This window comes from Ranitomeya imitator, chromosome 2 (assembly GCF_032444005.1).
Source record: "Ranitomeya imitator isolate aRanImi1 chromosome 2, aRanImi1.pri, whole genome shotgun sequence".
NCBI classification, from domain to species: Eukaryota; Metazoa; Chordata; class Amphibia; order Anura; family Dendrobatidae; genus Ranitomeya; species Ranitomeya imitator.
In genome coordinates, this window is record NC_091283.1 from 450,417,534 (window position 1) to 450,561,712 (window position 144,179).

The following is a 144,179-nucleotide window of genomic DNA, read 5'->3' on the forward strand; positions in this document are numbered from 1 at the left end:
ACTTATGGTACCAGATAAAAAGTTACAATTTTATTGAATCGTATAAAAGACATATAAAAAACACATAACTACAAATCAAGAAAAGTGCAGTAAATCCACAAAAAGAGGGACATAAATGCCTAAGGCAAATACAAAAACCCACATAGATACTGTCACCTATATTGGTGATGACCAACTACAAAGGCCACTCAGTATATGCATGCCAGGATATAAGGGGCTACAACTAACCTTACTATTGTAAGAAAAATATTGGCAATCCTAAAGGGAAAGTAGCTCAGAGGTAGTAGCGTATCCACACAAAAGTGGCTATACCAGAAAATAATAGCTTGTAGAGGTGAGTAAAGGTAACTTACCTGATGGTACATGTGGGGTGAAAGCCTCGGCGTTCCTCTGCCCCCATTTTTCAGGAAAAAGAGGTCCAGGGGATGGAGCGAGTCCATAATTGGATTCGCTTTATTGATGACATCATGTTCATCTGGGAGGGTAAGGTGGAGGAACTTGAGGACCTTATGACCAGGTTGAATCAAAATGACAAAAACATCAAGCTTACATTTAAATATGGGCGTAAAATTGATTTCTTGGACCTGTCTGTTATAGCATCACCTGATGGACACCTATCCACCACAGTATTTCGAAAGTCCACAGCCACAAATTCGCTGCTGCACGCATCATCACAGCATCACAAATCAACTACTAATAGTATCCCTATTGGCCAATATCTGCGCATTAAAAGGATTTGCTCCGAAGAAGAACAATTTGAAACACAAGCAAAGATACTAAGAGATAAATTTAAGGATCGTGGGTACAGTAGGAGAGTAATACAGAAGGGGTATTGGAGAACCAAAAATACTCCTAGACAACAGCTTCTCCACAAGAATTCAGTGATTCCAGCCCAAACGCAACAGGATACTCAGGTAAGATTTATCACAAATTACAGTAGTGAGTGGTATAACCTCTGTGAGGTAATCCAAAAGCATTGGAAAATTCTATTCACCGATCCTGTTCTTAAGGAAATCTTACCAGAGCGACCCTCTATGGTAGCAAAAAGAGCCCCCAGCCTTCGGGACAAGTTAGTACACAGTACATATGACCCCAAGAGAAAATCTAAAAACATTGTAGGCACGGGAAGGAGGGTTTTTTTTCCGTGCGGTGTGTGCAAGCGGTGTGCTAACATGAGGAAGAGCACTGTCTTCAGTAACTATGACAACTCTAGGACCTTTGATATAAGGGCACATATTACATGTACATCGAAGGGTATCATCTATCATGCGATGTGTCCATGCGGTAAGATATACATAGGCATGACTAGCCGTGAACTTAGGATTAGAGTATGCGAGCACTGCCTTGACATTGAAAAGGCCAGGATGGCCACCGATGATACCGTGCTCAAAACTCTCCCTAGACATTTTTAAGCGGTACCATCAATGTAATTCCCGCCTTCTAGTGGTTACAGGCATACAGTGGCGTAACTACAAAGTTAGGGGCCCCGGTGCGAACTTCCAAATGGGGCCCCCCCCTGCAGCCCTGCCATACAACTCAATGTAACCCCCATAGAATAATGGCCACACATGATGCTCAATACTGTATAACGGCCACCACACATGATGCTCCATACTGTATAATGGCCACACATGATGCTGCATACTGTATAATGGCCACACATGATGCTGCATACTGTATAATGGCCACACATGATGCTGCATACTGTATAATGGCCACACATGATGCTGCATACTGTATAATGGCCACACATGATGCTCCATAGTGTATAATGGCCACACATGATGCTCCATAGTGTATAATGGCCACACATTGCTCCATACTGTATAATGGCCAGACAGTGCTCCATACTGTATAATGACCACCCACACATAGTGCTCCATAGTGTATAACGGCCACACAGTTCTCCATACTGTATAATGATCCCACATAATGCTCAATACTGTATAATGACCACAAATGATGCTCCATACTGTATAACGGCCACACATGATGCTCAATACTGTATAATGACCCCCCTCCTGTATGCATGGCTCATCTCCCTCCTATCCCATATACATAGCTCATATTACCCCTCCTGCATGCATGACTCATATCTCCCCATGTATGCATGGCTCATATTCCCCCCCTGTATGCATGGCTCATATTCCGCCCCTGTATGCATGGCTTATATTCCCCCCTGTATGCATGGCTCATATTCCCCCCCCCTGTATGCATGGCTTATATTCCCCCCTGCATGGCTCATATTCCCCCCCCCTGTATGCATGGCTTATATTCCCCCCTGCATGGCTTATATTCCCCCCTGCATGGCTTATATTCCCCCCTGCATGGCTCATATTCCCCCCTGCATGGCTTATATTCCCCCCTGCATGGCTTATATTCCCCCCTGCATGGCTCATATCCCCCCCTGCATGGCTCATATTCCCCCCTGCATGGCTCATATTCCCCCCTGCATGGCTCATATTCCCCCCTGCATGGCTTATATTCCCCCCTGCATGGCTCATATTCCCCCCTGCATGGCTCATATCCCCCCCTGCATGGCTCATATTCCCCCCTGCATGGCTTATATTCCCCCCTGTATGCAGGCTTATCTCTCCGCTCCTGCTCGGCGCGCCGGCTTATGTCCTCCTTCATCCCCCGTCCCCCCGGCCCTCATACTCACCTGTCCCACTGCACGGCCGTGCCGACATCCCTCGCGCTCTGTCCCGACTCCAGGCGGCGGCGCCGGCGCAGCACCTTCTTCCTGCTTGAGCGGTCATGTGACACCGTTCATTAAGATCATGAATATGCGCATATTCATGATCTTAATGAGCGGTGTAACGTGACCGCTCAAGCAGGAACGAGCTGCAGTGCAGACGCCGAGACCATCGCTGGAGCAGGGTGAGTATTCAAGGCAGCGGCGGCGGCGGCGGCGGCGGGGGGGGGGGGCCCTGGAGCGGAGGGGGGGGCCCTGGAGCGGGGGGGTGGGGCCCTGGAGCGGGGGGAGGCACTGCCAGTCTGAGCCTGCCTGCAGGGCCCCTGACCTGCCGGGCCCGGTCGCACTGGCGACCGCTGCGACCGCGGTAGTTACGCCACTGCAGGCATAGACATGCTCTATCTTGGCCCCAGGGGAGGTGATATTGGCAAAAGACTGGCTAAAAAGGAGTGCCAATGGATCTATAGGCTGGGCACTTTGGTACCACAGGGCCTTAACGAGAGCTTTGGATTCAGTGCGTTTTTGTAATTAGAGGAAGTAGGATGGCAGGGGGGGTCTTTCTTTTATGATATAGGTTGTCTATTGGGTTAGTTTTTCTAGCCATTTAGGTTTTAGATATTGTTGTTTGTTGGTTTCTTTGTATTTATTTATTTTATCTTTATCTGTTTAACTGCAGTTCATCTTTACATATTGGCTATTGTCAATTGCTGCCCTTAGCCTGGAGAACAGGAAGGAGAACCTCAAATGAAGACACTACAATCAAGAAATTGTTTCCAGCCGAGGAAGATTCCTAGTAGTTTAAAGGATATAATGTATTTGATTACATCTTGATAGCATGGGACTTATATTGGAGCCAGTATGGACATGAGTCACCACTTATAGTATTGGAAATTTGCATTGTTACAATATATTACTTAACCAATATTGGCTCCCTTACATATTTATCTGTGATTTCTCTATGTGCCCTATGTTACTATCTTTGGGGATTGTGTTTCTTGAGCCACTTCAGGCCCCCCCTGAGCACATTAGTCATTTCTATTGAGGGACCCCTATAGCTCATTGAGCACATTGGTTTACTTTCACGTAATAGTTAGGGTTGTTCATATATATTTATATAGTTGTCAAAGTGGACAGTTTTGGGTCATTTTTATATTTTGTTGATTACACCATCATCACATATGCTGATAAGCACCGAGAGTCACATCAATATTGTCATTTATATGTCAATTTTAGCAAGTTGTAGATTTATTTTTATGCTTATTATTTATATTATTGTCAAAAGCTTTTATGAAGTATCACGTTTTATGTCCACATACATATACTTGTCTTTTCACGTTTTTTTCATTATGTATTTTTTCGGTGTCCCTTTTTGTGCTTTCATGTCAGTGGGGGGAACGCATGATCTTTTTGCAGGCCCATGGGATGGTGGACTTTAGGGGTTTGGTGGTGCTGAGTCGTACATTGGACGACTCGGCACTGCCGGCCCCGTGACCATGATCCGGCTTCCCCCTTTTTTCGGGTGCTGTCAATTGTGCATGCGCCAATATCCCCATGGACATTAGGTACTATTATGTTTGTATATCCATATTCTGTAACGCAGGCCCCTTAGTGCATCTGGTTCTCGTACAGATGTGCGGAGACCTTGGAATCGGAGCCATACACTTAAGATCGGGGCATCTTTCCATCGCTCAATATGGGTTATTTTACGCATGCGCGATACATACCTACAGAGAGAGGAAGTCCGTACACCACTGTAGTACTTCCGGTATCCGTACATTCGTGCGGTAGCCTTGGCACCTGCGCTACATACTAACTATTAAGGCGGTACTCATGTGGTGGTTTCGCATGCGCGGTAACTATCTATGGAGCAGGAAGTCCGTACACCGACTCTCCACATTCAGCTTCCCATGTCCGTACACAACAGGGCGCATGCGCGACATATAGACATCCGGTTCTCCCCAGCTGTTCGTAGGCAATTCGTTAGCATAGACCAATGAACGGAGTATTATTTGCTATATATACCGGCTAGCCCCCTGCCCTGACACGCCTCCAGAAGAAGCTACCGCGAAACGCGCGTGGGGCAGAGGGACGCCGAGGCTTTCACCCCACATGTACCATCAGGTAATTTACCTTTACTCACCTCTACAAGCTATTATTTTCTGGTATAGCCACTTTTGTGTGGATACGCTACTACCTCTGAGCTACTTTCCCTTTAGGATTGCCATTATTTTTCTTACAATAGTAAGGTTAGTTGTAGCCCCTTATATCCTGACATGCATATACTGAGTGGCCTTTGTAGTTGGTCATCACCAATATAGGTGACAGTATCTATGTGGGTTTTTGTATTTGCCTTAGGCATTTATGTCCCTCTTTTTGTGGATTTACTGCACTTTTCTTGATTTGTAGTTATGTGTTTTTTATATGTCTTTATACGATTCAATAAAATTGTAACTTTTTATCTGGTACCATAAGTGTGGATTTATATATGTTCTATTCACACCATATGTGAGACATCTCTAGGGCTAGTTAGCTCTTAGGCTGTGAAGAGGCGTCTAGGCAGCGTTAGGTACGCTCCACGGCTATTTCTAGTGTGTGTGATAGGATTAGGGGTTGCGGTCAGCAGAGCTCCCACTTCCCAGAGCTTGTCCTGTGTTAGTTTAACCATCAGGTCGTTCCGGGTGCTCCTAACCACCAGGTCCATAACAGTACAGCTGGCCCAAAAGTGTTAATGCATCTCAATAGAGGGATAAGAGAAGTTCTGAGACCATTTTTTTTCTCTGCAGTGTGTTTTGTCTTTCTTTTCCCCTTAACCTCTGGGTGGTTCAGGACACAGGTGTAGATATGGACATTCAGGGTCTGTCCTCTTGTGTGGATCATCTCACTGCAAGGGTACAAAACATTCAAGATTTTGTGGTTCAGAATCCGATGTTAGAGCCTAGAATTCCAATTCCTGATTTGTTTTCTGGGGATAGATCTAAGTTCCTGAATTTCAAAAATAATTGTAAACTGTTTCTTGCTTTGAAACCCCGCTCCTCTGGTGACCCCGTTCAACAAGTAAAAATCATTATTTCTTTGTTGCGTGGCGACCCTCAAGACTGGGCATTTTCCCTTGTGCCAGGAGATCCTGCATTGCGTGATGTAGATGCGTTTTTTCTGGCGCTTGGATTGCTTTATGATGAACCAAATTCAGTTGATCAGGCAGAGAAAATCTTGCTGGCTTTGTGTCAGGGTCAGGATGAAGCGGAGGTATATTGTCAGAAGTTTAGAAAGTGGTCTGTGCTTACTCAGTGGAATGAGTGTGCCCTGGCGGCAATTTTCAGAAAGGGTCTTTCGGAAGCCCTTAAGGATGTAATGGTGGGATTTCCCACGCCTGCTGGTCTGAATGAGTCTATGTCCTTGGCCATTCAGATCGATCGGCGCTTGCGTGAGCGCAAAGCTGTGCACCATTTGGCGGTATTCTCTGAGCATAGGCCTGAGCCTATGCAATGTGATAGGACTTTGACCAGAGCTGAACGGCAAGAACACAGACGTCGGAATGGGCTGTGTTTTTACTGTGGTGAATCCACTCATGCTATCTCCGATTGTCCTAAGCGCACTAAGCGGTTCGCTAGGCCTGCCACCATTGGTACGGTACAGTCTAAATTTCTTTTGTCCGTTACTCTGATTTGCTCTTTGTCGTCCTATTCTGTTATGGCATTTGTGGATTCAGGCGCTGCCCTGAATTTGATGGACTTGGAGTTTGCCAGGTGCTGTGGTTTTTTCTTGGAGCCCTTGCAGTATCCTATTCCATTGAGAGGAATTGATGCTACGCCTTTGGCCAAGAATAAGCCTCAGTACTGGACTCAATTGACCATGTGCATGGCTCCTGCACATCAGGAGGATATTCGCTTTTTGGTGTTGCATAATCTGCATGATGTGGTCGTTTTGGGGTTGCCATGGCTACAGGTCCATAATCCAGTATTGGATTGGAAATCAATGTCTGTGTCCAGCTGGGGTTGTCAAGGGGTACATGGTGATGTTCCATTACTGTCAATTTCATCTTCCACTCCTTCTGAAGTCCCTGAGTTCTTGTCGGATTACCGGGATGTATTTGATGAGCCCAAATCCAGTGCCCTACCTCCTCATAGGGATTGTGATTGTGCTATTAATTTGATTCCTGGTAGTAAGTTTCCTAAAGGCCGACTGTTCAATTTATCTGTGCCAGAGCACGCCGCTATGCGGAGTTATATAAAGGAATCCTTGGAGAAAGGGCATATTCGCCCGTAGTCATCACCGTTGGGAGCAGGGTTCTTTTTTGTGGCCAAGAAGGATGGTTCTTTGAGACCTTGTATTGATTACCGCCTTCTTAATAAGATCACAGTCAAATTTCAGTACCCTTTGCCGCTGCTGTCTGATTTGTTTGCTCGGATTAAGGGGGCTAGTTGGTTCACCAAGATAGATCTTCGAGGGGCGTATAATCTTGTGCGTATTAAACCGGGCGATGAATGGAAAACAGCATTTAATACGCCCGAGGGCCATTTCGAGTACCTGGTGATGCCATTCGGGATTTCTAATGCTCCATCTGTATTTCAGTCCTTTATGCATGACATCTTCCGAAAATACCTGGATAGATTCATGATTGTATATTTGGATGATATTTTGGTCTTTTCGGATGATTGAGAGTCTCATGTGAGGCAGGTCAGAATGGTGTTCCAGGTCCTTCGTGCGAATTCCTTGTTTGTGAAGGGGTCAAAATGTCTCTTTGGAGTTCAGAAGGTTTCATTTTTGGGTTTCATTTTTTCCCCTTCTACTATCGAGATGGACCCTGTTAAAGTTCAGGCCATTTATGATTGGACTCAGCCGACATCTGTGAAGAGCCTGCAGAAGTTCCTGGGCTTTGCTAATTTTTACTGTCGCTTCATCGCTAATTTTTCTAGTGTTGCTAAACCGTTGACTGATTTGACCAAGAAAGGTGCTGATGTGGTCAATTGGTCCTCTGCGGCCGTAGAGGCTTTTCAGGAGTTGAAGCGTCGTTTTTCTTCTGCCCCTGTGTTGTGCCAGCCAGATGTTTTGCTCCCGTTTCAGGTCGAGGTTGATGATTCTGAGATTGAAGCAGGGGCTGTTTTGTCTCAAAGAAGTTCTGATGGTTCGGTGATGAAACCATGTGCCTTCTTTTCTAGAAAGTTCTCGCCTGCTGAGTGCAATTATGATGTTGGCAATTGAGAGTTGTTGGCCATGAAGTGGGCATTCGAGGAGTGGCGACATTGGCTTGAAGGAGCCAAGCATCGCGTGGTGGTCTTGACGGATCACAAGAATTTGACTTATCTCGAGTCTGCCAAACGGTTGAATCCTAGACAGGCTCGATGGTCGCTGTTTTTTTCCCGTTTTGATTTTGTGGTTTCGTACCTTCCGGGCTCTAAGAATGTGAAGGCTGATGCCCTTTCAAGGAGTTTTGTGCCTGACTCTCCGGGTGTTCCTGAGCCGGCGGGTATTCTCAAAGAGGGGGTAATTTTGTCTGCTATCTCCCCTGATTTGCGGCGGGTGCTGCAGAAGTTTCAGGCTGATAGACCTGACCGTTGTCCAGCGGAGAAACTGTTTGTCCCTGATAGATGGACTAGTAGGGTTATCTCTGAGGTTCATTGTTCGGTGTTGGCTGGTCATCCTGGAATCTTTGGTACCAGAGATTTGGTGGCTAGATCCTTTTGGTGGCCTTCTTTGTCACGGGATGTTCGTTCTTTTGTGCAGTCCTGTGGGACTTGTGCTCGGGCTAAGCCCTGCTGTTCTCGTGCCAGTGGGTTGCTTTTGCCCTTGCCGGTCCCGAAGAGGCCCTGGACGCATATTTCCATGGATTTTATTTCAGATCTCCCTGTCTCTCAAAGGATGTCGGTCATTTGGGTGGTTTGCGATCGCTTCTCTAAGATGGTCCATTTGGTACCCTTGTCTAAATTGCCTTCCTCCTCTGATTTGGTGCCTTTGTTTTTCCAGCATGTGGTTCGTTTGCATGGCATTCCGGAGAACATCGTCTCGGACAGAGGTTCCCAGTTTGTTTCGAGGTTTTGGCGGTCCTTTTGTGCTAAGATGGGCATTGATTTGTCTTTTTCTTCGGCTTTCCATCCTCAGACAAATGGCCAAACCGAACGAACTAATCAGACTTTGGAAACATATCTGAGATGCTTTGTTTCTGCTGATCAGGATGATTGGGTGTCCTTCTTGCCTTTGGCTGAGTTCGCCCTTAATAATCGGGCCAGCTCGGCTACTTTGGTTTCGCCTTTTTTCTGTAATTCTGGTTTCCATCCTCGTTTCTCTTCAGGGCAGGTTGAGCCTTCGGACTGTCCTGGTGTGGATACGGTGGTGGACAGGTTGCAGCAGATTTGGACTCATGTGGTGGACAATTTGACATTGTCCCAGGAGAAGGCTGAACGTTTCGCTAACCGCCGGTGCTGTGTTGGCCCCCGACTTCGTGTTGGGGATTTGGTTTGGTTGTCGTCTCGTTATGTTCCTATGAAGGTTTCCTCTCCTAAGTTTAAGCCTCGTTTCATTGGTCCATATAAGATTTCTGAAGTTCTTAATCCTGTGTCATTTCGTTTGGCCCTTCCAGCTTCTTTTGCCATCCATAATGTGTTCCATAGGTCGTTATTGCGGAGATACGTGGCGCCTATGGTTCCCTCTGTTGATCCTCCTGCGCCGGTGTTGGTCGACGGGGAGTTGGAGTATGTGGTGGAGAAGATTTTAGATTCTCGTATTTCGAGACGGAAACTCCAGTACCTGGTCAAGTGGAAGGGTTATGGTCAGGAAGATAATTCCTGGGTTTTTGCCTCTGATGTTCATGCTGCCGATCTAGTTCGTGCCTTTCATTTGGCTCGTCCTGATCGGCCTGGGGGCCCTGGTGAGGGTTCGGTGACCCCTCCTCAAGGGGGGGGTACTGTTGTGAATTCTGTTATCGAACTCCCTCCTGTGGTCATGAATGGTACTTCGGCGAGTTCTGTCCATGGACTCCCTCTGGTGGCTGTGAGTGGAGCGGCTGGTTCTGAGGTTCCTTCCACAGGTGACTTAGTTCATTCTTTGGCTGGCTGCTCTATTTAACTCCACTCAGATCTTTACTCCATGCCAGCTGTCAATGTTCTTGTACTGGTTCAGTTCGCTCTTGGATCTTTCTGGTGACCTGTCTACTCCAGCAGAAGCTAAGTCCCTGCTAGTTAATTATTTTGTTCATTGTTTTCTTATCCAGCTTGCTATCATGATTTTGCCTTGCTAGCTGGAAGCTCTGGGATGCAGAGTGGCACCTCCGCACCGTGAGTCGGTGCGGGGTCTTTTTGCACACTCTGCGTGGTCTTTTTGTAGTTTTTGTGCTGACCGCAAAGATACCTTTTCTATCCTCAGTCTATTTAGTAAGTCTGGCCTCCTTTGCTGAAACCTGTTTCATTTCTGTGTTTGTGACTTTCATCTTAACTCACAGTCAATATTTGTGGGGGGCTACCTTTTCCTTTGGGGAATTTCTCTGAGGCAAGGTAGGCTTTATTTTCTTTCTCTAGGGCTAGCTAGCTCTTAGGCTGTGAAGAGGCGTCTAGGCAGCGTTAGGTACGCTCCACGGCTATTTCTAGTGTGTGTGATAGGATTAGGGGTTGCGGTCAGCAGAGCTCCCACTTCCCAGAGCTTGTCCTGTGTTAGTTTAACCATCAGGTCGTTCCGGGTGCTCCTAACCACCAGGTCCATAACACATTACATTCTATGGGGGCTGGCTGCATTACATTCTATGGGTGGCTAGCTGCATTACATTCTATGGGGGCTGGCTGCATTACATTCTATGGGTGGCTGGCTGCATTACATTCTATGGGTGGCTGGCTGCATTACATTGTATGGGGGCTGGCTGCATTACATTCTATGGGGGCTGGCTGCATTACATTCTATGGGGTGCTGTATTATATTCTGTGGAGGGACTACATTATATTCTATGGGGGGCTGCATTATGCTCTATGAGGGGGCTACCATATATTTTATATGCAGGGGCTGCATTATACTATATGAGGGGGCTGCATTATATTCTCTGGGGGGTTACATTATACTCAGGGGGCTACAATATATTTTGTGGCCTGGCTGCATTATACTCTGGGGTGGCATCATTATACTATATGTGGGCTGCATAATAGTGTATCGAGGACTATGGGGAATACATTATACTATATGAAGAACTATGGGGTGTGTTATGGCTGGCAATCAGGCAACACAGCGTGCAGTAATCAGCGCATATACAGAGATCTGGCAATAACCAAAAACAATAGGACAAGCTCTGAGACGTGGAATCTCTGTAGACTGCAGTACCTGATCTATCCTCACACAACTATAAGCAGCAGTGGATTGCGCCTATAACTACCTATGCAACTCGGCACTGCCTGAGGAGCTGACTAGCCTGAAGATAGAAATACAAGCCTGACTTACCTCAGAGAAATACCCCAAAGGAATAGGCAGCCCCCCACATATAATGACTGTTAGCAAGATGAAAAGACAAACGTAGGAATGAAATAGATTCAGCAAAGTGAAGCCCGATATTCTAGACAGAGCGAGGATAGCAAAGAGAACTATGCAGTCTACAAAAAACCCTAAAACGAAAACCACGCAAAGGGGCAAAAAGACCCACCGTGCCGAACTAACAGCACGGCGGTGCACCCCTTTGCTTCTCAGAGCTTCCAGCAAAAGTTAATAGCAAGCTGGACAGAAAAAAACAGAAAACAAACTAGAAGCACTTATCTAGCAGAGCAGCAGGCCCAAGGAGAGATGCAGTAGCTCAGATCCAACACTGGAACATTGACAAGGAGCAAGGAAGACAGACTCAGGTGGAGCTAAATAGCAAGGCAGCCAACGAGCTCACCAAAACACCTGAGGGAGGAAGCCCAGAGACTGCAATACCACTTGTGACCACAGAAGTGAACTCAGCCACAGAATTCACAACAGTACCCCCCCCTTGAGGAGGGGTCACCGAACCCTCACCAGAACCCCCAGGCCGACCAGGATGAGCCACATGAAAGGCACGAACAAGATCTGGGGCATGGACATCAGAGGCAAAAACCCAGGAATTATCTTCCTGATCATAACCCTTCCATTTGACCAGATACTGGAGTTTCCGTCTAGAGACACGAGAATCCAAAATCTTCTCCACAATATACTCCAATTCCCCCTCCACCAAAACAGGGGCAGGAGGCTCCACAGATGGAACCATAGGTGCCACGTATCTCCTCAACAACGACCTATGGAATACATTATGTATGGAAAAGGAGTCTGGGAGGGTCAGACGAAAAGACACCGGATTGAGAATCTCAGAAATCCTATACGGACCAATAAAACGAGGTTTAAATTTAGGAGAGGAAACCTTCATAGGAATATGACGAGAAGATAACCAAACCAGATCCCCAACACGAAGTCGGGGTCCCACACGGCGTCTGCGATTAGCGAAAAGCTGAGCCTTCTCCTGGGACAAGGTCAAATTGTCCACCACCTGAGTCCAGATCTGCTGCAACCTGTCCACCACAGAATCCACACCAGGACAGTCCGAAGACTCAACCTGTCCTGAAGAGAAACGAGGATGGAACCCAGAATTGCAGAAAAATGGAGAGACCAAGGTAGCCGAGCTGGCCCGATTATTAAGGGCGAACTCAGCCAACGGCAAAAATGACACCCAATCATCCTGGTCAGCGGAAACAAAACATCTCAGATATGTTTCCAAGGTCTGATTGGTTCGTTCGGTCTGGCCATTAGTCTGAGGATGGAAGGCCGAGGAGAAAGATAGGTCAATGCCCATCCTACCACAAAAGGCTCGCCAGAACCTCGAGACAAACTGGGAACCTCTGTCAGAAACAATATTCTCAGGAATGCCATGCAAACGAACCACATGCTGGAAGAACAAAGGCACCAAATCAGAGGAGGAAGGCAATTTAACCAAGGGCACCAGATGGACCATTTTAGAAAAGCGATCATAGACCACCCAAATGACCGACATTTTTTGAGAAACGGGAAGGTCAGAAATGAAATCCATCGAAATATGTGTCCAAGGCCTCTTCGGGACCGGCAAGGGCAAAAGCAACCCACTGGCACGTGAACAGCAGGGCTTAGCCCTAGCACAAATTCCACAGGACTGCACAAAAGCACGCACATCCCGTGACAGAGATGGCCACCAGAAGGATCTAGCAACCAACTCCCTGGTACCAAAGATTCCTGGATGACCGGCCAGCACCGAACAATGAAGTTCAGAGATAACTTTACTAGTCCACCTATCAGGGACGAACAGTTTCTCGGCCGGACAACGATCAGGTTTATTAGCCTGAAATTTCTGCAACACTCTCCGCAAATCAGGGGAGATGGCAGACACAATGACTCCTTCCTTGAGGATACTCGCCGGCTCAGATAACCCCGGAGAGTCGGGCACAAAACTCCTAGACAGAGCATCCGCCTTCACATTTTTAGAGCCCGGAAGGTATGAAACCACAAAATCAAAACGAGCAAAAAATAACGACCAACGGGCCTGTCTAGGATTCAAGCGCTTGGCAGACTCAAGATAAGTAAGGTTCTTATGATCAGTCAAAACCACCACGCGATGCTTAGCACCCTCAAGCCAATGACGCCACTCCTCGAATGCCCACTTCATGGCCAGCAACTCTCGGTTGCCCACATCATAATTACGCTCAGCAGCAGAAAATTTCCTGGAAAAGAAAGCACATGGTTTGAACACTGAGCAACCAGAACCTCTCTGTGACAAAACCGCCCCTGCACCAATCTCAGAAGCATCAACCTCGACCTGGAACGGAAGAGAAACATCAGGTTGACACAACACAGGGGCACAGCAAAAACGACGCTTCAACTCCTGAAAAGCTTCCACGGCAGCAGAAGACCAATTAACCAAATCAGCACCCTTCTTGGTCAAATCGGTCAATGGTCTGGCAATGCTAGAAAAATTACAGATGAAGCGACGATAAAAATTAGCAAAGCCCAGGAATTTCTGCAGACTTTTTAGAGATGTCGGCTGAGTCCAATCCTGGATGGCCTGAACCTTAACCGGATCCATCTCGATAGTAGAAGGGGAAAAGATGAACCCCAAAAATGAAACTTTCTGCACACCGAAGAGACACTTTGATCCCTTCACGAACAAGGAATTAGCACGCAGTACCTGGAAAACCATTCTGACTTGCTTCACATGAGACTCCCAATCATCTGAGAAGATCAAAATGTCATCCAAGTAAACAATCAAGAATTTATCCAGATACTCACGGAAAATGTCATGCATAAAAGACTGAAAAACAGATGGAGCATTGGCAAGTCCGAACGGCATCACCAGATACTCAAAATGACCCTCGGGCGTATTAAATGCCGTTTTCCATTCATCTCCTTGCCTGATTCTCACCAGATTATACGCACCACGAAGATCTATCTTGGTGAACCAACTAGCCCCCTTAATCCGAGCAAACAAGTCAGAAATCAATGGCAAGGGATACTGAAACTTAACAGTGATCTTATTAAGAAGGCGGTAATCAATACACGGTCTTAGCGAACCATCCTTCTTGGCTACAAAAAAGAACCCTGCTCCCAATGGTGACGACGATGGGCGAATATGTCCCTTCTCCAGGGACTCCTTCACATAACTGCGCATAGCGGTGTGTTCAGGTACGGACAAATTAAATAAACGACCCTTAGGGAATTTACTACCAGGAATCAAATCGATAGCACAATCACAATTCCTATGCGGAGGTAGGGCATCAGACTTGGACTCTTCAAATACATCCTGAAAGTCCGACAAGAACTCTGGGATGTCAGAAGGAATGGATGACGAAATAGACAAAAATGGAACATCACCATGTACTCCCTGACAACCCCAGCTGGTTACCGACATAGAGTTCCAATCCAATACTGGACTATGGGTTTGTAGCCATGGCAACCCCAACACGACCACATCATGCAAATTATGCAGTACCAGAAAGCGAATAACTTCCTGATGTGCAGGAGCCATGCACATGGTCAGCTGGGCCCAGTACTGAGGCTTATTCTTGGCCAAAGGTGTAGCATCAATTCCTCTCAACGGAATAGGACACCGCAAAGGCTCCAAGAAAAATCCACAACGTTTAGCATAATCCAAATCCATCAGATTCAGGGCAGCGCCTGAATCCACAAACGCCATGACAGAATACGATGACAAAGAGCACATTAAGGTAATGGACAAAAGGAATTTGGACTGTACAGTACCAATAACGACAGAGCTATCGAACCGCCTAGTGCGTTTAGGACAATTAGAAATAGCATGAGTAGAATCACCACAATAGAAACACAGTCTGTTCAGACGTCTGTGTTCTTGCCGTTCTACTTTAGTCATAGTCCTGTCGCACTGCATAGGCTCAGGTTTACTCTCAGACAATACCGCCAGATGGTGCACAGATTTACGCTCGCGCAAGCGACGACCGATCTGAATGGCCAAGGACATGGACTCATTCAAACCAGCAGGCATAGGAAATCCCACCATTACATCCTTAAGAGCTTCAGAGAGACCCTTTCTGAACAAAGCCGCTAGTGCAGATTCATTCCACAGAGTGAGTACTGACCACTTTCTAAATTTCTGACAATATACTTCTATATCATCCTGACCCTGGCATAAAGCCAGCAGATTTTTCTCAGCCTGATCCACTGAATTAGGCTCATCGTAAAGCAATCCGAGCGCCAGGAAAAACGCATCGACACTACTCAATGCAGGGTCTCCTGGCGCAAGAGAAAACGCCCAGTCCTGTGGGTCACCGCGCAAAAAAGAAATAATAATCAAAACCTGTTGAATAGGATTACCAGAAGAATGAGGTTTCAAGGCCAAAAATAGCTTACAATTATTTCTGAAGCTCAGGAACTTAGTTCTGTCACCAAAAAACAAATCAGGAATCGGAATTCTTGGTTCTAGCATCGATTTCTGATCAATAGTATCTTGAATCTTTTGTACATTTACAACGAGATTATCCATTGAGGAGCACAGAGCCTGAATATCCATGTCCACAGCTGTGTCCTGAAGCACTCTAATGTCTAGGGGAAAAAAAAAGACTGAAGACAGAGCTAAGAAAAAAAAATGATGTCAGGATTTCTTTTTTCCCTCTATTGGGAATCATTGGTGTGGCTCCTTGTACTGTTATGGCTGGCAATTAGGCAACACAGCGTGCAGTAATCAGCGCATATACAGAGATCTGGCAATAACCAAAAACAATAGGACAAGCTCTGAGACGTGGAATCTCTGTAGACTGCAGTACCTGATCTATCCTCACACAACTATAAGCAGCAGTGGATTGCGCCTATAACTACCTATGCAACTCGGCACTGCCTGAGGAGCTGACTAGCCTGAAGATAGAAATACAAGCCTGACTTACCTCAGAGAAATACCCCAAAGGAATAGGCAGCCCCCCACATATAATGACTGTTAGCAAGATGAAAAGACAAACGTAGGAATGAAATAGATTCAGCAAAGTGAAGCCCGATATTCTAGACAGAGCGAGGATAGCAAAGAGAACTATGCAGTCTACAAAAAACCCTAAAACGAAAACCACGCAAAGGGGCAAAAAGACCCACCGTGCCGAACTAACAGCACGGCGGTGCACCCCTTTGCTTCTCAGAGCTTCCAGCAAAAGTTAATAGCAAGCTGGACAGAAAAAACAGAAAACAAACTAGAAGCACTTATCTAGCAGAGCAGCAGGCCCAAGGAGAGATGCAGTAGCTCAGATCCAACACTGGAACATTGACAAGGAGCAAGGAAGACAGACTCAGGTGGAGCTAAATAGCAAGGCAGCCAACGAGCTCACCAAAACACCTGAGGGAGGAAGCCCAGAGACTGCAATACCACTTGTGACCACAGAAGTGAACTCAGCCACAGAATTCACAACAGGGGTGCATTATACTATGGGAAGTGAATTGTACTACATGTATAACAATGGCAGGGCATTATCCTATATGGAGCACTATGAGGAATGTATTATTCTATTTGGAGGACTGAGGAGTGTATTATACTATATGGAGGACTGTGGCAGTACATTATACTATATGGAGGACTGAGGAGTGTATTATACTATATGGAGGAATTGCAGTGTATTTTAATATATGGAGGACTATGAGGAGTGTATTATACTATATGGAGGACTGTGGCAGTACATTATACTATATGGAGGACTGAGGAGTGTATTATATTATATGGAGGAATTGCAGTGTATTTTAATATATGGAGGGCTATGAGGAGTGTATTATACTATATGGAGGACTATGGGGAGTGTATTATACTATATGGAGGACTGAGGAGTGTATTATACTATATGGAGGACTGAGGTGCACATTATAATATATGGAGGACTATGGGGTGTATTATACTAAACAAGCAAAATGCTGCCTATTCATCGAGTGATTGGATTGTTTATGTGGGAACAGAAATCCTTGTTCTCAGCAGCACATCGCTGCTGTAAACTGTGAGATGTATTGCTGTAACATGATACTGTATGGGGTCAGATTGATCTAATTGTGATTGTTCTGTCCCCATCATTCTTTCTCAGTTGGTGTAAAGAGGCCGGGAAACAAGCTAACGACTTCAGTATTGTCGATCACACTCGTTTAGTGGCCTGAGATCAGCGCATGTAAATACAACAGAAATGCTTCGCAGGGAGACCAGGCAAGAATGATGACAGTTGTAGTTCTTCAGAGTCGCTGGGTCTCACCAGGTCTGGGCTAGGAGTGGGGGTGTCTGATAGACACCTCTCCATTAATTACACCAGGGATTGATAGCAGCTGACATTATGCAGCTGACATCAACCCTAAAAATCATTACACATACCAGAATTAAATGCTTTGGTGGTGGCTGGACAAGCAGTAGAGTTAGCGCTATTCCCAGGCGTCGGGTGCTATCAGACACCCCCACTACTAGCCCAGACCTGGTGAGACCCAGCGACTCTGAAGAGCGGTGACGGTAGTAACAATACCGCTCTTCACAGTCGCCGAGCTCAGCGCAAGACCCGGATTATCTGAAGAGCGGTGACTTTACTGAGTTACTGATGTCACCGCTCTTCAAAGTCACCATGTCTCGTGCTGCGCAGCGGAACCAAAAGTGGCTGTAGGCACTGTGGAGCATCAGACTGAGGTTCCATAGCCTTTGGTTGTCTCAATCCCATCATTATCTACGAGATCCAGTTATGTAGGTAAAGTAGCGGCTTTTCTTGGTACTGCAACTAAAAGCCATAAATAGGACCAAGCTGTAATGCTGGATACAGCTGTAATTATATGTTATATAGTCCCCATTCACATGTAAAGCGCCATGGAATAAATGGCGCCATAAAAATGAATAATAATAATAATAATAGTCGTGTTACACTCCCCTCACTTCTTGTAACCTACAAGTGTACAAATATATTATACAGTCACCGTATGACAAGTGGGCCTGTGTAACTTCAAATGCCAGGCCTGAATTTTAGTCCCAGTCCAGCCCTGGCGGGTGTAATCGCGATCCACCCACGGTTGTGAACATGTTAAATTCCACTATCAATCTAGGTTCACACGGTTTTACAAGAAGGATTTTTTTTTAAATTCTTCAAGTGTACTTTGAAAACTATTTTTCTTTATTTCTATGTAAAATCCACGTTACGGTTCATTGGAAGGTTTTTTTTAGTATTTTTTTTGACAATGTTTTCAAGAACGTCCCGTAGCCATGATATGCAGCTCCTTTGAGACAAAATCATGTTGAATTTCCTTTGAAGTCAAAAGTCTGGAAAAAAATGCTTAAAAAACCCCTAAAAATTGCTTCAGGTAGATAAAAAGGCTTGAAAAGCAAAATAAATTTAAAAAAGCGCTTCCTGAAGTGGATTCAGAAAATGAGTTATATTTTTCCGCCTCCAAAACCATTGTGCGGACTGAGTCTAGCATGCCTTCCACTTGCCATATGCCATTTATAAGGCCTGCGTCACACTAGGCGTATGAAAATACGGTTCGTTTTTTACGGCCGTAATACGCATTAATTGTCCCAAAACACTGTTCCGTATTCAATGCGAGGATGCGATTTTTACGTACAAATTTATCCGTGTGTCATCCGTATGGCATCCGTATGGCTTCCGTACTGCGATTTTTTCTCACAGGCTTGCAAAACAGACATATCATGGATCCATCGGCTCAAATATTCTTAAAAATATATATATATCAGTGACACGCATATATATATATATATATACATATATATATATATATATATATATATATATATTTATAGTTAATTCAGCGCTAGAAAAAATGTGTGTTTCCCTCAACAAACCTGGGAAACACACATTCGCCAGAAGACTCGCTACACTCATCAGGAGGGCGTTAAACTAGAAGAAGAGGGGACGGGAAGAAAAACATTAGACTTGAACAAAGAAGATCCAGGAAAACATACTCAGAAGGGAGGTAAGAACATTTCTAAAACAATCCACAGCGAGGAGATTGGAACAAAACAAAATCCTCTAAACTGCATGCTCGCAAACGCCAGAAGCCTGACAAACAAGATGGAAGAACTAGAAGCAGAAATATCTACAGGTAACTTTGACATAGTGGGAATAACCGAGACATGGTTAGATGAAAGCTATGACTGGGCAGTTAACTTACAGGGTTACAGTCTGTTTAGAAAGGATCGTAAAAATCGGAGAGGAGGAGGGGTTTGTCTCTATGTAAAGTCTTGTCTAAAGTCCACTTTAAGGGAGGATATTAGCGAAGGAAATGAGGATGTCGAGTCCATATGGGTCGAAATTCATGGAGGGAAAAATGGTAACAAAATTCTCATTGGGGTCTGTTACAAACCCCCAAATATAACAGAAACCATGGAAAGTCTACTTCTAAAGCAGATAGATGAAGCTGCAACCCATAATGAGGTCCTGGTTATGGGGGACTTTAACTACCCGGATATTAACTGGGAAACAGAAACCTGTGAAACCCATAAAGGCAATAGGTTTCTGCTAATAACCAAGAAAAATTATCTTTCACAATTGGTGCAGAATCCAACCAGAGGAGCAGCACTTTTAGACCTAATACTATCTAATAGACCTGACAGAATAATAAATCTGCAGGTGGTCGGGCATCTAGGAAATAGCGACCACAATATTGTACAGTTTCACCTGTCTTTCACTAGGGGGACTTGTCAGGGAGTCACAAAAACACTGAACTTTAGGAAGGCAAAGTTTGACCAGCTTAGAGATGCCCTTAATCTGGTAGACTGGGACAATATCCTCAGAAATAAGAATACAGATAATAAATGGGAAATGTTTAAGAACATCCTAAATAGGCAGTGTAAGCGGTTTATACCTTGTGGGAATAAAAGGACTAGAAATAGGAAAAACCCAATGTGGCTAAACAAAGAAGTAAGACAGGCAATTAACAGTAAAAAGAAAGCATTTGCACTACTAAAGCAGGATGGCACCATTGAAGCTCTAAAAAACTATAGGGAGAAAAATACTTTATCTAAAAAACTAATTAAAGCTGCCAAAAAGGAAACAGAGAAGCACATTGCTAAGGAGAGTAAAACTAATCCCAAACTGTTCTTCAACTATATCAATAGTAAAAGAATAAAAACTGAAAATGTAGGCCCCTTAAAAAATAGTGAGGAAAGAATGGTTGTAGATGACGAGGAAAAAGCTAACATATTAAACACCTTCTTCTCCACGGTATTCACGGTGGAAAATGAAATGCTAGGTGAAATCCCAAGAAACAATGAAAACCCTATATTAAGGGTCACCAATCTAACCCAAGAAGAGGTGCGAAACCGGCTAAATAAGATTAAAATAGATAAATCTCCGGGTCCAGATGGCATACACCCACGAGTACTAAGAGAACTAAGTAATGTAATAGATAAACCATTATTTCTTATTTTTAGGGACTCTATAGCGACAGGGTCTGTTCCGCAGGATTGGCGCATAAAAAATGTGGTGCCAATATTCAAAAAGGGCTCTAAAAGTGAACTTGGAAATTATAGGCCAGTAAGTCTAACCTCTACTGTTGGTAAAATATTTGAAGGGTTTCTGAGAGATGTTATTCTGGATTATCTCAATGAGAATAACTGTTTAACTCCATATCAGCATGGGTTTATGAGAAATCGCTCCTGTCAAACCAATCTAATCAGTATTTATGAAGAGGTAAGCTATAGGCTGGACCACGGTGAGTCATTGGACGTGGTATATCTCGATTTTTCCAAAGCGTTTGATACCGTGCCGCACAAGAGGTTGGTACACAAAATGAGAATGCTTGGTCTGGGGGAAATTGTGTGTAAATGGGTTAGTAACTGGCTTAGTGATAGAAAGCAGAGGGTGGTTATAAATGGTATAGTCTCTAACTGGGTCGCTGTGACCAGTGGGGTACCGCAGGGGTCAGTATTGGGACCTGTTCTCTTCAACATATTCATTAATGATCTGGTAGAAGGTTTACACAGTAAAATATTGATATTTGCAGATGATACAAAACTATGTAAAGCAGTTAATACAAGAGAAGATAGTATTCTGCTACAGATGGATCTGGATAAGTTGGAAACTTGGGCTGAAAGGTGGCAGATGAGGTTTAACAATGATAAATGTAAGGTTATACACATGGGAAGAAGGAATCAATATCACCATTACACACTGAATGGGAAACCACTGGGTAAATCTGACAGGGAGAAGGACTTGGGGATCCTAGTTAATGATAAACTTACCTGGAGCAGCCAGTGCCAGGCAGCATCTGCCAAGGCAAACAGGATCATGGGGTGCATTAAAAGAGGTCTGGATACACATGATGAGAGCATTATACTGCCTCTGTACAAATCCCTAGTTAGACCGCACATGGAGTACTGTGTCCAGAACTAGAGAGAGTACAAAGGAGGGCAACAAAATTAATAAAGGGGATGGGAGAACTACAATACCCAGATAGATTAGCGAAATTAGGATTATTTAGTCTAGAAAAAAGACGACTGAGGGGCGATCTAATAACCATGTATAAGTATATAAGGGGACAATACAAATATCTCGCTGAGAATCTGTTTATACCAAGGAAGGTGACGGGCACAAGGGGGCATTCTTTGCGTCTGGAGGAGAGAAGGTTTTTCCACCAACATAGAAGAGGATTCTTTACTGTTAGGGCAGTGAGAATCTGGAATTGCTTGCCTGAGGAGGTGGTGATGGCGAACTCAGTGGAGGGGTTCAAGAGAGGCCTGGATGTCTTCCTGGAGCAGAACAATATTGTATCATACAATTAGGTTCTGTAGAAGGACGTAGATCTGGGGATTTATTATGATGGAATATAGGCTGAACTGGATGGACAAATGTCTTTTTTCGGCCTTACTAACTATGTTACTATGTTATGTTACTATGATAGCAGAAAAGCCGGTGATTCAATTGCCGGCTTTTCCTATCTCCTTCACAAACCCGACAGGATATGAGACATGGTTTACATACAGTAAACCATCTCATATCCCTTCTTTTATTACATATTCCTCTTTAGTAATGTAAGAAGTGTCTTTGTGTCAAATTTGGGGTCTCTAGCTATTAAATTAAAGGGTTAAATCCCGGAAAAAAATGGCGTGGGCTCCCACGCAATTTTCTCCGCCAGAGTGGGAAAGCCAGTGACTGAGGGCAGATATTAATAGCCTAGAGAGGGACCATGGTTATAGGACCCCCCCTGGCTAAAAACATCTGCCCCCAGCCACCCCAGAAAAGGCACATCTGTAAGATGCGCCTATTCTGGCACTTAGCCTCTCTCTTCCCACTCCCCTGTAGCGGTGGGATATGGGGTAATGAAGGGTTAATGTCACCTTGCTATTGAAAGGTGACATTAAGCCAGATTAATAATGGAGAGGCGTCAATTATGACACCTATCCATTATTAATCCAATAGTACGAAATGGTTAATAAAACACACACACATTATTAAAAAGTATTTTAATGAAATAAAGACACATGGTGTTTTAATATTTTATTATACTCTTAATCCACCTGAAGACCCTTGTCACCTGAAACAAAGTTAAAAAAAACAAACAACAATATTCCATACCTTCCGTCGTTACAGTCTTGTCCCACGCTGTAAATCCATCTGAAGGGGTTAAATCATTTTACACCCAGGAGCTCTGCTAATGAATGGAATGCAGGGGAATATACTGTCAGGGCCGGCTCAAGGTTTTTGAGATCCCCGGGCGAAAGAGTCTCAGTGGGCCCCCCTCTTTAACACATACCACGATTCATGATGCACAGATACAGCAGAGAAATATAGCACAGCCCACGTAGCGTATAGCACAGCCCACATAGTATATAACACAGCCACATAGTATATAACACAGCCCTCATAGTATATAACAGCCACGTAGTAAATAGCACAGCCACGTAGTGTATAGAACAGGCTACGTAGTATATAGCACAGACACATAGTATATTGCCCAGCCATGTAGTATATTGCCCAGCCATGTAGTATATAGCACAGACACATAGTATATAGCACAGACAAGTAGTATATTGCCCAGCCACGTAGTATATAGCACAGCCACATAGTATATAGCACAGCCACATAGTATATAGCACAAACACATAGTATATTGCACAGACACGTAATATATTGTACAGCCACGTAGTATATTGCACAGCCACATAATATATTGCCCAGCCACGTATTATATAGCACAGCCACGTAGTATATAACACAGGCAGCCCACGTACCAAGTATATAACAGGATCAGAAACCAGGAAAGGCCTGGTTCACAAACTCTGAATGAAGCAAGCAAAACAGCTTGACATTAGGATGCACGCAGCAGGCCCAGGCTCAGCACTAAATCCCACATTTCTACACCCGGACTACCTCTATCAGCTGTGCTCCTCTCACTCGCTCCTTCAGCTGTACTGAGGTTTTTCTCGCTAACACTAGCATCGTTTGTGTCCTCACAATGTCCACCATATTGCCGTGGTCGCTGATATTGGAATACGTGCAGTCTGGTCTTCGGGAAAATGGCCGCCAATATTTAGCTCTGCACACTAAACTGAAGACAAATTCCTGTTAACAAAAGCGGTAACTAAGGACTCGGTTACCAAGCTGCATGGGAGTAATAAGGTGACCACGTGACTTATCAGCTATTGGAGGACTACAAGTTCGGTATACACATCTCATTGTACGAGACAGAGACTGCTCATATATTACCGGGCCGGAAGCGCTCTGCTGTAATGTGACATGGTGATGATCTGCACATGAAGCTGCTCTGGGGGGCAGGCTGCATCCCATTCCCCCCCCCCCCCGCAATGCGCAGCGTTGGGACCGTCACCGAAGACGAGTCACTCACTCACTGCTTCACTCGGCGCCGTCACCCTCGTTGTGGACACGGAGAGGGAGCACCGACTGTGCACCTCCTGAGTCCTGACTGCAGCTGCTGCTCGTCTTCTCCTGCTTTGCGCTGCCGCTGCTGGAGCCTGGACCTGTCCTGGAAGTGGAATGGAACCAACGCGAACGAACGGAATGGATGTGATCCGATGATCTTCTCTGTGCTCTTCTTGCCGGCTCTTAGGATGACAAGCCGACCGGAAGTGACAGGACAGATGACCCGGCGTCGCCCGGAAGTGACTCTCTTTGTATTGTATCCATGGCGATGGGCCGGCGGAGGTGAGTATTGCAGCTGCGCAGTGCCAGGCGCCAGCGAAACCCTTAGATCTCTGTGCCGCCTGCTTCCGAGACGCCGCCGCGCGCCGGGGATGAGGGATTTGAATGACTGAGTAGTCTGAGTCACTGTAGTCACACACAGCAAGGATGTAGTGCACTACCATAAATGGGCCCCCCCATCTCGCCAGGGCCCCGGCACTTGCCTGGGTGCGCCGGGTGCTGACGCCGGCCCTGTGTACTGTAGTTACCTCGAGTCGCGTTGATGCGCCCTCTGCTGGATGAACTCATATGAACTCGAGCGTGGGAAAATATTCTGAAAAGTTCCCAGGCTCGAGTTCATATGAGTTCATCCAGAGGGCGCATCACCGCAACTCGAGGTAACTACAGTACATTCCCCTGCATTCCATTCATTCACCAAGTTTTACAGTCAGGAGCACAGCTGCATTAGCAGAGCTCCTGGGTGTAAAATGATTTAACCCCTTCAGATGGATTTACAGCGTGGGACAAGACTGTAACGACGGAAGATATGGAATATTGTTGTTTGCTTTTTTTAACTTTGTTTCAGGTGACAAGGGTCTTCAGGTGGATTAAGAGTATAATAAAATATTAAAACACCATGTGTCTTTATTTCATTAAAATACTTTTTAATAATGTGTGTATGTTTTATTATCCATTTCGTACTATTGGATTAATAATGGATAGGTGTCATAATTGACGCCTCTCCATTATTAACCTGGCTTAATATCACCTTACAATAGCAAGGTGACATTAACCCTTCATTACCCCATAGCCCACCACTACACGGGAGTGGGAAGAGAGAGGCTAAGTGCCAGAATAGGCGCATCTTCCAGGTGTGCCTTTTCTGGGGTGGCTGGGGGCAGATGTTTTTAACAAGGGGGGGGACCAATAACCATGGACCCTCTCTAGGCTATTAATATCTGCCCTCAGTCACTGGCTTTACTACTGTGGCGGAGAAAATTGCGCGGGAGCCCACGCCAATTTTTTTCCGGGATTTAACCCTTTAATTTAATAGCTAGAGACCCCAAATTTGACACAAAGACACTTCTTACATTACTAAAGAGGAATATGTAATAAAAGGAGGGATATGAGATGGTTTACTGTATGTAAACCATGTCTCATATCCTGTCGGGTTTGTGAAGGAGATAGCAAAAGCCAGCAATTGAATTACCAGCTTTTCTGCTATCTAGCGCTGAATTAAATATAAATATATATATATATATATATATATATATATATATATGTGTCTCACTGACATATATTTATATATTTATACTATGTGTACACATTTATTCTACCTATTCTATTCTATCAGTGTGATTTTACTTTACACCGCACTGAATTGCCGGCTTTTCTATAGAACACCGCTGCTAATTTCTCGCAAGTCACACGCATGGTGCGTGTGTAATCCGTAATTTTCTCGCCCCCATAGACTTTCATTGGTGTATTTTTGCACAATACACTGATAAACGCAGCATGCTGCGATTTTCTACGCCTGTAACATACCGTATATTACGGATGCGTAATATGCGCAAGATAGGAGCTGCCCCATAGAGAATCATTGGGCCGTGTGCAATGCGTTTTTTCTGGACGTATTTTCTGCACTCATACGTCCATAAAACTCGCTAGTGTGACGCCGGCCTAATACTTGCCCACTTGGCCCCCAGGGCTCAGGTGAGGCTGGTATGTTTACACCCATTATAGCTTTGCCCAGGGCCACTGACTTTTTGGGTGGGTCACTGCCACTTTTGCGCTACGAATCTTCCATAGCATCTCTCCTGCTGTGACCTCTGCTGACTACATGTACTCCCTGTATTTGGGTTTATGTCAATGATCAGCAGTACCGAATCCTGTATCATGTAATTAATCACATTCATTGAGGACACACATTTCTCCCAGGACGTTCTTTTCACGCTTTTTTTTTTTAATTCTATAAATATTCAATGAACTTGTTGTCATGAAGAACAGATTTCCATAAATTATCATAGGCTGCGATCCAACAGAACAACAACGCCCACTAATGGCCAAGGAATGAAACAACGGCCTGTCATTCCTTCAGTGCAGGCTCCTGTACATCAAAGGGTCTGCAACCTCTGTCTCTTCAGCTGGGGGAGACAGCAACTCCCAGCATGCTCTGACTAATCTTATATTGGGGCCATGTAGCAAACATAAACCCATGCCTAGGACTGAAAAGTGGCTTAACAAAATGCAAATGATGAATTGGGGCGAATCGATTTTCAAAATTTTTAGCACAAAAATATTGCAAAAACTCCAGGCATCCATAAAATCACTTGGCATGCAAGGGGGGTCATTGTGTGCTGGGATACATCGCCATCTAGAGGCAGCTATTGGGTACTGTAATATGTCAAGCAATTTTAGTTTTTTTGTCATGCATAAAACAAATTACGCACGGTAAAGTTTTGCTAATAGGACACCCACTTAAATGATGCACAGTTTAAGTAACTCAGTTTTTCAGGTTATTTGATCCAAATTATTCGAAATGGCAGCGCATGTGGGTCATGAATTTTGTGCAAAAGTCAAAAAAACATGGCCGGATTCATCACTGAATTTGCGCATTTGCTTAGTTTTTCGTTGCCGCATTTTTTATGCACCTTATTCTTTTAATTTACGCCTTTAACATCAATTTGATACGTGTGCGCTCGTTTTTTTTACTTTTTTACAGATGTTTTTGGCTGATTCGTTATTTGTGACTGTTTCGAAAACTCACTAAATTTGTTCTCAATATACCCCAACCCCATTGCGACATTTTGCGAAATGTGTGACTTTTTAAAAAGTCAAGATTCAGGACAAAAAAAAAGTCGATCTTGGAACTTCAGCAAAATGCCTGAACAAAAAAAAACCCCAGCAAAATTTTAAAAAACGATGAATCGGGGAGGAGGGTCTTTTTTTTTTTTGCTTTCAACATTTTCTGCTACTTTTTTTATAGCAAAAAGTGACAGAAAAATGTAAAATCCCAGGCGTCCACGAAATCACTCTGTGGATGGGAAGATATTTGCACAAATATTTCAGGATTTTTCCGAAAAGCCACAAACGATTTATCCGAAAATATCTGAAAACCCCAAACCCCAACTCACAATGGTGAACTAAAAGAAAAGCCCAAAATAGATGAAAACATAAAGAAGGCGCAAATGAACATGGCGCAAACAAAACCGGGCGCAAAACACCAAAAGGCGCAAAAGCAATAGGTCGTCTCCAAAGTGCACAGCGCCATCTACAGGCAGCAATAGGGCACTGCAACATCATCTCGCAATGTTGTTTTATTATGTGTAAAACAAATTCATATTTGACATTATTTTCTGAAACAGGTGAGAGAACATTTCACTACCAACCACACGGCAGCCCACACACCCTGGGGCAAAGAACCCAAACATTTTTTATTTCTTTCGGTTTGGATGACGCACTGATAGTATGCGGTAACTCCTGGTAACGGCAGCCATTGTTGTGGAGACTTTCCTCAGGCTGCCTCCCGTAAGATGGCGCCGGCTCCTAGGTGACGGCTCTATGGTCACGCACGGCCGGAAGTTGCAGACACGTAGAGCGCGGTGCATTGTGGGAGACGTTCTGCTGTCGCTTCTCAGTGCTGGAAAAAATGGCGGCCTCCTCGTCGTCAGGAAGCGGCCCCGGGCCCTCAGGAGCCGGTAACCCCGGTGGAGCCTCCGGGCTAACTGCGTCCATCACCGGCACCATGAACAAGAAGAAGAAGCCGTTCCTGGGCATGCCGGCCCCGCTGGGCTATGTGCCCGGTCTGGGCAGAGGGTAAGAGCTCCGCAGGGCTGGTTCTGGGGCAGGAGAAGATGTTCTGCTGGTATCGGTAGCTTTAGGCGTGTAACGTGTCCGGTACGTGGCTGTACAGAGCGAGGGGCTGCGGTGCTCAGCCATGAAAATGGAGAGGGGTGAATTTACTAAGAGTTGCTGGCATGGATGGGGCCTGCGTCGCATGGTGAGGGGCTGTGTGACTTGTCAACAATCACGCAGAGCGCGTGGTAGCATAGAGGGACTGTCACTTGTCGACGGTCGCGGAGAGGGGGGGCCGTGTTACTTGTCGACGGTCGCGGAGAGGGGGGGCCGTGTTACTTGTCGAGGGTCGCGGAGAGGGGGGCCGTGTTACTTGTCGACGGTCGCGGAGAGGGGGGGCCGTGTTACTTGTCGAGGGTCGCGGAGAGGGGGGCCGTGTTACTTGTCGACGGTCGCGGAGAGGGGGGCCGTGTTACTTGTCGAGGGTCGCGGAGAGGGGGGCCGTGTTACTTGTCGAGGGTCGCGGAGAGGGGGGCCGTGTTACTTGTCGAGGGTCGCGGAGAGGGGGGCCGTGTTACTTGTCGCGGAGAGGGGGGCCGTGTTACTTGTCGACGGTCGCGGAGAGGGGGGCCGTGTTACTTGTCGAGGGTCGCGGAGAGGGGGGCCGTGTTACTTGTCGAGGGTCGCGGAGAGGGGGGCCGTGTTACTTGTCGAGGGTCGCGGAGAGGGGGGCCGTGTTACTTGTCGAGGGTCGCGGAGAGGGGGGCCGTGTTACTTGTCGAGGGTCGCGGAGAGGGGGGCCGTGTTACTTGTCGACGGTCGCGGAGAGGGGGGCCGTGTTACTTGTCGAGGGTCGCGGAGAGGGGGGCCGTGTTACTTGTCGACGGTCGCGGAGAGGGGGGCCGTGTTACTTGTCGACGGTCGCGGAGAGGGGGGCCGTGTTACTTGTCGAGGGTCGCGGAGAGGGGGGCCGTGTTACTTGTCGAGGGTCGCGGAGAGGGGGGCCGTGTTACATGTCGACGGTCGCGGAGAGGGGCCGCGTCACTTGTCGAAGGTCGTGGAGAGGGGGGCTGCAGAGGTTAGCTCTTCTCATAGTGCACGGCAGTTAGCATAGATCTTGTAAGTTGCTGCCCGTTTAAGTATTCCGTGGACTTAGTTCTTTCCTTGTCATCTTTTAGTGCTACCGGTTTCACCACCCGTTCTGATATTGGTCCAGCTCGTGATGCCAATGACCCAGTAGATGACCGCCATGCACCGCCAGGGAAGAGGACAGTGGGCGACCAAATGAAGAAAAACCAAGCGGATGACGATGATGAAGATCTGAACGACACAAATTATGATGAGGTGAGTGTAAAATGTCAGTCAATCCAGACTGCCCTTCTATAGGGTAACATTTTATAAAAATTTTGACGAGTGAGGTTTTTTAAAACGGTCTCTCTTCTATTTTGTCCCAATCTCCAGTTTAATGGTTATGCTGGAAGCTTGTTCTCCAGTGGCCCCTATGAGAAGGATGACGAGGAAGCTGATGCTATTTATGCTGCCCTGGACAAGAGGATGGATGAGAGGAGGAAGGAAAGAAGGTGAAATATCAGTATTACAAGAGGATGGTGGTGACAGTGCTGCAGTGATTAGCTGAGCACTCTGGGCCCCACAACTCTGCAAATTCTGAATAATTAAATATATCTCAAGGCACGGTGCACATAGCAATTGTGCATGGGAGAAGAGAATATATATATATATATATATATATATATATATATATATATATATATATATATATATATATATATATATATATATATATAAAATCACCAATGGAAGGTGTATTGGACAAATCGGGAAAACATAGAAAAAACGAAACAAAGTCCAAAATACAGTATAAATTACAATATTTATTAAAATATATATAATATAGTGTAACGGTGGGAAAAAAATACCATAAAAAGCACAACACCAGGGACATGTAAATGGCAGCACTAAAAATAAGTTAAATATATAACCACAGTGTAAGAACAACATATATGTGCATACCTGTGTCAATAAGCCATAAAATATATAGCAAGCAGATTTACCAAATTAATATTATAAAGTGCATATGCAAATTTAATTAATTGGTGGAAAAAGGAGACCGAATAGAGATGCTGATAATAAATATTGGTGTAATCTATTGGCGCTAAATCTGGCCGGTATATAGTATAATAGTCATAGTGACCAGTGAGCTATAAAGCACCCAGCGGGCAAGAAAAAAAAAAGCCCCAAAAAACAAAATAAAAATCGGAGTAGAGGTCAAAAAGAAGCCACCTGGTATTACCTGCTGAATGGGATGAACGTCCCTGGGATGTGCCGAACCCCGACGCGCGTTTCGGCGTCTGCCTTCGTCAGGGGGTGGCTACATCCAAGGGAAGCTAGGTATTTATGTAATGGGCAGCCAATGAGAGGGGGAGCGGGTGTGGAGCGACGCGCGCCGACATAGGAGGTCATCAGAAGGCGCCGACCCACAAACCCATGCAGCCCCAGCGCCGCGATCAGCTGACGCGACACAGGGGAACATGGGAGAATCCGGGGCCAACCGGGACGCAATGACAGCGTGCGTTCCACCCGGCCCACTGTCATTGGATAAAAGAGACCATGTGATGCCGCAGGTCCTGGAAGGGTAAAAGTAAATCTAGACGGAGTGTTGAAACTAATAGGAAAAATGAGACCATGTGATGTGGCAGGTCCTGAAAGGGAAAAGGTGAACATAACGGAGTACTGGGATAACAAATAAATGTAAATCTAGTGATAATAATCGTCAGTGAATCTAAGACTAGTGCTAATAATCAATACAGGGGAAAATAAATATAGAGAACAAAAGTTGGCAAAAACTGAGATGAAGTGTGGAATAAATAATATAGAAAAAATAGAAATAAGATTAATATGTCTAAATGCAATAAATAAAAATAATAATAAATATAATAATAATAAATATGAAAAATAAAATAAATTTACTTTTACCCTTCCAGGACCTGCGGCATCACATGGTCTCTTTTATCCAATGACAGTGGGCCGGGTGGAACGCACGCTGTCATTGCGTCCCAGTTGGCTCCGCCCCCTCTCCCATGTTCCCCTGTGTCGCGCCAGCTGATCGCGGCGCCGGGGCTGCATGGGTTTGTGGGTCGGCGCCTTCTGATGACCTCCTATGTCGGCGCGCGTCGCTCCACACCCGCTCCCCCTCTCATTGGCTGCCCATTACATAAATACCTAGCTTCCCTTGGATGTAGCCACCCCCTGACGAAGGCAGACGCCGAAACGCGCGTCGGGGTTCGGCACATCCCAGGGACGTTCATCCCATTCAGCAGGTAATACCAGGCGGCTTCTTTTTGACCTCTACTCCGATTTTTATTTTGTTTTTTGTGGCTTTTTTTTTTTTTTTTTTTTTCTTGCCCGCTGGGTGCTTTATAGCTCACTGGTCACTATGACTATTATACTATATACCGGCCGGATTTAGCGCCAATAGATTGCACCAATATTTATTATCAGCATCTCTATTCGGTCTCCTTTTTGCCACCAATTAATTAAATTTGCACATGCACTTTATAATATTCATTTGGTAAATCTGCTTGCTATATATTTTATGGCTTATTGACACAGGTATGCACATATATGTTGTTCTTACACTGTGGTTATATATTTAACTTATTTTTAGTGCTGCCATTTACATGTCCCTGGTGTTGTGCTTTTATGGTATTTTTTCCCACCGTTACACTATATTATATATATTTTAATAAATATTGTAATTTATACTGTATTTTGGACTTTGTTTCGTTTTTTTCTTCGTTTTTTCTAAATTCTAAATAATTGTATAGTATTAAATTGTGACTTTTCGGTAAAAAATGATGGAGTCCAGCAGAACAGCGGTCACTTGTTCAGAACGTCTCTCCTTTCAGGATCCTAAAAGGAAGTGTTAAGCCAGGGACCCCCCATATTGTGCCTAGAGTTCCTACTCTTAATGACTGCTCTTGTTTTTTTCTTTTTATGAAGAGAGCAGAGAGAGAAAGAGGAAATCGAGAAGTACCGTATGGAGAGACCTAAAATCCAGCAGCAGTTCTCAGATTTAAAGGTACGCATGCCTGGCGACAACCTTGTAGTTTTGTTTGGCTCTGTCCCTTAGGAGCTCAGCTGTGTATTAAGATTTCTCCTGCATTTTGTTATGACAGGTAGAAGCTATTTGGTAACAATTGTCAGTCATATTATAGGCCGTGTTTTTTTGGTCACCTAGATGTCCTTCTCCCTAGAGTACGGGCTTTTTGTTGCTCCTCTGTTTTTGGGACTGATGAAGATTGCATTCAGAGATGTCAGTCGGTCCCATAGACAGTGAATGGAGCAGTAATCACACATTTGCACTACCACTCCTTTCACACTGGCTTTTTGGGGCCTTGCCGTTGTCTGCTCTGTGCTCAGAATTTTCCAGGTTTACATTATTTTATTTATATCCAGAGAAAACTGGCTGAAGTGACAGAAGAAGAGTGGCTGAGCATCCCAGAGGTTGGCGATGCCCGCAACAAGCGCCAAAGAAATCCTCGCCATGAGAAACTGACCCCTGTCCCTGATAGCTTCTTCGCCAAACATTTACAAACTGGAGAGAATCATACATCTGTCGATCCACGGCAGACAGTAAGTGCGTCGTGTTTGTGCTTTAACTGTAGAAACCTTGAACCTATGTTCAACAAATGTTGTATGTATATTTTTCTTATTTAGCAGTTTGGAGGATTGAATACCCCTTTTCCTGGAGGGCTAAACAGCCCGTACCCAGGAGGAATGACCCCTGGGCTAATGACACCTGGATCTGGAGACCTAGACATGAGAAAGATTGGTCAGGCCAGAAACACTCTGATGGACATGAGGCTGAGCCAGGTTAGCGGAAGAGGAATTACACATCATTATGGCCTCTGTGTAAATAATACGGATTTGTAATTATGAACTCACAAATTATTTTGTACATCTTTATTATGCCTATAGGTTTCAGACTCTGTTAGTGGTCAGACGGTGGTGGATCCTAAAGGTTACCTGACTGACCTGAACTCTATGATTCCAACACACGGGGGAGATATCAAGTAAGTGTGGTAATTCTGGTATAAGATACTTTATTTAATTGGTTGTGGTACATTTTAGATTAATCAAGTTTTTTTTTCCCCTACTCACCAGTGATATTAAGAAAGCACGCCTTCTACTGAAGTCTGTGCGGGAGACTAATCCACATCATCCACCAGCTTGGATTGCTTCTGCTCGTCTGGAAGAAGTTACAGGCAAATTGCAAGTAGCCAGGAACCTTATCATGAAAGGCACAGAGATGTGTCCCAAGGTGAGCAATATTCTCATGTGTGGTAAAGGGTTTATCCAGGACGGTTTATTTAAAAAAAATAAATAAATAAAAAATATATATATATATATATATATATATATATTTCTCCTTCGCCACATTGGGGGACACAGGACCATGGGTGTTATGCTGCTGTCACTAGGAGGCTGACACTAAGTTGAGACAAAGAGTTAGCTCCTCCCCTGCAGTATACACCCTCATGCTGGCTTCCAGAGACCCAGTTCAAGCTTAGTGTCCGTAGGAGGCACACTGGATTAAACTTTTTACTGGACGAAGGGGCGACAGAACCTTTCAAGGCTCCGATCTCCCCGAACCAACAACAGGCAAGCACGGGAGTTTTACCCCTCCGTATACTCTCCTGCGACGTGGGATGCCACTGCCTGAGCTGACTTTTGGGGCGACGGGCCCCTTCAAGGGCACCGATCTTTCCCCCCTGCTTTACAGACGAGCTCCAGTATCTTCTTCTGCAGCCAGGCCTATTGCCGGACATCTTGCCCTGCCCACCAGGTCTCACCCTCGGCTGTTCAGAGGCACTTTCCACTGTGGCGTCCGTGCAGCCCCCCACTGTATCACCGCTGAAAAAGCGGATGATAGAAGGAGGCGGACGGTTCCTCTCCACCCCCCTTTCCGGGGATGGTGGATGGAGGCTCCCCTAACCCTGCACCGTCCTATCTACCCCGAGTCCTACATCGGCCCCCCCCTCACTCCAATATGGGGTAAGTGCAGCTAAGGGGTTGCGTTTTCTGTTTTTTGGGGAGGGCTCCATACCGGTAAGTGCTCCGCGGCGTCTTTCCCGGCTGTCCGTGGGTGCGCGCAGGCCGAGGCCGAAAATTTAGTCTCCGGCTTCGGCCTAGTGTAGGCCGCATCCCAATAGGCCCCGCCCATGCTCGCGTCATTGTTGCGGCTCTGCCCCGGTCCTGGCGCTTCTCGCTCCTTGCGAGACTACCCCCAAACTCTCGGCAGCCATCTTCCCAATGCACAGCAGCGCCGGCCGGCTTCTTCCACATGTCAGCAGTTCTGGAGGTTTTTCCCACTCATTGCCACCTATCTGATTGCGGGGCACAGGACCTGGGTAAGGAGACGGCACTACGTGCTTCCCTGCAGCGTTACCCCTCAGCTTCCACTAGCAGCCTTTTTTCCTCTCATTGGGGTACAACATGTCGCAGTCAAGGGTTAAAAAGACCACTAAGGTTCATACCACCTTTTTCTCTGCATGTACCACCTGCCAGGCTCCCCTCCCTCGGCCTCAAACCTCCCCTCTGCCCTGCCTGTGATGCCCAATGTGCCCAGGAGCCCTCCGCTGCTACCGACCCCAGTGTATCTAGCCCCCCCCTGAGTGGGCCGCGTCACTGTCACAATCCATGGCTTTGCTAGCCAAAGCGATTGAATCCCTTCATGACCCCTCTGGGGAGCGGGGCGCTCGTTTTCCTGGGTTAAGAGACCCCTCTATAACGGGGGAAGCATCGGCTAGCAGGGGCCGCTCTCACCTGAAAGAGGTACGGACATCCAAAAAACGGATCCGCACTACCTCTCCTGAGCATTCACCACGCCATTCAGCCTCTGGTAGCTCCACTTCTCGCTCACCCTCTCCAGGGGCCCGAAGCGATCACGACTGAGTATGAGTCTGAGGCATCCTTGGACCCTGATTCTCCGGAGTTTCAATCAACTGTTGATTCCCTCATTGAGGCTGTCAATCATGGGCTAAAGGTTGATGATGACCCTAATTCAACTCCGGATCACGCGGTTTCCTTTACGAGAACCAAACTATCCCATAAGGTGTTTGCCTCTCATCCAGATTTCCTAGATATAGTCCAGCGACACAGGGAGCGCCCGGATAAATGCTTTACGGGAAAAAGCGCCCTGGAATCGAAGTATCCCTTTTCCGCAGATCTTGTCAAAGATTGGACGGAACCACCTCTGGTAGATCCTCCGGTATCGCGTTTGGCTACCAATAAGCTTTTATCCGTACCTGATGGGGCTTCAATTAAAAATCCCACAGAATGCCAGTTAGATTCCTTGGCTCGCTCAGGGAGGAACCTGAGGCTTCATACACTATCTCCCTCCTTTGTTGCGGCATGGGTCGCCAAAGCAATGGTTTTCTGGGCAGATGCTCTTGCAAAATCCATTCAGGACCAGGCTCTTCCGTCTGAGGCGGCGGATCACGCCAAACAAATTGCTATGGCTGGAGATTACGTGATGTACGCGTCATTAGCACAGTGGACTGTGCGGCAACTGCAGCTTCAAATGCCATCACCATCAGGAGAGCTATTTGGCTTAGAGAGAGGCGTGCGGATTCCTCCTCAAAAAAGTCTCTGATTTCCCTTCCCTTTCAGAGCGGACGTCTGTTTGGAGAAAAACTAGACCAACTTACGGTATTTCCGATGCTACAGGAGGGAAAAGCAAGTTCCTCCCTCATCACAGGCCTAAAGCTGCCTATCAGCGCCAGCAACATTTTTGTTTTTGTCCCTTTCGCAGGAGCCCTTTCTGGTCCTCCTCCACAGCCTCGTCCAGATCAGAACGATATCCACGCACAGACGGAGACTCTCGGCCTTCTTACAGGCCGAATCAGTCCTGGCGAGGAAAGCCTAGACAACCCAGAACCAGAGGGTCCAGGCCTTCCAGATTTCCCTCACAATGACTCGGGGAGTATTCCAGTCGACACCTCCAAAGTAGGCAGACGCCTGCTTCCTTTTCAACACCTCTGGCTTTCCGTCATTCACGACGAATGGGTCAGAGAGACCTGGTGTCTTCTGGTTACAAAATAGAATTTTCCACCTCCCCTCCAGCACGGTTTTTGCCCCTCTTGTCTCCCAAGTTCGGGAGCTCAATCTCGCGCACTTAACCGCGCCATCGAATCCCTCCGCCAAAACGGGGTCATTGTTCCGGTTTCAAAACACGAGAGATTCAGAGGTTTTTACTCAAACCTCTTTGTCGTGCCAAAAAAGGACAGGACGGTGCGCCCTATTTTGGACCTGAAGCTCCTAAACAAGTGTGTAAAGGTACGACACTTCAGGGTGGAATCCCTTCGGTCAGTCATCTCCTCAATGAAGAGAGGGGAGTTCCTAGCATCAATAGACATCAAAGATGCTTATTTTCATATCCCAATCTTCCCACCACATCAAAGGTTCCTCCGTTTTGCCATCCAAGAGGACCACTTTCAATTCACGGCCTTACCCTTCGGCCTTGCCACTGCGCCCAGGGTATTCACAAAGGTCATGGCGGCTGTCATGGCCATTCTTCACTCCCGAGGAGTGGTCGTGTTGCCATACTTAGATGACCTCCTGATCAAAGGTACGTCTTTTCATGCCTGCGAAGCAAGCGTCCGCATTACCTTGGATTCCCTTTCGCGCCTGGGCTGGTTAATCAACTTGGACAAGTCCTCCCCCGTTCCAGCCCGACGGATCTCTTTCCTAGGCATGATCATGGACACGTCCAAGGGGCTGGTTTTCCTTCCTTGGTCCTAGGCCCAAGCGCTTCAGCAGGGAGCAAGGACGCTCTGTCGCCCTTGCCCGCGGTCCATTCGGTTTGCCATGAAGATCTTGGGGAAAATGGTGGCCGCAATGGAAGCGGTTCCCTTCGCTCAACTGATCTCCGCCCCTTACAATAGGCCCTGCTGGACAATTGGGACAGGAGTCCCTTAACTCTTGACCGCCCATGTCCTCTGCCCCCACGGATCAGGCAAGCGCTCAAATGGTGGACCTTGGAATCATCTCTCAACCAGGGGAGGTCTTTTCTCCCAATCCACTGGCTGGTGGTAACTACCGACGGCAGTCTCCTCGGTTGGGGAGCGGTGTTTCGCCACCACACTTCCCAGGGGCGTTGGACGATTCAGGAGTCGAGACTTCCCATAAACATCTTGGAGATTCGAGCTATCAGATTTGCCCTGAGACGTTTTCACTTCCTGCTCGCGGGTCACCCAATTCGAATTCAATCGGACAACGGTGGCATACATAAACCATCAGGGGGGTACCCGCAGCAGGGCGGCGATGCAGGAAGTCTCCCACATTCTCCGGTGGGCTGAGACCAACCGCTCCACCATTTCTGCAGTGCACATTCCAGGCGTCGAGAACTGGGCGGCGGACTTTCTCAGCCGTCAGGGTCTCGCCTCGGGGAAGCGGGAACTCCATCCAAAGGTTTTCCAGCAAATCTCCCTTCGCTGGGAAACTCCGAACGTGGACCTGATGGCGTCTAGACTGAACGCCAAAGTTCCCAACTTCATAGCACGTTCTCGGGATCCCCGGGCCATCGGGGTGGACGCACTGATATCAATATGGCATCGGTTCCAATTCCCGTACGTGTTTCCTCCACTTCCTTTGCTGCCGAAAGTAATCCGAAAAATCAAGACGGAGGGGGTTCCAGTGATTCTTGTCGTCCCAGATTGGCCACGTCGCGCAGGGTACGCGGAGCTCGTTCAACTCGTATCTGACGTCCCCTGGCGGTTACCAGACCGCCCAGATCTGCTTCCCCAAGGGCCGATCTACCACCAGAGCTCAGGGGTTCTACGTTTAACGGCTTGGCTGTTGAAACCTGAATCCTAACTCAAGCTGGTTTTTCCCAGCAGGTCATTGCCACCATGATAAGCGCTCGCAAGGCGTCGTCCGCTCACATCTATCACCGCACCTGGAAAGCCTTTTTCTCATGGTGCAGGCTCCGCGGTTGTCGTCCTCTCGTTTTCTCAATTCCCTCCATTCTGGAATTTCTCCAGTCCGGCTTGGATTCCGGCCTGGCGCTCAGTCCCCTCAAGGGTCAGATCTCGGTGTTATCTGTGTTGTTCCAACGTAAGATTGCTGCTAACTTGCAAGTCAGGACCTTTGTTCAAGGGGTCTCCCACGTGGTACCCCCCTACAGAATGCCGTTGACCCCTAATTTTGCCACAAAAAACTGGGAAAACATAATGACTCGAGTATAAGCCTAGGGTGGGAAATGCAGCAGCTACTGGTAAATTTCAAAAGTAAAAATAGATACGAATAAAAGTAAAATTAATTGAGACATCAGTAGGTTAAGTGTTTTTGAATATCCATATTGAATCAGGAGCCCCATATAATGCTCCATACAGTTCATGATGGGCCCCATAAGATGCTCCATATTAAAATATGCCCCATATAATCCTGCATAAAGGTTATTAATGGCCCCATAAGATGCTCCATAGACACATTTGCCCCATATTATGCTGCACAAATGTTGATTATGGCCCCATAAGATGCTCCATAAAGATAGTTGCCCCCTACAGTGCTGCACAAACGTTGATTATGACCCATAAGGTGCTCCATACAGACACTTGCCCCATATAGTTCGGCACAAACGTTGAATATGGCCCCATAAGATGCTCCATAGAGATATTTGCCCCATATGCTATTGATGCGATAAAAAAAAAAAATCACATACTCACCTCTCATCGCTCAGGCCCCGGCACTTTCAACATTCACCTCTCCTTATTCCGGGCGCCACTCCGTCTTCAGCGTCTTCTGCACTGACGTTCAGGCAGAGAGCGCGCACTAAACACGTCACCGCGCCCTCTAACCTGATCGTCACTGCAGAAGATGCTGAAAACGGAGCGGCGAGGAGAGATGAATATCGCGCAGTGCTCCCCCTCGCCATTATACTCACCTGCTCCTGACGCGATGTCCCTGGTTCTCCAGCCCCGCAGCTTCTTCTTGTAGTGAGCGGTCACCGTTACCGCTCATTACAGTATTGAATATGCGGCTCCACCCCTATGGGAGTGGAGTCGGGTTCATATTCATCACTGTAATGAGCAGTACCATGTGGCCGCTCACTACAGGAAGAAGCTGCGGCGCCGGAGAACCAGGGACCTGCAGGGACCGCGCCGGGAGCAGGTGAGTATTATTAGACTCCCCTCCCCTGCCGACCCCTAGGTATGACTCGAGTATAAGCCGGGAGGGGGACTTTCAGCCCCAAAATCTCGGCTTATACTCGAGTATATACGGTGTGTGTGTGTGTATATATATATATATATATATATATATATATATATATATATATATATATATATATATATATATATATTAGAATCGGGCCACTATCTAACGCATCGGATATTGCCCAGCCCACTGTTGTGCATTCCGCTCTTGGGCTCCCTCCGGTGGTTGTAAGTAGCATTTTTGTGAGTTCTGCTCTTTATCTCCCTCCTGTGGTTTTGAGTGGTATGGCTGCTTCTTGGATTTAGCTTCAGCAGCTGTTTTCACTGATCGTCTTTCTGGCTCGGCTATATTAGTCTGGCCTTATCCCTCATTCAATGCCAGTTGTTAATTGTTCCTGCCTGGAGTCATTGCTCTTAGGACTTTCCTGACACTCTGACCAGTTCATCAAAGCTAAGTCCTTGCTTGTCCTTTTGCAGTTCTCTTGTTGTGGACTTTGTTGTTCAGCACTTTCTTTGTTTTTGTTCATTTGTCCAGCTTTTCAGTATGGATCTATTCAGCTAAGCTGGAAGCTCTGGGCAGCAGAGTTTGCCCTCCACACCTTTAGTCAGGTGTGGAGATTTTTGCGGTGGACTTTTTCTAGTTTTTATTACTGATCGCACAGCGTTCTGTCCTGTACTATTTTCTATCTAGCTAGAAGTGGCCTCCTGTGCTAAATCTTGTTTCATACTACGTATGTCATTTCCTTCTCCTCTCACAGTTATTATTTGTTGGGGGCTAAACTATCCTTTGGGGATTTTCTCTGAGGCAAGATAGTTTTCCTGCTTCTATCTTTAGGGGTAGTTAGCTCTTAGGCTGTGACGAGAGGCCTAGGTAGAGTTAGGAGCATTCCACGGCTACTTCTAGTGTTGTGTTGAGCTTAGGGACTGCGGTCAGTATAGTTGCCACCTGCTCAGAGCTAGACGCATGTCGCTCCTTAATCACCAGATCATAACAGCCCACGTAGTATATTGCCCAGCCACGTAGTATATTGCCCAGCCACGTAGTATATTGCCCAGTCACGTAGTATATTGCCCAGCCACGTAGTATATTGCCCAGCCACGTAGTATATTGCCCAACCACTTAGTATATTGCCCAGCCACTTAGTATATTGCCCTGCCACGTAGTATATTGCCCAGCCACGTAGTATATTGCCCAGCCACGTAGTATATTGCCCAGCCACGTAGTATATTGCCCAGCCACGTAGTATATTGCCCAGCCACGTAGTATATTGCCCAGCCCACGTAGTATATTGCCCAGTCACGTAATATATTGCACAGCCCACGTAGTATATTGGCCAGTCACATAGTATATTGCACAGCGACGTATGTAATAAAGTTCTGGCCTTTCTGCTCCGACCAACGATGTCACAGCAGGATCCTGATCGCTGCTGCGTGTCAAACACAACGATATCGCTATCCAGGACGCTGCAACGTCACGGATCGCTAGCGATATCGTTGTTCAGTGTGAAGGTACCTTAAGGTCATGCTAAAAATTCAGAGCCAATGGGAAGTCGGGGCACTACCGTGCAAAAGAAAAAACTTAAGGCGTGGCAACTTTAACCCCTTTCTGCCATTAGACGTACTATTGCGTCCATGTGGGGTGGGCTTTACTTCCCAAGGACGCAATAGTACGTCATATGCGATCGGCAGCGCTCACGGGGGGAGCGCCGCCGATCGCGGCCGGGTGTCAGCTGTTTATCGCAGCTGACATCCGGCACTATGTGCCAGGAGCGGTCACGGACCGCCCCCGGCACATTAACCCCCGGCACACCGCGATCAAAGATGATCGCGATGTGCCGGCGGTACAGGGAAGCACCGCGCAGGGAGGGGGCTCCCTGCGGGCTTCCCTGAGCCCCCCGCAGCAACGCGATGTGATCGCGTTGCTGCGAGGGTCTTACCTCCCTCCCTGCTCCCTCCAGCCCCGGATCCAAGATGGCCGCGGATCCGGGTCCTGCAGGGAGGGAGGTGGCTTCACAGAGCCTGCTCAGAGCAGGCACTGTGAAGGCTGCAGCGCTGCATGTCAGATCAGTGATCTGACAGAGTGCTGTGCAAACTGTCAGATCACTGATCTGTGATGTCCCCCCCTGGGACAAAGTAAAAAAGTAAAAAAAAAAAATTTCAAATGTGTAAAAAAAAATAAAAAAAAATATTCCAAAATAATGAAAAAAAAAAAAAAATATTATTCCCATAAATACATTTCTTTATCTAAATAAAAAAAAAAAACAATAAAAGTACACATATTTAGTATCGCCGCGTCCGTAACGGCCCGACCTATAAAACTGGCCCACTAGTTAACCCCTTCAGTAAACACCGTAAGGAAAAAAAAAAAAAACGAGGCAAAAAACAACGCTTTATTATCATACTGCCGAACAAAAAGTGGAATAACACGCGATCAAAAAGACAGATATAACTAACCATGGTACCGCTGAAAACGTCATCTTGTCCCACAAAAAACGAGCCGCCATACAGCATCATCAGCAAAAAAATAAAAAAGTTATAGTCCTGAGAATAAAGCGATGCCAAAATAATTATTTTTTCTATAAAATAGTTTTTATCGTATAAAAGCGCCAAAACATAAAAAAATGATATAAATGAGGTGTCGCTGTAATCGTACTGACCCGAAGAATAAAACTGCTTCATCAATTTTACCAAACGCGGAACGGTATAAACGCCTCCCCCAAAAGAAATTCATGAATAGCTGGTTTTTGGTCATTCTGCCTCACAAAAATCGGAATAAAAAGCGATCAAAAAATGTCACGTGCCCGAAAATGTTACCAATAAAAACATCAACTCGTCCCACAAAAAACAAGACCTCACATGACTCTGTGGACCAAAATATAGAAAAATTATAGCTCTCAAAATGTGGTAACGCAAAAAATATTTTTTGCAATAAAAAGCGTCTTTCAGTGTGTGACGGCTGCCAATCATAAAAATCCGCTAAAAAACCCGCTATAAAAGTAAATCAAACCCCCCTTCATCACCCCCTTAGTTAGGGAAAAATTAAAAAAATGTATTTATTTCCATTTTCCCATTAGGGCTAGGGTTAGAGTTAGGGTTAGGGCTAGGGTTAGGGCTAGGGTTAGGGCTAGGGTTAGGGTTAGAGCTAGGGTTAGGGCTAGGGTTAGGGCTAGGGTTAGGGCTAGGGTTAGGGCTAGGGTTAGGGTTAGGGCTAGGGTTAGGACTAGGGTTAGGATTAGGGTTAGGGTTAGGGCTAGGGCTACAGTTTGGGTTGGGGCTAAAGTTACAGTTAGGGTTTAGATTACATTTACGGTTGGGAATAGGGTTGGGATTAGGGTTAGGGGTGTGTCAGGGTTAGAGGTGTGGTTAGGGTTACTGTTGGGATTAGGGTTAGGGATGTGTTTGGATTAGGGTTTCAGTTATAATTGGGGGGTTTCCACTGTTTAGGCACATCAGGGGCTCTCCAAACGCGACATGGCGTCCGATCTCAATTCCAGCCAATTCTGCGTTGAAAAAGTAAAACAGTGCTTCTTCCCTTCTGAGCTCTCCCGTGTGCCCAAACAGGGGTTTACCCCAACATATGGGGTATCAGCGTACTCAGGACAAATAGGACAACAACTTTTGGGTTCCAATTTCTCCTGCTACCCTTGGGAAAATACAAAACTCGGGGCTAAAACATATTTTTTGTGGGAAAAAAAAAAGATTTTTTATTTTCACGGCTCTGCGTTATAAACTGTAGTGAAACACTTGGGGGTTCAAAGCTATCACAACACATCTAGATGAGTTCCTTAGGGGGTCTAGTTTCCAATATGGGGTCACTTGTGGGGGGTTTCTATTGTTTAGGTACATTAGGGGTTCTGCAAACGCAATGTGACGTCTGCAGACCATTCCATCTAAGTCTGCATTCCAAATGGCGCTCCTTCCCTTCCGAGCTCTGCCATGCGCTCAAACGGTGGTTTCCCCCAACATACGGGGTATCAGCGTACTCAGGACAAATTGGACAACAACTTTTGTGGTCGAATTTCTCCTCTTACCCTCGGGAAAATACAAAACTGGGGGCTAAAAAATAATTTTGGGGGGAAAGATTTTTTTTTTAAATTTTCACGGCTCTGCGTTACAAACTGTAGTGAAACACTTGGGGGTTCAAAGCTATCACAACACATCTAGATGAGTTCCTTAGGGGGTCTAGTTTCCAAAATGGTGTCACTTGTGGGAGGTTTCTACTGTTTAGGTACATTAGGGGCTCTGCAAATGCAATGTGACACCTGCAGACCATTCCATCTAAGTCCTCATTCCAAATGGAGCTCCTTCCCTTCCGAGCCCTCCCATGCGCCCAAACAGTGGTTCCCCCCCACATATGGGGTATCAGCGCACTCAGGACAAATTGGACAACAAATTGTGGGGTCGAATTTCTCCTGTTACCCTCGGGAAAATACAAAACTGGGGGCTAAAAAATAATTTTTGTGGGAAAAAATTTTTGTTTTATTTTTACGGCTCTCCATTATAAACTTCTGTGAAGCCCTTGGTGGGTCAAAGCGCTCAGCACACATCTAGATAAGTTCCTAAGGGGGTCTACTTTCCAAAATGGTGTCACTTGTGGGGGGTTTCTACTGTTTAGGTACATTAGGGGCTCTGCAAACGCAATGTGACACCTGCAGACCATTCCATCTAAGTCTGCATTCAAATGGCACTCCTTCCCTTCTGAGCCCTCCCATGTGCCCAAACAGTGGTTCCCCCCACATATGGTGTATCATCGCACTCAGGACAAATTGGGCAACAAATTTTGGGGTCCAATTTCTCCTGTTACCCTCAGGAAAATACAAAACTGGGGGCTAAAAAAATAATTTTTGTGGGAAAAAAATTTTGTTTTATTTTTACGGCTCTGCATTATAAACTTCTGTGAAGCACTTGGTGGGTCAAAGTGCTCACCACACCTCTAGATAAGTTCCTTAGGGGGTCTACTTTCCAAAATGGTGTCACTTGTGGGGGGTTTCAATGTTTAGGCACATCAGTGGCTCTTCAAACGCAACATGGCGTCCCATCTCAATTCCTGTCAATTTTGCTTTGAAAAGTCAAACGGCGCTCCTTCCCTTCCGAGCTCTCCCATCCACCCAAACAGTGGTTTACCCCCACATATGGGGTATCAGCGTACTCAGGACAAATTGTACAACAACTTTTGGGGTCCAATTTCTTCTCTTACCCTTGGGAAAATAACAAATTGGGGGCAAAAAGATAATTTTTGTGAAAAAATATGATTTTTTATTTTTACGGTTCTACATTATAAACTTCTGTGAAGCACTTGGTGGGTCAAAGTGCTCACCACACCTCTAGATAAGTTCCTTAGGGGGTCTACTTTCCAAAATGGTGTCACTTGTGGGGGGTTTCAATGTTTAGGCACATCAGTGGCTCTTCAAACGCAACATGACGTCCCATCTCAATTCCTGTCAATTTTGCATTGAAAAGTCAAACGGCGCTCCTTCCCTTCCGAGCTCTCCCATCCGCCCAAACAGTGGTTTACCCCCACATATGGGCTATCAGCGTACTCAGGACAAATTGTACAACAACTTTTGGGGTCCAATTTCTTCTCTTACCCTTGGGAAAATAAAAAATTGGGGGCGAAAAGATAATTTTTGTGAAAAAATATGATTTTTTATTTTTACGGTTCTACATTATAAACTTCTGTGAAGCACTTGTTGGGTCAAAGTGCTCACCACGCCTCTAGATAAGTTCCTTAGGGGGTCTACTTTCCAAAATGGTGTCACTTGTGGGGGGTTTCAATGTTTAGCCACATCAGGGGCTCTCCAAACGAAACATGGCGTCCCATCTCAATTCCAGTCAATTTTGCATTGAAAAGTCAAATGGCACTCCTTCGCTTCCGAGCTCTGCCATGCGCCCAAACAGTGGTTTACCCCCACATGTGGGGTATTGGCATACTCAGGACAAATTGTACAACAATGTTTGGGGTCCATTTTCTCCTGTTACCCTTGGTAAAATAAAACAAATTGGAGCTGAATTAAATTTTTTTGTGAAAAAAAGTTAAATGTTCATTTTTATTTAAAACATTCAAAAAATTCCTGTGAAGCACCAGAAGGGTTAATAAACTTCTTGAATATGGTTTTGAGCACCTTGAGGGGTGTAGTTTTTAGAATGGTGTCACACTTGGGTATTTTCTATCATATAGACCCCTCAAAATGACTTCAAATGAGATGTGGTCCCTAAAATAAAATGGTGTTGTAGAAATGAGAAATTGCTGGTCAACTTTTAACCCTTATAACTCCCTAACAAAAAAAAATTTTGGTTCCAAAATTGTGCTGATGTAAAGTAGACATGTGGGAAATGTTACTTATTAAGTATTTTGTGTGACATATCTCTGTGATTTAATTGCATAAAAATTCAAAGTTGGAAAATTGCGAAATTTTCATAATTTTCGCCAAATTTCCGTTTTTTTCACAAATAAACGCAGGTACTATCAAATAATTTTTACCATTGTCATGAAGTACAATATGTCACGAGAAAACAATGTCAGAATCACCAGGATCCATTGAAGCGTTCCAGAGTTATAACCTCATAAAGGGACAGTGGTCAGAATTGTAAAAATTGGCCCGGTCATTAACGTGCAAACCACCCTTGGGGGTAAAGGGGTTAATTTAGTTCTGTGACCCCATTATTTTTATGATCGGTGGTAGTGCAAGAGGTCAAATGCCTATCTGTTATAAAGTGATGGCATATCCTAGATTTACAATATAGGAGTAATACATAAATGTAATCTTTGTTTTTTTTTAGAGTGAAGACGTCTGGCTGGAGGCTGCTCGACTGCAGCCGGGAGACACCGCAAAAGCTGTGGTGGCTCAGGCCATCTGTCACCTTCCACAGTCTGTTCGGATCTACATCAGAGCTGCAGAATTGGAAACTGATCTCAGAGCAAAAAAACGTGTTTTGCGGAAGGGTGAGTACTGGAATGTTTTCATTCTCTGAAGTGGTCTTCTGGATTGTCACACATAATAATGTCCTGGTTGTTGATCTGCACAGCTCTAGAACATGTCCCAAATTCTGTGCGTCTGTGGAAAGCTGCTGTGGAGCTGGAGGAACCAGAGGATGCTCGTATTATGTTGAGTCGTGCTGTGGAGTGCTGCCCGACCAGCGTGGAGGTGAGATTACTGCAGGCTGGAAACTAAGACAAATGTAAGAGTCTGATGCTCTGGCGTTGGCTTTTTATCTCTTGGCATTCTACCTTCTCCTAATGGATATGTCTTGATGGTACCTTGTCTGTCTCTAAACCCTCTATTATACCAAAAAAGCTAAAATGCCAAAGGTAAGAATCTTGGTAAATTCTACTGTCTTACATATGTTGCCTGTTTATCCTCCAGCTGTGGTTGGCCCTCGCCAGGCTGGAGACCTATGAGAATGCCCGCAAGGTCTTGAACAAAGCTCGTGAGAATATTCCCACTGACAGACATATTTGGATAACAGCTGCCAAACTGGAAGAAGCCAATGGGAACACTCAGATGGTGGAGAAGATTGTAGACAGAGCCATCACCTCTCTGAGAGCTAATGGAGTAGAAATCAATCGGGAACAGTGGATACAGGTCAGCTGTGAATGTGGGCAGGAGAGGGCTCTTAGTTTAGGTAGTATGAGATTTTCAATTACGTTTTAGTGTAAGGCGACTAAATGACCAGTGTCTCCATCTTCCGTATCACTAATGTAGTTTACTGTTCTACTATAGGACGCTGAGGAGTGTGACAAAGCTGGCAGTGTGGTGACGTGCCAGGCGGTAGTAAGAGCAGTCATCGGTATTGGCATAGAAGAGGAGGACCGGAAGCACACGTGGATGGAAGATGCAGATAGTGTAAGTTTTTTTGTATTAATAAAAGTGGCTATTATCTCAATGATCATTACACCTAATGACATGTATATAATCTTATATTGCAGTGTGTCTCTCATGGCGCCCTGGAGTGTGCACGAGCCATCTATGCACATGCCCTTCAGGTTTTCCCCAGCAAGAAAAGTGTGTGGCTCAGAGCTGCTTATTTTGAAAAGAACCATGGTACAAGGTGCAGTGCAATGTCCCAAATTGTTCTTTGAACATGTTTATCTGTATATGCCCAGATGTTTTTGCTACTATGACAGGCTTTCCTGTGCACAAACTTGCTATTTCCATAAGTAGCCTGCAAAATTGTAAAAAATTCTGAGTGTTAAAGTAGGCTGCAGTTCACAATCCGTAAAAAAAATATATATATATTATGCTCCGTATAATAATGTGTAGGGCTGCAAGCTTAGCTTAGTTTTGCTGTCCTATTAAGAACTTATAAAATGATGCCTGTCCTCCCTTAGGGAGTCCCTGGAGACCCTTCTGCAGAGAGCAGTTGCCCACTGTCCTAAGGCTGAAGTTTTATGGTTGATGGGCGCAAAGTCCAAGTGGCTAGCAGGAGATGTGCCAGCTGCTAGGAGTATTCTTGCGCTTGCTTTCCAGGTTGGTATTATGATTGCATATTCATCCACTAGATTCTTGTTGTATGACTGGAGGTGCTCTTAGAGGAGGAAAATCCATCAATTATATTTTATTCTTCTCAGGCGAACCCCAATAGTGAAGAGATCTGGTTGGCAGCCGTCAAGTTGGAGTCAGAAAACAACGAGTACGAGAGGGCTAGAAGACTTCTGGCTAAGGCTAGGAGCAGTGCAGCCACTGCTAGGGTAAGCACCGCTCTCCAGCTGAGGATTGTATGGAAATTTATTACTTTTTTTTTTTTTTTGCTACAAAAGGGGTGAAAAAATTGCAGTAGTTTGCTTTCTTAATTTTTATATGTTTAACTTTGATTTATGCTTATCCTGCTTTTTCACTTTACCTAGTTTTGTGTGTAGGTTTGCCCTTTTCTGATGCAGCAGATTTGCATTAAAGAGGTTGTCCACTACTTTTACATTGATGACCTGGGCGATAGGTAATCAATGACCTTGGGATAGGTTATCAATGTCTGATGGGCCAGAGTCTGACATCTGGCACCCCCGCCGATCAGCTGTTATTGGTGTTGGTGACTGCCGTCCAGAAGTACTTGCTTGCGGAGCTGGCCGTCTACTTTTACTGGCTATCGCAGGGTACTTCACATCTTTAATTCTCTGCATAAAATCTAGCACAAATCATCTGGCTTAATGTTTTTTGTCATGTTATATTACTATATGCCTACAGGTGTTCATGAAATCTGTGAAGCTGGAGTGGGTGTTGGGGAACATTGAAGCTGCTCTGGAACTGTGTGAGGAGGCACTGAGCCACTATGAAGATTTCCCCAAACTCTGGATGATGAAGGGCCAAATTGAAGAGCAACGGCAGCAGATAGAGAATTCCAGAGAGGCGTACAATTCAGGGGTAAGGGCGTATGGATAACAAATGGTATTCAGGTGCATACTGGCCAGATGGTCATTAAACTGTCATGGACCGCCATCTTATGAATTGGGGTCTATGACAACATTGAAGTATATGTGTGGTAAAGCTGCTAATGTACACTTTAGACTTAGATTCAGTGTTTCAGGCTAAGTTCCCATTTTGATTTAGGAGGTTTTTTGTCTTTCTCCTCATACTCAAAGCTCATCTGTTTTCTAGTTGATGCAAACAGAAGCTATGAATAGTCATATTAATTATCTGGTTTGTCTTGTGTCTTTTTTTTTTGTACAATGTATGAAAAAGTTCTGCATGCTTTCTTCTCAATCTAAAAACGGATACATAACTGAAACCAGATGGACCCCATAAAAAGGAGATTTTTGTGTACTCACCGTAAAATCTTTCTCTTAGCCTCTAATTGGGGGACACAGGACCATGGATGTTATGCTGCTGTCCACTAGAAGGCGACACTATGCATAATCTGAAAAAGATTAACTGAGGCTCCTCCTCTGCAGTATACACCCCTGGACGGCGTCAGCCTTCTCCAGTTTTGTGCAAAAGCAGTAGGAGGAACGGAACATGAATAACATAGACATGCCTATAAGAAGGCCACTATGTACGAGCTCAGGAACAATATGAGATCTCAACAGTAACAACAGGCCAAAAAGAGCAAATAGGGTGGGAGCTGTATCCCCCAATTAAAAGCTAAGAGAAAGAGATTTTACGGTGAGTACACAAAAATCTCCTTTACTCTGTCGCCTCATTGGGGGACACAGGACCATGGGACGTCCTAAAGCAGTCCCTGGGTGGGAAGCAATGGACGAATATTGTGCAGACAGGCCCCTATACTTAGGGCACCGCCGCCTGCAGGACACATCTACCCAGGCTCGCGTCCGCTGAGGACTGGGTATGAACCCTGTAGTGTTTAGTAAACGTGTGTAGGCTAATCCAAGTGGCCGCCTTACACACCTGTTGTGCCGAAGCCTGGTGCCGAATGGCCCAGGAGGCCCCTACCGCCCGTGTAGAGTGTGCCGTAATACCGGCTGGAAGAGGAGAATTTTTAAGGCGGTAGGCCTCTTGTATGGTGGATTTGATCCACCTGGCAAGGGTAGCTTTGGAAGCTGGTAGACCCTTGTGGCCGCCTTCCGGAAGGAGGAAAAGAGAATCAGACCTCCGGAAGGACGCAATCCTAGACACGTATATACGCAATGCCCTGACAAGGTCAAGCGTATGCAGAGCCTTCTCCACTCTATGAACCGGGACCGGGCAAAGGGATGGCAGTGAAATTTCCTCATTGAGGTGGAAGTTGGACACAACCTTCGGAAGGAAGGATGGTACCGTACGAAGAACTACCTTGTCCTGGTGAAAAGCCAGGAAGGGCCGTCTGCAGGAGAGTGCTGTCAGTTCAGACACCCTGCGTAGCGAGGTGATTGCCACTAGGAATTCTGGGAGAGAAGGCGGAGCGGGACCTCCTTAAGGGGTTCGAAGGGTGGTTCCTGCAATGCTGTCAGGACCAGGTTAAGGTCCCATGTTTCTAGTGGTCGTCTGTAGGGGGGGACCAATCGGGAAACTCCCTGAAGGAAAGTCCTTACTTGCGGCTTGGTAGCAATGCGCCTTTGAAAAAGCACTGAGAGGGCTGACACCTGGCTCTTAAGCGAGCCCAACGACAGCCTGGCCTCCAAACCGGATTGGAGAAAACCAAGTACTTTGGGTAGAGAATAAGGGAGTGGGATCTGGCCACGAGATTCGCACCAGGTAAAGAAATCTTTCCAGGTACGGTAATAGATCTTGGCAGAGGCTGGCTTCCGTGCGCTGATCATGGTTCCAATGACGTCCGGCGAGAGCCCTGCCTGGGTTAGAACCTAGGTCTCAAGGGCCACGCCGTCAAATTGAGAGCCCCTGAGTTCTGGTGGTAGAACGGGTCTTGTGATAGAAGATCGTGGCTGTCGGGGAGACGCCAGGGGGCGTCTGCTGTAAGTTGTACGATGTCGGCGTACCATGTACGTCTGGGCCAGTCCGGTGCAATTAGGATGGTTGTAACTCCCTGTTGTTTGATCTTCCTCACCACTCTGGATATCAGGGGGAGAGGTGGAAAAATATACAGGAGCTGGAACTGAGTCCAGTCCTGAACCAGAGCGTCTGCTCCGAGCGACCGCGTATCGTGTGTTCTGGCCATGAAGTTGGAGACCTTGGCATTGAAGTGGGATGCCATTAGGTCCACATCTGGTGTTCCCCAGCGGTGACAGATCTGGCGAAAAATCTCGGGATGGAGAAACCACTCTCCCGAGTCTATTCCCTGTCGGCTGAGGAAGTCTGCTTCCCAGTTGTCCACACCCGGAATGTGGCCCGCCGAAAGAACCGACCCTGTGTCCTCCGCCCAGCGGAGGATATGTGACACTTCTCGCATCGCCTGGGTACTGTGGGTCCCCCCTTGGTGATTCACATATGCCACGGCCGTGGCATTGTCCGACTGTATTCTGATGTGAGGCTGCCAGTAAGTGATGGAAGGCCCTCAATGCCAGGAGTATGGCACAAATTTCCAGGATGTTGATGGGCATGGTCGCTTCCACTGGGGACCACTTGCCCTGTGGTGTAGGTGCACCGCACCCCAACCCGTCAGGCTCGTGTCGGTGGTCAGAACCTTCCATTGACCTGTGAGAAAGGATTTCCCCTTTGCTAGCGAAGTTGGCTTGAGCCACCAGTGCAGGGACCTCCTGGTTGATGACGTTAGCTGGAACTCCCTGTCGAGAGAAAAGGGATTCCTGTCCCAGGACTTGAGAATGGCTAGTTGGAGAGGCCTGAGGTGAAACTGGGCAAATGGGGACCGCTTCTATTGCTGCCCCCATCTTGCCGAGGACTCTCATGGCAAACCGGAGAGATCGAGGAGGTTTGCGGACGAGGGTGCAAACTCCTAGGCGGAGAGCCAGTGCCTTGTCCTTGGGAAGGAGCACTATACCCCTGGAGGTGTTGAATAGCATTCCCAGGAAGGTCAGAGACTGACTCGGGGTTGGTGATGACTTTTGTAGGTTGATTAACCAGCCCATGCGACTAAGATGCCAAAAGGAGAGCAATTCAGAGCAATGATTTATAAAACAAACTTTAATTGCCATAAATAATACAAAAACATATATCAAAATATTACATTAATGACTAGAGCACAGGATGAATGTCCCAGGAATGCTGGAAAAGCGCCCATCCCCCCACTCCCCCAGATGTAAATACCCTTAATAATAATAATTTTTATTTATATAGCGCCAACATATTCCGCAGCGCTTTACAAATTATAGAGGGGACTTGTACAGACAATAGACATTACAGCATAACAGAAATCACAGTTCAAAATAGATACCAAGAGGAGTGAGGGCCCTGCTCGCAAGCTTACCCTTGCAATGGTATGCATAAGAAAAAGCACCTACACTATCCAACCAAGGTCACCCCAAAGCAGTGGGATTCTATAGTAATGCCATTAAGTATGGTGGTGGAAAAAGGGTGCTAGCACTTACCACTACACAGAGGTGGGGGGGGGGGGGGGCGGGGCGGTCGGGCGATGGTCCCCAACGCACGTTTCGTGGCCACCAGTGCCACTTCCTCAGGGGGATAACCATGTACTGCCTAACAGGACCTTAAAATAGCCCTTGGCCCCGGTCACATGGTACACAGCAGCCAATCACAGTGGCGCCATCGGCACATGTGCACTGTGTCCGGCAAGTCCCAGCAGTGGAACTCAGCGTCAGACCAGGTGCGCACGCCCAGGGCAAAGAAAAAATGTCCGGAGCGCACACACCGAGCCCTAAGACGCCGGTCCACACAGGGACAGGACGAATCACAGCGCAATGCGCACGGCCACTGGTGAGGGAAGATACTAAAAGTATAAAAGCTACTCCCTCCACGTCCACTACTCATAGCTACTACCAATACAGGACAATTGGGGACCCATCAAAAATACAGCTCACAATAAAAACAGGTACATGAACAAATATACAAAGTGGAACTAAACCCTTTTCTATACATCGGCATCACATTATAGTGGAAAAAGTGCATCGCTTCAGTTTAACAGTCTTCATAGTAAGAATATTTGTCTAAGAGTATCGGTTGTGATTGAGACGCTGAGCTCGCAGTCCTTGAAGGTGGGAGCCTTGATGAGTAGATCGTCCAGGTACGGAACGACTACTATGCCTCTGGAGTGCAGGACGTCCATGGTGGCTGCCATGACTTTGGTGAACACTCTGGGAGCCGTTGCAAGTCCGAAAGGGAGAGCCACGAATTGGTAGTGGTCCTGGCCTATTGCGAACCTGAGAAATCTCTGATGGGCAGGTGCAATGGGTATATGCAGGTATGCGTCTTGTATGTCTATGGAGGCGAGATATTCTCCGTTCTCCATGGACGCAATGATGGACCGAAGGGACTTCATGCGGAAGTGACGGACACGTACATATTTGTTGAGCTGTTTTAGGTCTAGTATGGGCCATACGCTGCCTCCTTTCTTGGGAACTACGAACAGATTGGAGTAGAACCCTCGGAAGCGGTCGGTCGTGGGGACCGGTACAATGACTCCTGCTTGAAAAAGCGAGTAGACCGCTTGGTGGTAGGCACGAGCCTTGGCTGGCGGTTTTGGGGGGACAGAGGAAGAATCGGTCCGGTGGGTTGGAGGTGAAGTCTATTTTGTATCCGGAAGACACTAGTTCCCTGACCCACCTGTCTTCTGTAATAGGCAGCCAGACTTGATGAAAGGGCAAAAGTCGGCCGCCTACTGGTGTGGTGTCTTCCGGAGTCCGTGAGTCATGATGAGGAGAAAGTCTGAGATTTTCCTCCTCTGGCTTAGGCTGGCCTGCTTTTGACTGCCAGGTCTTGTCCGACCTTTGCGTCGATCGTGAGTTGTCCCTGCGTGGGGAACGGTTACGATTTTGTGCTGGACGTGAGATGGACCAGCCCGAGGAATTCCGAAAGGATCGGAATCGAGTTTGGTTACGCTTCTTGTAAGCGCGTTTAGGTCTGAGTTGGGGAAGAGAAGTACTCTTACCCCCGGTAGCGTTGGATATTATAGTGTCCAACTGTTCACCGAAAAGTCTCCCACTGAGGTAGGGGAGGTGCGTGAGGGACTTCTTTGAGGCTGCGTCCGCTTTCCATTCCCGTAGCCAGATGATACGCCGAATTGTGATGGCGTTTGATGCTATCCCCGCTACTCCCCTTGCTGAATCCAGAGCTGCATGAAGCATGTAGTCTGCTACAACTGCTATTTGAACCGCTTGGTCCGACAGCTCAGGAGCGGATGCTTGGAGAGCTTGTAAATTTTTTGCCCAGGCCAGAATGGCCTTGGCAGCCCAAACTGAGGCGAACGCGGGAGCCAGGGATGCTCCTGCTGCCTCGAAAATTGAACGAGCCATGCGTTCTACCTGCCGGTCTGCTGCATCCCTGAGGGTTGAGCTATCTGGCAGTGAAAGGAGGGTCTGTGCTGCTAGCCTAGAAACTGGGGGGTCCACTTCGGGTGGATCTGTCCATTCCTTGGTGTCCTTCTGTGGGAAGGGGTACCTCGCCTCCAGATATTTGCGATTAGCGAATTTTTTCTCAGGCTGTGAGAGCTGCTTCTTAAGGATCGTCTTAAACTCTGGGTGGTTAGAGAAAACCTTAGGCGGCTTCAGAGGTCCTTCAAAGGAAATCTTATGTTCTGGGGCCTCTGGTGGCGGATCAGAAATGTCCAGCACCCGATAAATGGAAGAGATTATGTCCTCAACTAGCGCTGTATTGCTAGGAGGGTTTGGGATCAGGGACCCTTCCGTTTCCCTGTCTGAGTCAGAGTCGCAGATGCCTTCCGAATCCTGTGTATCACTGAGGCGTCCCCTGCTGGGTGAGCTGGGGAGGAGGCCTTCTCTGGTCGGGGATTGCGGAGATCTGCATTGTCTGTCCCTGGAATGGGACGGTCTAGATGACCTGGAGCTACGGTGTCTCTCCCTAGAGGGGGATGACCGTGTGCTATGGGATGACGCAGATGGACTTGATCTATGGGTCCGCTTGCGTCCTGACCTAGACGTGGATTTGCCAGGGTCATCTTGTTCCTGAGTCAAGCTTTCCCTTTGCTGGGTAACGGTCATAGCCGAGGCATGACCCTGCAGAGCCTGAAGCAATGTGGAGGTTAGGTTATCTATAGACTGCGTCATAGATTGCGATATCTGAGTAGCCCATTCCGGCGTGGCATTAGACACCGAGGCATTGGCAGGGGCTTCTTGGGCCTCTGACACATTAGTTTGTATGCAGTTCTGGCAATGCGGGTACGTGCTGCCACTGGGGAGAGCGGTCCCGCAGGCTGTGCAGAATGCATAATAGCAGTTCTGCCTGGTTCTCTTGGACCTTGAGCCTGGCATAGTGCACAGAAGGGCTGCCGGCAGAGGACCTTACAGGGGTAGAGAAACCTATAGGGGAGCCTTATAGGTAAGAACCCAGCTGTGATCTTACCCCACCAGTGTGCCCCTAGGTCCAGCGCCGAAGATCCACAGTCCTGTGCCCCCCGGAGACTGGCTGCCTGGTCCTGGTCCTACAGGCCGGGAGATGCAGGGTTAATCTACAGCAGAAAATGGCTGTTGAGAAGGAGAGGAAGGAGGAGAAGGGGGCAGAGAGCTGGAAAAAGGCGGCAAGGATGTGTAAAAACGCGCTCTTTCTGTCTCGATCCACCCCCTTTATGACACTATAGAGCAAGGGTGTCAAACTGCATTCCTCGAGGGCTGCAAACAGGTCATGTTTTCAGGATTTCCTTGTACTGCACAGGTGATAATTTAATCACCTACACAAATAATGAGTTGGTGATTAAATTATCACCTGTGCAGTACAAGGAAATCCTGAAAACATGACCTGTTTGCAGCCCTCGAGGAATGCAGTTTGACACCCCTGCTATAGTGTCATATTTGTCATCCGGGGGGCGGAGAGGAGGAGGCGGCGGCTTCAGCTAGGCCGAAGCCGGGGCCTAAATTAGATGCCTGAGGCCCAGAAGGGCTCCAGGCCGGCGCGAAAAGTCCGGGAGGGGGTCGAATCTGAAGAGGACCCCCCAGATGTAAAGGCAGGATGGCGGTGGGGCTATAAGCGGAAGGGGGAGCCTGGTTGGGGTCTTCCTGAGGCAGTATAGAGCTGATGCTGCCGCAGAGACGGGTGCAGGGAGCCCTGTGTCTGTCTGTGCCATGCCTGCCTGCACTCCCCCCGGCCCCAACAGGAGCCCGCAGCTGGGCTGGGGTCCCTGGATGCAGGCGCAGTGTGCTGGCCAATTGCTGGGAGCTGTAGAGTGCTGCCTGTACAGGCCCTACCTGAGGTGTCTCAACCTAATTCCCCCAGAGGGGGATTAGGGAGGGTGCTGTTGTCACACCTTCAGGGGCCTTTATCCTCACCTCGACCTCAACCTAGAAACCAAAAGGAATTGCGGAAGGAGGGGGGTCTCGACTTCGAACCAGCCCCCGAGGGACTGGGGAAGGAGCAACATGGGGAATAGCCATCTCTACTTCAACTCGGCACCCCGTAATAGGGGGCCGAGGAAGGAGCCATGCCGGGAGTCTCACAGGAGACCCTCTTTTCTTCATCTGTAATCCCGTCAGAAAAAAACGGAGTAAACAAAAAAAAAAAAAAAATCTTTAGGTGTGCCTCCTATGCGACACTAAGCAAAAACTGGAGAAGGCTGACGCCGTCCAGGGGTGTAAACTGCAGAGGAGGAGCCACAGTTAATCTTTTTCAGATTATGCATATTGTCGCCTCCTAGTGGACAGCAGCATAACACCCATGGTCCTGTGTCCCCCAATGAGGCGACAGAGTAAATAAATGGGCGACTTCTATTTGCATCAGTTAGCAAATGGGTCAGTATTGGGCTGGAATTCCATTATGTATTTCCGAAATGTAACTGACAAAAGGGACTACCTAAAGTACATGTGAACAGTGCCCAATCTCGTCTGTCTTTTCTTGATTTATTTTTTTGTAATGTTTTATGTTAATTATAATAGGTGCTCTCATGTTAAATATCTAGCATCTTTTGTTGTTTTTTTATATTATTGCAGCTGAAGAAATGCCCCCATTCAGTCCCACTTTGGCTGCTGCTCTCTAGACTGGAGGAAAATGTGGGGCAGCTGACCAGGGCAAGAGCCATCCTGGAGAAGTCTCGTTTGAAAAATCCGAGGATTCCGGAGTTATGGTCAGTTTTCTTTCTTTGTCATTCCTGAGGTTTTTAACTTAGTTTTTTCGTATTTTATCTACAGGAGCGCACTCCTCCCCATACTCCTAGCTTTGTTTGCCTAAGGGGAATTTGCACTCTGGAAAATTAACTATTCGATGCAGTGGCATTATACCACCCCTGGCTTGAACTGTAAGGCTTTGTGCACACGTTGCGGTTTTTGCTGCGGATCCGCAGCGGATTTGACGCTGCGGATCCGCAGCAGTTTTCCATGCGGTGTACAGTACAATGTTAACCTATGGAAAACAAAAACCGCAGTGCACATGATGCAGAAAATTCCGCGCGGAAACGCTGCGGAAAAAAAGAAGTAGCATGTCACTTTCTGCGGATTCCGCAGCGGTTTTCAACCTGCACCAATACGAAAGTGCAGTTGAAAACCCGCAGAAGAAACCGTGTGAAAATCCACAGTGAAAACCGCAGTGGTTTTGCACTGTGGATTTTCCAAATCCGCTGCGGAAAAATCCGCAACGTGTGCACATTCCCTTAGATTTCCAATCCTGCAGTAACATTGGAGAAGTGCCAGGACACTAAAGCAGGCCGGATCATGTATCCAATGTGATGTATACAGCAGTCTGTGACTGCTATGTGAAGTTTAAATCACTCTGTCTCCTATGGAATGTATATAGCAAAGTTTCACTCTCCTATGAGATATATACAGCAGTCTGTGTATCCTATGTGAATTACATACTGCAGAGTGTCAGTGTATCCTATGTGATGTATATACAACAGTTTCAGTGTTCCCTATGTCATGTGGATACAGAAGAGTCTCGGTGTATCCTATGTGATGTATATACTGCAGTCTCAGTGTATCGTATGTGATGCAGCTTCATCCGCCTCACATATTATCTCTGCTTACTTGTTGGTTGTTTTGGTAGGTAACATATATAGGATATATATAGGCTTGCGTGAGTGGGGTGGCTATATCTACAGTTAGTGTGGATTTGGGCTATGTGTGTAATTTTACTTATGGTCCTTTTATGTTTTTTTTTTTTTATATTTTGCTTCCCACAATGCCATAAAAGAGCAGGGAAAATGATTTAAGTGGTGACCAGAATTGCTACTGTTTCTATTTCGTTCTTGTGTTGGATATGACAATTGCATGTTTGACCCGCATGTAAGGGTGGGATTATCTGTGAATAATTCTGTTACTGGGATACTGTGGCGTTACACAGTTACGTCTATAGGCTACTGTCCAGGCTTCTGTCTGACCTTCCTCCTATTTTCTGCAGGTTGGAGTCGGTGCGGCTGGAGTTCAGAGCTGGCTTGAAGAATATTGCAAATACTTTAATGGCAAAGGCTTTGCAGGAATGTCCCAATTCAGGTGAGAGTTGTGATATTGGCAAATGTAAACTTTTTGGAAGGCAGAATAAAACCTTTCCCTCTGTTCATCTTGCTCCTGTATGCAAAGGATACAGCTCATCTATTTACTTAAAAGGAAACTCTCAGCATGATTTCATACCCAGAATAATTTATGTCCATGAAGCTCTAACAAGAAGCCTCCCCCTTCTTGAGTGACAGCCCCCTTGCAGTGTGACTTCAGCCAAAGGAGCCATTGATCGAGCAGCAGGGAGGAGGGGGCTCAGGGTGTGGAATGGAGCTGGAGTGTCGGAGGCCTCAGATCTACGCTAGTTCTTCAGCCCCATTTGCTGAAATGCTCATTTCTCAGTAATGGAGGAATGGAGCCCATGTAAAAGTGTTGCTAGATTGTCTTTGAAAGAGCTACGCGCACATATAAAAAGTTTGGGGGTTGAAATCCAGATCTGTACTCACAAATGCACAGGGTTTAGAATTCGGACCTCTCTGCAAGTCTATTGGTTGTTATTAGAAACAGTCAGGCTTGTAAATACACCCATACACACTAAAGCTATGTGCCCATGTTGCAGAAATGCTGCGGAAATGTCCGCAGCATTTCCGCAACTCCCTGCCGTCGGAAAAACGCATGGGGAATTCGCATGCGTTTTCCCACAAAACATAAGCGTTTTGCAAGCGTTTTTAGCTTGCAGAATGCTTGCTCTTTCACATCGCTTGGAAAAGTGATTGACAGGTTGGTCACACTTGTCAAGCATGGTGCTTGACAAGTGTGACCAACTTATTACTAGAATGTTAAATGTTAAAATAGAATGTTAAAAATAATAATAATAAAAAATATATATATATATATATATATATATATATATATATATATATATATATATATATATATATATATATATATATGGTTATACTCCCCTTCCGACGGCCCCACTCTCCTCAGCAGGATTTGGTTTTCCATATGTTTACATTGTACTGTAAACCTGATGGAACACTGCTGCGAATCCGCAGCCAAATCCGCACCGTGTGCACATAGCCTAATTCTAAAGGTATGTGCAAACGCTCCGTTCCAAGGGATGCTTTGCGCGAAGGACCTTTGTGACATCACGGTCGCGTGACCGCGACATCATCTCAGGTGATTTGCGCAATGCATCCCTGGGAACAGAAACCGCCGTGTGCACCGCAGGGAGGCGGGAGGACTCCAGGGCCCATCAGAAGGTAAGTATATCCTATTTTTTATTTTAATTCTTTTTTTTTTTTTTTTTTTACAGGAATATTGTACCCAGGGCCCGAAGGAGAGTCTCCTCTCCTCCAAGCCCTGGGTACCATCCGCACATGAAGCGCTCACTTTACGCATAGTGGGCACATGCATAAAGTGAGCGTTTCAATGCAATCCTATGGCTGCGTAATCACCACGATTCCGCAGAAATAATGAACATGCTGCGGATTTTACCGCTATGTGATTCCGCAGCGCGAAAATCCGCAGCATGGGCGCAGCAACTGCCGAATCCCATAGGATTGCATGGGAATGTGGTTTTCAAGCGTTTCCACTGCGGCGGAAACGCATAAAAAAAGCAACGTGGGCACACAGCCTAAAAATGTAGCTGAGCTCCAGTGATGTGTGTGAACAGTTAGCATATGTACAGAGTGACTCCACCAGCAGAATAGCGAGTGCAGCTCTGGGGTATAAGGCTATGTGCACACGTTCAGGATTTCTCGCAGAAAATTCCTGAGAAAAAACGGAAATTTTCTGCAAGAAATCTGCATGCGTTTTTGCCGCGTTTTTTTCCGGACATTTCCCAATGCATTTTGTAGTGGGAAATCCGCAAAAAAAAACAAACGCAAAATTAATGAACGTGCTGCATTTTGTAAGTAATGTAATGTATGTACACAGTGACTCCACCAGCCGAATAGTGAGTGCAGCTCTGGAGTATAATACAGGATGTAACTCAGGATCAGTACAGGATAAGTAATGTATGTACACAGTGACTCCACCAGCAGAATAGTGAGTGCAGCTCTGGGGTATAATACAGGATGTAACTCAGGATCAGTACAGGATAAGTAATGTAATATATGTACACAGTGACTCCACCAGCAGAATAGTGAGTGCAGCTCTGGAGTATAATACAGGATGTAACTCCGGATCAGTATAGGATAAGTAATGTATGTACACAGTGACTCCACCAGCAGAATAGTGAGTGCAGCTCTGGAGTATAATACAGGATGTAACTCAGGATCAGTACAGGATAAGTAATGTAATGTATGTACACAGTGACTCCACCAGTAGAATAGTGAGTGCAGCTCTGGAGTATAATGCAGGATGTAACTCAGGATCAGTACAGGATAAGTAATGTAATATATGTACACAGGGACTGCACCAACAGAATAGTGAGTGCAGCTCTGGAGTATAATACAGGATGTAACACCGGATCAGTACAGGATAAGTAATGTAATGTATGTACACAGTGACTGCACCAGCAGAATAGTGAGTGCAGCTCTGGGGTATAATACAGGATGTAACTCAGGATCAGTACAGGATAAGTTATGTAATGTGTGTACACAGTGACTCCACTAGCAGAATAGTGAGTGCAGCTCTGGAGCATAATACAGGATGTAACTCCGGATCAGTATAGGATAAGTAATGTATGTACACAGTGACTGCACCAGCAGAATAGTGAGTGCAGCTCTGGGGTATAATACAGGATGTAACTCGGGATCAGTACAGGATAAGTAATGTAATGTATGTACACAGTGACTCCACTAGCAGAATAGTGAGTGCAGCTCTGGAGTATAATACAGGATGTAACTCCGGATCACTATAGGATAAGTAATGTATGTACACAGTGACTCCACCAGCAGAATAGTGAGTGCAGCTCTGGGGTATAATAAACCCTATACCCTATAGTAAGTAAATAGTAACACATGTAATAAACATAGGCTACTTGTTAACATTTATTTGATTTAAAAAAAGACATAAAAGCCATCCCACTGCGACAAGGTATATCCAGTCAGGATGGTCCCTAACTCTTACTTACAATGTCCTACGCTCATTCTGTACAAAACCTTTGTGGTGCACGGGACTCATCCACAGAACCTGTCCTGTAAATGTTTAGCATATACCGATAGTTTAGCGCTCGGTTCTCTTTTGCCTCAGGATCCAAGTAATGTTTTTTCTCCCTGAAATGTAAAGTTCTCTGTCCTTTCTCAGGTATTCTGTGGGCAGAAGCAATATTCTTAGAGGCCAGACCTCAACGGAAAACCAAGAGTGTAGATGCCCTTAAGAAATGTGAGCATGACCCGCATGTACTGCTGGCCGTTGCCAAGTAAGTGCCACCTAACTGTTAAATGCACGATCTTTTAGGGGTCACACACAGCAGCAGTGGTTTTTCAGGACCCTTCCTCTTCATACATCCACGGCTCTTGCCAGCACTTATGAAAACCGCTTGTGTTTCTTTGTTACCATTCATCTCTTTATCATCTTCTTACTTTTAGACTGTTCTGGAGTGAACGGAAAATTTCTAAGGCTCGGGACTGGTTCCACCGCACTGTGAAGATTGATTCTGATCTGGGTGATGCCTGGGCGACTTTCTACAAATTTGAGCTCCAGCATGGTACTGAGGTGGGTGTTTTGTTAAGTTTTCTGGTTTCCTAAAGGAGTCTTCATGTGGGCATCCTTTTCTTATATGGTTGCTCTCAGATATGATCCCTCTGATGGGTAGCAATGATTATGATCATTTTCACTGATAAGCAAAAGTTAAACATATTGGCAATAGTCTCCTTCATGTTTGTACGTTCCTCTCCAATTTGCCTTAAAATACTGAGCTTATGTAAAGCTCATGTGGGCTATGTTCACTTGCGATACATTTACAGCAGGACATTCTGTATATAATCTATTCTGATTAGGGCTGTGTAGGTAACAAGTGCAAGGATTTCTGCAAGCCTTATTCAGATTAATTCATAAGACTAACCACCTAAGTTCACTTAGGTGAATGGCTCTGTCGGAGTTCAGTTTTTTGGCGATTCCACTGGAATCTTTATTTTATCCTTTTATTAGGTTCTGTAGAAGGACGTAGATCTGGGGATTTATTATGATGGAATATAGGCTGAACTGGATGGACAAATGTCTTTTTTCGGCCTTACTAACTATGTTACTATGAAACTAATGTTGAGCTCTGTATAAATGTGAACCTAGCATTAGTCAAACACCACTTCCTTGGGTCAAACAGGTCAAGTGACCTTAGGGTACCGTCACACACTGCCATTTCGATCGCTACGACGGTACGATTCGTGACGTTCCAGCGATATCGTCACGATATCGCTGTGTCTGACACACAGCAGCGATCAGGGATCCTGCTGAGAATCGTACGTCGTAGCAGATCGTTTAGAACTTTCTTTCGTCGCTGGATCTCCCGCTGTCATCGCTAGATCGGTGTGTGTGACACCGATCTAGTGATGCGATCTAGCGATGCGTTCGCTTGTAACCAGGGTAAACATCGGGTTACTAAGCGCAGGGCCGCGCTTAGTAACCCGATGTTCACCCTGGTTACAAGCGTAAAACTAAAAAAAAAAAAACAGCACATACTTACATTCTGGTGTCCGTCAGGTCCCTTGCCGTCTGCTTCCCGCACTCAGTGACTGCCGGCCGTAAAGTGAAAGCAGAGCACAGCGGTGACGTCACCGCTGTGCTGTGCTTTCACTTTCACTTTACGGCCGGCAGTCAGTGAGTGCGGGAAGCAGACGGCAAGGGACCTGACGGACACCGGAATGTAAGTATGTGCTGTTTGTTTTTTTTTTACGCTGGTAACCAGGGTAAACATCGGGTTACTAAGCGCGGTCCTGCGCTTAGTAACCCGATGTTTACCCTGGTTACCCGGGGACCTCGGCATAGTTGGTCGATGGAGAGCTGTCTGTGTGACAGCTCCCCAGCGACCACACTACGATTTACCTACGATCACGGCCAGGTCATATCGCTGGTCGTGATCGTAGGTAAATCGTATAGTGTGACGGTACCCTTAGTCTCCTGATATATAAGCAACCTGTAAATGGCTTCAGAGGATAGCATTGCCCCTCCTGCTTCTGAGCTGTATACCTTTCCTCTTTGTTTGCCCTGGGGGCCACAATGACATTCCAGATTGCAGGCCGTGTGTAGCTTCAGGGCTGCATGTTGTGCACCTCTGCATTTTGGAGTGAACCTATTGGTACAATGTAAACCTATGGGAAACAAAAAACGCTGTGCACATGCTGCGGAAAAAAATGCGCGGAAACCCATCGGTTTACATTCCGCAGCATGTCACTTGCTGCGGATTCCGCAGCGGTTTTACAGCTGCTCCTATAGAAAACCGCAGTGAAATCTGCAATAAATCTGCAGCAAAAACGCAACGTTTTTGCCCTGTAGTTTTATCAAATCCGCTGCGGAAAAATCCGTAGTGGACCAGAATACGTGTGCACATAGTCTAAGACTTAGTTGCCCTGTCCCTCCGCACCGTCCTATATAAGAGTGAAGACTTACCTCCTAATAAACCTGAAATCTCACAGGGAACACGTGTTGAGGCGGTAAGATGGATGTGTAAATGTGCTCCTTTTTATACTATATGCTGTATGCTTTATGCATATAATTAATGTTATTCCCACAGCATTATCAATAGGCTGAGAGTTTATGAATTGCTGCTGTCTTTTATAGCCTTTAGGTGCCTTATTAGGGAATATTGGGGCTTAACCTTTGTTGACCAGGAGTACCATTATGAAATTTTAGGCTTCCAATCTCTGTGGCTGAGGTAGGGGCAACGAAGTATTGGTCATGTTGCAGATTTGTCCCTTCTTTTCCTGTTCAGATTTGTCACAAAACCTGAGTGGTTTCCTGATGCCAGAAAAGTGAATGAGATTCCTGTGTCATGCACACGTTGCTTATTTGTGACTTTGTGACAGATTTAATGAGTGGGGGAAAATCTACACCAAAATGCTATTTTAAGGAGTGTTTCTACTACCAAGAGATGCAGAAGTGCATACGAATGCTTAACGTATGCACAGACCCTTACAGGTATACTCTAGGTGCCCTCTCGACTTCCTGCCAGACTTTTTTTTTTTTCTTTCTAGGGGATCCTCTTGTTCCCACTCTTCATTTGTATAGTTTTGCACATTTTTTTTTTTTGAAATGGGTAGTTTTTCTGTTATATTTTTGGATGCACTCATGTCAATTGTCCTATTTTCTCCATGAATTTTTGTTTTAGACGTATACAAATCACATGCTTGTGGTCCTGTGACAGTCCGCTCTCACCGGCAGTACTACAGAATCCTGACAGTGTGCGGTGCTCACGCTGTAATGATTCAGAGCTCTGTACGATATAGAGTGTCTGCAGCGTTTTATCAGAAGACCGGACATCTCTTTCAATGCATAAAGCAGAGCGTGTCTCTAGGGGGCTGTATAGAGACTCAATAGCTTTCTTTACTGCCGTCCTCTCGTTCTGTGTACACAGCGCCTTTGCAGACCAATGCGGTTGCATACTAGGTGCAATCTAAGCTACTCTGCTCTACATGCTCATGCACATCATTGTGGCCAGCTTTACTGTAGGACGGAGCTGCAGGGTTCACTATATTTGTGAATGAGGCTGACCAGCCTCTTACCCCCATTGTTTGTGTTGAAGCTGACAGGTGCCCTTTAAGCATTGCTATATAGAGAATGGATTCGATCGGTGTCCTTGCACGCTGTGCTGGCAGACGTGTGCTGGACCCTGTGCTCTGTTTTTCAACAAAGATGTGAGCCCAGTTTGGCAATAGAAAAACAAGCACAGAGAGAACTTTCTAACCCGGCACGGGAACATCAAGTTGTCAAACAGGCTGAAAGAAATTGTGGTTATATTCCAGAAATGTGTATATATATATATATATGTTTTTTTTTGTCATGTTAGGAGCAACAGGAGGATATCAGAAAACGATGCGAAAATGCCGAGCCGCGGCACGGAGAGCAGTGGTGCGGCGAATCCAAGGACATCAAGAACTGGCAGTTGAAATTAGGAGAAATTCTCACCTTAGTGGCTTCGAAAATAAGGAACACGTTCTGAGCTGCTGTCGTATGCTGTACATAACTCTGCCCACTAGAGGGTGCTGCACATAACTCTGCCCACTAGAGGGTGCTGCACTGAGCTTCTCAGACAGCCCCTTCTTGCCCTCAGTATATTATTTTATATTGTGTTTTTTTGTTTTTTTCTCCTTTTTTTTCTCCATCAGTTGTTTCAAGGCAATGTGAGTAATTCTTACTTCTATGACTAAGTCAGATTTTACTAAGACCAGTCAATGGGTTCTGGATTTTCTATGAAAATTCAGGTTATGGGGGTCTCTTATGTGCACAGAAGTGGACACTGAACGTGGTTAACCCCGAAGTGTGGCAGCAATTTGTTTTAGCTCTTGTGTCCTAACTGTAATACTACTTATGGCCACTTGGGGGCGGCAGTGATCACTTTTCTGTAGATAGGCTTATTATAGGCTACGTTACATGGGTCATGTGATGCAAAGTCGCTGCGATATTTCAGCCACGCTTTGTGCTGACCATGTTGATGTGGAAAATGTTACAAGTATTGTATATTTTATCGCATCAGGATCCTCCTCTCTCACCGGGTATCTGTGTCTTGGCATCTAAGTGTGATTATATTGTGTAAAGTGGTGACTGTCAATACAGATGTTTTTATGTAACTTGCAGTGAGTCTGTGTGTTATATTGTGACGGCGTTTCCAGAGGCTTTTCATAAATCTTCCTTCCAGGTAAGAACACGGATTAAAGCATGACTCCACCTAAAATGGTTCTGCCTAGACAGACGGTAAGGGCCGTTTGGTGAATCGGTTACGGATCATACATCTGCCAGTGGCTTTAATTTATTTGGGCTTTTTAACAAATATATGCCAAAAATATATTGATACGGAGGGTGCTCCGTGCCCCCCCCCCCCCCCCCCCCCCCCGATTGGTCCCAGTTTAGAAATATGACCCCTCCTGTATCCAAAGTGGCTCTTTTGTAAATGTGGCACACAAACATTAATACACCCTCCACGCCACGCCAACGCTGGACTTTCCTAATGTATGTTCACACATGGCATTTTTGCTGCATATCCGGTACATAATATGCGCATCGCTTTAAAGTACCAGCATAATGAGATTTTGGAAATCTCATGCTCCATGGTGCGACTTTTTTCAGTTTTTTTTTTTTTTTTAGACCTACCTAGACAACATGTCAATGCTAGAGTCTTTGCAGCGCAGGTGAACGCTAATAAAAAAACAAAAACAAACAAAAAACACGCAAGTAAAAAAAAGTAGCATGTGACTATATTCTTGACTGTGATAACTCTGCTGTACCACCAGGTGGAGCAGTTTCCCCTCTGCCGGTGTCTGCCATGTTAGCTATGTGCCAGGCATGCAGCGCTGCTTGAGCGTCTCGCATGCTGGTATTGTGGCTTTACTTGTGAGCCCGGGGACAGCTGTATGTTACTGATCAGGGGAACACAGGGGGGAAGGGGACACACAGGCGCTGGAATGTCTATAAATTTATATTCTGTCTCCATGTCACCCCCTTTCATTTCATTCCTGTCACAACAGCTCTTCTATATATGGAGTATTGGAACTGGATTGTCAGCCTTGCGTAACTGGGTGTCTGGGTCATGCAAAGTGTTAACCCCTTCACTCCAGACAGTGACACGAACACCCATTGCTAGATACGTCTGCGTCCAGACACCATTTTTGTATTTTTTAGATGCGCAGATGAAAGAAAAGCGTAAATGTAGTATTCACCTGCAGTCCTAGGTAAAAGGTGGTAAAGCTAGCCAGTGCCACAAATGTAGCAGAGATTGTAGTTTAATATAAGACGGTCCATTATCGTGTATCTCCACAATGCCCGCTTTGTCGTACGGAGGGCCCCACAATTATAGGGGCACTGTTCTGGTTCCATTGCTCTTTTTGCCACCCAAGGTCTGTGCACTGCACCGTAATAATGAAATATGTCACAGTATAGCAAAACTGATGGAGCACAGTTTTAAAGGGAATGAGTTAATCTTCAGGGTCATGGAACTGGTTTCACTGGTGAGAGGTGCAGACGCCTGTCTTCAATCGCTGCAGAAGTGTAGTGACGCATGGTGCTTTTAAGCCACGTTTTGCATTTGCGCTGGCTCAAGACAAGAATGCCTCTGATGTCTTTGTAATAATTCTTTGGGTTTATTTAAGGGGCTGATCAGACGTGTTAACCCTTTTACAATAGTTTAACCAGCAGTCCCATGTAAAAATGCAAATGGAGAGGGCAATGCCACTTTACAAACTGGGCTCTGATACAGCTGTTTGGGTTCACTTCTGTGTGATTATTTCCACCAATAACAAGGCAGTGGCGGATCTGTCACATGATGGACAATGGAACCCTATTGTTTTCATGGTGTCTGTCATTTTACCATTAGTGGAGTAGTGGTATTTCTCAGTCTTTCTGGTGGAGTCTGATGCAGAGGTGAGTTATCGTACTTTGTGTTTTCCACTCCCAATGTTTCTGATGGCAACAGAAGGGAAACCTTCAACCAAATAGCAAACGATACACCCGCCTGCGACACTAAAGCTGATCTGCCCCATCGCCATCCACTGTCCTCTTGGTTGGCACCTTCTCCTTGTGTAAGGATCTGGTCTCCGGGACGCACGTGTTTTCTCTCCCCGCTCTTATGGGGTTTTTTTAATGGGAGATAAACCTATTGGTTGTCAGTGAGCAAATGTGGAAGATATGATGCAGGAGGGGAGGGAAGGAAGGAGGAAATGTAGAGAGAGGGAGAGGAGGTGATGAGGTTATAAACCTGCCTGAAATTTGAGAAAAACAAGCGGAAAATAAAGGTCTATATATAGTCGGTGGGGGTCAGAGTGGGAGATGAAATGGGTCGGCAGTCTGGGACAACGTGTAGAAAGCTGGGTGATATGGATGAGTGGTTGGTGCGACCAGTGTAGGATCACGATCAGGTCTTATGAATGTTTGATACGAATTGTTGTCATCCAGCTTTCCAACAATCCTGATTATTACACACTTCGCACACTGTTACTGTATACAGAATTTGCCACTTAGCGCTGTGCCAAAGCTGGGGGAGTGAGCAGGGTCTAGTAACCTCGATTCATACACCCTTAGAATCTTGTCCCATTGATTTAAAAGGTCAAGCACCTGCAAATATACAGGCCCCTGTACACTTTAGCTTAACATTGGCCGAACCTGACAATCGTCTATCTGACTTCGTATGATTTCGGGCATGTTGATTTTTGAGTCTTTGCTCCAGTGGGACATAAGACACCACAAGTGCTGCCTTTTGTGTTTAAAACACATACATGCTCCGCCATACTGAATGTGTATGGTTTGCGGAGAAGGGCACGGGAGAGACCTGAATTGTATTTAAGGTGTGTGGGCACCTTAAATGCACTGAAAAGTTATCTAACCACAGGATAGTTGGCAACTTACTCATCGATGGGGGTCCGACCTTTGGGACCTGCAACGATTGGTAGAAAGGGGAATTTTTTTTTATCCCCAGTACAGAATGAAGCGGAAGGTCTGATGCTTGGTTATCCATTAATTCTCTATGGGACTGCTGGAAGAAGCTGAGTGCAGCCACACGCGGAATGAATGGAGCGGAAGGTCTGATGCTTGGTTTTCACTCCATTCATTCTCTATGGGACTGCTGGAAGAAGCTGAGTGCAGCCACACGCGGAATGAATGGAGCGGAAGGTCTGATGCTTGGTTGTCACTCCATTCTCTATGGGACTGCTGGAAGAAGCTGAGTGCAGCCACACGCTGAATGAATGGAGCGGAAGGTCTGATGCTTGGTTGTCACTCCATTCTCTATGGGACTGCTGGAAGAAGCTGAGTGCAGCCACACGTGGAATGAATGGAGCGGAATGTCTGATGCTTGGTTGTCACTCCATTCATTCTCTATGGGACTGCTGGAAGAAGCTGAGTGCAGCCACATGCGGAATGAATGGAGCGGAAGGTCTGATGCTTGGTTGTCACTCCATTCTCTATGGGACTGCTGGAAGAAGCTGAGTGCAGCCACACACGGAATGAATGGAGCGGAAGGTCTGATGCTTGGTTGTCACCCCATTCTCTATGGGACTGCTGGAAGAAGCTGAGTGCAGCCACACGCTGAATGAATGGAGCGGAAGGTCTGATGCTTGGTTGTCACTCCATTCTCTATGGGACTGCTGGAAGAAGCTGAGTGCAGCACTGGGAAGCCCCTTGCGGAATGAATGGAACAGTGGACGAATGAGGATAAAAAACCATTATAAGAAAGTCCCTTCACTTTTGGTCCCATGAAACAAGATGCAATGCCGCACTATACCTGCCCTGTGTGCCCCATATATATGTACTATCCCCATGTGAGCGCAGCTGACGTGACCCGCTAATTTGACACTTGGCCACTTTCTCTGTCATCTGTTTGTGTTAAAGCAATAACCGCATTATCTCTGGCATCATAAAGCTGCAGGATTGAAGTAGATATGTTTAGATAACCAGCTTGCTACAGGTTAATCTGTAACCAAAGAGGAGCGTGGAAAATAACCAGAGTGGTCTACATTGTGAAAGTGGCCATGAAGCCATTACTCTGCCCACCCAGCTGTCCACAGACCCCGAATGGCATATAGTCTGACAGTACCATGACCCTGACTCTCTGTAACGAGGTGATGAACCGTTCAGGGACAGTGGAAAGCTGGGGGGCTCCCCCTATTGTTCACGTAAGTGCGGATTGGGACTGACTTTTCCAGGCGGGTCATCCAGATATACACAAGGCATTGTGTTAGATCAAATACATGGAAATTTATAATATCTCTTCCAAAAGTGAATGTGCGGAAAGTGGGAATGTTTCTGTGGTGACTATAATGGACTTATGTCTGGAGGAGATGAAAGACGAGAAGAGTTATCATAGGGTCAGAGATAAAATGTAAGCATCACATATATTATTACAACAGATTACAATAGTGTCACATATATCACATAATAACAGATATAACATTACACTAGTCACTTCATATAACAGATTACACTACTGTCACTTTGTATAATAGATGCTTACAAGAAGTACCATATATATCAGAATATATGTGCATATTTGCCTGGTATTATAGAAAATATTGGAGACCCCTAACATAAGGAGAAGACTCTTAAATTTCCAATCCGCAGGGACGTGTCCCACAAAGCCAGTCACTGGGGCTAGGTCTTATTATGGAGGTACCATCACTGGTATGGGAATACTGACTATTATGGGGCCACTACAGAATCGGATGCCTTTGCTCTATAGGGGCACTGTACAAAGCCATGGTTTGGCGGTGTGCTTTGGCTGGCACTTTGCAGAGACCTTGACCATTCTTTTATCGGGGACACTTCGGATGGGATGACTGTCCGTTCTGAGTCTTATGGGGGCATTGTAGCAATCTCTTACACTTGTTGCAAGTCTAATTGGGGAAACTGGCTGTCACTATTGAGGGGGCTCTCTCCTGGATGGTATGAGTATTGGGGGCACTGTTGCTTATCCCGTTACTGAGGAATGGTTAGCACCTGCTTTGTGTGGGGAGAATATGATTTGACAACTATGCGTGCATCCTAAAATATAAAAGATAGATTATGTAATGTAGTATAGATCATGTAATATATGGTTTCCTAAGATATTAGAGGGCCTCTGTCGGCGTAGAATGACTCGTCAAACAAAGCACAGGCACTCAGTGCATCACAGCGGGGCCAATCATTTTTATACACCTGCTTGTTTCCCCTCTGTCTCTACCTCCCTCTTCTTTGACAGCTCGGCTTAATAGAGCAAGAGAAGGGTGGAGATATACGTGGAAAACGTGTAGATGTGAAGTTTTATGTATGCAAATGCTTGGCCAACGGAATGATGCACCTGTGCTTGGTTTGCACAGTCCTTCTGTGCTGACAGTCCCTTTAACCCTTTACTATGCATGAAAAAGTAAACAAAATGACAATTCTATAGGTGACATGTATATGATTAGTGTGTCTATGGAACACTGTGGAATACACCCCGGTTTACAAATGTCTCCTAGTTACAAAAGTAAGATGTTGAAAAGCCCCAAAACAATACTGACCTAATTGCTCACCTCTCCGGCTGCACGCTGTCTGGACGTCTTCCTTCTATCATTGCAGTCTTCACTATAGGCCTGGACTTCCAGCCATGTCCTGACCTTGGAAGTCTCTGCGTGATTTGTAAGGTCGTGACGTGAAGACGTGCGCTGTGACTTTGACATTCAGTGATCTCTGAGGCTTGGACATGGCCAGACGTCCTGGCCTATACTGGAGAGGTTGGAAAGATGAGGACTGGACGGCGGGCAGCGCCCCGGCTGGAGAAGGCAGCAATGATTTTTTTTTTCTGGCAGCCCTGTTTCAACTTGCATACAAACTCAGGTTGGAACAAACCTACAGAACCTACCTAGTTCATAACCCAGGGACTGCCTGTATGTTGTCCTTATATTGTGAGCGGTGAATAACATGACACATTTCGTACACTCAAATCTGCACTACTTATGAATCCTCAAAGCTTGCACAGTGCACGCTGTGAGGTTTCTTTGGTGCTAGCGGCAAGGCCTGGTGTTCATTTGACTGCAAATATGCTATATGCATAGTCCCAGCCACGTTCCCACTAGGCATGAAGGTCTTGCTCAATTCACTAGTATTAATGAAGCAGCGTATGTCTAGTCGGAATATGGCTGGGAGCATGCATGTTGCAGACTTGCAGTCAGATGACTGTCTGGCAATCCTGACAGCGAGCACTATGCGCTGTGAGGATTCACAACTCTGCAGTCACACAGAGTGACTGCAAACTTTTGTGCCAAGCCTGAACAATCCCTTTAATCTTAAATTCTTGCTACATGCTACTTTAAAGTTACAACATTTCTCCCGCACAAAAAAGTGATATCAGAAGCTGAGATCTATGATGCTATATGCTGGGACCTTACAGCATTAATACAGTGGGAATATCATCAACCAAGGTCAATTTGTGAGGGTCCACGAAATCAACAGCATCGATCTGAGCTGGACCAGGAAGCTGATTTCAAGATGCTCTAAGGATTCTATAAAAGCTACAATAATGAGTAATGAAGAGTAAAAGTGCTCTCTACTGGAGTTTGCTTTAGGTGCTCGAATATGCACCGAGTATCGTGGGGTTTCAAGTTACATGCTCGAGTCACAGCCCTGCATGATTCGCTACTGATAGCCAAAAAAAACATGCGGAGGTTGCCTGCCATACACGGGCTATCCCCGAATGTTTTGTGGCTGTTTAGCAGCTGAGCAATATGCAGGGCGCGGGACTCCAAGTACCCGAGCAACCAAAGCAAACTCGAATAGCGAGAACTTTCGCTCATTACCAATAATGAGATATTTAGGTTCATATTTATTATCTATAAAGGGGTTAATTATTTCAGGGTCCAGCAGGATCAACATCGGTATTATACATGCTTAAGTGGTATCAGCATGTGTTTCTGGAGTTCATCCATTGAAATCCACTTGTTTCCTGTGTCTTCAGGGATTTGGAAATACAATTGATCATCAAAAAAGTCATCCTTGGAGGGATGAACAAAACAAGGCAGTTTCATCAATAATCCGGTTATATAACCGCCAAATAGTGATACCCCAAATGTTACTCCAAGGGCTGCAGCCTGCTGCAGAGCCTGACTTTGTGCGGTCCAGGTCTCCCCGCCTCTGAAAACCCCCAAAATAGGATGTTGTCCCTCCTGACTACTGCTGAACAGGTTCTCATGTAGACTTAACCCATATTTATCAACAGGTCCCAGCAATATGACCACGATACTTCCGACAGTGCCTATAATACCAGGCAGGCCATGTAGATTATGGATTCCACATTGGTCTTGAACCTTCATCTTCTTGGCCAAGAACGGAGTTAAGTATTGAAAGCCAAGGGAGCAGGCTAAGGAGGCCAAGCACCCAATGCTAAATGCCCCTCCAGGGCTTATTAGGTCTGCTGAAATCCCGACAGCTACTCCTCCAGCCAGGGAGGCATTTTGAAGATGTGCCAGGTTTATCCTACCGCGTTTGTCCATCAGGCTGGACATGGCAAAGGTAGTAATTGTGCCAGAACTTAATGCCAGGAAAGTATTCACAATGGCCCTATGTTGAGCTTCTTTAGTCTTAGCCAAAACAGAATTGAAGCTCGGCCAGAAGATCCACAGAAAGATGGTCCCTAGGAGGGACAATAGATCAGAGTTTGAGGTTGTGGTCTCTTTGACGTGTCCTCTTCGTAAAGATGATTGGTACAGAATTTGGGATACTCCCAAGCCAAAATAACATGAGAAGATATGGATGGCCACTGTGCCTCCTACATCGATAATATGGAAATATTTATTGACCAGCCAGTCATTGACCACGAAGAGCGGGATTTCCATGGCTGTAAGTAGAAGCATCTGGACAGGACTGGTCCTTCCCAAAACAGCCCCAACTGAGATAAGAGCCGTGACAGCCGCAAACTCTGCCTCAAGAACATTATTCAGCCTTAGGAGGATCACCCCATGTCTGAAATGGTAGAAGACGCCTTGAACAACCATGGACCACTGAATGGCAAAATTGGCAATCAAAAAGTTGAAGGCAATCCCACCAAAGCCATAAAGTTTTAAAAAGGACAGCATGAGACCTAGCCCAGCAAACAACATGACATGGACATCCTTAAAGAGAGGGAAGATTGCGTCCAGGTCGTCATCTCCTGCTGTTGTAGTCGCATTGGAAGTATTAAAATGGCTGGAAGGGTCTTCGAAGCTGAAAAACAGGATGAAGACGACTATGAAGACTCCTTGGACAAGAATCAGGAGGACTGGGAGCTGGCATCGTAGACTTGGCAAGAAGGCAATGGACATTCTGCATACGACAGATCTTGACGTGCTCCTCTCACATCAGCAACTTGTTGTAGGTTTAATTCTTGTGCATAACAACAGCCCAAAGGTTTTTCTCGCTCACTGGCTGCTTGTTCCATCCAATAGCAGAGCTGTAATTTTGAGTGCGGTGACCTTTGTGCAGTAGTAATATACATTGCTTAAATATTACCTTTTATTAGCATGTTACAGGCTGTGTTTACATCCAAACCTTGGCATTGAATGCACTGCTGAGCAGCGGAGCTCCAGGCTGTAGCCAGGCATTGCTTCACCGTGAACACACTCGAGAGCCAAGTAATCAGATTAGGATTGGATCCATCTCTGGCTCACGGCACTGTGTATTAGATACTTTATCAGAGCTCTTAAAGGGGTTGTACCGAATTAGAAAACCAAAGCTACTTTCTTCTTTAAAAAAACATCACACCTGTACATAGGTTGCATTTGGTATCACAACTCAAGTGGAGCTGAGCTGCAATTCCAGTCACTACCTGAGAAAAGGTATGGCGCTGTTTTTGGAAGAAAGCATCCATGATTTGCTAATCTTGTTTAGGTCATTTAAATTGCGATTAAACTTTGAAAAAGTTTTTCTCATAGCAACATGTGAAAAGTTTCAATCGTTTTCGATCCGGGTTCTGAGACCCCCAAAGATTACTAAAACGAGCTGAACGTTGGGGCTTTATTCAGCTGATCTTCAGAAAACTAATGGAAAATGAGTGGTATACATGCTCCTAGACTTTCCACGGATCCACACACCACTCTTCCCATTGATGTAGGATCTGTGATCATGATGTTCTCAGGACATGGATCTAAACCGATCAAAACCTACGTCATGAAAGTTTAATTACCCTTTTTAAAGGAACACTTCAGGTCACAAAATGAACCAGAAAGTCATCACTTGAGGTTTGAATGTCTACTGGTTACAGAGTGGTGGTCTGCATTGAATAGGATGCTGAGAATATTGAGGTATGAATTGATGCTCTGATGTGTAGACATAGAATGCATTGGGTTTCTACATTTCCATACCACATTTTTCAGGTCAGATCATTTTCTATATGATAGAAAGGCGTTAGAGGAGCATTCTGTGAGCGCTGGAGTTCTTTAGTAAATTCAATGTTGATATGGGCGAAAAAAACCAAAACAGGTTTGTTATTTCTAACTATTTGCATTGTCTGTTCTTTGCGGAATGCAGAATTTCCTGTTTGGCTGCTTCTCGTATTGGGTGCTGCCGCCTCTTCTCTTCCAATGTTTGGGCCACATAACTAAATCTTGTGGGCTTCCATACATAGACTAAATGAGTGATGCCATATTGTTTCCATAGAGCCACCTACCTGGTTTATTATTATACCTGCCAAAAGAGGGAGCAGTAGGTCAAACATGGAGCAGATAACCTGTTTCATGGTATGGCTCCTGCCCTAAATGGCCCGGTTTTTCTAAACGTTTAGTAAAGAATGCTGAGTCCAGAATGTTTTTAGTTAAATGTATATACCGTATAACATTGCCATGAAAATACAGAATTTAACAGGTCTTTTTTTTTTTGCAATTTAAGGTTTTCTCAATGTTTTACAAAATGTGACATTTTTTAACCCCTTAATGAGAATTCCATCCAGTCATGGGCATACAGCATGGGGGTCTTGAAGCATAGGTGCAGCCGGTGGTATAACTTGAAGCTCGTGGGCCCAATGCAAAAGCTACCAGAGGGCCCCTAAATATCACCGTCTTCCATAGCATTGGTCTTTTAACCCCTTCATGACGTCCGCTGGATATGTACGGCGCATGTCAGAAGCAGCTGCATGGAGTGGGCTCACGCAGTGAGTCCCCGCCCCATATCAGGCAGGTGATGGCTGTTTATTGCAGCCAGGATCTGCCCCTAACAATCGCGGGTGGAGCTGTGCTCCGCACGTGCTTGTTAACTTGTTAAGTGCCGTTGTCAATCTCCGACCGTGGCATTTAACACGCACTGACGTGCCCTCGTGTCATTAACTCCACCCATCGGCGCGCCCGTGACGTGATGGGTTGTCGACAGCTGGGGGTCAGCTAAAGAAATCAGAGCTCCTTTGAAATCCTGCCTGTGACCCATCTTCAAAGGAGACTGATTTCTGCTATATGCTGTAAATAGCACAAGCGAACAGACGATTGCATCTTCAAGTCCCCTAAAGAGGCTAACTAGTACAGTAAAAAGTAAAAAAAAAAAGTTTTAAAAAAATATGAAAAAAATTAAAAGTTCAAATCCCCACCCCCATTTAAAATAAAGATAAAGATATAAAATTAAAAGAATTATAAAATACATATATGTGGTATCGCCACTTTCAGAAAAGTCTGATCTATCAAAATATAAAAACAATGAACCCAATTGGTAAAAAAAATTAAAGAACGCCAAAATTATGGTTTTTTTTGGTCACTGCAATTCCATAAAAAAAAAGATGTGATAAGCGATCAAAAAGTTACTTCTATCCCAAAATGGTACTAATAACACAGCTCCATTGGCCGAAAATGGCGACGCAACCCCCAATTATTTTTTGCAAAGTTCTTTTGATTTTTTTTCACCTCTAAAATAATGAAAAAACTGGACATGTTTAATATCACCGTAATCGTATTGATGAGGAAAATCATAACCTCCGAGGCCCAGGTGTGATTGCAACCCCTGCACCCATTGTAGTTACACTCCTGGGTATAGATTCCAATTATAGACAGGTTGAGGAACAAGTATAGCAGCATGTACACAGAAATTGTACCCCTACTGAAGTCCCTAAGTATGCTCACGCACTATGATACAACTTCCAGGTCCCAGACACCGTATGGTGCTTCCCAAAATCTCCCTCCCACACACAAAATGGCACCCCTTCAGTGAATATGATTGGACAACTTCTTCTCATACCCCACGCTTGGCCCCAATAACATAATAAAGCTTATACTCGCCTCCCGTGCCTGCGTTGTTCCCACCATGTCGGCAGTCGCTCTCCCCGGGGCTCTCGTGCAGTTGTGACACGTGATGCCGGGGCCCAATCACTGCTGGCTTTATTATCCCTGCCTTTTGACAAATCGAACATGAAGAGGAAACCAGGGATCAGCTGCAGCCTGGACTTCCTCTTCATGTTCGATTTTAAGACAATGACGCCAGCGCTGATTGGGAACCTTGGGAATGGCGCTGGAAAGGGAGGTGAGTGTAGGCTTAAATATGTTATTGGGGCAAAATATTTTGATCAAAAAGGGCTTGTCCTAGTAGTGGACCCCCCTATAATACACCTTTTTCTTTGCTACGTCTACTAACATTGATTTACAAATCTTTTCAGAATTTATCCTTTCCATACGTTTCCGCACTAATCTCCCGATATTTTCCTACACGTACTCTCCATTCTTCCCAAGACCGCCTTCTCTTCTCAGCAATTGTACATTCCTTACCCAGTTGCCTTCAAGAATTCTCCTGAGCTTCCCTCATCCTCTGGAATTCTGTGCCCCAACACAGTAGGGGGTACTCACAGTGCCCCAAACACAGTATTATGCCTCGACAGTCCCAACATACACACACTTTATGGGGCCTCATCTGCCAACATAAGTGCTCACTAACAAAAAAAAACTCCAAACCCTTTTTCCCACCGATGCCGTCACATCTGAGTATGAAATGAAGCTCTGTGGCGCAGGCCCGATGTAGTGTTGGCGTTGCACCTGATGCGCTGATGGCTTCCTGCTTCTAATGTATCTACGACCACAAAAGGGCCCCTGTGCAAAAGCAATACAGTGGGGCAAAAAAGTATTTAGTCAGTCAGCAATAGTGCAAGTTCCACCACTTAAAAAGATGAGAGGCGTCTGTAATTTACATCATAGGTAGACCTCAACTATGGGAGACAAACTGAGAAAAAAAAATCCAGAAAATCACATTGTCTGTTTTTTTTAACATTTTATTTGCATATTATGGTGGAAAATAAGTATTTGGTCAGAAACAAAATTTCATCTCAATACTTTGTAATATATCCTTTGTTGGCAATGACAGAGGTCAAACGTTTTCTGTAAGTCTTCACAAGGTTGCCACACACTGTTGTTGGTATGTTGGCCCATTCCTCCATGCAGATCTCCTCTAGAGCAGTGATGTTTTTGGCTTTTCGCTTGGCAACACGGACTTTCAACTCCCTCCAAAGGTTTTCTATAGGGTTGAGATCTGGAGACTGGCTAGGCCACTCCAGGACCTTGAAATGCTTCTTACGAAGCCACTCCTTCGTTGCCCTGGCGGTGTGCTTTGGATCATTGTCATGTTGAAAGACCCAGCTACGTTTCATCTTCAATGCCCTTGCTGATGGAAGGAGGTTTGCACTCAAAATCTCACGATACATGGCCCCATTCATTCTTTCATGTACCCGGATCAGTCGTCCTGGCTCCTTTGCAGAGAAACAGCCCCAAAGCATGATGTTTCCACCACCATGCTTTACAGTAGGTATGGTGTTTGATGGATGCAACTCAGTATTCTTTTTCCTCCAAACACGACAAGTTGTGTTTCTACCAAACAGTTCCAGTTTGGTTTCATCAGACCATAGGACATTCTCCCAAAACTCCTCTGGATCATCCAAATGCTCTGTAGCAAACTTCAGACGGGCCCGGACATGTACTGGCTTAAGCAGTGGGACACGTCTGGCACTGCAGGATCTGAGTCCATGGTGGCGTAGTGTGTTACTTATGGTAGGCCTTGTCACATTGGTCCCAACCCCTCTGCAGTTCATTCACTAGGTCCCCGCGCGTGGTTCTGGGATTTTTGCTCACCGTTCTTGTGATCATTCTGACCCCACGGGGTGGGATTTTGCGTGGAGCCCCAGATTGAGGGAGATTATCAGTGGTCTTGTATGTCTTCCATTTTCTAATTATTGCTCCCACTGTTGATTTCTTCACTCCAAGCTGGTTGGCTATTGCAGATTCAGTCTTCCCAGCCTGGTGCAGGGCTACAATTTTGTTTCTGGTGTCCTTTGACAGCTCTTTGGTCTTCACCATAGTGGAGTTTGGAGTCAGACCGTTTGAGGGTGTGCACAGGTGTCTTTTTATACTGATAACAAGTTTAAACAGGTGCCACTACTACAGGTAATGAGTGGAGGAAAGAGGAGACTGTTAAAGAAGAAGTTACAGGTCTGTGAGAGCCAGAAATCTTGATTGTTTGTTTCTGACCAAATACTTATTTTCCACCATAATATGCAAAAAAAATGTTAAAAAAACAGACAATGTGATTTTCTGGATTTTTTTTTCTCAGTTTGTCTCCCATAGTTGAGGTCTACCTATGATGTAAATTACAGACGCCTCTCATCTTTTTAAGTGGTGGAACTTGCACTATTGCTGACTGACTAAATACTTTTTTGCCCCACTGTATATGGGTCCTCTGCAGTCCAAGTTTATTATAATTCACATTTCTACCTAGAGCCCCCCTAACTCTCAGACCCCTGTGTGGCTGCACAGGTTACACCAATGGTATGTCCACCCCTGACTGCATCCTGAGCATATCGCTGAAACCAAAATACCATGGCGGGGAGCAGTGGCGTTCAGCCTTGTGCCACCAGCTCAAGTGTGCCATAGTATCAGCGTGGTCTGCCTCTATTAGCGTACCACCACTGCATCCAGTCAAATTTATTATATCCATAATCTTAAAACATCTTGGCTGAAAGCTAAATAGTTGCTTAAATCTGGCCTGAAAAGTAAAGTTCCAAAATTTTTGTTTACACACATTTTCATCCTTTATAAGCTTGTATTTTCTTCTGATGTTATAACCAAGGTCATAACAAGTCAGATATAGGTAGTTGGGTCAGCAGCAAGAATGACCTCATTGTAAGATCAGGTGCCCCCGGGAGCAGTGCAGGATGTGGGGGAAGGGGATTTTACCCTTATTCCCTCTATTGTGCATTTCATCAACAGGAAGGTAAATGATATTCAGCTCTAGACACCTGTTAGGCCAACAGGCTGCACCTGGAGAGGAGGACGAGGACGGGTGTTGCTCTTTTTATCCCTCAGGAACGAGTTCTTGAAGTCAACGTGCCGGATGAAACACAAATAAATGATGTCAAGTACAATAAATAAGACCGAAGATGGAGAAGATCGCAAGATCTAAGACTAAAATTTAACTTATGGGTCGTGTCACATAATAATGAGGTGGAAAACGTGGATTATCCCTCAGAACAAAAAAATAAATTGCCTATTTGAAAACTTTGTAAATGCATTGATAGTGATTTTCATTTACAGAGATTATCTTTGAGACAACCCCATTATTAATGGTGATACGTGCGGTATTATTTTTTTTCTTCTGTCTGTAGGCCAGATGGATAGGGTTATTATTGGAGCACTGCGTGTCAGTACTATTTGTGTTCTGTACTATTTGTGGCGGTATTACTTATGCATTGAGTATTTTTACATGACTAATGCAGCATGTGTCCAAAATTCTATGTGCAATGTGTGGCAGTATTATTTAGGCACTACTTGGTAGTAGTAGCTTTTCTTTTTCCGAAAATGTAGTACCCTGTCAAGTACCCCCAACCCAATTAACCTAATTTGACTATTTTTTGTTACATTTTATTTTAATAACTGTATAAAATTGCAATACATTTTTATGATTTTAGTGTATGTGGGTAGTTCTAACTTTATTTTATGGCTCATTAAAATAAAATAAATAATGTTTTATGTTTTATCATAGACATTGCTAACTTGATTACAGCTTTTGTGCTAAAGGGAAAAGTTGGAGTAGCAGAGCCAATGTGTTTGGTTGTTGAGGGTCCTGGTATTCAGACCCACAGTAATCAGAATGCGATAGCATAGCCTAGTGATTAAATCATGGAGATTTAAATTATCCAAAAAAACAGCAAGAGGTCTAGGACACCGGATAATGGAGAAGTGATGAGACAGCTGCAGCACAAAGAAGGCAGGTGGAAAGATGTGATACCAGTTAGCCACTACAGGAGGACACAGAAGCTACCGCACTAACCAGGATTAGACCTAGACCTACATATGTGCTGGGTGACTGCCACATTGGTTCGCCTTAAATAATAAAGCTGGAGAGACAGAAAGCGCAAATGAAATAAAATATTGTCGGTACGCTCACCTGATAGCGTAAAAAAGCTTGTAAAGGCTGCTGCCGGACCAACAAGAAAATGCGATGCAGAAAAAGAGAAATATGGTGGTGGTTCAGAATCTGCGCTGCCCAAGGTTCAAAGGTGTAGTCACCCACAAGGTTAAAGCATGAATGCGGTTTATTGTGTCAATGCGTTTCAAGGTTTCTAAACCTCTTCATCGGGACCAAACCAAACTATCACTGTGGTTTGGTCCTGATGAAGAGGTTTGGAAACCTTAAAACGTGTTGACACAATAAACTGCATTCATGCTTTTAACCTTCTGTGTGACTACACCTTTGAACCTTGGCCAGTGTGGACTCTGAACCAATGTATTCCTAATTTTCTGCATGACATTGATTCACCTGGCTCTCACACCCACACCAGCAGTCATGCCGAAGTAGAAGGTGCAAGATATATTATGCCATGAAAACTAAAGTAATGGACTTGGAACATATCCACAGGATAGGTGAAACTTTATTGATTGGTGGGCGCCAGACCACTGTTGCCCGCAATGAAGTGTCAGTGCGCATGTTCGACATGTTCTCCATCCATTCCTTAAAAGGCTGCCGAACACTTCACTTGCCCTTTTCCAGCAGCCCTATGGAGAATGAACAGAGTGGGGGTCCAATTTGCCACGCTATTTTGTAACAAGTTCCCCAGCTGATTGGAGGAGGTTGGACACCCACTGATTATCAAGTTATTACCTATCCACTCCTTTTAGCCACACAACCCCTCTATGAAGAATTATTTGGGAAATTGACATTTCCCTCTAGATTGCTAGTTTCTCAAAAAATATAAAATCCCCTGATTATATCTGATTTTTGTAAAGTTGGGTAACTGCATATGTGATTATCATTACAGTTCTGACAGGAGTTTCCATCCAGTATTCAGCTTTTCCGACCTCGGAATGACGTATATTGGTGATCCCATCTTTTGGGGGGAATATGGTGAAATGTGGGCAGTAGGCAATGTGTGAACTGTGATGGCAGCCAGATTGGTCAACTCGTTACTTGCCTTTCCCAGATAAAACTGAATCAATAAGCTGAATTCTCGCCATATTTTCAGGGGGCAGTTTTGATTACGGGTACTTTGGCCCAAGTCTCCATAGCCCATTTAAAGTAACATGACACAATCTGATTTTTTTTTTTTTGTTCAGGTCCACTCATCAGTCCTTTATTTCTTTAAACCTACACCCCCACCCCCTCGACTCACGTCCATTTCCCTGACCAAGGGCCGCTGGGAGGCTCTCCAGCTGTGTGTTTATGTGGAAGACTGAGCGACTTCTGCAGACCAGAGATAAGCAAAGGGAATTTCCTGTCCGCTTCCGCTTCTCTGGACCTCTTACTCCCATCTCCAACTTCCCGACTCATAGCAGGGCTGAGAGCTTCCTGTTTGCACAGATTCCCGTACATTAAAACATGGAGCCGAGGGCATTGTGTTGTCCAGGCCAATGTGACTCAAATTAACCCTTTTGGAGGAGAACTTTTCAGGATTTACCCTTTTTGGCCTATTTTTTTAGCGACCTGGTTGAAATGCAGAAAGTGTGACGAGTCCCTCATAATGTCATAAATTAATTTTCACTTGGCGTCACTGAATCATTTCCCATATTATCCTGCAAGTTATGTGGAGCTTTCACACATGACCATATAACCCCGTTTCCATGAGTCACTATGTCTACACTACAAGATTGGGCATCAATAATTCTCTCAATGCAACCTAGCGACCAAGCAGTCATTATTTACAGGACAGTTACCCTGAAAATAATAATAATAATAATATATCCTATAAGCTTAAGTTGCTTAGTTTTCTCTCTTCTTTCTTATTTATATATTTTCTTTAGGTTAGTCAAGTGATTTTCATCTTCATAAATAGGTATTGTTGGAGAGTGCTTATAAATACAAGCAATTTTGCAATTTACTGTTTATAAAAAATGTCGGCTTTTTTTTTTTTTAAATAATTACACTTTTCTTTTGTTTATACTGTAGCTCGTTACCTTGGAGACCGTCCACCACTGCTAGACAGCAGAACGTGTGAAGTGCCTGCAAGCTCTTTTCTACTGAGCTTATCCCGACCAGCTTCAGCACAATACTTGTAAACCAGACAACAGCGGTGGTCGGTCTCCTTAGGTACAAGCTGTAAACAAAAGAAAAGTGTTAATGGCATATTCTCAAATTGATTCTTGAGTGGCACATAGCAATGCAGCGTCCTTACAGTGTTTTTGAGTCACAGTTCTGGTGAGCAGCAGAGCTGTAGTATTAATAGAACTATAAAGCTCAGCACACATTTTGTTCTAACACATTCAGCTGTCAGTGATCTATTCTGAGTCTATACTGCTATCACTGTATTTACATCCATAGATAACAGGGCATTTCATTTGACAAGCACACAGCTCCAGGCAGTAAGAACCATGATTAGGAGACCTGCTCTGGGAGAAGTTGATGCTGTGGGCTAGTGATTTTGCAAGATTTATAACAGCAGCTTGTCAGGAGGTTAGAGGGGGAGGAAGGGAGGTGAGCAGCTAGCTGCTGTATGAAAATCAGTTTTATATCTATAACTAGATGGTGGCACGATTCTAACGCATCGGGTATTCTAGAATATGCATGTCCACGTAGTATATTGCACAGCCCACGTAGTATATTGCCGAGCCACGTAGTATATTGCCCAGCCACGTAGTATATTGCCCAGCCACGTAGTATATTGCCCAGTACCGTAGTATATTGCCCAGCCATGTAATATATTGCCCAGTCACGTAGTATATTGCCCAGTCACGTAGTATATTGCCCAGCCATGTAGTATATTGCGCAGTCACGTAGTATATTGCCCAGTCACGTAGTATATTGCCGAGTCACGTAGTATATTGCCCAGCCACGTAGTATATTGCCCAGTCACGTAGTATATTGCCCAGCCACGTAGTATATTGCCCAGTCACGTAGTATATTGCCCAGCCACGTAGTATATTGGCCAGCCACGTAGTATATTGGCCAGCCACGTAGTATATTGCCCAGCCACGTAGTATATTGCCCAGTCACGTAGTATATTGCCCAGTCACGTAGTATATTGCCCAGTCACGTAGTATACAGCACAGAGCTACGTAGTATATTGCCCAGCCACGTAGTATATTGCACAGCGAAGTAGTATACAGCACAGAGCCATGTAGTATATTGCCCAGCTACGTAGTATATTGCCCATCCACGTATGTCACAGGTAAAAAAAAAAACATATACTCACCTTCCGAGGGTCAGTTGTAGTTCGATCACATGACCGTGACGTCATGGCAGGTCCTTGTCACGCAGGACCTGTGATGACGTCGTGGTCACATGACCGTGAGGTCATGGCAGGTTCTTCTTGCGCAGGCGCGCAGGGCCTGTGATGACGTCGCGGTCACATGACCGTGACTTCATGGCAGGTCCTTCTCGCGCAGGGCCTGTGATGACGTCGCGGTCACATGACCGTGACGTCATGGCAGGTCCTTCTCCCATACCACCAGAACCTGCCACTTGCATGGAGTGGTCACCGGAGCGTAGCCAGGAGTGGGAAAGGCGGCAGAAGGTGATTATACGTGTAATTATTTTTCATTTTTTTAATTATTTTTAACATTAGATGTTTTTACTATTGATGCTGCGTAGGCAGCATCAATAGTAAAAACTTGGTCACACAGGGCTAATAGCGGCGGTAACGGAGTGAGTTACCCGCGGCATAACGTGGTCCGTTACCGCTGGCATTAACCCTGTGTGAGCAGTGACTGCGGAGAGTATGGAGCGGGCGCCGGGCGCTGACTGCATGGGAGGGACTTATCGGACTGTGGCCGTCGCTGATTGGTCGCGGCAGCCATGACAGGCAGCTGGCGAGACCAATCAGCGACTTGGATTCCATGACAAACAGAGGCCGCGACCAATGAATATCCGTGACAGACAGAAGGACAGACAGAAAGACAGAAGTGACCCTTAGACAATTATATAGTAGATAAGATTTTTTAGCTTATTTACCTAATGTGGATATCAAAAAGGGTTTCATGATATACTGTATTTTTTAGATGTATGTAATTCTTATTTTGAAACCAATTTATCATGTGACCCCTTTAAAAGGTTATAATGAATATCCTATCATTATGTCCCAAAGGAAGATGAAAGATTGGCTCCGAAATGCGTAGTCTGAATAAAAGAATTTTATACTTACCAATGGATTCTCATCTTCCTGGTGGCGCACACCAAGTCCGTATTTATTTAGCCTTCACTGAGGTATGAAAAGAAAGAAGTAAAGAAAATATACCGGAAAATTGAAAGCTGGGACAGAGAAACGGAAAGAAAGAAAGCAAGTTTTAACAAAAGGGGAAATGGCAGGAGGTTGAAAAGGAAGGGAAAAGGGTAATAGGGGGGAGGTATGGATGATAAAAAGGAGCAATGTCCATAATAAGGAGACACAATATGGGAAAACAGGTTTGTTTATGTCGACTCCTACTGGGAAGACAAGGTTATTCAGTGTGGTTTAGGTAAAGGTACCTTCACACTGAACAATTTAACAATGATAACGATAGCGATCCGTGACGTTGCAGTGTCCTGGATAGCGATATCGTTGTGTTTGACACGCAGCAGCCATCAGGATCCTGCTGTGAGATTGCTGGTCGGAGCTAGAAGGCCAGCACTTTATTTCGTCGCTGGATCTCCCGCTGACATTGCTGAATCGGCGTGTGTGACGCCGATTCAGCGATGTCTTCAATGGTAACCAGGGTAAACATCGGGTTACTAAGCGCTCTGCTTTACGGCCGGCGCTTACATAGTGCAGGGAAGCAGAACGCCGGGGGACGCGACAGACACCGGAATGTAAGTATGTAGTGTTTGTTTTTTTTTACATTTACAATGGTAACCAGGGTAAACATCGGGTTACTAAGCGCAGCCCTGCGCTTAGTAACCCGATGTTTACCCTGGTTACCCGGGGACTTCGGCATCGTTGGTCGCTGGAGAGCTGTCTGTGTGACAGCTCTCCAGCGACCACACAGCGATGCTGCAGCGATCGGCATCGTTGTCTATATCGCTGCAGCGTCGCTTAATGTGACGGTACCTTAAGCCAAGGTGATAACAAGGGTCTATCCTTGAAGGATGACAAAGAAAACCAGACTATTGTATACTGTTCCCAGCTGGCCCAATGCTCCACCATAAGCAGCTCTGTGGGTCAAGGTAAAGACTTTAAGCTAATCCGACTCTGAAACCTTGATCTACATCCCACATTGCCATGCATCCATGAACTGAGGTGTGCGATACAATGAGACACCTGTAATAATATCATAACATTGATAGATTAGATGAGAAACTGCAGGTTATATGTGCAGCGCCCCAGAAATCTGGTTGTTGCAGTAACGTCGCTCTGCCACTAAGGAGAGTGATGGTACGTCTGACTGCACTAAAGGAGTTCTATTGACCAGGTATCACCAGTACACATTACACTTCACACTCCGGCCACTAGGGGGAGTAAAAGGCTTTATTTATTGGGCCACTCCTCACATTGGTAAAACTAGGGGTTGGACAGGAAGTTAGGCAGAACGAAGCCTGGGAGAGTTCCAGGGAGGACCTGTCAGAACTGGGAAATCTGGCAGGTACCTAGCGAAAGGACAGATTGCTACGGAACCGCGCCTGCACTACCTTGCGGCGGTATCTAAAGAAAGGACACAAAGCGAAGGATATTGTGGACAGTGAGAAAACGAAATCAAGTACATAGGAGAGCCAGTAGGAGTCGTGCCCCGAGAACGGCAACATCCTACTGAGGCACATAGCCGGTGGCCGGAGCACCGAGGAAGTAACAGTCTCCACGCATTACTTCAAACAGCGGCAGGACAGTTAATTACAGGTTGGCTGTCTACCATACAACACCTAAGAAGGACATAGGAGACAATTGTGGGAGAGGAGCGACACTAGGGTTCCAGAATAACTCCAGGCCTACCTGTCAATAATGTGCGTCCTAGCCATAACATACCTGGGGGACAGAGAAGAGAAAGATCTAGAAAGAACGAGGACAGAAGTTGTGAGGACTATCCTGAATGCTCAGCAGGGAAGCACTACAACACACAGGCACTAGTGGGTAGACACTGATTTCCACCTGCAAAGGGAACTCTGGATGTGCCTTCGGACCGGCCGGTCTCAGAAAGCCCTATAGACAGTGTCCTGAACTGAGGATCCTGAAACCTTCAGTAAAAGGTAAAGAAACTGCAACCCTGTGTCCTCGTTATTCCTCGCACTACGCACCATCACCCTTCTATTGGACGCCCCTTAGCAGGGTCACTGGCCGGGTCTAGCCACCGTGACAACCACGGACCGAGTACCCCGTGGCCCTGTGTCTGGGGGCGATCCAACTTGGCGTCACAAACAGGATCTACTTAAGCCTGAGGAATCAGGTCATGTGTGCCTTGGAACTGTGATTGAACTGTGACTTATTGCAAAGACTGTGTATTGCTATTTGCCGCCAAAAATCCGCCATTGCCGCGCTGTGTGGAGCGCAAAGGGAGGAGCCATAGCTTCGTGGGTGGAGCCGGCTGGAAAAGCGCGCGGAATGGAAGACGCGGTGAGGCGCCGACCCCGGAAGGAGAACCCCGACAAATTAGCAAGGGGAAGGAACGGCCATGTCGGATTCCGGAGGAGCGGAGGCGGCGGCCACAGCTGCAGACCCGGGAACACTTCCGGATTCTGCGGTAAGCGCAGCCACAAACCCGGTATCACCGCTAGAGGTCGCGGGGCTTACCGCTCCCACCAACCAGCCGGATACTGCCGCAGCTACAGCAGCCATAATGCCCTTCTCTATGCCGTACCTACCAGGGGCCGCCTGGCTCCCGCGATACTTTGGAGAAGCTCATACGTTAACTGACTTTAAAGAGGGGATTTGTAGCCTGCTCGAGTTTTATCCCTTGACAGAGCCTCAGGAGGTTCATATGATAATTGGCCAACTCTTTGGAGCGGCATTGAGGGAAGTAAAGTCCTGGCCCGCTGCGGACAAGAAAACTGCGCAACAAGTATTTGCCAAGCTTAAAGCCACCTTTGACACCCGCACCGGTACGGAAATTAAATTGACGTTCTATGGAGCAAGCAGTGGCCGCAGGATAGCTTACGGGACTATGCCCTTAATCTGCAGGAGGCGCTGCGGGCCATCAAGCAAAGTGACCCAAACAGCATGCAAGATGAAGATAAACTCCTGAAAGAGCGGTTCGTCTAAGGGCTCCTGTGCAGTAACCAAAGGGCCCAGCTGCACTTCCTGGTCATGCAGAATCCAGATCTGACTTTCGAGCAATTCAAAGATAAAGCTATCCAGGCGCTACCGGAGCGGCAGCCCAGCCGTGCCACACTTTCCAGGCGGCAGGCCCTCACATACCACCAGGAGGTGGCGCCGGACGCACCTGTCTCCAACGAGGCCGATGCCCAGATCCTGGAAGACAACTCCCCTGCAGGACTGCGCCTCCAGGTACAGGAACTGACCAGGAGCGTTGCTGCCCTAGCCCGGACCGTCCGGTCCCTACAGGAGGCCCCCAAGGAGAAGATCCAGCTGGCTTCCCGACCGGAGGATGTCCCCTGGCAACGACCAAGGAGGGTTCCATCGACCAGAGGCAGAGACAACGATCGTTTTCATCAGGATGGACGACCTATCTGCCGCCGCTGCCACCAGGTGGGCCATCTTGCAAGGTACTGTCAGTTAAACGAGCAACCCCTGGGGCCAAGGGCCAACCCCAAGGAGTAGAACGCCCAGGCCCGCAAAATTGGAGAGCCAAATACATCGGGGGGCGACCAGTTCTCCCCATCGCGATCGATGGTATCCCAATGAACGCTTTGCTGGACACCGGTTCACCGGTGACACCTATGCCCTACATTCTGTATAGGTGTTATTGGGAGGACACTGATATTACCCGTGCCCCTGATGATGATTTCACCATAATAGCTAGCAATGATCAGCCACTGCCGCAAGTGGGATATAAAGAGGTCACTATCAAGGTGGGGCCCAAGGAATTGTCATTGTTGATATTGACCGACGTGAACGTTACCCCATGATGACCATCGGTACTAATGTCATAGAAAATTGTCTTGCAGAAGTTATTATCTTGTTGCAGCAAGTAGCAGAGACAGCTGGTCACAGTGAACAACGTGCTTTGCAGAAAGAAATCAGAACCCTAATGCGGAGGCAGCAAGTGGAGCTGACTGGTGGTGAAATTGGCCGGGTCACAGTGAGTGATTCGAATCCCATTGCAATACCCCCCAGGAGTGAAATGTTAATATGGTGTCGGGCAGCCATAGGCCTCGGGGGAAAGGACTATCAGGCCCTGGTAGAACCTGTGTATTCAGAGAATAGGCCTACTCTCCTGACAGCCAGAGGGGTGGTTGACGTCTGCAAGGGGAGGGTGCCAGTGCGTGTTCTTAACTGCAGGGAGGAGGAAGTCCACCTAACCAAATATGTCACACTTGCCAAGCTGTTTACTGTTAATAATAGTGTGATACACGCACCCGGGCTCCGTCTAAGTCGGCGGAGGACAACGGCTCTGCAGAGCAACCAAAAGATTGGTGTCAGGAATTACATGTGGGCACTGATGCTACTCCATCTCACCAGATACAGGGGGCCTACAGGGTGGTTCACGAGTATGAGCTGGTATTCAGCACACACCCCCTTGATTTCAGGCGGGTAAAAGGGATTCAACATCACATCCCCACCGGAGATCACCCACCCGTAAAAGAAAGATACCGTCCTGTACCCCCAGCTCATTATCAGTGTGCCAAGAACATGTTACGAGAGATGAAGGAGGCTAGGGTAGTGAGAGACAGCTGTAGCCCCTGGGCAGCTCTGTTAGTCCTCGTTAGGAAGAAAGATGGCACCATGAGGATGTGTGTGGATTATAGGCAATTAAACCGCATTACACATAAGGACGCATACCACCTGCCTAGGATAGAGGAGTCCTTGGCTGCATTAAAGTCTGCTAATTACTTCTCTACTTTAGATCTCACCAGTGGGTATTTATTGGCACGTTCCCATGGCAGAGGTGGACAAGGAAAAGACAGCCTTCACGACGCCGATGGGTCTTTGCGAGTTCAACTACATGCCCTTCGGATTGTGTAACGCCCCGGGGATGTTCCAGAGGATGATGGAGTGCTGTTTGGGACACAAGAACTTTGAGACCGTGTTGCTGTATCTGGACGATGTAATTGTCTTCTCTAAGACCTATGAAGACCATCTGAAGCACCTGGCCGAGGTATTTGAAGCGCTGTCCAACTTAGGCTTAAAGGTGAAACCGTCTAAATGCCATCTGCTCAAACCCAAAGTACAGTACCTGGGCCATGTGGTAAGTGCCGAAGGAGTGGCCCCAGAACCCGACAAGGTCACGGTGATCAAGGACTGGCCGCAGCCCAGTAACCTTCATGAGGTCCGGCAGTTCCTCGGGTTGGTGGGCTACTACCGGAGGTTTATCAAGGACTTCACCAAGAAGGCCGCGCCGTTGCAAGACCTGTTGGTGGGCCAGCCCAAGAAACCCAAGGGTAAGAATACCCCGTTGGATTGGAACGACGGACTGGAAGGATCGTTCACTTGCTTAAAATCAGCACTAACGGGCGAGGAAGTACTAGCCTACCCGGAATACGACCAACCGTTTGTATTGTGTACGGACGCCAGCAACGTGGGGCTGGGAGCGGTGCTGTCCCAGGTCCAGAAGGGCAAGGAACTAGTGATCGCTTATGCCAGCAGGAAGCTTCACCCCACTGAAAGGAAACCAGACAACTACAGTTCCTTTAAGCTGGAGTTCCTTGCAGTCGTTTGGGCCGTGGCGGAGAAGTTCAAGCACTATCTGGCCTCAGCGAAATTCACCGTCTTCACGAAGAATAATCCACTTACGCACTAGGACACAGCGAAACTCGGCGCCTTGGAGCAGCGGTGGATGGCCCAGTTGTCCAATTACGACTTCACCATCAAGTACCGGGCGGGGCACAAGAATGCGAATGCAGATGCATTGTCCCGAATGCCTCACCTACCCGAAACGGAGGGAGACTCAGAAGCATTTGAAGAAGTGGAGCTGCCCGCTTTCCATCGTCCCAAGGCCACTCAGTGTTCCCATCAGGTGGAGAACAGGCGCAGAAACAAACAGGGCGCCCCGTTGAATCCCCTGCCCCACCACGGGTGGACAGAGAACCAGGATGGTGACCCTGCGGTCCGTCGGGTGAAAGAGCTCCTGACGCAGGCAGGTTTGCATCCTGGCCCGGATGATCCACCGGAGACATTACAGTTGTGGAAGGAGAGGGGCAAACTGTTTCTTCACGATGGCAAGCTGTGCCGAAGGAGCATCGACCCTCGCACTCACGAATTAGTGTGGCAGATTGTGGTCCCCAGACAAGATGTGCCCATGGTCCTGGGAGCGTACCACAATGGGGCAGGACACTTCGGATGGAGGAAGCTGGAGAGGCTACTCCGTGGGAGGTTCTACTGGATCGACATGAGGAACGCCATCGAGAGGTGGTGTCGAGAGTGTTGCCCCTGTAGCCTACGCTGGAAGAATCGTGACAGCCAACGGGCTCCCTTGCAGCTCATTATCACCAAACGGCCGCTCAAGTTGGTTGCGCTGGATCACGTAAAGCTAACACCTAGCCGGTCAGGGTATATCTACGCTCTCACCATTGTGGACCACTATTCCAGATTCCTGGTAGTCGTACCAGTCAAAGATCTGACGGCTAGGACGGCTGCCAAAACCTTCCAGCAGTACTTCTGTCAACCCCATGGGTACCCAGAGAAGGTGTTGACCGATCAGGGGCCGGCATTTGAAGCGGAGGTGTTCCAGGAGTTCTGCAATTTGTACGGGTGTAAGAAGATCAGAACCACGCCATACCATCCACAGACCAACGGGATGTGTGAGAAGATGAATCAAGTTGTGATCGACTTACTGAAAACCTTACCTGTAGAGGAGCGGAACTTGTGGCCTACAACATTACCAGACTTGGTAGACATGTACAACCACATTCCGGTGAATTCCACCAACTGCACCCCAGCGTACCTGATGCGAGGAAGGTCTAGCAAGTTACCCGTCGATCTGGACATGGGGGTTCTGACCCCCGAAGATATATCACCAGATGCGGATTGGGATACCGAGAGGCAGCAGAGGTACCACAAAGTACAGGAATGTGTGGAAAGGAGTCTCGCTCAGGCCAGGCAGAAGCAAGAGAGGGACTACAACCAGCATGCTCCCGCGGCTCCATTGGCACCTGGTGAGCAAGTACTCAAAAGAAAGAGGAGACTACACAAGCTTGATGATCAATGGGAAGCGGAACCGTATACCATTCTCCCCTCCGACTTCGGCAATACAAAGGTCTGTCTCATCAGTAAGGACGGAGGGGAGACCACAGCGGCCATATCCAGAGACCACCTGAAAATATGCCCTGATAAGCTGAAAGATGGGGAAATAGATCCCAGAACTTCTCCACGCGTGGAAGAAGAGAAGATGATATACACTGTTCTTGGCGATTTTCCCCAGTCCTGGACTCAAATAAATCAGGCCATTGTGGTACCTGTCCTAACGTTCCGTCAACCGAGACCGCCAGAACTAAATGTGCCAGGGCAGCTGGACCCGCCAGCGTAGCCGACCCCGCCAGAAGATGCGATGCCAACGGTTGAACTAGCGGGTCCTCCCTCTGTCATCGGTGAATCTGCCATGCCCACCACTAATAGCGGTAGCACTGAGGACTCCAGTATGCCAGTGCTGCCCAGACTCACTATAAGTGTAGCTAGAAGACAGTGCACTACACTAGCGATAGCAAGCGTAGCGGGTCCTGTCAGGCCAGTTGCAGCCCCTGCGTTGCGGAGGTCCACGCGTAGCACCAAGAATCAGACTCCACTTCGTTATAGACCTTGGCGATATTAACGATAGTTGCTATTTGGTTGAAAATACTTGTGTAAATATCTGTGTTATAGGTTAAAAATGGACAATGGTGTGATGGACAGTGAATCACTCCAATACTTTCACAGGGGCCCCTTTGTGTACCCGGGGTCCCTGCTATTCTATGGTTGCACCTACAGAACTGGGAGTCATGGACTGTGCATGACCAATCTTTTGCAACGTTCAAGCGTCCTTACCTTCCATAACGGAAAGCACTGTTATATTTATTGGTTCATAGTATATATATATAAGAATTTTTGTGTGTTTTCTATTAACTTGTATTGTTATTCTTCTTTTCCCAGTCCGGGAGTACTGGATTTAACCAGGGGGGAGTGCAGCGCCCCAGAGATCTGATCGTTGCAGTAACGTCGCTCTGCCACTAAGGGGAGTGATGGTACGTCTGACTGCACTAAAAGAGTTCTACTGACCAGGTATCACCAGTACAGATTACACTTCACACTCCGGCCACTAGGGGGAGTAAAAGGCTTTATTTATTGGGCCACTCCTCACATTGGTAAAACTAGGGGTTGGACAGGAAGTTAGGCAGAACGAAGCCTGGGAGAGTTCCAGGGAGGACCTGTCAGAACTGGGAAATCTGGCAGGTACCTAGCGAAAGGACAGATTGTTACGGAACCGCGCCTGCACTACCTTGCGGCGGTATCTAAAGAAAGGACACAAAGCGAAGGATATTGTGGACAGTGAGAAAACGAAATCAAGTACATAGGAGAGCCAGTAGGAGTCGTGCCCCGAGAACGGCAACATCCTACTGAGGCGCATAGCCGGTGGCCGGAGCACCGAGGAAGTAACAGTCTCCACGCATTACTTCAAACAGCGGCAGGACAGTTAATTACAGGTTGGCTGTCTACCATACAACACCTAAGAAGGACGTAGGAGGCAATTGTGGGAGAGGAGCGACACTAGGGTTCCAGAATAACTCCAGGCCTACCTGTCAATAAGGTGCGTCCTAGCCATAACATACCTGGGGGACGGAGAAGAGAAAGATCTAGAAAGAACGAGGACAGAAGTTGTGAGGACTATCCTGAATGCTCAGCAGGGAAGCACTATAACACACAGGCGCTAGTGGGTAGACACTGATTTCCACCTGCATAGGGAACTCTGGATGTGCCTTCGGACCGGCCGGTCTCAGACAGCCCTGTAGACATTGTCCTGAACTGAGGATCCTGAAACCTTCAGTAAAAGGTAAAGAAACTGCAACCCTGTGTCCTCGTTATTCCTCGCACTACGCACCATCACCCTTCTTTTGGACGCCCCTTAGCAGGGTCACTGGCCGGGTCTAGCCACTGTGACAACCCCGGACCGAGTACCCCGTGGCCCTGTGTCTGGGGGCGATCCATATGCAGTAAGAGGGACTCAAAGACAGTAGGTATAGGGGAAGGTTTAGAGCCAATATTTCCAGAAGGAAGGCATACAGATGCATATACTTAAGCCATGGCAAGGGACCTCTCCGTTCAGGCCTCTAGAAGAGCAGTAAAAGATGTAAGTCTGGAACAATCCGTCATCACCTGCCTAAAGGTACCTTCACACTGAACAACTTAACAACGATATCGATAGCGATCCGTGATGTTGCAGCATCCTGGATAGCGATATCGTTGTGTTTGACACGCAGCAGCGATCAGGATCCTGCTGTGACATCGCTGGTCGGAGCAGAAAGGCCAGAACTTTATTTCGTCGCTGGATCACCCGCTGACATCGCTGAATCGGCGTGTATGACGCCGATTCAGCAATGTCTTCACTGGTAACCAGGGTAAACATCGGGTTACTAAGCGCAGGGCCGCGCTTAGTAACCCGATATTTACCCTGGTTACCAGTGTAAATGTAAAAAACAAACAAACACTACATACTTACATTCCGTCCGGTGTCTGTCGCGTCCCCCGGCGTTCTGCTTCCCTGCACTGTGTCAGCGCCGGGTGGCCATAAAGCAGAGCACAGCGATGACATCACCGCTCTGCTTTATGGCCGGCGCTTACACAGTGCAGGGAAGCAGAATGTGTGACAGCTCTCCAGCGACCACACGGCGACGCTGCAGCGATCGGCATCGTTGTCTAGATCGCTGCAGCGTCGCTAAATGTGATGGTACCTTTACTCTTATTTGGTCTCTTGAACACTATCCCAGGAAGGAATCCTTTCCTATATTGGGAAGAAAGGCTGGGTTAGTTAACCCCTTCCCGACCCATGACGCCACGTAGGCGTCATGAAAGTCGGTGCGAATCCGACCCATGACGCCTATGCGGCGTCATGGAAAGATCGCGTCCCTGCAGGCCGGGTGAAAGGGTTAACTCCCATTTCACCCGATCTGCAGGGACAGGGGGAGTGGTAGTTTAGCCCAGGGGGGGTGGCTTCACCCCCTCGTGGCTACGATCGCTCTGATTGGCTGTTGAAAGTGAAACTGCCAATCAGAGCGATTTGTAATATTTCACCTATTATAACGGGTGAAATATTACAATCCAGCCATGGCCGATGCTGAAATATCATCGGCCATGGCTGGAAATACTAATGTGCCCCCACCCCACCGATCGCCCCCGCAGCCCCCCGATCTGGCCGGTACACTGCTCCGGCTCCCCTCCGTCCAGTGCTCCGCTCCCCCCCATGCTCTTGTCCGCTCCCCCCGTGCTCCAATCACCCCCCCCGTGCTCCAATCACCCCCCCTGCACTCCGATCCACCCCCCCCGGTGCTCCGTTCCACCCCCCCGTGCTCCATTCCAGCCCCCCCGTGCTCCATTCCAGCCCCCCCGTGCTCCGTTCCACTTCTCCCGCGCTCCGATTCCCCCCCGTGCTCCGATCCCCCCCGTGCTCCGATCCCCCCCCCCCCGTGGTCCCCCCCCACCCCATCATACTTACCGATCCAGCCGGGGTCCCGTCCGTCTTCTCCCTGGGCGCCGCCATCTTCCAAAATGGCGGGCGCATGTGCAGTGCGCCCGCCGAATCTGCCGGCCGGCAGATTCGTTCCAAAGTGCATTTTGATCACTGAGATATAATCTATCTCAGTGATCAAAATAAAAAAAATAATAAATGACCCCCCCCTTTGTCACCCCCATAGGTAGGGACAATAAAAAAATAAAGAAATTTTTTTTCCCACTAATGTTAGAATAGGGTTAGGGGTAGGGTTAGGGTTAGGGGTAGGGTTAGGGGTAGGGTTAGGGTTAGGGCTAGGGGTAGGGGTAGGGTTAGGGGTAGGGTTAGGGGTAGGGTTAGGGCTAGGGTTAGGGCTAGGGGTAGGGTTAGGGTTAGGGTTAGGGTTTCGGTATGTGCACACGTATTCTGGTCCTCTGCGGATTTTTCCGCTGCGGATTTGATAAATCCGCAGTGCTAAACCGCTGCGGATTTATGGCGGATTTACCGCGTTTTTTTCTGCGCATTTCACTGCGGTTTTACAACTGCGATTTTCTATTGCAGCAGTTGTAAAACCGCTGCGGAATCCGCACAAAAGAAGTGACATGCTGCGGAATGTAAACCGCTGCGTTTCCGTGCAGTTTTTCCGCAGCATGTGTACAGCGATTTTTGTTTCCCATAGGTTTACATTGAACTGTAAACTCATGGGAAACTGCTGCGGATCCGCAGCGTTTTCCGCAGCGTGTGCACATACCTTTAGAATTAGGCTATGTGCACACGGTGCGGATTTGGCTGCGGATTCGCAGCAGTGTTCCATCAGGTTTACAGTACCATGTAAACATATGAAAAACCAAATCCGCTGTGCCCATGGTGCGGAAAATACCGCGCGGAAACGCTGCGTTGTATTTTCCGCAGCATGTCAATTCTTTGTGCGGATTCCGCAGCGTTTTACACCTGTTCCTCAATAGGAATCCGCAGGTGAAATCCGCACAAAAAACACTGGAAATCCGCGGAAAATCCGCAGGTAAAACGCAGTGCCTTTTACCCGCGGATTTTTCAAAAATGGTGCGGAAATATCTCACACGAATCCGCAACGTGGGCACATAGCCTTAGGGTTAGGGTTGGAATTAGGGTTGTGGTTAGGGTTAGGGGTGTGTTGGGGTTAGGGTTGTGGTTAGGGGTGTGTTGCGGTTAGGGTTGTGATTAGGGTTATGGCTACAGTTGGGATTAGAGTTAGGGGTGTGTTGGGGTTAGTGTTGGAGGTAGAATTGAGGGGTTACCACTGTTTAGGCACATCAGGGGTCTCCAAACGCAACATGGCGCCACCATTGATTCCAGCCAATCTCGTATTCAAAAAGTCAAATGGTGCTCCCTCACTTCCGAGCCCTGAAGTGTGCCCAAACAGTGGTTTACCCCCACATATGGGGTACCAGCATACTCAGGACAAACTGCGCAACAATTACTGGGGTCCAATTTCTCCTGTTACCCTTGTGAATCTAAAAAAATGCTTGCTAAAACATAATTTTTGAGGAAAGAAAAATGATTTTTTATTTTCACGGCTCTGCGTTGTAAACGTTTGTGAAGCACTTGGGGGTTCAAAGTGCTCACCACATATCTAGATAAGTTCCTTGGGGGGTCTAGTTTCTAAAATGGGGTCACTTGTGGGGGTTTCTACTGTTTAGGCACACCAGGGGCTCTGCAAACGCAACGTGACACCCGTAGACCATTCCATCAAAGTCTGCATTTCAAAAGTCACTACTTCCCTTCTGAGCCCCGACGTGTGCCCAAACAGTGGTTTACCCCCACTCATGGGGTATCAGCGTATTCAGGAGAAACTGGACAACAACTTTTGGGGTCCAATTTCTCCTGTAACCCTTGGGAAAATAAAAAATTCTGGGCTAAATAATTATTTTTGAGGAAAGAAAACGTATTTATTATTTTCACGGCTCTGCATTATAAACTTCTATGAAGCGCTTGGGGGTTCAAAGTGCTCACCACACATCTAGATAAGTTCCTTTCGGGGTCTAGTTTCCAAAATGGGGTCACTTGTGGGGGGTTTCTACTGTTAAGCCACATCAGGGGCTCTGCAAACGCAACGTGACGCCCACAGAGCATTCTATCAAAGTCTGCATTTCAAAACGTCACTACTTCACTTCCGAGCCTCGGCATGTGCCCAAACAGTGGTTTACCCCCTCATATGGGGTATCAGCGTACTCAGGAGAAACTGGACAACAACTTTTGGGGTCCAATTTCTTCTGTAACCCTTGGGAAAATAAAAAATTCTGGGCTAAATAATTATTTTTGAGGAAAGAAAACGTATTTATTATTTTCACGGCTCTGCATTATAAACTTCTATGAAGCACTTGGGGGTTCAAAGTGCTCACCACACATCTAGATAAGTTCCTTTGGGGGTCTAGTTTCCAAAATGGGGTTACTTGTGGGGGGTTTCTACTGTTAAGCCACATCAGGGGCTCTGCAAACGCAACGTGACGCCCACAGAGCATTCCATCAAAGTCTGCATTTCAAAACATCACTACTTCACTTCCGAGCCCCGGCATGTGCCCAAACAGTGGTTTACCCCCTCATATGGGGTATCAGCGTACTCAGGAGAAACTGGACAACAACTTTTGGGGTCAAATTTCTCCTGTTACCCTTGGGAAAATAAAAAATTGCAGGCTGAAAGATCATTTTTGAGAAAATAATTTTTTATTTTTATTTTCATGGCTCTGCGTTATAAACTTCTGTGAAGCACTTGGGGGTTCAAAGTCCTCACCACACATCTAGATTAGTTCCTTTGGGGGTCTAGTTTCCAAAATGGTGTCATTTCTGGGGGATCTCCAATGTTTAGGCACACAGGGGCTCTCCAAACGTGACATGGTGTCCGCTAATGATTGGAGCTAATTTTCCATTTAAAAAGCCAAATGGCGTGCCATCCCTTCCGAGCCCTGCCGTGCGCCCAAACAGTGGTTTACCCCCACATATGGGGTATCAGCATACTCAGGACAAACTGGACAACAATATTTGGGGTCCTATTTCTCCTATTATCCTTGGCAAAATAGGAAATTCCAGGCTAAAAAATCATTTTTGAGGAAAGAAAAATTATTTTTTATTTTCATGGCTCTGCGTTATAAACTTCTGTGAAGCACCTGGGGGTTTAAAGTGCTCAATATGCATCTAGATAAGTTCCTTGGGGGGTCTAGTTTCCAAAATGGGGTCACTTGTGGGGGAGCTCCAATGTTTAGGCACACAGGGGCTCTCCAAACGCGACATGGTGTCCGCTAACAATTGGAGCTAATTTTCCATTCAAAAAGTCAAATGGCGCGCCTTCCCTTCCGAGCCCTGCCGAGTGCCCAAACAGTGGTTTACCCCCACATATGAGGTATCGGCGTACTCGGGAGAAATTGCCCAACAAATTTTATGATCCATTTTATCCTACTGCCCATGTGAAAATGAAAAAATTGAGGCAAAAATAATTTTTTTGTGAAAAAAAAGTACTTTTTCATTTTTACAGATCAATTTGTGAAGCACCTGAGGGTTTAAAGTGCTCACTAGGCATCTAAATTAGTTCCTTGGGGGGTCTAGTTTCCAAAATGGGGTCACTTGTGGGGGAGCGCCAATGTTTAGGCACACAGGAGCTATCCAAACGCGACATGGTGTCCGCTAACGATGGAAATAATTTTTCATTCAAAAAGTCAAATGGCGCTCCTTCCCTTCCGAGCCTTACCATGTGCCCAAACAGTGGTTTACCCCCACATGTGAGGTATTGGTGTACTCAGGAGAAATTGCCCAACACATTTTAGGATCCATTTTATCCTGTTGCCCATGTGAAAATGAAAAAATTGAGGCTAAAAGAATTTTTTTTGTGAAAAAAAAGTACTTTTTCATTTTTACGGATCAATTTGTGAAGCACCTGGGGGTTCAAAGTGCTCACTATGCATCTAGATAAGTTCCTTGGGATGTCTAGTTTCCAAAATGGGGTCACTTGTGGGGGAGCTCCAATTTTTAGGCACACGGGGGCTTTCCAAACGTGACATGGTGTCCGCTAAAGAGTGGAGCCAATTTTTGATTCAAAAAGTCAAATGGCGCTCCTTCCCTTCCAAGCCCTGCCGTGCGCCCAAACAGTGGTTTACCCCCACATATGGGGTATCAGCGTACTCAGGACAAATTGGACAACAACTTTCGTGGTTCAGTTTCTCCTTTTACCATTGGGAAAATAAAAAAATTGTTGCTAAAAGATAATTTTTGTGACTAAAAAGTTAAATGTTCATTTTTTCCTTCCATGTTGCTTCTGCTGCTGTGAAGCACCTGAAAGGTTAATAAACTTCTTGAATGTGGTTTTGAGTACCTTGAGGGGTGCAGTTTTTAGAATGGTGTCACTTTTGGGTATTTTCAGCCATATAGACCCCTCAAACTGACTTCAAATGTGAGGTGGTCCCTAAAAAAAATGGTTTTGTAAATTTCGTTGTAAAAATGACAAATCGCTGGTCAAATTTTAACCCTTATAACTTCCTAACAAAAAAAAATTTTGTTTCCAAAATTGTGCTGATGTAAAGTAAACATGTGGGAAATGTTATTTATTAACTATTTTGTGTCACATATCTCTCTGGTTTAACAGAATAAAAATTCAAAATGTGAAAATTGCAAAATTTTCGCCAAATTTCCGTTTTTATCACAAATAAACGCAGAATTTATTGACCTAAATTTACCACTAACATGAAGCCCAATATGTCACGAAAAAAACAATCTCAGAACCGCTAGGATCCGTTGAAGCGTTCCTGAGTTATTACCTCATAAAGGGACACTGGTCAGAATTGCAAAAAACGGCAAGGTCTTTAAGGTCAAAATAGGCTGGGTCATGAAGGGGTTAAAAGAAAAGAACTTCTTAAGATTCAATTTCCAAAGTGACTTATCCCATAGAGTAAGCATAGATTGTGTCAGGGTTAGAAATTGGTAATTACTGGTCATTAGAAGAGACCCACAGTAATGAGCTTAAAAGTATGTAGGATGAAAGCTTCTTAACCTCAACCCATTGTTTGTTGGGTTCATTATGAATCAAGTCTATAATCCTTGTTAGAATAAAGGTACCGTCACACTCAGCAACTTTCCAACGATCACGACCAGCGATACAACCAGGCCGTGATCGTTGGAAAGTCCTTGTGTGGTCGCTGGAGAGCTGTCACACAGACAGCTCTCCAGCGACCAACGATGCAGAAGTCCCCGGGTAACCAGGGTAAACATCGGGTTACTAAGCGCAGGGCCGCGCTTAGTAACCCAATGTTTACCCTGGTTACCAGTGTAAATGTAAAAAAAAAAACACATACTCACATTCCGGTGCCTGTCATGTCCCCCGGCGTCCGCTTCCCTGCACTCCTCCTGCATCCTGTGTAAGCGCCGGCCATAAAGCAGAGCGGTGACGTCACCGCTGTGCTCTGCTTTACGGCCGGCCGGCGCTGACACAGGATGCAGGAGGAGTGCAGGGAAGCGGACGCCGGGGGACGTGACAGGCACCGGAATGTAAGTATGTAGTGTTTTTTTTTTTTTTACATTTACAATGGTAACCAGGGTAAATATCGGGTTACTAAGCGCGACCCTGCGCTTAGTAACCCAATATTTACTTTGGTTACCATTGAACAAATCGCTGGATCGGCGTCACACACGCCGATCCAGCGATGTCAGCGGGTGATCCAGCGACGAAATAAAGTTCTGGCCTTCTAGCTCCGACCAGCGATGTCACAGCAGGATCCTGATCGCTGCTGCGTGTCAAACACAACGATATCGCTATCCAGGACGCTGCAACGTCACGGATCGCTATCGTTATCGTTGTAATGTTGTTCAGTGTGATGGTACATTAGCATTCAAAATGTGGAAGGACTACATCACCTTTTAGTCTAGGCCTAATTAGGATATTATGACGGAGAGTTCTCCAAACAAATTTGGCAATTTCCTTTTGAAGGCTCTTGAAATATGATATAGGGATACTAATTCTCATAGTTTGAATAAGATATAGGAACTGCAGCAGGTTGACAATTTTTATGGTGTTGTTTTGAACGGACCCAGAGAGTTGGAGAGAGTCATAATATTTTAGGTCATGGAGAATTAATTGGAGAAGTGATGGATAATTAAGAAAGAAAAGGCCAGATGTACTAGACGGGATCTGAACTTAGGGGGTTCTGTTGGTGGATCTCTCCCGCTGCGCCTGGCTCTGGGACCCTGCATTGGTAAGCGCTGCTCCGGTTTACTTTTGGACTGTCATACCACTGGGTGTTGTCGACTAAGTAGTATATACCTGACACAGTTAAACCTACAGTGACATGCGTTTATATTTTAACTGTTATATTGGCCCCATAGTCAGTACGCACCGGGGGATACCCACTCATGTTTTTATCATCCTTGTACGTTGTATTTTTTGATACTATTTTGATGATACTAGTCACACTTTTGTACTAACATATGTGGTTTAATAAAGTATTGTTATTATTTTCTATTACCTATATGCTCCTGGTGTACTCCTTTCTTGGGATCTGAACTTAATAGCTTTAAGTTTTCGCTGGAAGGTAAAAGCAGTACCGAGGTAGTCAACTTGACTTGTTTTTGAACCATATCTCTTCTTTCAGCTCTAAGATGTTTCATGGGTCACGCACGTGTGTGCACATATGGAAAAGGATATGGGTAAGATTGTGTGATGGGAACACTGGTTTGTGGATAGAAGGGGGCTCCCTTGCTATGCGGTTGTGTCGGATTTAAAACTGAGAGATGAGGATTTCTTTATACTATTATATTAGAAAGTGGACTACAATTACTGTGGTTATTATGCACTGGCACTTTTGACAGACTGGTTGTATTGGCCCCAATCCTTCCATTATCTTACCTATGATCTCCCTGTGGTGCTACACATTTTCCATGGGTGTGGATCGCCCCCGTAGAGCAGTGAGGTACTCGGTACCGGGTCCTTCGGTTCTCAAGGGGGATGTCACGGTGGCTGGCCCGGTCCGTCGCCCTAGGGACGTCCATTGTAAATTGGGGGAAAGGTCTTTAAAGGGGAAATGTTTGTGATGCCACCTGTGGTATTCGGTCAGGGTGACCGACGCTGCTTTAAGGGGTCCGCTGGGCTGATGTTATGGCAGCTAGATGGCATATCTTCCCACAGGTGAAGTATGTCCCCAGGGCTTCCCAGTGTGTAGATGGTGGATGGTGTAAGGCGCAGTGAAGAACGAGGACACAAGGTTGCAGTCTCTTTACCTTTTACTGAAGGTTCAGCATCCACAGTCCAGAGCACCAGATCACAGGGCAGGCAGAGTCCGGCCGGTTTGAAGGCAAATCCAGAGTCCCCTTATCCAGGTGGAAATCAGTATCCTTCCTCTAGCGCCTGGATGTTGTAGTACCTTACTGCTGAACCTCTCATAAGGTCCTCACAACTGTTGTTGGTGTTCTAGATGTTATGTCTTTCTCTCTGTCCCCCAGATGGATAGGAACAAACCCGTATGACTGATGGCCTGAGGCTTTTTACAGGGACTCTAGCACGCCCCAGCCCCCACAAGTTGCCACTGTGCCTCCGGGGTATAGGTCAGGCAGATAACTTGGAATGAGCTGTCCTGCCGGTCTCTGGAGCAAAGCATAGAGACTGTTGCTCCCTCGGTGTTCCGGCAACCGGATCCTGCGCCTCAGAAGGAGGCAGCCTGTGCAGGGCAGAACTCCTTCTAGTTTGCTCTCCTTTTGCTTTGACTTTGTTTCTCACCCTCTACAATACAATTCGCTGTTCGTGTCTCTTTTAGTGTTGAGCATTCCGATACCGCAAGTATCGGGTATCGGCCGATATTTGCGGTATCGGAATTCCGATACCGAGTTCCGATATTTTTGCGATATCGGGACTCGGTATCGGGATCCATATTCATGTGTAAAATAAAGAATAAAAATAAAAAATATGAATATACTCACCCTCGGACACGCCCTGGTTGAAACCGCTGTAACCGGCAGTCTCCCCTCCTAAGAATGAGCGAGTGAAGGACTTGCGATGACGTCGCGGCTTGTGATTGGTCGCGTGAGCGGTCACATGAGCGGTCACGCGACCAATCACAAGCCGCGATGTCATCGAAGGTACTTCACCCTGCATTCTTAGGAACAGAGGCTGCCGGTTACACCGCTTATAGCCAGGGGCCGTCGGAAGGGTGAGTATATCGAGATTTTTTTATTTTTATTCTTTATTTTTTACATGAATATGGATCCCAGGGCCTGAAGGAGAGTTTCCTCTCCTTCAGACCCTGGGAACCATTACAGGATAGCTTCCGATATTTGCGTCCCATTGACTTGTATTGGTATCGGATATCTGCGATATCCGATATTTTTCGGATATCGGCCGATACAATCCGATACCGATACTTTCAAATATCGGAAGGTATCGCTCAACACTAGTCTCTTTCTTAGGATGCTGCTGCACGTGGGGCAGGCGCAGCTCCGTGTCCTTCTGTCTAGGCCTCTGACAGGATCCCACCCCTGTCAGGGACCACTCTGTCGGCAACTGCTAGATGTTCCTCCTTGCTCTCTGTCTGCCTGACAGGAACTGACCGAGTGAAGCCCAGTCAGCTTCTGACTAACTTCCTATCCAGACCACCAGTTTTACCTAATTGTGAAGAGTGCCCTAATAAATAGGAGCATAGCTCCCCCTGGTGGACTGGAGTGTGAAGTGTGTTGTATGGTTTGTGATACCTGGTAAAGTGATCTCCTTTATTGCCTTCAAACGTAACATCACTCCCCCTAGAGGAGAATGATATTACTGCAAAGACCAGGACCCTAGGGCGCTGCAGGTGCACCTGTTCCTTACACTCAAATTGCTCTGCTAATAATAATTGTATCTTGACTGTTATATACATGTAATTCATGATAAACGTTTTATAAGTATTGAATAAAATAGATTTTTGCTTTTACTTTTGTGTGAGTATATGCTTCATATTATGTTTTGGATGTCAGTAGGAAGCATCACAAGGTATTATCCTAAGTAGTTGTGTGATTTGATCCCAAGGACTACTATTATGGTATCTGTTTCTGAGATTCTGTATTTGCTCACATTTCATTGATGTAGGAATGTATATTTTATGTTTAGACTTTTCTTATTGTCTCTAGAGACATATCTCATGGCCATTGGGTGTAGGACAACGAATATTGGGTTTAGAAAGATGTCTCTTGGTTTTAGATGCATCATCTAGATCTTGGACCACAACCCTTGTTTGGGGATTTGTCTCTTGGTTTGATTTTATGACAATATCTGTTGCTCATAGAACCACTTATTTATGCTCTATTAACCCCCTTGAATGTAGCCCCATTTTTTGGCTGTAGCAAGGCCTGACTCTAGGAACATGCATCTTCTTTAGGAAAACATTTCTTGGCTCTAGCAAAATGTAGGATTGTATTGCTTGGATCAAGAACCATATCTCCTGGCTGTAGGATAGGTTTAGGCAGGTTGATAAAAAAGAGCTTCAGAAATAATGAGCATTTGCACTCTAGACATAGGTGCTAATTGCTCAATCTCAACATTGTTCTCCCTTTTTCAGTACGAAAAATCAGTTAGAAAGTGGTAAAATCAAATGCTGCTCCACAGGACCCTGCTGCTGGCAACTGGGTTAAATTCTCAGCCCCCAGTTATATCACCTCACTGCCAAGATTCGCCCTATGAGATCTGATGTTTGTCTGGGCAGCATACAGTCGGAAACATAATGACTAAAGAGATAAGCAGTACAAGGAAGCTGGGTGTAAACAGGTGATATGGAGGAGGCGGGTGGACATGAGAAATTTGAGTCAGGTTTCTAGGGTGCCAGATTAAAAGGCCAGGTGTTCACATTACCTAAATAACCTGTCGTATAATGAAATAAATCCATATTACTTATTATTGTTCATTTCACAACACCACCAGATTTAATAAGATTGTATTACATGCAACGGTACGGTGAGAACTGTACACTAAAAAAGGAACGATCACCAGATCAAGAGTGTCCATTTTTTGCTTTTATTTTATTCACACTGCTCCATTGACTATTGAAATTTTTTGTTTTTCTAAAATCCGCCATACGGTTCCAAAGAAAGGGACCTTTTCATTTAGTTCAAATTTTTACTGTCTTTATCAAGTGGGTGTGACTCCCAGGATCCTCTGGGGCGTGTCTTTAAGCTGCCCTGTATTATTATCTGGTGAGCCACAACCCCTTAGTAAAGACCGTAACAATTGGCAGCAAATAAAAAGGCTTGTACTGTATCTCTAGAACCATATGGTGGATTTTAGAAAAACAAAAAACGCAAAACTCAGGGGAACACCAGGAATAAAATAAAGCTAAAAACTGGACACTTTTGACCTGGTGATAGGTCCTCTTTTAAGGGGGATTCTCATCATCATATATGGATATAATTTAAAACTGCTTGTAAAAACAAGCAACGTTGCAATTAACTTCTTATTAAATATCTTTTCCATTCTCAAAAACAGAGGGTTTTTAATTCTATAGTTGGCTCCTTGTTCCCTAGGCTCTACCGGCCTCTACTTGGAGCATTGGACAGCACACAGTTCAGACCAGCAGCACAATATTCACCTGTATACTCATAAAGTCATCTTTCATCTGCTCTTTTAAGGAGTTTTCAATTTTTGGGTATTAGGTCTCTATTGGTCAGCACTGTGCTAAAATAAAATCAGATGGTGCTCATCCTCCCCTGATCTTGCATGGGTTCTCTTTTATAGTGGTCCATTCTCTGTGTGTTAACCGCTGTGGCGATGTCACGGCTACCGTGTACATCACCGCTGCAGCCAATCTCTGAGTTTAGCGGCTTGTGCTCTCTACAGTTGTGAAACCACATGGAGCTCAGGGATTAACTGTAACATTGATGTTCATTGTAGTCAATACGCAAAGATGGGAGCAGCCGCGCAGGGCTGGCGCTGGACCAATGGAGGGGAAATACCATCTGGTTTTATTATTTTACCACAGTGCTGGCCAATAAAGACCAAATACGTATAATTTGAAGACACCTTAAAGGCGTTGTCCAGTACTAGAACAACCCCTTGTCAAGCTGAATGTTTGCTCCTGTTAAAATTATAGTCACCTCCGGTGGCGGTGCTGTTTCAGCATTATTGGCTTTCGGGTTCCTGGGGCTTACATCAGGTTGTTATGTCACGTGAGCCCTGCACCCAATCAGCACCGGCTTCACTGTCCCCACCTTTGGACAAATCGAACATCAACAGGAAGTCAGGACTGCTGCTGGTCTCTGACTTCCTCTTGATGTTCAATCGGGGATGGGGACGCCAGTGGGCGCAGGACATAACAACCTCACTTGAGTCCCAGGAACACCGCTAGAATGGCACCAACATTCTAGGGGAGTATAAGCATTTTTTATTTTAATGGTAGTAAACATTTAGATTGAGAAGGGGTTGTCCTAGTAGTAGAGCTTACCTGGCAGTAGGCAAGGCTGAGGGAGGCCGTTTAATTCACCTTAATGTACAAATCAAGCATGCATTGTAGCGGAAGAACATTTCTTGCTGAGGCACACAGCAGCTAAAAGATGCGCCAAATTTATCAACAGGTACGTGTTGCTCCAACTTACACTTCATCAACACTGCCATGCAAAATGCCAGGCTTGATGAATTGAGGCCTACTTACAGGGATGCATCTAGAGTCCTATGAAGTCCAAAGCAGCTTCTGGCCCATCCCACGTTCCTCCCCCCAATTTGTTTGAAAAGTAAGATTTGAATCAACATCTCACTGAATGCAAGAACAATTTCTAGTATTTTTACAGGACTGGGTTTCATAGAACATTTTTTAACCCATAACATGAATGTAAGGTTAATAATATAACTTTCATTACAAAACCTTCAGTTCTAGTCAAATTAGATGATGCAAAAATGAGTACACCCCACCTCAAAAATAACTGCATCTAGTATTTGGTATGTCCTCCATGATTTTTAAGGACAGTACCGAGTCTTCTAGCCCTGGAATCAGTAGCGTAGCTACCTGGGGGGCAGAGGGGGCCCACCGGGAGCTACGCTACGCAACGCGCCGATGCAGTTACATTCTGCGGCAGAGCAGGGAGAATCGATCTCCCTGCTCTGCCGCTACGGGGCCTCTGAGCAGGCGGGGGGCCATCGCCAGCAGTGGGCCCCCCGCCTGTCATCGCAGTGATGAGGGAAGGAGCGCTGTGCTCCTCCCATCATCCCCCACACCGTCTGACAGCGGGTGCGATGACGTCACCACCCAGCGCCCGCTGTCAGATGAGCAGGAGCAGGAAGCACCGCTGGAACAAGGAGTTAGAGAGGTGAGTATTTATTTACTGTGTTTTTATGGGGGCTGCCTTATTCTACAGTATCTGCCTATAGGGGAGGGAGTGCTGCCTTATATACAGGATCTGCCTATAGGGGAGGAGTGCTGCCTTATATACAGGATCTGCCTGTAGGGGAGGGAGTGCTGCCTTATATACAGGATCTGCTTATAGGGGGGGAGTGCTGCCTTATTCTACAGGATCTGCCTATCGGGGGGAGTGCTGCCTTATATACAGAATCTGCCTATGGGGGGAGTGCTGCCTTATTCTACAGGATCTGCCTATGGGGGGGAGTGCTGCCTTATATACAGGATCTGCCTATAGGAGGGATTGCTACCTTATTCTACAGGATCTGCCTATAGGGGGGAGTGCTGCCTTATTCTACAGGATCTGCCTATAGGGGGGAGTGCTGCCCTATTCTACAGGATCTGTCTATGGGGGGAGTGCTGCCTTATTCTACAGGATCTGCCTATGGGGGGAGTGCTGCCTTATATGCAGGATCTGTACCTTCCAGGGCTGCTGAGCGCAGATGAAAAAGATCCCACTCCAACGAGCACTTCATCACATTCAAACAGTCCCTCACTACTTTCAAGACCACACTCGCCACAGCTAAACAAACCTACTTCTCATCTCTCATATCCTCCCTGTCTCACAACCCTAAACAGTTATTCAACACCTTCAATTCTCTCCTCCATCCCCCAGCACCTCCTCCCTCCCCACTTATCTCAGCTGAAGACTTTGTCTCATTTTTCAAGCAGAAGATTGATAGCATCACAGTTTTGGTCAACAACCCCCAGAGCCCTTCTTCCCAACTTACCAGCCCTCCACCTCCAAAACCAACTTCTCCACCATTACAGAAAATCAACTCTCCACTCTACTCTCAAGATCGCATCTCACCACCTGTGCACTTGACCCGATCCCTTCCCACTTCATCCCAAACCTCACCACAGTCTTCATCCCAACCCTAACCCATCTCTTCAACCTATCACTAACAACTGGTGTTTTCCCCTCAAGCTTTAAACATGCCTCCATCACACCTATCCTCAAAAAGCCCTCTCTTGACCCATCATCTGTATCTAGCTATCGCCCTATATCACTTCTCCCTTATGCCTCCAAACTACTGGAACAGCAAGTCTACCTTGAACTGTCCTCCCATCTCTCTTCTTGCTCCCTCTTTGACCGCTTACAATCTGGCTTCCGGTCACACCATTCCACTGAAACTGCCCTAACTAAGGCCACCAATGACTTCTTTACCGCCAAGAGCGGTGTCGGCGGTGTCGGCTGCCTTTGACACAGTGGACCATTCCCTATTATTACAGACCCTCTCATCCCTTGGCATCACAGACTTGGCCCTATCCTGGATCTCTTCATACCTAACAGACCGGACATTCAGCGTCTCCCACTCGCACACCACCTCCTCACCTCGCCCCTATCTGTCGGAGTCCCACAAGGTTCAGTCCTTGGGCCCCTGCTCTTCTCCATTTACACCTTTGGCCTGGGACAAATCTCATGGCTTTCAGTATCACCTTTATGCTGATGACACACAGATCTACATCTCTGGACCAGATATCACCTCCCTACTAACCAGAATCCCTCAATGTCTGTCCACTATTTCATCCTTCTTCTCCGCTATATTTCTGAAACTTAACATGGACAAAACAGAATTCATCATCTTCCCCCCATCTCACGCGACCCCCCCAACGAACCTATCCATTACAGTGCTTGGCTGCCCACTCTCCCCAGTCCCACAAGCTCGCTGCCTTTGGGTAATCCTTGACACTGATCTCTCCTTCAAACCACATATCCAAGCCCTTTCCACTTCCTGCCGACTTCAACTCAAAAATATTTCACGAATCCGTACATTCCTCAACCAAGAATCTGCAAAAAACCCTAGTCCATGCCCTCATCATCTCTCGCCTTGACTACTGCAACCTCCTGCTCTGTGGCCTCCCCTCTAACACTCTCGCACCCCTCCAATCTATTCTAAACTCTGCTGCCCGACTAATCCACCTGTCCCCCCACTATTTCCTTATTAGTATCCCCTATACATAAAGACACAAACACACAATACAAAAACAAAAAATATCAGACTCATTTTAATTTGGCGAATCCAGCAGAGAGCAGCAGGTCCTGAGCAGTCCGATGCGATAACGTAATCGCTAGAGTTGAGCGACTTTTACTTTTTTAGGATCGTTTCGGGTTTTGCGAAACCCGACTTTCTCAAAAGTCGGGTCGGGTGAAATCGGCCGATTGTTGCGAAAAGTCGGGGGTCGGCCGAAACACGAAACCCAATGCAAGTCAATGGGGAATCAAAGTCGGCAGTGAGTGGAGGACAGAAAAACACCTACAGTGCCCAATTTAATGCCAAAAACATCAATTCATATTTCTTAAGCTTGTCAATCTTAATTTACTTTATAATAATAGTTAGGCATTGAAAACAGGGGCTCATGTAGCTAAAGTTGTGTGTGTGTGTGTGTGTGGGGGGGGGGGTAGGGCTGGCTCAAGATTTTCGTGGGCCCAGGAAACGCGGAATACGTCATGACGGTGGACCAGGGAGAGGTAAGTATTTCAACTTTGCAAGTGCTGTGATCCTGAGCAAGCAGGGGGGGCCCACTAGTTGGCACTGGCACAGGGCCCCTCATAGTACGGCGGTGTGTTTGACGGCGGGCGGCGCCTCCCACTGCCAGAGACACTTTTGCGTACTATGAGGGGCCCTGTGCCAGTGCCAACGAGTATGCCCCCCCACCTGATGAAGGAACCTGCACTTTCATCTGCACCTTCCTCTTTGTCCCCGTGTAAGGTGGTATAGTATGCGGGAAGGGGAACCTGGCTTTCAGCAGGGTCACATACTGGCTGTGTAGAGTGCAAGGGGAATGTAGTGTTCTGGGTCAATGTACCAGCAGACTCATCTAGCAGTGGCTGGCCAATGGGCAGGATGAGGAGGAAACACAGATATAGGCCCAAATAAGAAAGTAGGCTAAATCCAGTTCAAAATTGGTAACAGGACTAAACAGGCGGCATTGCTTTGTTCAGCGGAGGACAACTGTAATGAGAGGCTGACACAGTTAGTAGGCCCCAAAAAGTAAGTAGGCTAAATGCAGTTCAAAATTGGTAACAAGACTAAACTGGCGGCATTGCTTTGTTCAGCGGAGGACAACTGTAAGGAGTGGCTGACACAGTTACTAGGCCCAAATAAGTAAGTAGGCTAAATGCAGTTCAAAATTGCTAACAGGACTAAATTGGCGGCATTGCTTTGTTCAGTGGAGGACAACTGTAATGAGGGGCAGACACAGTTAGTAGGCCCAAATATGAAAGTAAGCTAAATGCAGTTCAAAATTGCTAACAGGACTAAATTGGCGGCATTGCTTTGTTCAGTGGAGGACAACTGTAATGAGGGGCAGACACAGTTAGTAGGCCCAAATATGAAAGTAGGCTAAATGCAGTTCAAAATTGGTAACAGGACTAAACTGGCCGCATTGCTTTGTTCAGCGGAGGACAACTGTAAGGAGTGGCTGACATAGTTACTAGGCCCAAATAAGTAAGTAGGCTAAATGCAGTTCAAAATTGGTAAGAGGAGTGCACAGGCGGCATAGCTTTTTTCAGCGGAGGAGTACAACTGTTATGAGAGGCTCACACAGACTTAGTAGGCCTAATATAAAAAAGTAGGCTAAATGCAGTTCACAATTGGTAACAGGAGTACACAGGCGGCATTGCTTTGCTCAGTGGAGGACAACTGTAATAAGTGGCTCAGACAGACTTAGTAGGCCTAAAATAAAAAAGTAGGCTAAATGCAGTTCACAATTGGTAACAGGAGTACACAGGCGGCATTGCTTTGCTCAGTGGAGGACAACTGTAATAAGTGGCTCAGACAGACTTAGTAGGCCTAAAATAAAAAAGTAGGCTAAATGCAGTTCACAATTAGTAACAGGAGTACACAGGCGGCATTGCTTTGTTCAGTGGAGGACAACTGTAATACGTGGCTCAGACAGACTTAGAAGGCCTAAAATAAATAAGTAGGCTAAATGCAGTTCACAATTGGTAACAGGAGTACACAGGCGGCATTGCTTTGTTCAGTGGACGACAACTGTAATAAGTGGCTCAGACAGAGTTAGTAGGCCTAAAATAAAAAAGTAGGCTAAATGCAGTTCACAATTGGTAACAGGAGTATACAGGTGGCATTGCTTTGTTCAGTGGAGGACAACTGTAATAAGTGGCTGACACAGTTAGTAGGCCAAAATAATAAAGAGGGCTAAATGTCAGCTAAAAAAATGTTCATAAATAAACTGGTGGCATAGCTAGGTACAGGGGTGGGCTCCTCTGCTGAGTAGCAGACAGTGGTAGTTGGCGCAAAGTATTAACTGCTCTAAATGGAGGCCAGGGCCCCTGTATATTTTTACTATCATTTCAACAAATTTGTATTGGCAGTTGTCACAATATGGTATGAAATATCATAAGTAGTTCTCTTGCTAGCCTGCGTGGCCTAAGCCCCCCTTCTTGGAGTGATACTGCAACAGTTTGTAGCTTCAAATTCCTGGCTTTCCTTCTCAGAGAGTGTGGGGGTTTTAGGAGAGCCAAAGGTATTTACGACCGGCATTTCCTGTGTAAGCTCTTGTCCAGTTATAAGTGAAGTAGAAACTTCGAGGATCCATTAAAGATTCTTTGTTTAGTTTTTGTAAGATATTAGGCAAACGAGCTAAGCTAGAAATAGGAAAAATATATATTCCTTAACGTCACTCGGCGGAGCTGTCAACCGCTGTAAACATGAACTTCTAACTCCATCTGGTAAAGAAGTAGGGATTTCTCTGTAAATATGTATCCCAGATAGGACATATTTGATCTCATTAGAATGCTCACGTTAATCCGAGATGAATGCTGGGTTTGGTATGACTCTGACATGTTTTGTAGTGAAGTTATAGATATCATAGAGAAAATAGTTTAAAGTTTAGTCAGAATGTAGAGAGAGGAGGGTCTGGATAAGCCAGCCTTTCTGTGATGTCACAGCCTTAAGGTTTTAAGTGTCTGGCAGGCTTCCCCAGCTCAGATTTCTTCCTGACTTCTTGTCTTCTCCTGAAGCCAGCAGCACGTCCAAATGAGCTGGGACATATGGTTGCCTGCCATGCTTTGAACATGTGAGTGTTACTTTTTCTCATTTAATCCCTGTTTATTTCATAATTACCCTTGTACATATTTGCAATTGTCTCATTTGTAACATCTTTATAAAATATTTTTGATAAAGCACTGCCTAATTTTTTATGGGATATAATATTTAATATTAGTTCGTTCTCCTGTTCTAAACCGTACCCTAAGTCTTCTGAAGGGAAATACGCTACTGTTACTGTTGTGTTGGGTTAGCTTCGGACCCGTTTAATCGAAGCTGGTGGCAGTGATAGTGTGCAGACTGTTGAGTGATGCTGTAGCGACTGCGGCGTTGATAATTATTGTTCCTGCCTGAGTGGGAGTAGTTATTGCGTCGCTGCAGCGTGCCCAATAGCCAGTACATAGCAGGCAGCCTTTCTGGCGACTAATTACCCAGGGTGCAGTACCTAATCTGACCTGAGAGTAAGGGGGGCGCCAGAGAGCTGCAAGTGTTAAGTGGAACTGTAAGCGGGATATACATAAATCCCTGCAGTTCATGGTATATTGAAAGCAGTGGGATACCTAGAATAAGCCCCTGCTGTAAACTAAGAGGTCAATAGCCTTGTGTGTGTTTTCTCATCACATTGTTAGCAGTGGAGGGATAACTAAGATAAGCCCCCCTGCACATGTGATAGCCATCTGTTGGCCTAAAGTCACCCCAACCCGTGACGTAGGGGTGACGGTCACGGTGTGAATCCTGACAAATTGGTGGCAGCGGTCAGGGGATTCCTGGCAATTGGTGGCAAGGCGGTGGGATCTTAGAGCATTAGTGATTTGGTTTGAGCAATCATTCCTCTCACTAAAAACTTGCAGAAAGTTCTTGCGAGGACTCTGCGCAAATAAGTTTGGAGAATGAACTCAGTGTTTTATTAGTCTTGAGACAATTGTGTACTGGTAATTATCCCCTCCCTTTCTCTTCGTTTTTCTATCCTATCTTTTATTTGGCAACCATGGCTGCGAAAGGGGAAGCCTGGTACAACCAGCAGAAGAAGGACATTCTTGCTGGGATATGCATGTACCATGGCCTGAACCCCCAGGACAAGTCCAAGGCTCAAATGGTCGCTGACCTGGTGCAATTTGAAGCCGACCAAGCCAGGTCACAGAGCCCAGAGGTCGCAGAAGCTAGCACCAGCGAACATGGTGCTGCAGCAGAGGTCCAACCACTGAATGCTGGCCCTGTTAGCGATCCAGGCGAATTGGACCCCCACCTGCAGGCGACCTTGAAAGAATTCCCCACTGACGACCATGAGGGACGTCGGCAGCTGATTCAGCAATACCGGCAGGAGGCCCAGCAAGCCGAGAGAGAGGCCCGAGCTGAGAGAGAGGCCCGAGCCGAGAGAGAGGCCCGAGCTGAGAGAGAGGCCCGAGCTGAGAGAGAGGCCCAGCGAGCCGAGCGGCAGCGCGGAGTGGGAGTACCAGCTGCAGTTAGCCCAACTGCAAATGCAGGGGTCGTCCCAGCCCAGCCGTGAGCCCAGCAGCGCTCAGATACCTAAGCCCCGGCCCGATCACTTCCCTGTTATGGAGAAGGACGGAGACTTGGACACTTTTCTGCGGGCCTTTGAGAAAGCCTGCAGACAGTATCGGCTGCCTACAGATGAATGGGCCCGATACCTGACACCAGGGCTGAGAGGCAAAGCTCTGGAGGCGTTTGCTGCCCTCCCTCAAGAACAAGATGGTGACTATGAGGCCATCAAGCAGGCTCTGATAGCCAAGTACCAGCTTACACCCGAGGTGTACCATAGAAAGTTCCGGACCCTCCAACGTGGCCCACACGACAGTTACAGTGATGTGGTGCATGGACTGGGGACCCACTTTGACCAGTGGACCCAAGGACTGTCAGTGACCACCTTTGCACAGCTGCAAGACCTGATGATCAAAGACCAGTTCTTTCATCTTTGCCCAGCTGAGGTGCGACAGTTCGTGATGGACAGAGAACCCAAAGACGTGACGAAAGCAGCGCAGATTGCCGATGCCTATGAGGCCAACCGTAGATCGGAAGTGCGGAAGCCAGTCACCACCAGCTGGAGAGGGGGTAAGCCTGCAACCAACGCCAGTATCCCTGCCAGCCAACACACCAGAGGTCCTGGCCCCGTGGCCAACAACACCAGACCTACCACCGAACCTCGCAAGTGTTTCACCTGCCATCAGACTGGTCATATCAGTCCCTCCTGTCCAACCAAGCAGAAGCACACCCCAGCCAAGGCCCCAGGGCCTAATGCAGCAGTTCTTTTGGTGGGTGGTGTGGTTGGGAGGGTGTGTGACAACGTACAGCACGTCACTGTGGGAGGCCATGTTGCTACAGGCCTCAAGGACACCGGGGCTGAACGAACCCTCATCCGTCCCGCACTGGTGGCCCCTGAAGAAATCATTCCGGGGAAAACCCTAACTGTCACTGGGATTGGGGGCATCAGCTGTCCCTTACCGATGGCCCGGGTTTTTATTGATTGGGGTGCTGGGAGCGGGGTGAAGGAAGTGGGGCTGTCTGATAATTTGCCCACTGATGTTTTGTTGGGGACTGATTTGGGGAGGATGGTTGCATACTACGTCCCTGACACCCCTCCCCAATCTACTAATGAGGGTAAAGTTAACCCTGATGATGATGATGATGGGAAATCGCATGTGTTACCTGACCATGCTTTATCTTGTAATGATGCAGCTATTAACCTTTTTTTTCCTAGGATTGATGGTGAAAATGTTGTACCTGTGCCAGCGGAACCTGATGATGATTTTTCTGTGAAGGTTAATGTGTCCATAGGTACAGGTGTGCCCAGCCACGTCGCTCTGCGGAGTGAGACGGCTGAGGAACCCCTAACAGGGGCAAGTGTCGGTGCTACAGGAACTGGGGAGATGCATGGGAACCGTGAGGAAGGTGATGCCATGAAAGTGACCAGTGCCACCGAGGAAAGTAACTGGCCCATAAGTAGCACTGCCCCTGGAGTGTTGGGGGTGGATGGGGAGGTAGAGCCCATAGCAGCGCCGGCTGATGGGCCTGTAGAAACCCCCGGGGAGACAGCCTACGTAGCTGCTGTCACCCGCAGTCAGAGTGCCCGGAACGCAGATAACTGTCTGCCTTCCGGACCCTCCTCAGTCATCACTGTGACTGAACCAGAGGTGGACCCAGAGCAGGTCCAAGAGGGTTCCCGTGGGGAAGGGACCCTGACATCGCTTCTGGCTTCCCCTAGCCAGGAGTTTCAGGCCGCTCTGCACATAGATGCGAGCCTAGAGAGTTTGAGACAACTCGCCGGGACGCGCTTCTCCAAGACTGATAAGGAGAAGGTGTTCTGGGAACAAGGAAGGTTGTACCGGGAGACAGTACCCGGAGAATCACAAAAGGAGTGGTTGAGGGAAAGACAGCTGGTCGTCCCGCAGCAATTCCGGGGTGAGTTGTTGCGGATTGCCCATGAGATCCCGCTAGCTGGACACTTGGGGATCAGCAAAACTAAGGCCCGGCTGTCTCAACACTTCTATTGGCCTAAGATGGGGACAGATGTGTCAAACTACTGCGGCTCCTGTGTCACCTGTCAAAGGGTGGGGAAAGCGGGGCCTGCTATTAAGGCTCCCCTGATCCCTTTGCCAGTGATAGAGGAGCCTTTCCAGAGGATCGCGGTGGACATTGTGGGCCCGCTGGCCGTCCCCAGCAGCTCTGGAAAGCAATACATCCTTACTGTGGTAGACTACGCTACCCGGTACCCAGAGGCAGTAGCTCTGTCGTCAACTAGGGCAGATAAGGTGGCGGATGCCCTGTTGGCCATCTTTTCACGTGTAGGGTTTCCCTGGGAAATGCTTACTGATCAAGGGACCCAATTTATGTCTCGCCTAATGGAGGCTCTCTATAAGAGAATGCAGGTGAAGCACCTGGTATCGAGTGCGTATCACCCACAGACCAATGGCTTGTGTGAACGCTTCAATGGTACCCTCAAACAGATGCTACGCATGCTGGTTGAGACTCAAGGGCGCGACTGGGAGCGGTACCTGTTATGACCTGGTGGTCAGGACAATAATGGACCTGGTGGTTAAGAGCACACGGAATGACCTGATAGTTACTAATAATATAGGACGAGCTCTGAGACGTGGGAACTCTGCTGACCGCAATCCCTAATCCTATCACACACACTAGAAATAGCCGTGGATTGCTCCTAACGCTCCCTATGCAACTCGACACAGCCTAAGGAACTAGCTAGCCCTAAAGATAGAAAAATAAAGCCTACCTTGCCTCAGAGAAATTCCCCAAAGGAACAGGCAGCCCCCCACATATAATGACTGTGAGTAAAGATGAAAATTACAAACACAGAGATGAAATAGATTTAGCAAAGTGAGGCCCGACTTACTGAACAGACAGAGGATAGGAAAGGCAGCTTTGCGGTCAGCACAAAAAACTACAAAAAGACCACGCAGAGGGCGCAAAAAGACCCTCCGCACCGACTCACGGTGCGGAGGCGCTCCCTCTACGTCCCAGAGCTTCCAGCAAGCAAGACAACAATCAAAATAGCAAGCTGGACAGAAAAATAGCAAACCAGAGAAAAACAAGCAGTAACTTAGCTTCTGCTGGGAAGACAGGTCACAAGAACGATCCAGGAGTGAACTAGACCAATACTGGAACATTGACAGGTGGCATGGAGCAAAGATCTAAGTGGAGTTAAATAGAGCAGCCAGCTAACGAATTAACCTCGTCACCTGTGGAAGGAACCTCAGAAGCCGCAGCCCCACTCACAACTACCAGAGAAAGCCCATGGACAGAACCAGCTGAAGTACCATTCATGACCACAGGAGGGAGCTTGACAACAGAATTCACAACAGTACCCCACCCCCTTGAGGAGGGGTCACCGAACCCTCACCAGAGCCCCCAGGCCGACCAGGACGAGCCAAATGAAAGGCACGAACCAGATCGGCAGCATGAACATCGGAGGCAAAGACCCAGGAATTATCTTCCTGACCATAACCCTTCCACTTGACCAGGTACTGGAGTTTCCGTCTCGAAATACGAGAATCCAAAATCTTCTCCACCACATACTCCAACTCCCCCTCAACCAACACCGGGGCAGGAGGATCAACGGATGGCACCACAGGCGCCACGTATCTCCGCAACAATGACCTATGGAATACATTATGGATGGCAAAAGAAGCTGGAAGGGTCAAACGAAACGACACAGGATTGAGAACCTCAGAAATCTTGTACGGACCAATGAAACGAGGCTTAAACTTAGGAGAGGAAACCTTCTTAGGAACATAACGAGACGACAACCAAACCAAATCCCCAACACGAAGTCGGGGACTCACACAGCGCCGGCGGTTAGCGAAACTTTGAGCCTTCTCCTGGGATAATGTCAAATTGTCCACCACATGAGTCCAAATCTGCTGCAACCTATCCACCACAGTATCTACACCAGGACAGTCCGAAGACTCAACCTGCCCTGAAGAGAAACGAGGATGGAAACCAGAATTGCAGAAAAACAGCGAAACCAAGGTAGCCGAGCTGGCCCGATTATTAAGGGCGAACTCAGCCAAAGGCAAAAAGGACACCCAATCATCCTGATCAGCAGAAACAAAGCATCTCAGATATGTTTCCAAAGTCTGATTAGTTCGTTCGGTTTTGCCATTTGTCTGAGGATGGAAAGCCGAGGAAAAAGACAAATCAATGCCCATCCTAGCACAAAAGGCTCGCCAAAACCTCGAAACAAACTGGGAACCTCTGTCCGAAACGATGTTCTCCGGAATGCCATGTAAACGAACCACATGCTGGAAAAACAATGGCACCAAATCAGAGGAGGAAGGCAATTTAGACAAGGGTACCAAATGGACCATCTTAGAGAAGTGATCACAAACCACCCAAATGACCAACATCTTTTGAGAGACAGGGAGATCCGAAATAAAATCCATAGAGATATGCGTCCAGGGCCTCTTCGGGACCGGCAAGGGCAAAAGCAACCCACTGGCACAAGAACAGCAGGGCTTAGCCCGAGCACAAGTCCCACAGGACTGCACAAAAGAACGTACATCCCGCGACAAAGACGGCCATCAAAAGGATCTAGCCACCAAATCTCTGGTACCAAAGATTCCCGGATGACCAGCCAACACCGAACAATGAACCTCAGAGATAACTCTACTAGTCCATTTATCAGGGACAAACAGTTTCTCTGCTGGGCAACGGTCAGGTCTATCAGCCTGAAATTTTTGCAGCACCCGCCGCAAATCAGGGGAGATGGCAGACAAAATTACCCCCTCTTTGAGAATACCCGCCGGCTCAGGAACACCCGGAGAGTCGGGCACAAAACTCCTTGACAGGGCATCAGCCTTCACATTCTTAGAGCCTGGAAGGTACGAAACCACAAAATCAAAACGGGAGAAAAATAGTGACCAATGAGCCTGTCTAGGATTCAACCGTTTGGCAGACTCGAGATAAGTCAAATTCTTGTGATCCGTCAAGACCACCACGCGATGCTTGGCTCCTTCAAGCCAATGACGCCACTCCTCGAATGCCCACTTCATGGCCAACAACTCTCGATTGCCAACATCATAATTGCGCTCAGCAGGCGAAAACTTTCTAGAAAAGAAGGCACATGGTTTCATCACCGAGCCATCAGAACTTCTTTGCGACAAAACAGCCCCTGCTCCAATCTCAGAAGCATCAACCTCGACCTGAAACGGAAGCGAAACATCTGGCTGGCACAACACAGGGGCAGAAGAAAAACGATGCTTCAACTCCTGAAAAGCTTCCGCAGAAGACCAATTGACCACATCAGCACCCTTCTTGGTCAAATCAGTCAACGGTTTAGCAACACTAGAAAAATTACTGATGAAGCGACGATAAAAATTAGCAAAGCCCAGGAACTTTTGCAGACTCTTCACAGATGTCGGCTGAGTCCAATCATAAATGGCCTGGACTTTAACAGGGTCCATCTCGATAGTAGAAGGGGAAAAAATGAAACCCAAAAATGAAACCTTCTGAACTCCAAAGAGACACTTTGACCCCTTCACAAACAAGGAATTCGCACGAAGGACCTGGAACACCATTCTGACCTGCTTCATGTGAGACTCCCAATCATCCGAGAAGACCAAAATATCATCCAAATATACAATCAGGAATTTATCCAGGTACTCTCGGAAGATGTCATGCATAAAGGACTGAAATACTGATGGAGCATTGGAAAGCCCGAATGGCATAACCAGGTACTCAAAATGGCCCTCGGGCGTATTAAATGCTGTTTTCCATTCATCGCCCTGTTTAATACGCACAAGATTATACGCACCACAAAGATCTATCTTGGTGAACCAACTAGCCCCCTTAATCCGAGCAAATAAATCAGACAGCAGCGGCAAAGGGTACTGAAATTTGACTGTGATCTTATTAAGAAGGCGGTAATCAATACAAGGGCTCAAAGAACCATCCTTCTTGGCCACAAAAAAGAACCCTGCTCCCAATGGTGACGACGACGGGCGAATATGACCCTTCTCCAAGGATTCCTTTACATAACTCCGCATAGCGGCGTGCTCTGGCACAGATAAATTGAACAGTCGGCCCTTAGGAAACTTACTACCAGGAATCAAATCGATAGCACAATCACAATCCCTATGAGGAGGTAGGGCACTGGATTTGGGCTCATCAAATACATCCCGGTAATCTGACAAAAACTCAGGGACTTCAGAAGTAGTGGATGACGAAATAGACAAAAATGGAACATCACCATGTACTCCCTGACAACCCCAGCTGGACACAGACATAGATTTCCAATCCAATACTGGATTATGGACCTGTAGCCATGGCAACCCCAAAACGACCATATCATGCAGATTATGCAACACCAAAAAGCGAATATCCTCCTGATGTGCAGGAGCCATGCACATGGTCAATTGGGTCGAGTACTGAGGCTTATTCTTGGCCAAAGGCGTAGCATCAATTCCTCTCAATGGAATAGGATACTGCAAGGGCTCCAAGAAAAAACCACAGCGCCTAGCAAACTCCAAGTCCATCAAATTCAGGGCAGCGCCTGAATCCACAAATGCCATAACAGAATAGGATGACAAAGAGCAGATCAGAGTAACGGACAAAAGAAATTTCGACTGTACCGTACCAATGGTGGCAGACCTAGCGAAACGCTTAGTGCTCTTAGGACAATCGGAGATAGCATGAGTGGAATTACCACAGTAAAAAACACAGCCCATTCCGACGTCTGTGTTCTTGCCGTTCAGCTCTGGTCAAAGTCCTATCACATTGCATAGGCTCAGGTCTATGCTCAGATAATACCGCCAAATGGTGCACAGCTTTACGCTCACGTAAGCGTCGATCGATCTGAATGGCCAAACACATAGACTCATTCAGACCAGCAGGCATGGGAAATCCCACCATGACATCCTTAAGGGCTTCAGAGAGACCCTTTCTGAAAATTGCTGCCAGGGCACATTCATTCCACTGAGTGAGTACAGACCACTTCCTAAACTTCTGACAATATATCTCTGCCTCATCCTGACCCTGACACAGAGCCAGCAAGATTTTCTCTGCCTGATCCACTGAATTTTGTTCATCATAAAGCAATCCGAGCGCCAGAAAAAACGCATCAACATCACGCAATGCCGGATCTCCTGGCGCAAGGGAAAATGCCCAGTCTTGAGGGTCGCCACGTAACAAAGAAATAATGATTTTCACCTGTTGAACAGGGTCACCTGAGGAGCGAGGTTTCAAAGCAAGAAACAATTTACAATTATTTTTGAAATTCAGAAACTTAGATCTATCCCCAAAAAAACAAATCAGGAATTGGAATCCTAGGCTCTAACATTGGATTCTGAACCACAAAATCTTGAATGTTTTGTACCCTTGCAGTGAGATTATCCATACAAGAGGACAGACCTTGAATGTCCATATCTACACCTGTCTCCTGAACCACCCAGATGTAAAGGGGAAAAGAGAGACAAAACACACTGCAAAGAAAAATAAATGGTCTCAGAACTTCTCTTATCCCTCTATTGAGATGCATTAGTACTTTGGACCACCTGTACTGTTATGACCTGGTGGTCAGGACAATAATGGACCTGGTGGTTAAGAGCACACGGAATGACCTGATAGTTACTAATAATATAGGACGAGCTCTGAGACGTGGGAACTCTGCTGACCGCAATCCCTAATCCTATCACACACACTAGAAATAGCCGTGGATTGCTCCTAACGCTCCCTATGCAACTCGACACAGCCTAAGGAACTAGCTAGCCCTAAAGATAGAAAAATAAAGCCTACCTTGCCTCAGAGAAATTCCACAAAGGAACAGGCAGCCCCCCACATATAATGACTGTGAGTAAAGATGAAAATTACAAACACAGAGATGAAATAGATTTAGCAAAGTGAGGCCCGACTTACTGAACAGAGAGAGGATAGGAAAGGCAGCTTTGCGGTCAGCACAAAAAACTACAAAAAGACCACGCAGAGGGCGCAAAAAGACCCTCCGCACCGACTCACGGTGCGGAGGCGCTCCCTCTGCGTCCCAGAGCTTCCAGCAAGCAAGACAACAATCAAAATAGCAAGCTGGACAGAAAAATAGCAAACCAGAGAAAAACAAGCAGTAACTTAGCTTCTGCTGGGAAGACAGGTCACAAGAACGATCCAGGAGTGAACTAGACCAATACTGGAACATTGACAGGTGGCATGGAGCAAAGATCTAAGTGGAGTTAAATAGAGCAGCCAGCTAATGAATTAACCTCGTCACCTGTGGAAGGAACCTCAGAAGCCGCAGCCCCACTCACAACTACCAGAGGAAGCCCATGGACAGAACCAACCGAAGTACCATTCATGACCACAGGAGGGAGCTTGACAACAGAATTCACAACAGGTACAGGAACACCTGCTGTTCGCTTACCGAGAGGTTCCGCAGGCCTCGACGGGGTTCTCCCCCTTCGAGCTCCTGTACGGCAGGCGAGTCCGGGGACCCCTGGGGTTGGTAAGAGAATCCTGGGAAGAGGAGCCGAACCCTTCTGAAGTGTCCATAGTGGAGTATGTCATGCCCTTCCGTGACAAGATGCAAATCTTGACGCAGTTGGTGCATGACAACATGACGCAGGCTGTTATGTTTGCTAATGACAGGTGTTATGAAGGCAATCCAGAAACACAGTGTGCTTAGCGATCAGAGCGCACACAGTGATCTGATAAATACCCAAAAATACAAGAACGAGCTCTGAGACGTGGAAACTCTGTAGACTGCACACCTGATCCTATCCTAAACACAACTAAAAGCGGCTGTGGATTGCGCCTAACAACTCCCTAGGCAACTCGGCACGACCTAAGAAACTAGCTAGCCTGAAGATAGAAAAATAGGCCTGACTTGCCCCAGAGAAATTCCCCAAAGGAAAAGGCAGCCCCCCACATATAATGACTGTGAGTAAGATGAAAAGACAAAACGTAGGGATGAAATAGATTCAGCAAAGTGGGGCCCGATATTCTAGGACAGAGCGAGGACAGTAAAGCGAACTTTGCAGTCTACAAAAAACCCTAAAGCAAAACCACGCAAAGGGGGCAAAAAAAACCCCACCGTGCCGAACTAACGGCACGGTGGTACACCCTTTGCGTCTCAGAGCTTCCAGCAAAACAAAAGACAAGCTGGACAGAAAAAAAGCAACAAAAAAGCAAAAAGCACTTAGCTATACAGAGCAGCAGGTCACAGGAACAATCAGGAGAAGCTCAGATCCAACACTGAAACATTGACAAGGAGCAAGGATAGCAGCATCAGGCGGAGTTAAGTAATGAAGCAGTTAACGAGCTCACCAGAACACCTGAGGGAGGAGCTCAGAAGCTGCAGTACCACTTGTGACCACAGGAGTGAATTCAGCCACAGAATTCACAACAGCAGGCTCAGGCTGATCAGAAGCACTGGTACGACCAGAACGCCCGGGAGCGGACCTACCACGTGGGTCAAAAGGTGTGGGTGCTGGTCCCCGTACCAACGGATAAGCTTCAGGCAGCCTGGGAGGGCCCGTACGTCGTCCACCAACAGCTCAACCCGGTCACGTACGTGGTCACGCTTGACCACGCTCGGGGTAGGCGAAAGGCCTTTCACGTCAACATGATGAAGGCTCATCACGAACGTGAACCTTTTGTCCTACCGGTCTGCAGCTTGCCCGAAGACGGTGAGGAAGACACCCTCCTGGACATGCTGGCCCAAGCCAAGGCCAATGGGTCCATCGAGGACGTGGAGGTAAGCGCCTCGTTAACTGAACCCCAGCAGTTGCAGTTGCAAACCACACTGGAACCCTTCCGGGTCGTGTTCTCCAACCGACCTGGGAGGACTGAGTTAGCCGTCCACGAGGTGGACACCGGGAATCACGCCCCACTACGGCGAACACCCTATCGAATCTCTGACCAGGTGCAGCAGATTATGCGCCAAGAGATCGATGAGATGTTACAACTGGGGGTGATTCGACGGTCAAAGAGCGCGTGGGCATCACCTGTAGTTCTCGTGCCAAAGAAGGACCGGACCACCCGGTTCTGCATGGACTACAGGTGGCTCAACGCCATCACAGCCTCCGACGCGCACCCAATGCCGCGCATCGAGGAGCTGCTGGATAAGTTAGCTGGCGCAGATTACCTAACAATAATGGATCTGAGTCGAGGATACTGGCAGATTCCCCTGAGCCCCGAGGCGCAGGAGAAGTCCGCCTTTATCACGCCCTTCGGACTGTACGAGTCCACGGTCATGCCCTTCGGCATGAAGAATGCCCCTGCCACTTTCCAGCGGATGGTCAACCTCCTGCTTCAGGGACTGGAGAAGTACGTAGTGGCGTACTTGGATGACATTGCCATCTTCAGTTTCTCCTGGGAGGAACACCTGCAGCATCTCGAGGAGGTGCTCAGGCGAATTCACCAAGCAGGACTGACTATCAAGCCCGGAAAGTGCCAGATGGGCATGAGGGAGGTTCACTACCTGGGGCACCGGGTAGGCGGGAACACCCTGAAGCCAGAGCCTGACAAAGTGGGAGTGATCGTGAACTGGCCCACTCCCGTGACCAAGAAACAGGTGATGTCCTTCATGGGCACTGCAGGGTACTATAGGCGCTTCGTACAGCACTATAGTAGCCTGGCAAAACCTTTGACGGACCTCACCAGGAAGAAGCTACCCCACATCGTCAACTGGACAGATGGCTGTGAGGGGGCCTTCCAGGCGTTGAAAACCGCACTGTGTAACGCCCCTGTGTTGAAAGCAGTCGACAGCAGTCGACCGTTCTTGGTGCAGACCGACGCCAGCGAGTTTGGCCTTGGTGCTGTGCTCAGCCAGGTTGACTCGGAGGACCAAGAGCACCCCGTGTTATACCTGAGCCGGAAGCTTTTGCCGAGGGAAGTGGCCTACTCCACCATCGAGAAGGAGTGCCTGGCCACAGTCTGGGCCTGCAGCGCTTGCAGCCCTACTTGTACGGTCGCCCCTTCACTGTGGTGACCGACCACAACCCTCTGCGCTGGCTGAACGCCATGTGTGGAACCAATGGCAGGTTGCTACGCTGAAGCCTTGCCCATCAGCAGTTTGACTTCACCATTGAACACAAAACGGGCAAAGAGCATGGGAATGCAGATGGACTCTCCCGCCAGGGTGAACCTACTGAGGTGCGCATGGAGGCATACCGTGGGGTACTGCCTCCCTAGCGCACACCAAAAGGGGGAGGTGTCACGATATGGTATGAAAGCAGAAGCACACCCCAGCCAAGGCCCCAGGGCCTAATGCAGCAGTTCTTTTGGTGGGTGGTGTGGTTGGGAGGGTGTGTGACAACGTACAGCACGTCACTGTGGGAGGCCATGTTGCTACAGGCCTCAAGGACACCGGGGCTGAACGAACCCTCATCCGTCCCGCACTGGTGGCCCCTGAAGAAATCATTCCAGGGAAAACCCTAACTGTCACTGGGATTGGGGGCATCAGCTGTCCCTTACCGATGGCCCGGGTTTTTATTGATTGGGGTGCTGGGAGCGGGGTGAAGGAAGTGGGGCTGTCTGATAATTTGCCCACTGATGTTTTGTTGGGGACTGATTTGGGGAGGATGGTTGCATACTACGTCCCTGACACCCCTCCCCAATCTACTAATGAGGGTAAAGTTAACCCTGATGATGATGATGATGGGAAATCGCATGTGTTACCTGACCATGCTTTATCTTGTAATGATGCAGCTATTAACCTTTTTTTTCCTAGGATTGATGGTGAAAATGTTGTACCTGTGCCAGCGGAACCTGATGATGATTTTTCTGTGAAGGTTAATGTGTCCATAGGTACAGGTGTGCCCAGCCACGTCGCTCTGCGGAGTGAGACGGCTGAGGAACCCCTAACAGGGGCAAGTGTCGGTGCTACAGGAACTGGGGAGATGCATGGGAACCGTGAGGAAGGTGATGCCATGAAAGTGACCAGTGCCACCGAGGAAAGTAACTGGCCCATAAGTAGCACTGCCCCTGGAGTGTTGGGGGTGGATGGGGAGGTAGAGCCCATAGCAGCGCCGGCTGATGGGCCTGTAGAAACCCCCGGGGAGACAGCCTACGTAGCTGCTGTCACCCGCAGTCAGAGTGCCCGGAACGCAGATAACTGTCTGCCTTCCGGACCCTCCTCAGTCATCACTGTGACTGAACCAGAGGTGGACCCAGAGCAGGTCCAAGAGGGTTCCCGTGGGGAAGGGACCCTGACATCGCTTCTGGCTTCCCCTAGCCAGGAGTTTCAGGCCGCTCTGCACATAGATGCGAGCCTAGAGAGTTTGAGACAACTCGCCGGGACGCGCTTCTCCAAGACTGATAAGGAGAAGGTGTTCTGGGAACAAGGAAGGTTGTACCGGGAGACAGTACCCGGAGAATCACAAAAGGAGTGGTTGAGGGAAAGACAGCTGGTCGTCCCGCAGCAATTCCGGGGTGAGTTGTTGCGGATTGCCCATGAGATCCCGCTAGCTGGACACTTGGGGATCAGCAAAACTAAGGCCCGGCTGTCTCAACACTTCTATTGGCCTAAGATGGGGACAGATGTGTCAAACTACTGCGGCTCCTGTGTCACCTGTCAAAGGGTGGGGAAAGCGGGGCCTGCTATTAAGGCTCCCCTGATCCCTTTGCCAGTGATAGAGGAGCCTTTCCAGAGGATCGCGGTGGACATTGTGGGCCCGCTGGCCGTCCCCAGCAGCTCTGGAAAGCAATACATCCTTACTGTGGTAGACTACGCTACCCGGTACCCAGAGGCAGTAGCTCTGTCGTCAACTAGGGCAGATAAGGTGGCGGATGCCCTGTTGGCCATCTTTTCACGTGTAGGGTTTCCCAGGGAAATGCTTACTGATCAAGGGACCCAATTTATGTCTCGCCTAATGGAGGCTCTCTATAAGAGAATGCAGGTGAAGCACCTGGTATCGAGTGCGTATCACCCACAGACCAATGGCTTGTGTGAACGCTTCAATGGTACCCTCAAACAGATGCTACGCATGCTGGTTGAGACTCAAGGGCGCGACTGGGAGCGGTACCTGTTATGACCTGGTGGTCAGGACAATAATGGACCTGGTGGTTAAGAGCACACGGAATGACCTGATAGTTACTAATAATATAGGACGAGCTCTGAGACGTGGGAACTCTGCTGACCGCAATCCCTAATCCTATCACACACACTAGAAATAGCCGTGGATTGCTCCTAACGCTCCCTATGCAACTCGACACAGCCTAAGGAACTAGCTAGCCCTAAAGATAGAAAAATAAAGCCTACCTTGCCTCAGAGAAATTCCCCAAAGGAACAGGCAGCCCCCCACATATAATGACTGTGAGTAAAGATGAAAATTACAAACACAGAGATGAAATAGATTTAGCAAAGTGAGTCCCGACTTACTGAACAGACAGAGGATAGGAAAGGCAGCTTTGCGGTCAGCACAAAAAACTACAAAAACACCACGCAGAGGGCGCAAAAAGACCCTCCGCACCGACTCACGGTGCGGAGGCGCTCCCTCTACGTCCCAGAGCTTCCAGCAAGCAAGACAACAATCAAAATAGCAAGCTGGACAGAAAAATAGCAAACCAGAGAAAAACAAGCAGTAACTTAGCTTCTGCTGGGAAGACAGGTCACAAGAACGATCCAGGAGTGAACTAGACCAATACTGGAACATTGACAGGTGGCATGGAGCAAAGATCTAAGTGGAGTTAAATAGAGCAGCCAGCTAACGAATTAACCTCGTCACCTGTGGAAGGAACCTCAGAAGCCGCAGCCCCACTCACAACTACCAGAGGAAGCCCATGGACAGAACCAGCCGAAGTACCATTCATGACCACAGGAGGGAGCTTGACAACAGAATTCACAACAGTACCCCACCCCCTTGAGGAGGGGTCACCGAACCCTCACCAGAGCCCCCAGGCCGACCAGGACGAGCCAAATGAAAGGCACGAACCAGATCGGCAGCATGAACATCGGAGGCAAAGACCCAGGAATTATCTTCCTGACCATAACCCTTCCACTTGACCAGGTACTGGAGTTTCCGTCTCGAAATACGAGAATCCAAAATCTTCTCCACTCCACCGCATACTCCAACTCCCCCTCAACCAACACCGGGGCAGGAGGATCAACGGATGGCACCACAGGCGCCACGTATCTCCGCAACAATGACCTATGGAATACATTATGGATGGCAAAAGAAGCTGGAAGGGTCAAACGAAACGACACAGGATTGAGAACCTCAGAAATCTTGTACGGACCAATGAAACGAGGCTTAAACTTAGGAGAGGAAACCTTCTTAGGAACATAACGAGACGACAACCAAACCAAATCCCCAACACGAAGTCAGGGACTCACACAGCGCCGGCGGTTAGCGAAACGTTGAGCCTTCTCCTGTGACAATGTCAAATTGTCCACCACATGAGTCCAAATCTGCTGCAACCTATCCACCACAGTATCTACACCAGGACAGTCCGAAGACTCAACCTGCCCTGAAGAGAAACGAGGATGGAAACCAGAATTGCAGAAAAACAGCGAAACCAAGGTAGCCGAGCTGGCCCGATTATTAAGGGCGAACTCAGCCAAAGGCAAAAAGGACACCCAATCATCCTGATCAGCAGAAACAAAGCATCTCAGATATGTTTCCAAAGTCTGATTAGTTCGTTCGGTTTGGCCATTTGTCTGAGGATGGAAAGCCGAGGAAAAAGACAAATCAATGCCCATCCTAGCACAAAAGGCTCGCCAAAACCTCGAAACAAACTGGGAACCTCTGTCCGAAACGATGTTCTCCGGAATGCCATGTAAACGAACCACATGCTGGAAAAACAATGGCACCAAATCAGAGGAGGAAGGCAATTTAGACAAGGGTACCAAATGGACCATCTTAGAGAAGTGATCACAAACCACCCAAATGACCAACATCTTTTGAGAGACAGGGAGATCCGAAATAAAATCCATAGAGATATGCGTCCAGGGCCTCTTCGGGACCGGCAAGGGCAAAAGCAACCCACTGGCACAAGAACAGCAGGGCTTAGCCCGAGCACAAGTCCCACAGGACTGCACAAAAGAACGCACATCCCGCGACAAAGACGGCCATCAAAAGGATCTAGCCACCAAATCTCTGGTACCAAAGATTCCCGGATGACCAGCCAACACCGAACAATGAACCTCAGAGATAACTCTACTAGTCCATTTATCAGGGACAAACAGTTTCTCTGCTGGGCAACGGTCAGGTCTATCAGCCTGAAATTTTTGCAGCACCCGCCGCAAATCAGGGGAGATGGCAGACAAAATTACCCCCTCTTTGAGAATACCCGCCGGCTCAGGAACACCCGGAGAGTCGGGCACAAAACTCCTTGACAGGGCATCAGCCTTCACATTCTTAGAGCCTGGAAGGTACGAAACCACAAAATCAAAACGGGAGAAAAATAGTGACCAATGAGCCTGTCTAGGATTCAACCGTTTGGCAGACTCGAGATAAGTCAAATTCTTGTGATCCGTCAAGACCACCACGCGATGCTTGGCTCCTTCAAGCCAATGACGCCACTCCTCGAATGCCCACTTCATGGCCAACAACTCTCGATTGCCAACATCATAATTGCGCTCAGCAGGCGAAAACTTTCTAGAAAAGAAGGCACATGGTTTCATCACCGAGCCATCAGAACTTCTTTGCGACAAAACAGCCCCTGCTCCAATCTCAGAAGCATCAACCTCGACCTGAAACGGAAGCGAAACATCTGGCTGGCACAACACAGGGGCAGAAGAAAAACGATGCTTCAACTCCTGAAAAGCTTCCGCAGAAGACCAATTGACCACATCAGCACCCTTCTTGGTCAAATCAGTCAACGGTTTAGCAACACTAGAAAAATTACTGATGAAGCGACGATAAAAATTAGCAAAGCCCAGGAACTTTTGCAGACTCTTCACAGATGTCGGCTGAGTCCAATCATAAATGGCCTGGACTTTAACAGGGTCCATCTCGATAGTAGAAGGGGAAAAAATGAAACCCAAAAATGAAACCTTCTGAACTCCAAAGAGACACTTTGACCCCTTCACAAACAAGGAATTCGCACGAAGGACCTGGAACACCATTCTGACCTGCTTCATGTGAGACTCCCAATCATCCGAGAAGACCAAAATATCATCCAAATATACAATCAGGAATTTATCCAGGTACTCTCGGAAGATGTCATGCATAAAGGACTGAAATACTGATGGAGCATTGGAAAGCCCGAATGGCATAACCAGGTACTCAAAATGGCCCTCGGGCGTATTAAATGCTGTTTTCCATTCATCGCCCTGTTTAATACGCACAAAATTATACGCACCACAAAGATCTATCTTGGTGAACCAACTAGCCCCCTTAATCCGAGCAAATAAATCAGACAGCAGCGGCAAAGGGTACTGAAATTTGACTGTGATCTTATTAAGAAGGCGGTAATCAATACAAGGGCTCAAAGAACCATCCTTCTTGGCCACAAAAAAGAACCCTGCTCCCAATGGTGACGACGACGGGCGAATATGACCCTTCTCCAAGGATTCCTTTACATAACTCCGCATAGCGGCGTGCTCTGGCACAGATAAATTGAACAGTCGGCCCTTAGGAAACTTACTACCAGGAATCAAATCGATAGCACAATCACAATCCCTATGAGGAGGTAGGGCACTGGATTTGGGCTCATCAAATACATCCCGGTAATCCGACAAAAACTCAGGGACTTCAGAAGTAGTGGATGACGAAATAGACAAAAATGGAACATCACCATGTACTCCCTGACAACCCCAGCTGGACACAGACATAGATTTCCAATCCAATACTGGATTATGGACCTGTAGCCATGGCAACCCCAAAACGACCATATCATGCAGATTATGCAACACCAAAAAGCGAATATCCTCCTGATGTGCAGGAGCCATGCACATGGTCAATTGGGTCCAGTACTGAGGCTTATTCTTGGCCAAAGGCGTAGCATCAATTCCTCTCAATGGAATAGGATACTGCAAGGGCTCCAAGAAAAAACCACAGCGCCTAGCAAACTCCAAGTCCATCAAATTCAGGGCAGCGCCTGAATCCACAAATGCCATAACAGAATAGGATGACAAAGAGCAGATCAGAGTAACGGACAAAAGAAATTTCGACTGTACCGTACCAATGGTGGCAGACCTAGCGAAACGCTTAGTGCTCTTAGGACAATCGGAGATAGCATGAGTGGAATTACCACAGTAAAAACACAGCCCATTCCGACGTCTGTGTTCTTGCCGTTCAGCTCTGGTCAAAGTCCTATCACATTGCATAGGCTCAGGTCTATGCTCAGATAATACCGCCAAATGGTGCACAGCTTTACGCTCACGTAAGCGTCGATCGATCTGAATGGCCAAAGATATAGACTCATTCAGACCAGCAGGCATGGGAAATCCCACCATGACATCCTTAAGGGCTTCAGAGAGACCCTTTCTGAAAATTGCTGCCAGGGCACATTCATTCCACTGAGTGAGTACAGACCACTTCCTAAACTTCTGACAATATATCTCTGTCTCATCCTGACCCTGACACAGAGCCAGCAAGATTTTCTCTGCCTGATCCACTGAATTTTGTTCATCATAAAGCAATCCGAGCGCCAGAAAAAACGCATCAACATCACGCAATGCCGGATCTCCTGGCGCAAGGGAAAATGCCCAGTCTTGAGGGTCGCCACGTAACAAAGAAATAATGATTTTCACCTGTTGAACAGGGTCACCTGAGGAGCGAGGTTTCAAAGCAAGAAACAATTTACAATTATTTTTGAAATTCAGAAACTTAGATCTATCCCCAAAAAACAAATCAGGAATTGGAATCCTAGGCTCTAACATTGGATTCTGAACCACAAAATCTTGAATGTTTTGTACCCTTGCAGTGAGATTATCCATACAAGAGGACAGACCTTGAATGTCCATATCTACACCTGTCTCCTGAACCACCCAGAGGTAAAGGGGAAAAGAGAGACAAAACACACTGCAAAGAAAAATAAATGGTCTCAGAACTTCTCTTATCCCTCTATTGAGATGCATTAGTACTTTGGACCACCTGTACTGTTATGACCTGGTGGTCAGGACAATAATGGACCTGGTGGTTAAGAGCACACGGAATGACCTGATAGTTACTAATAATATAGGACGAGCTCTGAGACGTGGGAACTCTGCTGACCGCAATCCCTAATCCTATCACACACACTAGAAATAGCCGTGGATTGCTCCTAACGCTCCCTATGCAACTCGACACAGCCTAAGGAACTAGCTAGCCCTAAAGATAGAAAAATAAAGCCTACCTTGCCTCAGAGAAATTCCACAAAGGAACAGGCAGCCCCCCACATATAATGACTGTGAGTAAAGATGAAAATTACAAACACAGAGATGAAATAGATTTAGCAAAGTGAGGCCCGACTTACTGAACAGACAGAGGATAGGAAAGGCAGCTTTGCGGTCAGCACAAAAAACTACAAAAAGACCACGCAGAGGGCGCAAAAAGACCCTCCGCACCGACTCACGGTGCGGAGGCGCTCCCTCTGCGTCTCACAGCTTCCAGCAAGCAAGACAACAATCAAAATAGCAAGCTGGACAGAAAAATAGCAAACCAGAGAAAAACAAGCAGTAACTTAGCTTCTGCTGGGAAGACAGGTCACAAGAACGATCCAGGAGTGAACTAGACCAATACTGGAACATTGACAGGTGGCATGGAGCAAAGATCTAAGTGGAGTTAAATAGAGCAGCCAGCTAATGAATTAACCTCGTCACCTGTGGAAGGAACCTCAGAAGCCGCAGCCCCACTCACAACTACCAGAGGAAGCCCATGGACAGAACCAACCGAAGTACCATTCATGACCACAGGAGGGAGCTTGACAACAGAATTCACAACAGGTACCTCCCACACCTGCTGTTCGCTTACCGAGAGGTTCCGCAGGCCTCGACGGGGTTCTCCCCCTTCGAGCTCCTGTACGGCAGGCGAGTCCGGGGACCTCTGGGGTTGGTAAGAGAATCCTGGGAAGAGGAGCCGAACCCTTCTGAAGTGTCCATAGTGGAGTATGTCATGCGCTTCCGTGACAAGATGCAAATCTTGACGCAGTTGGTGCATGACAACATGACGCAGGCTCAGGCTGATCAGAAGCACTGGTACGACCAGAACGCCCGGGAGCGGACCTACCACGTGGGTCAAAAGGTGTGGGTGCTGGTCCCCGTACCAACGGATAAGCTTCAGGCAGCCTGGGAGGGCCCGTACGTCGTCCACCAACAGCTCAACCCGGTCACGTACGTGGTCACGCTTGACCACGCTCGGGGTAGGCGAAAGGCCTTTCACGTCAACATGATGAAGGCTCATCACGAACGTGAACCTTTCGTCCTACCGGTCTGCAGCTTGCCCGAAGACGGTGAGGAAGACACCCTCCTGGACATGCTGGCCCAAGCCAAGGCCAATGGGTCCATCGAGGACGTGGAGGTAAGCGCCTCGTTAACTGAACCCAAGCAGTTGCAGTTGCAAACCACACTGGAACCCTTCCGGGTCGTGTTCTCCAACCGACCTGGGAGGACTGAGTTAGCCGTCCACGAGGTGGACACCGGGAATCACGCCCCACTACGGCGAACACCCTATCGAATCTCTGACCAGGTGCAGCAGATTATGCGCCAAGAGATCGATGAGATGTTACAACTGGGGGTGATTCGACGGTCAAAGAGCGCGTGGGCATCACCTGTAGTTCTCGTGCCAAAGAAGGACCGGACCACCCGGTTCTGCATGGACTACAGGTGGCTCAACGCCATCACAGCCTCCGACGCGCACCCAATGCCGCGCATCGAGGAGCTGCTGGATAAGTTAGCTGGCGCAGATTACCTAACAATAATGGATCTGAGTCGAGGATACTGGCAGATTCCCCTGAGCCCCGAGGCGCAGGAGAAGTCCACCTTTATCACGCCCTTCGGACTGTACGAGTCCACGGTCATGCCCTTCGGCATGAAGAATGCCCCTGCCACTTTCCAGCGGATGGTCAACCTCCTGCTTCAGGGACTGGAGAAGTACGTAGTGGCGTACTTGGATGACATTGCCATCTTCAGTTTCTCCTGGGAGGAACACCTGCAGCATCTCGAGGAGGTGCTCAGGCGAATTCACCAAGCAGGACTGACTATCAAGCCCGGAAAGTGCCAGATGGGCATGAGGGAGGTTCACTACCTGGGGCACCGGGTAGGCGGGAACACCCTGAAGCCAGGGCCTGACAAAGTGGAAGTGATCGTGAACTGGCCCACTCCCGTGACCAAGAAACAGGTGATGTCCTTCTTGGGCACTGCAGGGTACTATAGGCGCTTCGTACAGCACTATAGTAGCCTGGCAAAACCTTTGACAGACCTCACCAGGAAGAAGCTACCCCACATCGTCAACTGGACAGATGGCTGTGAGGGGGCCTTCCAGGCGTTGAAAACCGCACTGTGTAACGCCCCTGTGTTGAAAGCAGTCGACAGCAGTCGACCGTTCTTGGTGCAGACCGACGCCAGCGAGTTTGGCCTTGGTGCTGTGCTCAGCCAGGTTGACTCGGAGGACCAAGAGCACCCCGTGTTATACCTGAGCCGGAAGCTTTTGCCGAGGGAAGTGGCCTACTCCACCATCGAGAAGGAGTGCCTGGCCATAGTCTGGGCCTGCAGCGCTTGCAGCCCTACTTGTACGGTCGCCCCTTCACTGTGGTGACCGACCACAACCCTCTGCGCTGGCTGAACGCCATGTGTGGAACCAATGGCAGGTTGCTACGCTGAAGCCTTGCCCATCAGCAGTTTGACTTCACCATTGAACACAAAACGGGCAAAGAGCATGGGAATGCAGATGGACTCTCCCGCCAGGGTGAACCTACTGAGGTGCGCATGGAGGCATACCGTGGGGTACTGCCTCCCTAGCGCACACCAAAAGGGGGAGGTGTCACGATATAGTATGAAATATCATAAGTAGTTCTCTTGCTAGCCTGCGTGGGCTAAGCCCCCCTTCTTGGAGTGATACTGCAACAGTTTGTAGCTTCAAATTCCTGGCTTTCCTTCTCAGAGAGTGTGGGGGTTTTAGGAGAGCCAAAGGTATTTACGACCGGCATTTCCTGTGTAAGCTCTTGGCCAGTTATAAGTGAAGTAGAATCTTCAAGGATCCATGAAAGATTCTTTGTTTAGTTTTTGTAAGATATTAGGCAAACGAGTTAAGCTAGAGATAGGAAAAATATATATTCCTTAACGTCACTCGGCGGAGCTATCAACCGCTGTAAACATGAACTTCTAACTCCATCTGGTAAAGAAGTAGGGATTTCTCTGTAAATATGTATCCCAGATAGGACATATTTGATCTCATTAGAATGCTCACGTTAATCCGAGTTGAATGCTGGGTTTGGTATGACTCTGACATGTTTTGTAGTGAAGTTATAGAAATCAGAGAAAATAGTTTAAAGTTTAGTCAGAATGTAGAGAGAGGAGGGTCTGGATAAGCCAGCCTTTCTGTGATGTCAAAGCCTTAAGGTTTTAAGGGTCTGGCAGGCTTCCCCAGCTCAGATTTCTTCCTGACTTCTTGTCTTCTCCTGAAGCCAGCAGCACGTCCAAATGAGCTGGGACGTATGGTTGCCTGCCATGCTTTGAACATGTGAGTGTTACTTTTTCTCATTTAATCCCTGTTTATTTCATAATTACCCTTGTGCATATTTGCAATTGTCTCATTTGTAACATCTTTATAAAATATTTTTGATAAAGCACTGCCTAATTTTTTATGGGATATAATATTTAATATTAGTTCGTTCTCCTGTTCTAAACCGTACCCTAAGTCTTCTGAAGGGAAATACGCTACTGTTACTGTTGTGTTGGGTTAGCTTCAGACTTGTTTAATCGAAGCTGGTGGCAGTGATAGTGTGCAGACTGTTGTGTGATGCTGTAGCGACTGCGGCGTTGATAATTATTGTTCCTGCCTGAGTGGGAGTAGTTATCGCGTCGCTGCAGCGTGCCCAATAGCCAGTACATAGCAGGCAGCCTTTCTGGCGACTAATTACCCAGGGTGCAGTACCTAATCTGACCTGAGAGTAAGGGGGGCGCCAGAGAGCTGCAAGTGTTAAGTGGAACTGTAAGCAGGATATACATAAATCCCTGCAGTTCGTGGTATATTGAAAGCAGTGGGATACCTAGAATAAGCCCCTGCTGTAAACTAAGAGGTCAATAGCCTTGTGTGTGTTTTCTCATCACATTGTTAGCAGTGGAGGGATAACTAAGATAAGCCCCCCTGCACATGTGATAGCCATCTGTTGGCCTAAAGTCACCCCAACCCGTGACGTAGGGGTGACGGTCATGGTGTGAATCCTGACAAATTGGTGGCAGCGGTCAGGGGATTTCTGACAGCAGTGCCATTGAAGGATTTAACAGCACAGACTACACAGTGGTGGAGCAGGGAGAGGTAAGTTTTGCAAGTGGTAGAGCACTGTTTGAGCTGGGGGTGAACACTCTCGTGGGCGGCGGTACTGGCACAGGGCCCCTCATATTACGACGGTGTATCTGACGTTGGTTGTGCACCACCACCATCAGAGACACTTCATTGTACTATGAGGGACCCTGTGCCAGTGCCGTCGCCCAAGAGTGGGCACACCTACCTGTCCAGGCAAACGGCACTCGCACGGGTGCTTGCGCCAAGTGGTGACCATGGCCCTGTGGGGGGAGTCAGCCCATTTAGGGAGGTATAAAAATGGCCTATGGTGGACATTCAGCAGCTGCAAATGGCGGAATTGGAGTCAGTAAGAGGAGGCCAAAAGCAAGACATTTTTGAGGCAGGCTACGTGTCAGCAGGGGAAGGTGGGGCAAAATAATCTGAAATCCATGATTGGTTCATTTTAATGAAGGTTAGATCATCAACATTTCGGGTAGCCAGACGTGTCCTTTTTTCGGTCAGTATTGAACCAGCAGCACTGAAGACTCTTTCTGATAGCACACTAGCAGCTGGGCAAGCGAGCTCCTGTAATGCATATTCTGCCAATTCAGGCCAGGTGTCTATTTTAGATGCCCAGTAATCAAAGGGGAATGACCTGTGAGGAAGAACATCGATAAGGGAGGAAAAATAGTTGGTAACCATACTGGACAAATGCTGTCTCCTGTCACTTTGAATTGATATCTAGCAGCAGGTTAGAAATTACACGTTAAAACTTAACTTTTACTTATATTTGTTAAAATCACAGACGTGACCATGAGTGAACAGGGTGCCAGTGTTTTTAAAACCAAAAAACCGTAACAAAGACCACAACACAACAAACAGGTAAGAGTTCAAATGGAACAATATTTGTAGAGCATTCATATGTTTCAAAACTTTCATACATATGACGCTACACAACAATGAGCAAGCTCAAAAACCATATAGGGTGGGCCAATCCCCAACCTATTAAATTTACACCACCAATAGCACTGGAATACATATATGCCTCACCACATTAATAATGCATATTAGCATATGTTCGATAAGTGTCTATGCGTGGATTCATCTAGTAACAGCGTTTTCAATTTATACTCATCCTCTGGGACCGATGCTGCCAGCGGTGCCTCCTTAGAGTTTTCGGGGCTTAGGGGCGGATCATGCCGCACTAGCCGTAGATCCCCGTGATATCCAATGTCTCCCGACGCGTTTCTTCTTTTAATTCATCAGGGGGGTAGTGACAAAGGTGCTGTCACTATATGCTCGCGTATCTGACAGCACCTTTGTCACTACCCCCCTGATGAATTAAAAGAAGAAACGCGTCGGGAGACATTGGATATCACGGGGATCTACGGCTAGTGCGGCATGATCCGCCCCTAAGCCCCGAAAACTCTAAGGAGGCACCGCTGGCAGCATCGGTCCCAGAGGATGAGTATAAATTGAAAACGCTGTTACTAGATGAATCCACGCAAAGACACTTATCGAACATATGCTAATATGCATTATTAATGTGGTGAGGCATATATGTATTCCAGTGCTATTGGTGGTGTAAATTTAATAGGTTGGGGATTGGCCCACCCTATATGGTTTTTGAGCTTGCTCATTGTTGTGTAGCGTCATATGTATGAAAGTTTTGAAACATATGAATGCTCTACAAATATTGTTCCATTTGAACTCTTACCTGTTTGTTGTGTTGTGGTCTTTGTTACGGTTTTTTGGTTTTAAAAACACTGGCACCCTGTTCACTCATGGTCACGTCTGTGATTTTAACAAATATAAGTAAAAGTTAAGTTTTAACGTGTAATTTCTAACCTACTGCTAGATATAGAAAATATTGGTTGGTGGTGATTTTTTGTCCTTGCTGAAATATCACTTTGAATTGATGCAGCGGTACCTGTCGTGTCTGCGGTCATTGCGGAATCACTCCACAATCTGGTCATAAAACCCCTCTGTCTAACGCCACTTCGGATTTGTGCACCTCTAACACCTCTGCCATGTTGCCCCCTACAGCTCGTGTGAGAACCATCACCGCCTCTGTGTGCTGGGAATGCCTGAACCAAACGGTCTACAAGAGTTGCTTGTTTGGTAGCCAATATTTGCTCCAGGTTCTCATGTGGCATGATATTTTGTAATTTTCCTTTGTATCGTGGATCCAGGAGGCAGGCCAACTAGTAATCATCATCGGTCATCATTTTGATAATGCGGGGGTCCCTTTTTAGGATAAGCAAGGCATACTCTGCCATGTGGGCCAATGTTCCAGGTGTCAATTCACTGCTTGTGCTGGGTTGAGGAGCACTTTCTTGCAAATCAACATCACTTGTGGCCCACAAAAACCCTGTACCTGACCTTGCAACGCCACCAGTTTCTATTGCCCCCTGAGAAGCATCCTCCTACCATAAATATTCATCCCCATCATCCTCCTCCTCCTCCTCTTCGTCCGCCACCTCGTCCAGGAGAGTTCCCGGACCAGACAATGGCTGACTGTCATCAAGGCTTCCCTCCTCCTCGGCTGCAGACGCCTGCTCCTTGATGTGCGTCAAACATTGCATCAGCAGACGTATTAGTGGGATGCTCATGCTTATGATGGCGTCGTCTGCACTTACCAGCCGTGTGCATTCCTCAAAACACTGAAGGACTTGACAGAGGTCTTGGAGCTTCGACCACTGCACACCAGACAACTCCATGTCTGCCATCCAACTGCCTGCCCGTGTATGTGTATCCTCCCACAAATAAATGACAGCACGCCTCTGTTCGCACAACCTCTGAAGCATGTGCAGTGTGGAGTTCCACCTTGTTGCAACGTCAATTATTAGGCGGTGCTGCGGAAGATTCAGCAATCGTTGATGGTTCTGCATACGGCTGGAGTGTACGGGCGACCGGCCGATGTGCGAGCAAAGTCTTCGCACCTTCAGGAGCAGGGCTGGTAACTCCGGATAATTTTTCAGGAAGCACTGCACCACCAGGTTCAAGGTGTGAGCCAGGCAAGGAATGTGTTTCAGTTCTGAAAGGGCTATGGCAGCCATAAAAGTCCTTCCGTTATCACTGACTACCTTGCCTGCCTCAAGATGTACACTGCCCAGCCATGACTGAGTTTCTTGCTGCAAGTACTCGGCCAGTACTTCCGCGGTGTGTCTGTTGTCGCCCAAACACTTCATTTGTAGCACAGCCTGCTGACGCTTACCTTTAGCTGTTCCATAATGGGACACCTCGTGTGCAACACTGGCAGCTGCGGATGGAGTGGTCATGCAACTGCGCTCTGTGGACGAGCTTTCACTTCTGGAGGAGGAGGGGTGGCGAACGCCTACAGCCAACTGTTTCCTAGACCGTGGGCTAGGCAGAACTGTCCCACTATGGCTGTCCCCTGTGGACCCTGCATCCACCACATTAACCCAGTGCGCCGTGATGGACATGTAACGTCCATGGCCATGCCTACTCGTCCATGCATCTGTTGTGAGGTGCACCTTTCTACTGACTGATTGCCTCAGTGCATGGACAATGCGGTCTTTGACATGCTGGTGGAGGGCTGGGATGGCTTTTCTCGCAAAGAAGTGTCGACTGGGTAGGTCATAGCGTGGTACTGCGTAGGCCATCAGGGCTTTGAAAGCTTCGCTTTCAACCAACCTGTAGGGCATCATCTCTAACAAGATTAGTCTAGCAATGTGGGCGTTTAAACCCTCTTCCCCCAATGGCTGCCAATCTGGGTCAACAACTGGGTCATCTATCACCTCCTCTTCAATTTCATGTGCACCTTCCTCTGTGTCACTGTTTAAGGTGGTATAGCGTTCATGACGGGGCACCATAGTCTTATCAGGGTCAGATTCTGGCTCTGTACACTGCGAGGGCAATGTAGTGATCTGAGTCAATGGAACAGCATAATAATCTGGCTGTGGCTGTGCATCTGTGCACTCCATGTCCAATTCATCTTGTAATGGGCTTTTAACAATTTCCCTCTCTAACCCAGGCATGGTATGTGTAAAGAGCTCCATGGAGAAGACTGTAGTTTCGCCTGCCGCATCCTTCACTTTTGGTTTGGGTGAAGGACACAAGGAAGTGACTTGTTCCTGACTGGGAGCATCCACTGACGACGCGCTGCTTTTAGATTTCAAACCTTCTGAAGAGGAGGCGAAAGAGCTAGAGGCTGAGTCAGCAAGGAAAGCCAAAACTTTTTCCTGCGGCTCCGGCTTTAAACCCTGTTTTCCTACTCCCAGATAAGGGAGCCTTCTAGGCCTTGTGTAGCCAGACGATGACGCTGGCTTAACACCTCGAGCCTTTGGTGCTATTTTGCTTTTCCCACTACCACCAGATGCTCCACCACCACCAACACCACCATCAGTACCAGCTGGCAACGCCCGCCCACGGCCTCTTCCACCAGACTTCCTCATTTTTGGAAAAATCGAACCAAAATAACAACCATTATATGGTACTGTGAAACAAGGTAGAAGGTGTATATAAACTTGTGGAGAATTTTAATCTCACTTTTTTTTGGGGGGGGGGTAGACTGCAACAAAACTCAGGCGTAGTGTATTACACTACACAATGTAAGTGGCAGAACGTGGCTGGAAGATGTACGACAAACTAACAGAACTGTGACGTAGATCCACTTAGTGCCAATTTAAATCTCCCTTTTATTTGGGGGAGGCTGCAACAAAACTCAGGCCCAGTGTATTACACTACACAATGTAAGTGGCAGAACGTGGCTGGAAGATGTACGACAAACTAACACAACTGTGACGTAGATCCACTTAGTGCCAATTTAAATCTCCCTTTTATTTGGGGGAGACTGCAACAAAACTCAGGCCCAGTGTATTACACTACACAATGTAAGTGGCAGAACGTGGCTGGAAGATGTACGACAAACTAACAGAACTGTGACATAGATCCACTTAGTGCCAATTTAAATCTCCCTTTTATTTGGGGGAGACTGTGTAACATGTTGTCCCCTTAAAAATATAATTTTAATCAGATAACCATAAAAATACCAATTCCCAGTGAAACACAAAAAATAATACTAAAAGAATCTAATTGTGCACCTAGCCTAGTACAATGACCCTACGCTTGTCTGCTGTCCCTTCCTAGCAGTGGAGGTTGGCACCCTGATAGAATTTTTGGCGCCCCCACTCCGCGGCGGCTATCACCTGCTCACCCTGTTAAATAACTAGCAAACTATAGGAGGGAAAACAATGAGCATATAAAAGAAATGAAAGAAAGCGTAACGTAAGAAAACTAAGGTGCACAAAACAAATATATATCAATCCCCTGCATTGAAATCCCGTATAGAGCAATCAAAACGCTGAGAAAATGAGAAAAAATATAAACCTATATGCTCATAGCATTTATACTCCAGTCCTACTGCACACCCCACAAACATAGAGATGCATGCATAATTATCGGGATGATAGTAGCAATGGAGATATACTAACAAATGACCTGGTTCAGTATAAGATAAAGCTGTGCATGGCAGCAGATCTTAAATAGCCATTAGCAGTATTCAGTATCAGTGCATTCAAAAACATTCAGCGATGTTTAAACAATCCAAAATAACAGCCAGCATCTATAGGATAAGATATTAAAAGCTGACAATAATAAATGAACACTGATGGCTAACAATGGCTGCTTACACTCATGCACAGTCAAGTAGACAGAGATAGATGGTTCCAAAGACAGCAAACAGAAATGGAGTTAACCCCCAAAAAACCAGGCATCAGGGCACCTGCATCTTTGGCCTCCGGTTCAACATCTTTGCCCCCTGAGGAACCGAATGACGGGGAAACGCGTCGGGGTGTTGGCTGGCAGCTAAGTGTTTTTTTGGGGTTAACACTAGTGTTGAGCGATACCGTCCGATACTTGAAAGTATCGGTATCGGATAGTATCGGCCGATACCCGAAAAATATCGGATATCGCCGATACCGATATCCGATACCAATACAAGTCAATGGGACATCAAGTATCGGAATGTATCCTCATGGATCCCAGGGTCTGAAGGAGAGGAAACTCTCCTTCAGGCCCTGGGATCCATATTAAAGTGTAAAATAAAGAATTAAAATAAAAAATATTGTTATATTCACCTCTCCGGCGGCCCCTGGACATCAGCGGGAGGATCCGGCGTCCGTCACGGCTTCTTTCTTCAAAATGCGCGCCTTTAGGACCTGTGGAATGACGTCCCGGCTTCTGATTGGTCGCGTGCCGCCCATGTGACCGCCACGCGACCAATCAGAAGCCGCGACGTCATTCCTCAGGTCCTAAAAGGCGCTCATTCTAGGACTTTAGCTGAGGAATGACGTCGCGGCTTCTGATTGGTCGCGTGACGGTCACATGGGCGGCACGCGACCAATCAGAAGCCGGGACGTCATACCACAGGTCCTAAAGGCGCGCATTTTGAAGAAAGAAGCCGTGCCGGACGCCGGTTCCTCGCGCAGATGTCCAGGGGCCGCCGGAGAGGTGAATATAACAATATTTTTTATTTTAATTCTTTATTTTACACTTCCGATACCGATACCCGATATCACAAAAATATCGGATCTCGGTATCGGAATTCCGATACCGCAAGTATCGGCCGATACCCGATACTTGCGGTATCGGAATGCTCAACACTAGTTAACACCCTTTCTGTTTGCTGTCTTTGGAACCATCTATCTCTGTCTACTTGACTGTGCATGAGTGTAAGCAGCCATTGTTAGCCATCAGTGTTCATTTATTATTGTCAGCTTTTAATATCTTATCCTATAGATGCTGGCTGTTATTTTGGGTTGTTTAAACATCGCTGAATGTTTTTGAATGCACTGATACTGAATACTGCTAATGGCTATTTAAGATCAGAAAGTCGGCGATTTTTGAATTTGTCCGATCCATTTCGCTCAACCCTAGTCATCGCATCACTCCGCCCTGGACCTACCATTCTATAGGCCTCAGGCCTAATTCGACTTGCGGCCTACAGAGCAGAGAGCAGCTGTCACGATCTATGTTTGGATCTGTGGCAGATCTGGTTTCCTTTAGATTAAAACGTTTTTTTCCTTTCTGGTCATTGGGGGTTAATGCAGTTTTCTCCCCCCGGTGGCCGCTGGTGATATTGCATTGCTGCTGGGTCAGCTGATGTTTGTT

At 46.9% G+C, this 144,179-nt stretch overlaps 1 protein-coding gene and 1 pseudogene across 2 annotated transcripts; one reads left to right on the forward strand and one right to left on the reverse strand.

Moving 5' to 3' along the window:
• Window positions 1-27,762: 27,762 nt before the first annotated feature.
• On the forward strand, window positions 27,763-65,855 carry PRPF6 (pre-mRNA processing factor 6). Of its 2 annotated transcripts, none has more exons than XM_069751096.1 (21): window positions 27,763-28,074; window positions 29,232-29,397; window positions 29,515-29,633; window positions 32,074-32,152; window positions 32,530-32,706; window positions 32,791-32,946; window positions 33,052-33,146; window positions 33,238-33,394; window positions 46,071-46,233; window positions 46,317-46,435; window positions 46,655-46,873; window positions 47,012-47,134; window positions 47,218-47,339; window positions 47,620-47,758; window positions 47,860-47,979; window positions 48,470-48,646; window positions 56,686-56,819; window positions 58,088-58,179; window positions 61,378-61,492; window positions 61,662-61,788; window positions 65,075-65,855. In XM_069751096.1, exons 1-21 carry the CDS (start codon window positions 27,908-27,910, stop codon window positions 65,225-65,227), a joined length of 2,919 nt encoding a protein of 972 aa, XP_069607197.1. In that variant the 5' UTR covers window positions 27,763-27,907; the 3' UTR covers window positions 65,228-65,855. The 2 variants fall into 2 exon arrangements, with proteins under 2 accessions (XP_069607197.1, XP_069607198.1); XM_069751097.1 differs by having other exon boundaries at window positions 27,867-28,074; window positions 32,794-32,946.
• Window positions 65,856-70,080: 4,225 nt separating this feature from the next.
• Window positions 70,081-74,113, reverse strand: LOC138664416 (ammonium transporter Rh type A pseudogene; annotated as a pseudogene).
• Window positions 74,114-144,179: the final 70,066 nt, after the last annotated feature.

Coding starts and splice junctions, on each gene's coding strand:
- PRPF6 (XM_069751096.1), top strand. CDS start 27,908: ATGGCGGCCTCCTCGTCGTCAGGAAGCGGCCCCGGGCCCTCAGGAGCC. Junction 33,147..33,237: donor ACACACGGGGGAGATATCAA/GTAAGTGTGGTA, acceptor CCTACTCACCAG/TGATATTAAGAAAGCACGCC. Junction 46,234..46,316: donor AAAACGTGTTTTGCGGAAGG/GTGAGTACTGGA, acceptor TGATCTGCACAG/CTCTAGAACATGTCCCAAAT.